This window comes from Juglans microcarpa x Juglans regia, chromosome 6D (assembly GCF_004785595.1).
Source record: "Juglans microcarpa x Juglans regia isolate MS1-56 chromosome 6D, Jm3101_v1.0, whole genome shotgun sequence".
NCBI classification, from domain to species: domain Eukaryota; kingdom Viridiplantae; phylum Streptophyta; class Magnoliopsida; order Fagales; family Juglandaceae; genus Juglans; species Juglans microcarpa x Juglans regia.
The window spans coordinates 31,966,396-32,110,574 of NC_054604.1; the positions used below are offsets into that span (position 1 = coordinate 31,966,396).

The following is a 144,179-nucleotide window of genomic DNA, read 5'->3' on the forward strand; positions in this document are numbered from 1 at the left end:
CAGCCCACATTCATGCATCTCTCTTCAGCAGTTGCCCACGTACTCCTTGGATTTATCCCCCGTAGCAGCTACACAACCCAAAAGGCTTCCTCTGTAGTCTTGGGCGACTCATGCATGCTCGGTAACATAGCAGTTTGAAAATTGAAACTTTGAATCTCTGTCTTTTGCTCATATCAACAAGACAATAACTAAAAGAAAAGGAGAAGTACTGTTTCACATTTTTTTGGCTTATGTTTTAGTGATTTTCAGTAATAGATACAGGCTTACACTACAAAACTGTGCTGTTTGATAGGAGCATGCTCTTATAAGTAAAATAGCGTATTGGATGAATATTTATCTGCCAGAAACGTGATGGACAGGCACGAAGCAAAAGCTTTCCCACAAGATGATCCGGCAGTTTGAGTGTCTTGCTCAACTAGAACCAGTGGACTTGGAAAAACTTATTGCGCTGTCTGCCGGCCTGAACCATGAAGCTCCTCATGAATCACTCGTACAAACTTGCTCGATGTCCACTCTGGAAAACAACACCTTTGACAACCAGACAGAGAAAAAGGCTGAAGAATTGCTTGACCTCATCAACACAAGCAGTTCAGTAAACGGTGCAAAATTCAAGGCTGACAATCTGTTGTCGGATTTCTTTTGGGAGAGAATTGAAGAAAATATTAATGCAAGTGCAAGCACCAGTATAAGAGGTATTGTTAATGGATTTGAGCGTGAGTTATTGAAGGTGGCAGAAGATTGGCTTAGCGGGGGGAATCCACTGGAGTTGTTGTTGGGTTGGGAAGTGGAGGATGGGAGAGAAGTATATGTTAGGGACATGGAGACGGGAGGGAAGTGGAGGATATTGGTTGAAGAAAAAGAAGAGTCCGGATTGGAGGTTGAGTTCGAGGTTTGGATTTCTTTGCTCGACGAGCTGGTACTTGACCTCTTTTCATGATCACGGTCCATAGATGAATGTGTTGGCAAGTCATTGGCTTAATGACTAAATACTTAAGCCAGTTAGCTAGAGGCAGGGACTTTTGACCCCTTTTTTAATCAAAATTAGGGGGAAAATGGTGAGTAGAGCTGGAAAGATTAAAGTATATGGAAGCATGCAATTGGAAATTGAAGGAATGAGATCTATTTACTTGCTTACTACAATAGATTTCATTCGTTCATTTTCTTAATATACAGGATATATCAAATAAATTTTTTAGCAAACATTTACATAATATTATTGGAGAACAAGAAGTTTGTATTGATCTTTAGTTTCATCTCAGTTAATACTTTTCCCAATAAATAAATATTCCTTTAGTTTCCAATGCCAAGGCTACTCCATCGATCTCTCTTACTCAAGTTATTCTCCAAACTTCTACTAAGCTTATGAGCATGAGAAAAATATAAATACGTAGGTACAAATTAGTTTCAATTTGAAACTATATAAAAAATAAAAAGAAATAAAATCTTAGAAAATCGTACTTGTATGACTGTGTAATTGTTAGTAGTTAATTAAAGAAAGAACTAAATTTGTACGTGAGAAAGTGTTACAGTCATAAAAAAAAAAATTCACAAAAGTAAATTTATAAATTGGTATGGCTATACGTGATACGTTATATCTAGTTTATAATTTAACATACCATATTAATTCTTGTCAGGTGAATTTATTTTTATAAAATTCCTTAATGACTAAAGTATTTCTCTTTGTGACTAAAGTATATCTAGTTTGACTAAGGTGCCCGCGAAAACGAAAAAGAAAGAAGCTGAGAGAGGGAAGCCTAATTGGGACTGGAGAGTCTCTAATGCCAAAGGTAGTACAATATTTTAGAAGTTTGTATATAATGAGAGTATAGAGACAAGATACCATTCTCCTAGGGATTGCTATTTATACTGGGAGTCTAGGGGGACAGATCGTACCTGCTCCCGTGGAGTCCATGTCTCTTTTACTGTTCATGTTCTCAGAGTCCTTTAATACGGAATGCCTCTAACAGCGTCATTAATGTGGCATGTAGATCGGATAGTGATGCCATTAATGTGACGTGTAGCTCGAGTAGTGGTGTCATTAATGCAGCGCGATTCTCCGATTTACCTTACTCTGCTGGTGTCTTCAGTGGTCCATTGATGTTACTTTGTCAGATGATCGAAGGTCCCCCTTACTTCTCGCTCATTCATGTAGATATGTACTCAAGGGTTGGACGTTGTTCGAGAGATCTTCAGGACGGCAAATCCCATCCCCCTGTAGTACGCTCCCACATGGGGGTTGCGTTTAGGGGAGTCTATTTGCAGGCTGGGCCAAATGGCCTATTTGTTTTGACCTGAGCCTTCTTTTCTTATCCTCTTAGTTGCTTCTCTCAGACCCACTAAGAGGGGAAAATCCCTTATAATATGCATTCAAACAATATAGATGGAATGCATATATAGAACTTTAGATTCTGTTTTGTCGTTTGGTAGAGCATGTAAGAAGAAATTAACTAAATAAATGAAAGCATAAAGATATAGCTTTAATAATCTTCATGCAAATGATTTGAAAACGACATCAGCTCTAATATATGTTAATATTTTACAAACTTGTCTTAATTAACAGCATGTCTCTGTGTTCACAAAATAAATAGACCATGTTGGCTAAAAAGAATCAATTTTTTCTACAAACATATTCGGCCTAGTTTGGTTTTACAAATATTTGAAACTATCTCATCTCATATCAACATTTAAACACCATTTAAATATAAATATTTTTAATTTTAAAATTTTAAATTTTCAACTTTTTCATCTAGTCGTTATCTAATCATTACAACTTTTTCAAATTTCTAAATAAAATATAAAAAATAATTCAATTTTTTCGAATTTCAAAACAAAATTATATTAAAAAATTATATTCTAACCGTCTCTTAACTCTATAGTTTTTTATTCAATTTGTTTTTTCTCATTTTTCAAAACTTTATAAAAATTTTAACTCAAATTATTTTATTACTATTCATAAATTATTTTATTATTATTTATAGATTTTTTTATCTCATCTATATTAGGGGTGGGCAGCGGGGCCCCGCCCCTGCTGCCCCGCCCGGTTTCCACCCCTCCTCCGCATGGGCGGGCGGGCTAACCCGCTCCGCCCATGCGGGGGCGGGGTCCCCCGCCCCGCATAGTAAGTCCCACATTGCTTAAGGATGACTATTGTATTGCCTTGGCCTCCTATATAAAGATTGGCCTAGGAGGCAAAATCAATCCAAAATCTAACTCTAATGAGTTTAAATTTTTTTATATTTATAAATTTTAATTTATTATTTAAAATATATTATAATTTTGGTTTAAAAAAATATTTTTAGACCAAAAAAATTTTTTTTTTAACATAATGGTGGGGGGCCGGCAGATGGGGGTTTTTCCCCCGCCCCTGCCTCCCGGAGGCGGGGGGCGGGGGGGAAATCCCCAACCCCGCATGGTGCGGGGCGGGGTGTGGGGAAGGGCACCCCCCGCCCCGCACCATGCGGGTAGCAAGCCTAATCTATATAATGAAACTAGGCTTAAAAGTACTCTGAAAATAAGTTTTCATACCCAAAATATTGATATCTATTAAAAAATAGGCCTCATTGCTTTCGTAAAAACAATAAAAAAATCTCAATAAGGCAGTGGGACAAGATTCCGCTCGCTTGAAAAGGTTCAAGAGACGGGACCTTTACACAAGGACCTAATCATTCCAAGCGCATAAACAAAGATGACTATTCTTTTTAACAGATTTTTAATGTTTCCTATCACTTTCGCAAGTACAAGTACGGATCAAAACATCCTAAAACAATATGAAAATTAAATATTATTTTTTTTAAAGATAGAATATAAAATTAAATTTATAAATTGATATAATTTAATATGATATGTTATTATATTTATTTTAATTTTATAATTAAATATACCATATCAAGTTTATATATTTATTTTTATAAATTTTTTTTTGTGGTTAGAACATATTTTGATAGCTTGCTAATGACTTCAAATTCAGTCACCGGGGAAACAGAAAGTCTGTATCTCGTCCCACAGCGTAATGAATAATCCAGACTGCCCCAGAAGAACAATATAAAAGGGTAACAAAATTCAATTGAATAAATATTTACAGATTTTTCAGCCCAACTGCCGATTAAATTAGGCTTTGGGCTTTCAAAATGAGAGAATCGAATAAAACCGATCCTGACTTACAAGCCCAGCCGCGTTATTTGGATCTTTTTGTTTTTCACCAATAATAAAAAAGTATTATTTATAGAATAAATTTATTTGTAAATTTTTTTTATTGATTTATAAAATATTTAGTATGGGAAATAACTTCACAATTTTCAAGAAGCCGTAGGTGGTACTTGGTACGTCGGTGACAAGCCGTAGTTGGAATTTTGACCTAAATAAAATTAAAAATCATAAACTGACATTACTTTTTATAATATATTTTACAATTATATTTGAAAATAAAAAATATTATTATAAAATATCACATTATTTTACAAAAATATTCTTATATTACAATATATGTTATAAAATATGTTGAGAGGGTATTATTTTATTAAAATATTCTTATTTTTATTATAAAATAAATTTAATCCACATCAATTTACGTAACAGTTCCGTTTATTTATTCGGCCGCATCAGGCGGACAATTCGCATTGGCAAAGAAGTTCAATTCTCTGATTAGTTCGTCATCTTAACACGTGGCACCTTAATAGAATGAGTCCAAATAGGTGATCTCACCTACTCGCGAACATGCACTTGGTCCCAAATATAGAATGCTCAATGCGGGGCCCTTATGTATACACACATTACATATTACGCTTTATTTTATATTTTAGTTGTGTACTGTAGTTTATCATTATATTAATTTCCAAAAAATGATATTTGCATCGTATAAGTTATGCGTTGTAGTTAATCATTATAAAAAAAAAAAAAAAGATATTTGCAGCGTATAAGTTATGCTCACATATTTTAAAAAAAGTAAGTATATTTTAAATAGAATATTTTGAATTTACATATTTTAAAATTATATCTATCATTATTCTTAATTTTTAAGGCCAAATTTAATAGTTTCGCACTTATTTTAATTTAATTATGTGAGAACATCAATTAAATATTAAATTTATTATTTTAAAAAATAAAGTAGATATAACGGCTAATTGATAATTTCACGTAAAAATAATATAATAAAAATGAAATAAGAGTATAGGATATAATATAAATTTACTCATTTTAATTTTGATAATTGTTATTGTTCATTTGTAATTTGGCGTATCTAATTATAACGATGCTTTAAATGGTTTATTTATTTATTTATCAATCATGTAAATTAAATCACATTACATCGATACAATTGAAGATAAGAAAAAACATAGAATGAATAAGCATTTCATTATTCTTCTCCAAACAAGGAATAAGGATTGAATCGTATGTCGTTGAAATTGACATACATATTCCTTTGATCTCAATACAAAAAAGTAGTTCAAAATGCATTTCCTTCAACAAGTCTTGTTCAAGAATTTTATTAGTCTAGAATTTATTTGAAAAGATAAGTTATGTCTTTAAGTTTTTAAACATATAAGATCTAGGTAATATAGTTTCGTCTGAATTTAAAAATAACTTTAATTCATTTTAATTTATTTTATTATTATTCATAAATTTTAATTTATAAATTTTATTACTATTTACAAACTATTTTAATTTATCTCAACTTATTTTTAAATTCAAACCGAAACTTCTATGTTTTGAAAGATCATGATCTCACACTCAATTATGCTAATTGATTTTGAGAAACGAGGCCAAGAATTTGAATGGTACCAAAAAAGGTAACTAAACTAAAATGGTTGTAAAATGTTACCAAACTCAGAGCTAAGATGTAGCGAATGGGGAACAGACATGACGCCGATGGAGTAGAAAATATGGCATTACCCTGCGCGGTTCAGCTGTGTCTATTGTTACGTTCGGATGTTAAAATTGAATTGAATTTAATTAAGTTGAGATATTATAATATTATTAAAATATTATTATTATTTTAAAATTTTGAATTATTTATTATATTTTATATTAAAATTTAAAAAAATTATAATAATAAGATAAAATAAGTCGGAATGTAGAATTTACTAACCAAACGTAGTATTATTTGAGGAAAAGGTCTAGATAATTTATAGATTAGTAGTAAGTCAACCACGCGGGATGCCTCCAAATTGCATTGCTTCGTCTAAATCGTGAACTTCCCGGCTTTCAAGCCTCAAAGCCGGCTGCCGATTTCCAAACGCCTCTTTCTTCGTCTCTTTCGGTTTCTAGAGGCAGGCATCATCTGAAAAGGTTTTGTTCCCCTCAGCTTCGATACTTTTCTTCGTGATGTGATAAACCTACCGCTTTCTCTGTTCTTCTTCTTCCTCGGTTTTTTTTCCCCATGGAAAACACCATGCAACGCTTAGACAAGCTGTTCTGCTAGGCCTGCTTTATCCGATTTTGCTTGTATCAGCCTTACTTTTTTGTTCGTGGAACGATCGGACGGTCAGGGTTCGCGGAGGAAAGAGAATGAAGAACGAAGACCGAGCCAGGTCCCTCTTTGGGATTTCCCTCTCAAACCGGCCTATATGGAAGCAATTCCTCATTTGCTCATCTGGGTTCTTCTTTGGCTACCTCGTTAATGGCATTTGCGAGGTTTGCTTATTATTCGTTGACTTTTTCTTATTAATTCTCTCTCGTCCTCACTCAAAATGCTTTCGCATTTGAGTCGGGTTGTGATGATTTTTGGTTGTTTTGGGTTTATTTTGATGGGTATCTACTCTCTTTCATTTTGGGTACCCTCTGTTTGATTGCTGAGATTACGTGGGAAAAGAGAACACGCATTTTGGACTAAAAGATCAAAACAGATTATAATTTCATGTTGCTTTGGATTCTAAAGATGCTAATCTATCCATCTGAGTGATTGTTTACTAGTTTTTGTATTCTTGGGTTTCAACTGATGGGGAATTTTAGAATCCAATATCTAAATTCCCTTCTTCTTTTCCCACGTTTCCCCTGCAAACAAATTAGAGATGAAACGCTTTTTGCACTTTAGCCTTCCGCGCAATTTCTCAAATTTGGTATGCGCTGAAGAGTGTCGTCAGAGCTATCTTGTACCCTGCCTTTTGAATAATCTTCATTTCTATGTTCTAGGGCTACTGTTTTATTGGTTTCATCCGCTGTTAATCTCATCTTCTGAATAGCAAATAATTTGGATAGTTTCGTGTTTTCTTTTATCTTCTTCCTTTCTCTCTCTCTCTCTCCAAACTTTTTTTCTTCTCTGAGCACTGACATGCTATTTTCGGTGATCCCAGGAATTCGTGTACAATCGGCTCCAATTCAGGTAATCTTGTATTCCTTCCATTTGCCAATTTGAAATTTTTCGTGCATCAATTCAACTTTGTCAATGTGTCAATTCTACGTTTATTACTTACTCTCTTGGTTTCAGCTATGGTTGGTATTTCACCTTTGTGCAAGGATTTGTCTACCTGATACTCATATACTTACAAGGATTCACCACCAAGCAAATGGTGAACCCTTGGAAGACGTATGTGAAACTCTCTGCTGTTCTTATGGGTTCGCATGGATTAACTAAAGGGTCTTTGGCATTTCTTAACTATCCGGCACAGATAATGTTCAAATCCACAAAGGTAAACAGTGATGGAATCTGTCTTTTAAAGTTTACCTATTGTAAGCAGAGGATTAACTGAATTTGTTGCAATAATAGTTTTTGGCTTCCACATTTGTTGTTGATTTAATTTCGTTTTTGCTATAACTCTGGAAAATCAGTTTTTTTTTTAGACTTTTACGATATTGGAATAGTAACATAACTAATCTATGTTGGCATCTCTATTTTCTTACATGTGCGTCTGTGATTGTGAAAATTCAGGTTCTGCCGGTCATGATAATGGGTTCCTTCATTCCTGGCTTGAGAAGGAAATATCCAGCTCATGAATACATCTCTGCGATGCTTCTAGTAATTGGTCTGATCCTTTTCACCTTAGCAGACGCCCATACGTCTCCTAATTTTAGCATTGCTGGTGTTGTAATGATAATGGGTGCTCTTATCATGGATGCCTTCTTGGGAAATTTGCAAGAAGCAATTTTTACCATGAATCCCGATACCACACAGGTGACTTATAGACCCTGGGGTTTATGAAAAGCAAAAGGGAATCAATCTATAAAAAAAAAAAAAAAAGGAATCTTTGTTTTTAACTATAATATTCTCTTATTATTCTACTGACAGATGGAGATGTTATTCTGCTCAACTGTTGTGGGGTTGCCTTTCTTGGTTCCACCAATGATCCTAACAGGAGAGCTGGTTAAGGCTTGGAATTCTTGTTCAGAGGTAAGAACAAGCCCGTACCTTACAGATAGCTTTTACCTTTTTAATCGCGTATCCGTGATCTATTATTTCGTCACAGGAATTGATGATTTAATAGCTGTCCACTCCAGTAGTTTATTTACTGCTGAATTAAGAGGGTTATATAGTTATTCAAGATTAGGAATTGGTTAGAATTCTTTATAATAACATTAGTCATTGAATAGGATCCGAAATATGATTGGTACCTTCCTTTGTTCTTCTTCATTTTTCATAGTTAACTTTCTAACGATTAAGCGTCATTATTTTTTCTTTTTCTCCTTGTTGGATTGTCTTTGTAACGTTTTGTTAATGAACTGCAGCATCCTTATGTCTATGGGGTGTTAGTGTTTGAAGCCATGGCCACATTCATTGGGCAAGTGTCTGTTTTATCGCTCATTGCCATTTTTGGGGCTGCCACCACTGCCATGGTAAATATATATTCTTCCTCCAAACTGCATCTCTGTTTGTCGTTTATATCATGTTATTGTTCCACGTTATTATAGAGGAATCACTTAAAGATCGTTGGGGGATGTTGCAACCTCTTTGATACAGGATTTGAATTAAGCATATATATCATTTAATGCCACTTGAATGGGTGCCTCTAGTTCTGTTGTCTGTACTGAGGGCGTCTCTAGCCTTCTATAAATTATAGTAGTTATGAGTCTTTTTTCAGAACTTTATTTCTCAAATTCCGTGACATATTTACTGGAACGTCTTTGATTATCATGGAATTGCCTTCTATGCATCATATGATGTCATTAGAGCATTTTTCACTGAATTAACCATTGGAATTCTGATTGATGCTGGCATTCAGGTAACAACTGCTAGAAAGGCAGTCACTCTGTTGCTATCATATATGATATTTACAAAGCCATTAACTGAACAGCATGGGACAGGGCTGTTGCTCATAGCCATGGGAATCATTCTGAAGATGTTACCTGACAACAAACTTCCAGGTAGGAGTGCAGTGGCATCCACAAAGCAGGGAAAACCCTCCAGCAAAGTAGACAATAGCCTGCAAGAAAATGGAGAGAGTGTAGAGGAAGAGAAAAATCTCTTAGTCTGAAGATCAACGTAGATGTTTATCTCTTTTATTCTGGTTTTTCTTTTATTATTTTGTAATTTGTTAATCGAGGTTCCTACAAAAGGACAGGGATAAGAGAAAGCAGAAATATATATTTTACCAACACGTGATGTAGGTTGATATGGTGAGGAATGAGATTATTCACATTAGATATTATGGAAACTGAAAGATTTAACAGTTGGGAGTTTCCTGAATTTCTTACTTAAATACCATGAACCAAATCTTCAAAACAATGGCCAAGGACAAGAGTGTAAAGAGGGGGGAATTGTCTTTTGTCGAGACAAAACAACGAAGTCGACACAACGAAGATGGATGGGCATTTTCCTCCATTTGCCGGGTGTCATTCGAACAAGATTTTATGGATCAATCAATCTTCTATGAATTATAACATCATCATGCATCAGTTTTTTGTAACCCATTTGTCATCTTTCGTCTTTTGGCAACTCTCAACTTACAACAAATGCATTTTGGATTAATTGAATTTTACATAGCAAGCAGGTTGGAAACTTTCTCAAAAACTTCCAACTTTTCAATATCCTTCCACGCTAAGTTTTAAGGCAGTTTTTATTTTATCGGACGTTAAAGTCTAACCTAAAAGTTAAAGAAAAATGATATTTACAGTTATAGAATATGTAAGTGCTATACACTCATTTTGAAAAAAGAAAGAAAATATAGAATTTACATAAAAATTTTAATTTTTTAATGATAGATCACTATTTTTCAAAAAAAAAAGTGCAGTACTTGCACAAACCATTACCGTATGTACCATTACTTTAAAACCATATATACCTATATTTCAAACCGGGCTAAAACTTTAGTACTTCTTCTGGTTTTAGGCCCAAGACGCTTTCCGGACACTGGCCCATATTGTTCATTTTTGGTAACGGCAGTGGGCCCCATTAGCAACGGGCATCCATGTTAAAAACATAAAATATTGCAGCAGCACGTGCTCATGTGCACCAATCTTAGCCGTCATGACGACCCTATCTAACGGCCTCAATTGAAAGTTCGTTCCCCACCTGATCCAACGGCTCCAAAAAATTGGAGAGAGAGAGAGAGAGAGAGAGAGAGAGAGAGAGAGAGAGAGCCTCTTCCTGCCTTCCCTTTTAACACGCCTGAAACAAAAGCAGACATTTTTGAAGGAAACCCTAAAATCTCTCCTTTCTGCTACCCCTTGCGCTTTTGGAAGAACTCCATAGACAATCATGAAAGGAACGAAACGTTTCGGTGTATCCGAATCGAACCCCGACACCAATGAGACGGCCGTGAGTATCCGTACTTTGCTCTCTCCCTCCTCTTTTTTCTTACCCCGAAAATCCCTAATATGGATTTTTTTTAAGTTTTTAAATCTATTTGGGGTAGGAGACTGTTATCTGTTCAGCTGACCACCGTACGAAAATTCTGATCGAGTTCGAATTTGTGTACTAAATAGTAAGTACTCGAGCAATATGAAACATGAAAATTTCACCTTTTTTGCTTTTTATTTGGTTAGCTTTGGTTTAGAAGGCTTCGAAAGTTGTGTTCATATTGAATTCTTTTGAGGGAAGTGAAAAGTGAAACTAGACGGTAGTACAATTTTGGTGCTTCACCTAAAGTTTTTCCGGTTGTTGAAAAGTAGTTCATTCTTGTTAACTTGAATTTAGATTATAAAAGTCCTTTTACCGTGTTGTTGATAATTTTTAAATATTTGATTTGATTTTTGTAACAAATGTTTAGGTTGGAGTGTTGGTGGAGACTCTAAAAGAATATGTAGAACTGCAAATGTCCAATATCGGGTTTTTTTTTTTTTTTGGGGGGGGGGGGGGAAGAGAGAGAGAGAGAGAGCTTTAGCGAATTTGTACTTTTTGGATGAAATGCCCGAACAGCCGAACATCGCTTTACCATGCAATTCATGCTGTCGTCACGAGCTCTTGAAAATACCGTAGGTTTTAACAAGATGAGAAAGCTTTATTGAAATGGTTTCCGGAAAGATTGCCATGGCAATAGATATTCCTCTCTTGAAATGGGTTTTTTTACTGTTCAATTGTTAGAATCTTCCATTCACTTGCAAAATGAGCACAATGTCTGCTGGAGCACTGAAAGAAATGCTGGTGATTTTATCTTCCCTAGAAAAAACGGAAAGGATCGTTAGTGGTTGGCTGTGAAACTTGGTGTTCAGAAAAAAGTGTCTTTTCTATTTTTTTTAATGCGGATGGTTTGTGTTGGGCTATCTCCTTCTTATGTATTTATGTGTCCAACTGTTTGGAGGCTTATAATGGTTCTTCTCGTTTAAATTTGATACAGTTTCGGAATAAAAGAGTAATGGCAGGATCTGCCTTTGATGCTCACAGGGCAGAACCATCTCAGCAGTTGGCAGCAACTGCTCCATTGGACATGCAACGGGCGAACTCATCTTGGCAGCATGTGAGAGCTCTCAATACCCAATTTGCAAGGTGCACCATTCTTCTATCTGTCTTCTTTTTCTCCCCTTTGACAATGGCATTTATCATGTCATCATGTAGTCTGTTCCTATTCTGCAAATTTGCTATGTATAGGTTTTTATGTTATCTTGTCTTGATATCCTTTATTTATGTTCTTAAGTACTTCCATGTTCTATTGGTTCTCTGAAGTTGTATTTCCTGTTGTTAATATTTGGACGATCAATATTTCCTGTTGTTAATATTTGGACCTTCATTGTTCTTGATCTTATATACGTTGCAGATTGATTTTGATTTTCCCACTGTAAGGCCTGATTTGTTATATCTATTTTGAACAGTTGGGTGCAAGCACAAATGAAGAACCACCCTGATGAACTTTGGGAAGATGGTGTCCGGGACTATCTAACCCATGCTTCAAACATCATGGTATTTCCAAACTAATTTTATTTTGTTTCAAAGGTGTTATATATTTCTTTATTTGCATTCCTTAGTTGTACCAAGTATAGTTATCTGGACTATCTCAATATGTTTTGGGCCCCTGCCCATTTGATGGCTGAAGAAGATATATTTTGCAAAAGATAATGTTGAGGGTTCATCTTGTATTGTTTACTGGATTTACTTCATGTTAATACATGAATGTAATTACATATATGTCTACTTTTCAGATTAGTGATGTTTTTGGCAAACCCTTTAAATGGCTATATGCATGTTCTAATGGACGCATGTAATTGTATTTGAAAATAATTATACACCTTCTTTTGCAGACTTGGTCGCTCCATTGCCCGATCTTTATCAGTTTTTTTTTGCTTAGGATATGCATACTCTCTTTCTCTCTCTCTCTCTCTTTATACATACATACATACATATATATATATATATATATATATATATAGGGAAATGGTTACGATTGGAGCAGCTCGGTTAAAACTTTGTCTAGCCAGTACCAAAGTAGTTCTTTACTTTTTATTTGTTTTGGTTTTTTTTTTTTTTTTTTGGGGGGGGGGGGGGATGAAAAGACTTTTTTCCTAAATCTGGTTCCTTAACTCAAACCTGACCATGATGTTTCAATTATATTACTTCTGTTTCACTATAAAGCACGGAAAAATCTTTATGATGTCATTAACTGTTACATATTTCTATTTGATCTCTTTTTAGGAGAAGTTCAGTGATGTTGTCAACTGGCTCAAAGCAAATGCAGCAAAGGGAGGTAGCTTGTCTAGGTCGGAAGCTCAAGCTGTTGAAAATAAAGTGGTGTTTGAAAGCAATAATAGTGGGATGAAGTTATCTCACGAGAAAACCGGGTTTAATCCATCAGGCACCACTACAAACGTTGCAACATCATGGGGTTCTGGAGTATTCTCCAGTAGTCAAACCTCTGGGTTTCCTGCAGTGAGCACAACTTCATTGAGCTTCGGAGCATTTCCAAAGAATGAAGCCCCTGGATCTACTCCGGCAGGGACAAACACAACCTTTTCAAACACATTGAGCTCTAAAGTGTTTTCAAATAGTCAAACCACTGGATCTAATCCAGCAGGCACACCCACAACCTTTTCAAATTTGAGTTCTGGAGTATTTTCAAACAGTCAGACCCCTGGATTTACTCCAGCTGGCACAACTGCAAACTTTGCAAATTCATGGAGCTCTGGAGTGTTTTCAAACATTCAAAAGCCTGTCTTGTTTGGTGGTATTATTTTATTTGATTTTAAGAAATATCTTCTATGATCTTTGACAAAAGCACTAATATTAGAAGCTTTATGATGTTAAAGTTAAAGTTGGTGCTCAAAATGTGTTTCACTCAAGTGGAAACCTGAACTTAGTAGAAGAAACCTACGTTCTTGTTGAACAGAAAAAAAAAAAAAAGGTTACCAGACCATACAGGGATGGTAAAGTGGACTATAGAAGGGTACACATAGAGAACTCCACTAGACCTCAGTTTCACAGGGTAAAGGTACATACTCATTAAAATGATGACTTATTTTAATAGAAAGTTCGAACTGGTTGAAAATTTGAAGTCTATCTTTAGTTCGTGAACCAGTCCTTGCCCTTGGAACTTCACAAAGAGTTCCTGAAACCCAGTACCTTTGTGGTGATGAACAATTTGATCAGTGAAAATTAGCTGTTAGAACTTAGATAAAAGCTCAGTGATACAGACTGAACTTTTCTAGTTGTCTCTATTAGCTGTTCCATTTTTAGTACAGAGTTGTATGAGTTGCTTTGATGAGATCGAGGTGCATTTGATTTGCTACTTTTTTACTTTCAGGGAATCAAAGTTCGGTCACTGTTGCTCAAAGTTCAGTTCCCACAAACTGTGATGCTTCAGATGATGCAGATGGTGGTGAGACAATGGAATTTTTTTACTCTATTTTTCTTCATTCAAATAAAATAGATTTATATTTCTAAAACAACCATCCTAGAACTCGGCTACAGTTAGTGGAGATGGGTATAGACTTTTTAACAAAATTAAATAATAAGGTTTGAAATTATTGGTGGACGATATTTGGGACATCAATGAATTTTTCTCTCTTGCTGATCTAAGGAATTTTCCTCTTTTGTAGAAAATGAGTTGGAGCAGCCTAGCAGCCCATCTGTTAAAAAGTCAGAAGAGAAGGGCATAGTTGTAGTTCATGAAGTCAAGTGCAAGCTTTATGTGAAGGTATTCAATTGTGAAAACTGTTTTTAATAGGTAAAAACACAAGTCACACTCCCACATGGGATTGCTCAGCAACCTCATCTCCTTTTCTCACCAAGAAAGCAATGCCATTAGGTCTAAAGACCATTGAATTTTATTGTGAGAACTTTTATGATATCATCTTGCTGATACAGCATCTGTATATTTTTTCTTCTTTTTTCGGTTTTAATTAATGCTGTTCACCCATATTTTCACTCAAAAGATATACGTACCATGTATGTCATGTCTCCTTGCTGCATGCATTTAATGATAGGAATAGATATTGCCATTTTGAAATTGTGCAAATGATAATTGTTGTTTCATTTGTTGGCAGTTTCATCAATGAACTTTGTTGTAAGCGTTACTAGGTTAGTAGCTACACAACAAGACAGTGAATGCTTGTTGTGCATGCAAGCTTGCTTTTGTATGCTAGGGCTGAGTGTTCTGCCCCAATTTAAGGGCGTAGTAGCTCATCCATTGACTATTCATCAGGCTAGAACTACTTTAAATTGATTAGATTGGTTAATGTCGTATACTCGGGCCTTTGTCTACTTTATTCTCAATAAAATTTTGTTAATCAATAAAAAAAAAGATTAGTTAATGTCATTTATTTTTCCATTTATGGTTCTTGTACATTAACTTATCCAGTATCTGTAACCAGTAAGATTTATGGGCCAGTGGCCTTTGGCCCAGATGGTATAAGCCTTGTTTAAAAAAAACCATTAAGATTCATGGCAGAATCAAAGGGACGATTGACTGAGTGATCCAGTAAGAATCTGGCTATTGCTCACTTACAAGTTACGAGTGTTTGCCTAGACCTTATTTTTGTGTTTTTCTTGTCCTTCAATTACTCCAGTCAAGTGATCCAGCAGATAAAGATGCATGGAAAGATAAAGGCATGGGACAGCTTTCCATTAAATGCAAAGAGGGTGTTGACAAGGGTACTAAAGAATCCAAACCAACGATTATTGTGAGAAATGAGGTATGTTTCCGTAGATAATTTTGTTTGAAATATTAAAAACAAAATAATATTAAATTTTGTTCATAAAAATATTAAATTTAGCATGAAAAGTTTATCTGACAATGGGAGAATGCATCCCGTCATAGCTGTTAGTTTGGAATTTGGCCACTTATGTGTCCACTTTTTCTCTAATCCTGAATCATAATTATGAAACAAAATACATAGGGGAAACCTTTACATAATGTTGATTTATGCTACAGTTTATGCTATATAGATTACTCTCAGCTTAGGATCACGTTGAGCTATGATATGTCATATGAATTACCTAATTAGTAGTCTTGATAAGTCTCTCTCTCTCTCTCTCTCTCTCTCCCCCTGTTTCTCCCCAAAGTAGGAAATAAATATCATTAAACCATATAGCTGCATTTTGATAATAAAATTCAAGAGCTTTTTGCACCATTCAAGGAGCATATATCTTCTTGTTATAGTTTGAAGTTCCGATTATTAAATTTATTGCCAGCCCATCTCCTTTTTGTTTTGAAGATTCTATTGAAAGGCATAAACCAAGTACCCAGGTATGATTATAAGAGGAATACCTAACTACAAATAGAAAATGATACAAGAAAACTTAGCCCATTAAAATGGGCAAAGGCTCTTATATTGAATGGAGATAATCTTCACGATTTGCTTTTAGCCTATTCTCTAGTTCCTAGCTTGTATTTAGGTGTTTTCTCTTGTATACTTCCTGTATACTTGGACTATGCCTATTTACTTGTCAATAAAATTTTCTTGTTACTTATAAAAAGAAAAAAATGTATAGAGGCTATCCTCAAAATTTCTATCATTTTCCTTCCTCCAAATGCATCCCTCTAGACAGCTAACGGCCATCTTCCACATTGCTACACTGTGTGGGCTGCCATATAACCCTCTCCAATTGGCAAAAAGGTCTATTTTCTGCAATTGTGAGAGATAGAGAATCTGTAGATGGTGATCTACAGATGCCCTATTTTTTGCACATACAACATCAATCTGTCACAACTCACAATGATATGATGTTTCCTTAGGTTATCTAGGATTTTTCCCCAGTAAGTTTTCCAAGCAAAAAATGCTGTTCTCGGAGGCTCCTTAGACTGGCATATACTCCAAGGGAAGGAGTTATTAATCTGAGATATTAGGACCTTGTAGAAAGATAAAAAAATGAACTTCCCTGTCTCTGAAAGGCCCAAAGAGTCTGTCAGCCCATCTCCTTGTGGTTACAACTAAAATAATTCTTTATTATGATTTAACCATTGTTTTCTCTCCTTGTAATTTTGTTGTTGGTATCGTTTGTATTGTTGTTTTGTTAAAGGTGTGTGCATGTGTCCTTTAAAACTTTAAACTATTGTTTACTAAACTTTCTGTAACCTCTACTGTTTGCAGGTTGGGAGACTGCTGCTTAATGCATTGCTATATCCTGGCATCAAGACAAATTTGCAGAAGAACTCCATTGTTGCAATATTCCATACTTCGGTAAAAACATGATAAAACTGCATATTACATTTTTATTTCATTTTGACTTAGTTTAGCTGTGGTTTTCCTACACTAGTAATACTAGAAAGCAGTGTCATAGAACTCAGGATAAAATAAAGCACTATTGAGACTTTCTTTTCCTCTCTTTTTTCCTAATAAAGGTAGCAGACATAAAATGCTTTGGGCGGCATTTGGCTCCTAGGAAAGGAGACAAAGTAGCTGGGAGTTCTTACGTTACCTATCCAGAAAAAAGAAAAAAAAAAAAATTGTTGGGAGTTATTACCTCTCTCCTGGTTGTTTCCCATTTGGATGCATTATTTTTTCATTATCGAGTTAAAGATCTGCCCATTAAAAAAGAAAAGAGCTCAAGATCCAATATTTTTATCATGGCCTATAATTTCTAAATACTGCACTCAAACAAAATTCATTATCTTTAATATCATGAATTCATTTTCTGCAATTCTCTCTTTAGGACACAAATATATTGATATTAACTGTTTTATGCACACACACACACCGTCACACTCATATATGTATGTATTTTGAGAAATGCTTTGCTACAATCGTTGATGTGGTACGTTAGATTGTAAATCTACTTTTATTGTAAGGTAGATATAACGTATCATATGAAACCATATCAGCTTGTGAGTTTCCTTATGTGAGATCTCTGTGGCTGTAGCATACTTCTCATGTAGTATTAGTGATCTTATTACATATACAGATATGTAGAAATACATGCTTCTGTTTGAAGAAATTTCTAATAATGACCTATCTGTTACAGATGATTTGGATTGCGTATACCGTGGTTCTATCTTACACAGTAGTCCTAGAAGCTATTGTATTGTGACTTATATCATGCATTATGAAAGTGTTTTGTTTCTCTTGATGTTTGTAGGGTGATAGTGATGGAAATAATGGTGGCAATAACAATAATGTTGTGGCACGTACCTTCTTAATTAAGACAAAAACAGCTGAGGATCGAAATAAACTGGCTACGGCCATTCAAGAATTTGCACCAGCATCTTGAAAACAACTATAAGCAACAGCTTATTTACATGGATGACACTTATTTTTCCTCATAATTTCCTTCTAATTTTGAGCCAGTTTCTTTTTGGGGCTCCAGGACCAGCGGGGAAAAACTTTTTGGGTAGGCTCAATATTAATGTATCTAGTAAGAGGCCACTGTACTTATACCATAAGTGAGGAATGAAAGGGATTATCTTTTGCTGCCAAATTGGAATTTGAGCTCTTTTGTGCCCTAATACCTATATATGCTGACTGTTGGAGGATTTTGTGCATCAATCATCATTTTGGTCCATTTTGTTATATAATTGTTGTCAGTCTCTGTCTGGTCAAAGCCTTATTAATACCATGTTCTGTACTTTCTACAATATTTAGCTATGAACCTCTTAACTTTATGCCTGCATGGAAAAAAGAAGAAAGTATTAGGACATGTGTGCGAGTCAACGGGCTAGTATACAAAAAATCCTATAAAAGGGTTATAAAAGGGTTGCATTTATACTGTAACTGCTTGAATAATCTTGTACCACTTAAGCTATACATTTATTGGATTAGCAACACCTATTCTTGCATATAATAATATTGCATGCGTATTTCTAAAATAATAGTACTCACAATATTTAATGGCACAACATACCGTCAAAGTTAAAATGATCATATCATTTTATAAATATTGTAATATTTACAATATTCTCTACACCTCTAACCCATACAACGTTCGTGCCTTAAATAATCCATCATTATTAGCTCAATTTGCTAGGTACAAGCGGGTTGCGTACCAACCCGCATACCAGTTAATATTTTAAAGTTGTTGTCAGTTGTATTAAAAAAAAAAATGAAAAAAGAGCAAAACACGATAACATCCAAAGAACTGAAATGAAGTGGAAGATAGAAACATCAGGAAAACACAATCTTGTACAATAGAAAGAACACCGTCGAACTCGGGGATGTTCTCGCTTCCTTAACCAAATAGAATCTCTGTGTAAAAATTTTGATTTTCAGTTGTTTCTCCTTTCCCATTACCCACCCATCTCTCTCTCTCTCTAAAAATAACCTCTCGCACTCTAAAATAAATTTTCACACCTGTATATTATATACACAGATTGCAAATGTGTTTGATTTTGTGAAAAGATTGGAGGAGGAATTGAGGAAGATCAACGCATTTAAACGCGAGCTTCTTCTCTGCATGACTTTATTGACCGATGGTTGGTTTTGGATTTTCTTTCCTTTATTATGCCATTTTTTTGAAATAGATTTGGTTTTTGGGATGGGCTTGGATTTAAGAGGTTTCGGATAGGCAGGCTTCTTTTTATTTGTTAATTTGGAACTAAATGATACAATATCGGAGATGGGTTCTTGGGTGGGTTTTGATTATTTTCTTTTTGTGGGTATTTGTTCTTATACATATGAAAATCCTCTGCTGGAATGGGTCTTTCTGTGGGATTTATGCCATTTAAGGCATATTCAGGTTATCCCGTTGCAAGCAAAGAAGAAATGGAGGAATTTCTAGTTTATGGGATTTCGTTTCTCACTCCAAGGATTAAGGATTCGAGGGAAGAATTCAATTCTAACTGTTCGAAAAATGACTGCAACAAGTCAGTTTCCTCCTCTGCTCCTACTGCAAATATACAGAGTGTGACACAGCATTCGCAGCTTCGCCAAAATCAAAACGATTCGTTTCATTAAATTAGTCCATGTCAACTTCGGTGCACAAATTCGCCTGGAAGAATCATTTTCCTTATTAGCTAAGTTTGTATGATCACATAACTTATTTATAGATCTAACAGGACTCATTCTTTAGAAACGAGTCACCCCTTTTTTTGACAAACCAAAATCTACATACCATTATTAGAAATGACTTATATTAAGGCTGATTTGGACAGTGAATTGAAATAATATAATATGGAAGTTAAAAATTGAATAAAATATTATTAGCATATTATTTTTATTTTAAAATTTAAAAAACTTGAATTGTTTATTGTATTTTAATTATAAGTATGAAAAAATTGTAATGATTAGATAAAATGATATGAGTTGAAATGATTTCATTTTACAAACCAGAACTAAATGTAATTAGCCGTTTGCATTAAAATCAATGTCTTACAAAATTTACTTTCCGGGGTTTTCTCCTTTATAGTAATTTTAGAATATAAAAATGATGAAAAACCTTGCCGAAAGCTCTCTCTCCCTTTTCTCTCTAAAGAGCCGCCCGCCGCCCCAGTAAAAACCCAACCCAGGAGGTGGAGTTTCGACTCCTCCCTCCCTCCCATCTGGTCAGATCAGAGACTGTGTAGGCATTTATTTTTCAGTTTTGTTTGTTTTTCCGTCTAAAGTATGGTGAAATGCCGATCTACTGTTTTTCGAAGCCCAACCACCACCACGCACCCCACCGCAAATTTCTAGGCTGTCGATCCTTCGTATGCCTGAAGGCTTTTGTCGAACAAAGCAGCGCTTGAGTCACATGCGTGAGTCACATGCAGTGCGTGAGATCCACACGCCATCGCACTAGGAAGCGTTTACTGTCGCTACGGGCGGTGTTTCTGGTACTAGGGACCACGATTTCTTTAGACTCGACTGGCTGCACACTCCTAGCGTGGCACGTGTCCCTCACGCGCCATCACAGTCTATTTGTTCCTTGTATTTTGATTTCCTTCAAGCTGAAAATTCAGATCTATAGTTGTAATCCGTTATTTTCACATCTATCTTTCTATTTATTGTTATTTCCTTTTATTTAGGTAAAAAAAAAAAAAATAGTCTCTTAGACATTTTTTCCATAGAGTGAAAGTCTTCTCCTCCTTTGGAGGTGGGGTTTGAAATCTCTACTTTAGGCGAAGTGTGGTCTCTCAGACGATTTGTCTGTAGAGACTTATAGAAGTTAAGACTATACCAGTCACAAAAGGAATTTGTGTATAGACGGAGCCCCAATCATGAGTAGTTAGCTTGTAATCTAAGATTTTTCCTATATGTATCAGGTCACAGCTGTAACTTCACTTTCATGAATGAATGAAGTCTATTTCCTATAAATATATATATAAAAGTAGGAGTAAACCGACAAGCAATAGCAATGGTGCAGTCATATGTAAATTTTTTGCTTGCAAGCTACAATATCTTTACATATTTGGATAGGTACTATTCACAATCTATTGATTATTTTATCACTTATTTATTTCTCCTTCCACTCACTCTCTCCACTTAAGACAAAATAATAATTTAATTAAAAATTAAATTATTAATTAATATATGGTCAGTATAATTACAAAATATGAAAAAATAATAAAAAAAAGATTATTATTATTAAAAAGTAAAATTTTATTATTATTTTAATTAATAGATAAATAATCTAATGTGACAAGCTCTCTTGAATGGCAAAGACAAAAAACAAAATATGTGATTTTAGTAGAATTTTATCTTTTCATTTGCAACTCCATTGCTAATGCTCTATCATGTAAAAACTTACATCCAAAAATTGCTAATCAATGCCATGCTCCTAGCAATGCTATAAATTTACAATATTCATACTTTCCGCAGGGATGGCTGACACAACCCAAGTCCATTCTTGGACTCCACGTTCCTCTTTTTGTTAGTCGAAATAGACCGGACATCAGCGTTTTGGTAATGATTTGATATCGGATATTTTGTGAATAATAATAAAAAAATAATATAAAATATTAGATAATAATAAATAATAATAAAAAAGTAAATAAAAAATTATAATAAAATAATAAATTATAATAAATTATAAGATAGTAATAGAATTATTATCTTTTTATTATCTATTTACTATTTATAATGTATTTAAAATTCTTACTATCTAGGTTTTTTTTTTTTCTCTATTCTTTTCCCTTCTGCTTGTTTGAGTACTCTTTCGTCGGATACTTATTTTTCAACCTCTCTTTGTCTCTGTCTCTGTCTTTCTTTTTCTTTTTTTGTTTTTGGTTCAATTTGTTAGTTAGTACCAGACTAATATATTCTTCTATTCTTCTTCCTCCTCATCTTCTTCTCTTTGAAAATAACAAATAGTAATATAGCTGAAAACTTGAAGAAAAAAAAAAAAAGAAAGAAAAGAAAAGAAAATCAAATATTATCTTTGAAAGACATCTAAATGACGTTTCGAAAAAGTGGGATTGTGACTTCAAGATGACGCTTCAAAGCAACGTACGTGGGCGTATTTTCACCACTAAGAAGAAAGTGCGCACTATGGAAAAACCTACCCATAACACCGCATGAGTACTAGTACTACTGTGAGGATAAAGTTGCAGGATTTGAGGTCCACGATGGGTAAGTTGCAAGTCTTCAGGTCATGAGAGGGAAGGAGAGAGACGAAAGGAGAGAGAGGTTAGGGATTTCGATTTCTCGAGAGAGAATGAGAGCAGAGAGAGGGGGGGTGGGGTCGGTGGGTCTCGATTCAGGATCTTCTGATGCGCGTCTCACGTTGGTTTTGCATATATCCCTTACGTGGCGAGTCTTCATTAGTCTCCGATAATTAGACTTTGTAGGAGACACCTGTAAAAAGTGTTTCTCTTTATTTTAAATATTTTTTTAAAATATATATATTTTTATTAATAGTCACTTATTTAACTATTAATTAAAATTAAAATTAAAAAAAATAGATACAAAATAGATAGAAGTAGGATAATAACCCTTTATTTCGTTCTCAGAATATTCTATCCCCCAAACTAGCTTAGAGCGCTAACATCCGGTAGCTCATAATTGGTCCTTAGCTAAATTATTGGAAAAGAAAAATGAAGATGGAAGAAAAGTTCCTATAATAACTTTGATTTTAGGATGTGGGGAGCAACTGTATACCACCTTAATCATTCTTTTGATTTTTTTATTCCAAATTTAATAATACATTTAGATAAATTTACCATTCCTACTCTTTTTTCAAAATTAGAAAAAGTATCGTAAAAATCAAAATTTATTTATTTTTGTTAATGTGAGGATGATTATATTTTTATATATTTCAATAATATTAAATAAAATAATTTTTACTAAATATTTAACTAATTTTATTAACAAACACACATTTCCACATTGATATATACAATTTCAATTCCTAACTAATTTTTAAAATTTAACTGTTACAAAATATTATTGTTGGAAAAACCAATTTTGACAAAAAATTATATTTTTCTCAAAAATGTGATAATTTTGAAAATATTTATCGTATCTACAAAAAAATTATTTAAATTTTTGAATAAAATATTCACTAGAGAGTAATAATTCAGGAAGAAAGAAAAAGATAAAAGAGTGAGTAGGAAGTGAGAAAGAAATAATAAAAAAAGAATAGAGAAAGATTATCTTAATAGAATAGAAAAAGAATAGAAAGTGAAATGTATGAGATTTTGAAAGAGTCGTGCTATACTGAAGCCAGACACTCTACACATCTCTTAAAAATATGTGATTTTATTTTTTTATTATCATATTTGATGATTTATAAAATATGAGGATAAAAAAGTAATATCACATATTTTTAAATGATGTGTAAAAGTGTGTGACTTAAGTTTAGAAAAGATGAGAAAAATTTAAGAAAAGATAAATTTTAGCTACAAGAAAAATTTTGCTCATCCACGCTCTTAAACCCCTCGCTGTCTCTCTCTCTCTCTCTCTCTCTCTCTCTCTCTCTCCCTCTCTCTCTCTCTCTGTGTCTCATCCTCCAGCTCTTACATAACCCAGTTATCAGGCATCTTTGCCCTTAATTCCATGATCTCTATTTTCAGCTATATTCCCGGTTGGTTGTTCTTAGTTCCTCTCTATTTACAGAGTCGGAACAATCCCACTGCAACAAATTGGTTTGGTCTTGCACTCTCTCGTATATTTCTTTCACAAAAGTGGTTCTACGTAATGCCACCATTTACTGAAGTACATCTTTTTAAACAAAGGTAAGTAAAGTTTTCTTTTTGCCTTTTGCCTCCCTTCCCCAGGGCCCCCACCATCCTTGAAGTTTTTTGTTTAGTTTGTCCACGATCGAGTTGCATGTTAATGTTCTCTTTGGATAGTATTCGTTCTCTATTCCATATCTAAATGTGGGTTTTTTCCCCTCTCATTCTGTCGATCATGGTGTTTTCTTTTGTGTTTGCGTGCGGAGATGGTTTCTGGGTTTACAGGGTTCGTGAAATCGAAAGATTTTCTTAACGCAATATACATGGGGAGTTTATGTTCAACGTGTCGCATATATACGATGTTTATGAGGGTTTTGAAGGGTAAAAAGAATTGAAATTTAGACAATGAGCATAGAAATTTGGAGTTTGCTGATCAGTCCGATTACTGCAATCAGTAGATTTGTCCGGTAAATAAGTATTCGGGTGCGTTATCCGTTGTTGCGGTTCTGGTCGCTGTTTTTTCTATTTTTTCTTTTAGTAAAAAGACGACGGTATCCTAATTTTATTAAGGGTAATGATAGGGTTACGACTCATTTACTATTTATTGAGTATTTGTTTTTTTATTATTTTATTTTAAGTATTTTTTTAACATCCTTAATCATTAAGTAAAAATCAAACAAATATATAAATTGATTAATAGTCACTTCCTTAACTATTAAGTAAAATAAAAAAATAAAAAAAATAAAATACAAAAAGAATAGTAGGACGGTAGTAGCCCTATCATTTTCCTTTTATTAATAACTCTTACTTGTGGTAGTAGAAAATCGTGGTTACATCCAAACACCTGGGAGATACAAATAAGCATAAAACCCAAAAACCAAACATAAAAAATACTAAAACAACCAAACACAATACAAAAACTAAGAGACGAATAGGGTAAAAATAGAACAAAGACAAAGAAAACCAACCCTAAAAAAATATAAGAACATGCAAAAAAGACATGCAAGTGAGAATATCAAAATAAATAAAGCACGAACAACTTATCAAGAACAACATTAAGAGATTCGTAAACAAGGAAGACCAATTCTATCATTGCGAAGAAGACCTCTTAAGCAGGTAGGTAACATGCAACTATCACCAGATCAATCCATATCTAAACCCTAAGCTCCACTCTTGGCAAGAGAATCAGCCATCACATTTCCTTCTCGAAAAATATGTTTTACGCAGTATTTCATAGACTCCATATAAACAAATAGCTCACCCCAGAAATCTTCTAAAAATATTACAGTTACCCCTAGTGATCCAATCTACAAGAATTTGGGAGTCAGTCTCAATTTATACCCTGTGAAAGCCAAGTTGATAGCACCTCCGAACCCCTTCCAATAAACTCCTCATTTCAGCAAAGTTATTAGAGCCTTGACCCAACAAGACAAAATAAACCGCACACAAATTACCATTGGCGTCCCGAATAACACCCCCTACTCCTGACAACCTAGGATTAACTAAACAACTCCCATTCGTATTAAGTTTAACCCAACCCTGTAGAGACTTATGTCATCTCACCACACGAACCTTCTTAAATTTGGGGTGTAAAATCGGAATCTCCAACCGATTTAAAATAGCCACATCCTGATTAGGGAACCTTAACACTTTCATGATCATTTGCATAATCTGGCGTAACCATAATTTTATAGTATGCCAAATAGACTCAACTGTGCCAACCTTATCATCAAACCGAGCTTTGCAACTCCTCTGCCAAATATTCGAAGAAACTATCGACAGGAGGAGACCAAAAATAGTTCGTAATTGAGAAGACTAACCAGCACGACGAAACTAAAAAAAATATTTGCTCCTGCCAAGTGCGAAAAATACTCATATGCACCCCTAATTGAGTCGCAGCCAGACACCAAATTTGACGAGCAGAGTCACCAGTACAAAGAACATGATTAAGGTCTTCATTGTGACCTGTGGCACAACAATTACATTTAGAGACAATGGGGATACCAACCATTTTAATCTTATCATCAACACTCAAATAGTTATTGGAAGCCTTCTACATCATAATAAAAATTTTCTTAGGAAGTTTATTGTGCCAAATCCACTAAGTCCAAGGTAAAGGTGATGCTCGAACTCGAATGCAATCCCAAGCACTTTTAGTAGTAAACTTACCATGCGAATCCTTCAACCAAACTAACACATCCTGCCCTGCCTTGCGACTAGCCAATAAATTAACTAGATTAGAAGCTTTTTGATGACCCACTAGGCATTCCAAAAGAGGAATATCACACCTATTTTCAATGGGACACTCTTTAATCTTAAGCAAAGGGTTTTCAATAATAGGATAATGACCATGCAGAGGGCCCCCTCCTCCCAATTATCAAACCAGAAAGAAATTTCACAATCTCTCACAATCCATTTAGAACTATTCAAAACATTTGGAATACTACGAGCAATAGACTTCCAAACCTGAGTACTTATATTAGCCACCAGAAGGGATAAGTGATTATCCCTAACATACTTACTTCTAAAGAAATCTGCCCATAAGGAGTGACCCTTGATGAGACGCCAGACAAGCTTTAAATGTAAAGCTCGTTGAATGTCTCCAAAATCCCGAATTCCCAACCCCCTTATCAGTGGGGCGACATATATGTTTCCAAGCCACCCATTTTCTCTTACATTTTTCACTAGACTCACCCCAAAAGAAAGAACTCAAGATCTTATTAAGCGCAATGAGCACAACCTTAGGAACATGTAAAATAGCCAGGAGATGAGTGGTCATACTAGACAACACGTGCCTCAACAAAATAGTTCTACCACCAATAGAAAGCATTTTCATTTTCCATCCCGCTATTTTCTTTTTAACTTTTCCGAGTAGCTCACAAAAGTCAGAGGCCTTAAGTCTACTAACCACAATAAGCACACCCAAATACTTAAAAGGGAAACAGCCTTCAGTAAAGCCAGTAATGCTGAGTAAGGAATTTTTCTTGAAAATTGAATTTTTTTTTTTTTTTTTTAAGCTTAGATAGCACTTTTATCCTTGTTAAGGACTTGACCCGTCCAAATTTCATGGGCAGTCAAAACTTGCATCAAACCTCTCATAGATCTCCTATTCCCATTAGTAAATATAACTATATCATCAGCATATATGAAATGAGAAATAAGAGGAGTACCTCTAGCTTGAGAAAACTGCCTAATTTTACCATTATTGAAGGATTTGTTTAGAAGACGGGAAATCACTTCTTGCATAATAATGAACAGGTAGGGCAAAAGAGGATCACATTGCCGCAACCCACGTTCACCTTTAAAGAACCCTAAGGGAGTGTCATTCATCATGATAGAGTATCAAGGCGTAGAAATACACATTCTAATCGGCTCACAAACTTGTGAAGAGAAACCAAATGAAGCCATGACATGAATAAGAAAGTCCTAGTTAACTCTATCATAAGCTGTAGACATATCAAGCTTGACTAAAACATTACCACCATTTGAATTTTTATGAATAGAATGAACCATCTCTTGGGTTAAGCTAATATTCTCAAAGATACTACGACCATGGACGAACGCCCCTTGCTTTTGAGAGATAATCTTAGAAAGCAAATTAGTCAAGCGACTCATAATAATCTTAGCAAAAATCTTGTAAATCATCGAGCAAAGACTAATGGGCTTGAATTTATCAAAAGCAGAGGGCTTGTCCACTCTAGGGATCATAACAATAAAAGAGGTAGTATGAAATCTGGAGATAGAACGAGCTAGGAAAAACTCTAGAAATTGCTGTCAGTAAATCTTCTTAACAATATCCCAACAGACTCTGAAAAAACCCGACCCAAAACCATCCGGGCCAAGACTACTATCAATAGGGATACTAAAAAGAGCATAATTTATATCTTCAAGGGAAGGAGTTCTACAAATCAACAAATTTTCATCACTATTAATCACCGAAGAAATCATATCACTTAAATTCGGCAAATTACAAGTGGTACTTTGACAAAAAAAATGTTGAAAATAGTCCACAACAGCATTATGAATATCCAAAGAGGTATTTAAAACAGTACCATCGGCCAAACACATATAACTATTTTTTGCTTCTTAGCATTGAGGATAGCATGAAAGAATTTTAAATTTTAATCCCCATCTTTAAGCCAACTTTTCTTAGCCATATGAGACAATCTAGTATCCTCTCTACCCATCCAAGTCGATAATTCCAATTTAGACACCAACAAGTCCTTCTCATCATTGTGATTAAAGCAAGCTTGAAGACTATTTTCTAGTCTATCAATACGTTACTCTAAATCATTAATAAGGACCTAAGTCCTACCAAACACACATTTATTCCACTCCCTTAAAGCCACCTTAACATTTTTTAATTTAAAAAAAAAAAATTTATAGCCCAAAACCAATCCCCTCTTGATTCCACACCCTTTCCACAATATTAAGAAAATCCACATGATCGGTCCACATAAACTAAAACCGAAATAGTATTCTCTTAGCTGCGTGAATTTAGGATTTAATGTTGCCATAGCTAAGTGATCAGTGAGCGGGAACGGTTGTTTATGTTTGATGCTTTGATGGATTAATGTCTCAAGTTTGGTGATGATTTTTGTCGTTAATATCAGTGCTATCTCGAGTTCATGAATTTTATCTTGAATACAATTCAATATTTGAGAAGTAGGAGATAATCTATTTTTCATTTTGATTGATGACTGTGCCATATTTATGGTTCTGTAATCTTTTGATAAATTAAATACGAATCTAGTTTGTCAGGTGTTGGTAATAACCGTTTTTGATGTTACTTAGTGATATCATTAGTTTCAGTTTTCTTGTTTCTGTGCAATTTCGAATGTATTGGTTTTATCAACACGTGTTGGTGGTTGCGCTGGGCACATTCATGAGTTTGATTGTCCAGCAGGGCAGTACTCTGTTATTCTGTTATTATCTTTGCATCAAAAAAATTAGTAAAGTGACATGAAAAAAAATCTTTGCACGAGTCTTGAGATCATATAGGGGACTTGAAAAAATTAGTAAAGGATGTGTAACGCAAGGAATTCATGGAGGTTGTGATTTTAGTATGTTCGTTCAATGCTTATTACCATTTTACTTGTCATTTTCCCTTGTTTCCTAGGTCTATAAAACTCTAAACAAGACATGGAGCTTGTGATTTTCAACGTTTGTGGCATCACCTTGTAAGACTAACATTTTGAAGAATAAATTTGTTGTGATGGAAGGTGAGCACATGGGTTTAAAGTTCACTAAGTGCATGTGAAACTTACCTGTGACATTTAGCTCAATCGACATCTCTCACCTTAGAAGAACCAAGGTGGAAGATAAACTTGTGTTTAGAGCTTACTAGGATCATGTATGTGAAATTACCACTTATCTTAAAAGCTTAAACTGATAAGAAGAGATATATTTTATTATTTATTTTAACACTCACCCTCACGTGTGGGCTAAATTCCTCCTTAATGGATAGTCCAACATGTGAAATATTTAATTAAATAAGGTAGAGTGTAAAGTCAGAGTTCGAACTTAAAACCTCTACTTTGATACTATGTAAAATCACCAATTGTCCCAAAAAATTAAGTTTTTGAGAAGATGTATATTTAATTATTTATTTTATATCTTACCAATGTATAACTTTCCAATTTGATTGGGTAAAGAAAAAGAATGCATGCCACTCCTTCGAAGCTCTCTCTTATAATTTTGGTTGATAGTTTTTAGATATTGGTGGCGTTATTAGAATGGTGTGGGAAGTGATCTATATGAACATAAATACGATAGGAACATGATTCTCTTATAACTCTTCTACATCTATTTTATAACCCAATGTGAAATTAAGGGTAGTTTTGTAAATTTAATATAATTTTTTAATGAAGTGCCACGATTGTATTGGTTAATTATAAAATAAGTTGTAAAGTAGTTGTAAAAAAGTTACAGGTGTCATTACTCAATACGATACTCCTTGTCCTCGTGGATTTTATAAGTTCTGTATATTTATATGTTTCTTTCTTCATTAAAAAGGGTGGGAGTTCCATATCGAATTGTACCTGTTTGGCTGCAGGTATCCCATTAATCACAGGTTAGATGAAAAATATCAACTTTCATCCTCAAAGGGACATAAAGATTGGAAGAGGAGCCCAGGACATAAAATCATTTTTCCACAAAACAATCATTCCACAATCAATTATTTTACACAAAAATTAACTCAATCATCACGCAACAATGTTCACTCTATGGAAAACAATCATGCCAATGTATAAAATACCATACCAGATTTAACACCACCAAATTCAAGTTTGAACACCCAGCATTGCTGAAAAATATAAATATTTATCTTCTAATATTATGATGAGTAATGTTACATGCAATCATGAAGTGCACAAACTCCGTACAATCACTTTGAAAAAGAGTAGGGTCCATTACAAAAAAATTATTATTATTTTTTCTTGTGGATTTTATATTTATTTACTTTTTAAAAATGATTGCACGGTATTTGTACACTTACAACTGCAACTATCATTTTTCTATTATTATTTCATGCTGGATATATAAGTGAGCAGAATCCTCCCCCTTCTCCCCCACCGCCTGCCAATTAGTATAATACATTTAAGGCACCTGCATAGTAAAGAACCATGGCTAATTCTCCAATCCCTTATTTATGGGAGGAGAAAGAGATGCCAACTAGTAGAGGAAACAGAACTTCATCAAAGGTTTGACCAAAATCTGGCATGATTGTTTTGTGAAAAAATGCATTAAACGAAGTGTCCTTATCAACTGTTGTATTTTCGTTCTTTACTTGATAAATATTAATTTAGTAATATTACTTAAAATTACTACTTATCAAAAAAAAAAAATTACTTAAATTACTCAAATAATATAGGAATCACTAGTTTCAAAGTTTTCATTCTTGATTGCCTAAAAAAATAATTTATAGGTTTGTAAAAAATTTCTGTATAATATTTTAAATGCCTACTTACTTTATTAGGATCTCAAATTGAATTTTTTCTTCCCATAAATGATGTGCATTAAGGACATGTTGGTATACATAAAGTAGTATTTGGAGTGTGGTCCGTCATACGGGGGAGGCCCATTTTGATAGAAATCAATTTAAGAAAAGTTTTTTCTCCGGAGATTTTTAGTTGTAGAAATATCTCTTGTCATTGGTATATATTTCTATATTATTGATGTGACCTTTTTAATTATTATACATGACCATATTGTATCCAAAAACCTGTCCTATTTATTTTAGTATTGTGTTTTTTATTTTTTATTTAAATACATAAAAAATGTTTATATATATATATATATCTATATATATATATATATAGTTGGTACTGAATTCGGTATCGGTGGCTCTAGCACCACCCATATAACCTAATGGCTATAGTTTTTAAAACTCAAAATCCTGAATCTTCCACCTTTTTATTCATTTTTGCTTTGTGGGAGAGAGGAGAGAAGGGGGGATGGGGTGGGGGTTGTGAATTTTAAGCACCTTATGGGCATCTGGCCCATAGAATAAATAGTTATCTCCAATTTCTTGTTTGTTTCTCAAATTGTCCATGTCCTAAAGGACGACATTGTCGGCTGTTCAATCAATGGAAGAAGCCCACATTGGTCGCTGTCTCTAACCCACCACCTTATTTATGGTATGGTGGCTTCGTTTGGTTATTCAATCTACTTTAATTTATCTCAATTCATTATTATAAATTTTTTAAATTTTAATAAAAAATGTAATAAACAATTCAACTTTTCAAATCTCAAAATAATAATAATATTAAAAAATAATATTTTAACAATATTTTATCATCTCAACTCAACTCAGTTCAACATCCAAACGCAGCCTAAATGTGTTTGAATCTTTAATAATGACACGAAGACTAGCAGGTTTTGGTGGGGTTAGGTTTAAGGGTATAGTAGCCATGTGATGCAGCTCATATTATATATAATAAATGATTATTTAATGGTAATAAATATGCTACATCTTATATAGTAAGATAAAAGTGAGATAATAGTGTGGCGTATAGAATTTTCCTATAATAAATACCCAATTTATTACTCTATTCTATTTTCGACCAAATCTATTTTTTTTTTAAATATTCTTATTTTTTTTACAATTAAAACAATTATTTTCTATCAACAAAATAGTCTATTTAACAAAATGGACTATTAGAATATTTGTTTTTTTATAAATAATAAGAAAATGTTTTATTTGCATTTTCATTGAGTTCTTCAGACTTCACTCTTTGAAATCTATTTGGAGCCTATTTTTATTGCAAAAACATTTTTGTGTAATTGAAGGAGTCCGTCTATATGTAATATATATTGCCCTAGCTAAAATATAACGAGAGGTTTTAGTGAATGAAAAATTCTTAGTCAAGCTGGTGTGTAGAGCACAATTACTAAAGTATTTACGTGTCATAATTTTATTTGAAAAATAAATTTTTAAAATTTGAGTCTTACAAATAAAATCTTACTATTTAAAGTATGTAGATGATATGCTTTACACTGATTTGATAATAGAATAACTCTTAAAAAAAAATACTACCAATTAAATAATGAGCAGTGACATAAGGTTACAACCCAATCATAGCCCATTTACAATTCTTAATAAAATAATATTTTTTAACATTTAAACACATCAAATCAAAATAAAAATCGAACTAAGATTTTAAAAAAGATATTATTTTAGTCCATAGTTAATGTATAAAAATTATTTAACATGAGGTTGGTGTAAAAATTATTTAGCTTCAGGTTGGTGGTTTATCATTTTTCTTAAATAATTATGCATGACACCTACACAATCCTATACGTACTTTACTGTCTTCATGAGCTTCAGTTTGGAGTACGTCATAGGTTCGCCTCTACCGCATGCAACCAATGACCCATTAGGCAGATTCACCAACACAGATCTACAACCATCGACCAACACAGAAGATATCACAACTATTGACGAACACAGATTAATCATCACCAAATCCGACATGTTATATAAATTGAAAGTTCTAATATGTTTTAACACAAGCATATTCCTTTAAAACTAGATCCAATAAATAAAGTCATAAGTTCTAACATGTTATATAATTGAAAATCTGAAGTGGGAACAATATTTTTGTGAAGTCACATCACCAATAGATCATTTTTACAACAAATTATAAAAACTCACTCTGATTTTGTCGGAGTTGAGAGAGGGACAGATAGAGGCGACGAGGACAAAATCAAGGACTAGGAGACCTTTGTAGTTTCGTATATTCTTGAAATCCTATAACATTTTTAGAGAAAACAAAAATTAAAACATCAAAACGAGAGAGAGAGAGAAGAGATCGGAGGCTGAGTGAACGCCGACCACGGGTTGGGGCTGGGCTGAGGCTGAGATTGTGGGGCTAGGGTTTGTGAAGACACTGAAGAGGTGAAGACTGAAGTGAATAATCGCGAGGGCGGGGAGTAACTGAGTAAACCAAAACGATGTAAAACGAAGACGTTTTAACCTCTAAAAATGATGTCATTTTATGTTGAGTGTGGCATTTTATGACCAAATAGAGTCCAACGACGCCGTTTTGACTCTGTTTTGGCTCTTTTGGGCCCATTCTTTTTTTCCTAAACCCTAAATCATCCTAAACAAATTTTAATCTTTGTTTTAGTTATATATTTCTTTATTTATGGTTTTTATAATTTTTTTATCACTAAATTTAATTCTTAATATTGATTATTAACAATTACTATTTACTAATGTCTAATTTCATGTTATTATTCTATAGTATTACAAGTTATTAAATATTAACTTAGTATAATATTTTATACTAATGTTTAACTTATTCTTATAAGTATAAACTTATACTATAGTTTTAATTAAATGTTATTATATTAGTTTCTAACTTATTTCTGATTTAATTATATACTAGATTTAGTATTAAATGTTATTATACATTGGTATTACATGTTATTATACATTAGTATTACATATTAATATGTTATTACACATTAGTGGCTTAGTGCTTATACATTAGTATTACATGTTATGATAGATTGATTACTATACATTACTATTACATGTTATATACTTTTGTTCTTATACATTAGTATTTCATGTTATAACTTATTATAAATTTATACATTTGTGTTTATACATAATAAATTAGTATTAAATGTTATTATACATTAGTGTTACATGATAGTAATAATATGGTGTTTACATTTACTAAATTATTATTAGTCAATTTAGTCTATTTATATTATAGTCATGTAAGTGTATTATTTTAGGTACATTTATTCATACTAGTATTTAATTAACTATATATATAAGTTATAGTTATATAAAATATTTATGATTAATATATAAAAAATACATATATTTTTATAAAAATATGTAAAATATCAGAGTCGGAGTTAGAGAGTAGGATTAAAGTTGGAGTCGGAGTTGAACTCGGAGTCGGAGTCGGTGCACCACTACCTCCAACTCCGACTTCTTGTGAGGAAAAGAATCCGACTCCAACTCCTATAAGTCGAAGTTGGAGCGAAGCCGGATTCGAAGTTCGATTTTTGAATTTTTACTCAGCCTTACCTCTGCCTACCAACCAGGAGATAAATCCAAGCAACAAGTTGATCGAGCCTAACATAAAATCTTACCTCAGAGATTCGAAAGACACCTTCGGCACCCCGAGTTCTGTCTTTTTCTGGACAAACCACGTACTTTTTGAACATGATAGAGTAGATGCTGCTTTTTGGATGATTAAAAGGACAGGAGTGTATGATTTTGATTTCAACTGAATATGAAGTCCAGTTTTTACCACCCAGGAATTATTGAATGTTTTGTCATTAATGCCAATTGATTGAGGAAAAAACAGGGCGATGTTCTGAAGGCAGCTTGTACTTGAGTCATCAATGGTTACTGGTTAGAAGTTGAATACTGTAACTAGCATTATTCGGGCTGAATATATAAAAGAAGAAGACTGGACAAGGTTGTACCATTCATCATTTGAGTCTTCGACACTGACCCCTTTCAAACCATCGGCTCTAATATTATAGTAATCAGGTCAGTATTAGTAAGATCTCCATAATATAATACATTTTTTTTCACACACACACATATATACACATATAAATAAAGAGGATGGGACCCATAATTTTTTAATCAATCCTGAATACCATGTACAAATAAAAAACTTTGATGATTACAAAAAACCAAAAAACAAGGCAATATGTGAGAATTCCATTGATTTCCGGGTACACCACCCAATTCAAAAATCTAAATTAACCACTGGTCAATTTTGGTTCCATTATGTTATGTTAATCACCCCATACTTATATTATATTTACACTGTGACTTAAAATTTAAAAATTTCTCTCAAATTCACACAACCTCGACAAACTATAAAAGCAGATGGCCGGCCATGATATAATTATATCATGCTGAAGACAGCAACAGAACTGTCTCCTGATTACTTGTTAAAAAAAAAAAAAAACTTCTAGCTATATATTATGTAGTATTTAGTACTACTAGTTTATTGAGTGCTTCAAGCTTTGGAATTTGGGTTTGCATGTGATGTTAGTACATCACAGATAGATGAACTTCCTTCTTTGTTTGCTGGGAAGTGCTGGCCGGCCGGGGAGTCAGAAAATAGAAAGCATGAGTTTCTTCTTCCATTATGGACTGGCATGCAAAATGACATGACAAAATCATGTTATCTTTGAAGCAAGTGACTGTGTCATGAGCTGCGACAAAAATGATAAAACAAACCCTGCAAACTTTAGGAAAAAGTATACATAATTTATGTTGCTTGATTAGCTAGCCATGAGGTTTGTTTCTGCAATGAAGAAAGAAATGCATGGCATCTCTACTCTAGCTAGCTAGCTAGCTACCTTCTTGCCTGTTCCTTACAGAACCTGCTCTTTTGATATGATCAGAACCTAACATTCCTTGGTCAAATGGATCACCATGAAACGAACTCGATGCATTTGTTAGGGAATGATCCGATTAAATCGCATTTTTTAATGTTTATCATCATGTTTTTGCTTTCAAGATCTCGATGTGGTAGGGATCATTGGGTAGGTATGGGTTAGAAGACAATCAGACAATTATGCGCTCCAGTATGGGTGTATAATGCATTATATGCTACAACAAACATTATGAAAACAAAAGTACGTGATCAACTCTTTAGTTTGTCCATATATAGGGAATGATCAGATGAAATCTCTTTTTTTTTTTTTTTTTTTCCTTCCTTTTGTCTCTGAGATCGAATAACTTATTTTGTTAATTTGTTTTACTTCTTTTCTTTTTAGTTTGAGCTGAAGAGATCAAACTTGTGCTAGTTTTATTAGTTTGGAACAAATTCACTAATAATTTATATATAAGTAGGTTTTGGAGAAACGGGAAAAATACAACATTATAAAAAGGCTAACATGATATTTATGTTGAGTGATATAGTTTTAACTTGTGCAAACCTCATGCATTAAAAAGTAGTAGTGGAGCCTATTATTAAAAAGTAGGTTTTTTTGTGTGGGTTTTAAGATTTGCTCCACTTTTTTTAAAGAGGGTGCATGAGATTTGCCCGCCTTAAAATTATACAAATTAATAATTTCCCATTTATGTTTCCTATTTTAGATTTTCTCCTATCAAGATGACTTTATATTGGATAGAATACAAAAAAATGGGACTTGAAGACTTTTAGATCTAGAGTCGCCTCAAAACAATCACCTAATTATAATCCAAAATATTCAAAATAATGTGAAAAAAAAAAATGCAGGGAGGAGAATTTGGGATTTGGGAAATGGAAAATGGTTCCAATCTCTGTATTTTTTAGGCCAAGCAAAGGGTCATCTTAGTAGTGGTTTTTGATGCAATTCGAGAGAATTTAATAGTAATGTTATATACACTTTTAGAGTATGTAAGTGTCACACACTCATTTTAAAAAAGTGTAAGTTTATATTTAAATAATTAATTTTTTTATACATGTTCTATATTTACTCACTTTAAAAAAAAAAAAAAGGGCAAGATTTGTATACTCTTAAAGACTATATATATGCGCCAAGAACCTTTCAACTAAAGGAAAAAAAAAAAAAAAAAACCTTTTGGAAATAAATATGGAAAATTACTGAGAAGGAGAAGTAGGAGAACCCTAACCCTAACGCCCATTCGTACTCGTACGTAACCTTTGGTAGGCCCATTCCGACGTGCCATCCATCTCAATCCACATTATCATCATTTCCAATGAATTCATTTACCTCTCTTCAAGACGATTATTGGTATTCAAGACAATTCTTTTTTTAAGGATATTAAAAAATAAATCAAAATAAATAAAAAAGACCAAATGATCTTGTCAACAGCCATTCTCGGGCTACACGCTGGGTAGGGTAGCACGGCTCATTCAACTTTCTAATATAATAATTAAAATAAATTATTTCTGGTTTCTATAGTTAAGGCGTTGAATAAAACATATTAATTTTGTTTATTAATATTGTTCACAATTTTGCTACATATAATAAGTGTCACGTTAACACATTACTCATAGTGAGATCTACTATTAATTTTAAAAAAATCCTAACACTAATTATTCTTTATCATAGTTGAAATAGAAAGTTTCTTGCATCAACAATATGTTGGAGTGTAAACAATAAAGTTTATAAATAAATTTTTTCTATTAATTGGTATTGAAACTTGGGAGAAATTGAGAAAATAATGATCAGCCATTAACGATATGTGATCAAACAAAATTCAAGTCTCTTGTTTGCAGTGATTGCAGCTTTAATTACTCATTTGTTGAATTTCGCTTAGATTATTTGACTTTGTTAATTATGGAATTAACCATATAAGCGTTTTTTTAAATGCTTTGATTATAACAGAATTTTATAAAAATAAGCTTGCAAATTAATATATATAATTTGATACGTTACGTTAGATTGTAAAATTATTATAATATGTTATATAAAATTAAGTAAATTTTAAAATTTTTTACTAAAAAAATAATTATTTTGTCAAAGCAAGGGGATGCCAACCACGGTCCACTACTAAGAGCACTAGCATTGATTTCTCTATATGCATTTTTAAAATCACATCTTTGAAGATTAATTTTTTATATCCAGAAAAATCTTCACATTGAATTATGCATCTTTGAACTAAATAATAATAAAATATTATTTTTTTTCTTAAAATTATTATTTTTAATATATTTTACAATTAGCACAATGTGCTCAAAAATACAAATTCCATATATCTAAATATTACCAATTTCATATATCAAAATGACCAATTTTATCAATAAAAATTAATATGTATTAAAAAATATTTTGTATCATCAACTTAATACAAATTTTATATATCAAAATCATCTTAATATAAATTCTACAAGGGTGCGGCTACTATGCCGCCCTAACTTGACCGCTGGGCATACCGCCCATCGTAAATTTTTTTTTTTCTTTTCACATTTTTTTAAAATATTTAAATATATTTAAAAAATAAAAAAATACACCAATACATTTAAAATCACTTTCTTAATCACTAAGTAAAAAATAAAAAAATAAATTTTAACCAGCGATCAAATAGAGGTATCAAAATAAGTGGGTATACTAGTATTTTCCATTCTACAAAGTTAATTTTAATAGGTAGGAGAGAGAAAAAATATTAAAAATAATCTTTGAAGAGTGAATAGTACTTTTTCAAATTTAAAGAAATATTATTCGTAATTATGTAAAAATTTAGAGATACATCTATTAATATAGATAAATTTAAAGGTATATTACACAAATATAAAGATGAAATAAAGATAAAGATAAGGACTTGATCAATCGCCGAAAAGTTAAAGTGGTCAGTTGCTTTTATCTTTTTGGATAATTATGGCAGCTTCATTATCAGGTACTATGATTTGGCTCCTGTAAAATGGCTGCGCCAACTTTTTATTTACATTATTAGAACGATTTATGTTTGAAAAATGATAAGATTACTCCTCATCTATTATTAATTTATTCTTCTTTTTATATTTGATTTTTTTTTAATTTTTAATTTTATTTAATAGTTAAGAAAGTGACTATTAATAAAATTATATATTTTTTTATTTTTTTCTTAATGATTAAGAATGTTAAAAAAATATTTAAAAAAAAATTATAAAAAAATAAAAAATTTGAAATATAACATGAATGGTAAAGGAGGAGTAAATCGGTTGGAAGGATATCATTACCCTGTTTGTTTGGGGACATTTAGAAGTATTGCATCTTTACCGAATGGAGAATTCTGTACGCTATACTATTGTTCTATTTTGAGACGATTTTCTTACCACAAGTGTCCTTGGTGCTCTTGAGACGATTAATCCTCGGAGGGCGAAAAGCTACAAGTCAAAGAAAAACGTTGGATGCAAACTCGGGATGCAAGTGGGATGCAAACGCCGCTGACGTGGAAAAAGGAAATGACGCCGTTTATTACTTGTATCTACACGGCAAGCTACGGCGATAGTGAGAACTGTTGGGTACAGTCCGTTCCCCAATACCCTGAAATATAGTATACGCAGGAACTCAACTCTTTTTATTTGGTTTTGCCGCTGCCCAGCTCGAGTACTGTTTCTCTCTATGCCGTTCGAAATCTGACGCCGTGGTCAGCTATTCCACCACCAGCATTGTCCTCAATTCCTCCACCAGCAACACCGGTAACATAGACCCAGCCCAGCCCCTGCGAGGTTCTTTTCCTCCAATCTGTTTGAGTTCGTCTTTTCTCCTTTTTTTAGAAAATGAGTTCTATTCATGCTTGCTATGATGAAATCGGCTGCATTCATCGAAATTTTTTTTTTTTTTTTTTTCTGTGAACTTACATGAAAAGTGATACTTAGGGTCTAATTCGTTCCATTTAGCATCTGAATCTTCATACTTTTTTTTTTTGAAGTATGAGCAATTGTTCCCTGGATTATTAACACGCCAAAGTTCATATTTAGAGTAATAATAGATTAAAATAAAATGTTTATAAAGAATTCAAGATCAAGTCTGGTGAGTCTACGAGGGAAAGATTTCCAAACCTTCCAAACTACTGCGAAATGAAGTCACAAACCTCATACCTACTGGCCGACGGTGGTGGAAGGGTCTCTCTGTGTCGTCGTGGTCAGCTCGAAGGGGACGGAAATGGAATGGCCGGCAGCTCAGAAATCATTGCCCAACTCAGAAATCATCGGTCAAAAGTGGCGTCGTGGTCTGCAACGGTTTCTTCGCACCGTTTGAATAGCAGTTCTCGATATCGGTTTGATTTCCTTCATTCTACACGAAAAGCCAACTCCCTCAGTTACAAGAATTTCTCTTTCGTTTATGGTTGTGGACAAGACAACCAGGGATTGTTCGGAAGAACCGATGGTATAATGGGCCTAGCCCTGACCAGCTCTCCTTGTTGGGTCAAGTGTCTTCAAAATACGGCTATGCCTTCTCCTACTGTCTCCTTGAAGCTTTTATTGCATCTACCGGAGTGGGTTTCTTGTCCCTTGGAGAATCTTCTTTGGCAGCATCTCCGGCGTACAAGTTTACTCCCATGTTGACGGATTCTAAAAACCAAAGTTTATACTTCCTGAGGTTGGCAGCCATAACTGTTGCAGGTGTGCCGCTGAGAGTTGGTGCTGTCCAGTACAGACGTCAAGTTTCATCTTTCCCGCATTTCTTCCTCTTCGTTGCGTTTTTTTTTTAATTGACATGGCAATTAAAAATTATTATTCTAAGCACCGACTGTGCACCGTTTGCGAGTGTCGACTGCCCTAGCAGAATTGCAAATCAAAATGGTTGCAGCACAGTACTGACTAAGCCAACCTCATCTGCATGTACATATTTCAGAAGTCGAAGCATGTAAAGTTACTGTCATTGGATTGGAGGATAACCTTTATGCTTAAAGTCCTCACATCAGATAAGTCAAACATGAAGTCATTTTGACTTACAATTACAATGAGCCTGAGGCCCACCTTTTATGCTAGGCAATTCCAAAAGTTGATGGATTGTTGAGCAGCTGACCTATATAACAAGGGCAGTGGATCATTGCAGAATGATAGTTTTGGAGCTTTCATACCTTTACAAAGCTGTTCTTTTCCAGAACAAGCAGAATATTATTGTGAGCAAGAAGAGAGCAGTATGAAATTTGCTTCTTTTTTCTTAAGTGGACGATATATTTTTGTAGGATCGGTTACTTCTTTTAATCTCTCTGTAATATATATAGTGCAGCCCCCCATGCTTCTTTTTGCTACTTCCACTACAACTTTGTTTGCCTTCAAGTATCAGGCAAAAGAGATATAGTGGAAGCAGCAACGCGAGAAGCTTGTAAAGGTCACTACCAATTTTGAGATGTATCTAAATGTACAATGCAGATATATATATATATATATATATATATATATATATATATATATTCATGATATGTTGGTCAATTCATACAATGCATCTGGCCCATAAGTGTTTGAATCTTTAATAATGATAGGAAGACTAGCAGGTAGCCCATATTATATATAAGGAAAATCATGAAATCATACCATGTTGGGGACACATGATCTTAATGGAGAAGTTCTAAAGCAATGTGATTATCAATCATATAATCACTAGTTTAATTTATGTGATGGAGAAGTTCCAAATCTATTTTTTTCTATTTTATTTTTTGGACAATCAAAACAATTATTTTCTGTAAAAAAAAAAAATAGTCTATTTAACAAAATGGACTATTAGAATATTTTTTTTTATAAAGAATAAGAAAATGTTTTATTTTCTTATTCTTTGAAATCTACTTGGAGCCTATTTTTATTGCAAAAAAATAGTCCTCACGTGGAATTGAAGGAGTCCGTCTATATCTAATATATAATGCCCTAAAATATAATGAGAGGTTTTAGTGAAAGAAAAATTTTATTATCAAGTCGGTGCGGAGAATACACTTAATAAAATATTTACGTGACATTATTTGATTTAAAAAATAAATTTTAAAATTTTAATCTTACAAATCAAATCTTACTACTTAAGTTATGTGGAGTGTGTTTTAATTATACTAATCGACTTGATAATAGAATAACTCATTAATGAAAAAATACTACCAATTAAATAATGAGCAGTGATAGGATTACAAACTTACAACCCAATCACAGACTACTTACAATTCTTAATAAAAATAATACTGTTTGAACATTTAAACACATCAAATCAAAATAAAAGGCAAACTAAAATTTTAAAAAATATATTATTTTGATTCATAGTTGTATAAAAATTGTTAACAAGATAATTATGCATGATACCTACACAATTCTATGCGTACTTTAGTCCAAATGAGCTTCTGTTTGGAGTACGTCATAGATAGGTTCCCCTCTACCTACCAACGAGGAGATAAATCCAAGCAACAAGAATTGATCGAGCTAGCTAGCTAGCCTACATAAAATCTTACCTCAGAGATGGAAAATGCTAATTGAATTCATGAGTTTGCTCTAATATATTCATGAGTTTGCTATCTCAATCTCATCGTTTATATTTTATTTTATTTTTTAAATATTTTTTATTTAATAATTAAGAAAGTAATTATAGTAAAATTGTGTATTTTTTTAATGATTAAGAATCTTAAAAAAACCTATAAAAATGAATAAATAAAAAACTAACCTTTTTTTTTTTTTTAAAAATTAAACGCTGACCCGCCCGCTAGATTCCTCAAGAGATTCGAAAGACACCATCCTCTGTGCTGTCTTCTTCTGGACAAAACATATGAAACTTTTTGTACATGGTAGAGAGATGCTGCTTTTTGGACGTAAAGGAACAGGAGTGTGTGATTTTCTTTTCAACTGAACATGAAGGTTTTTACCACCAAGGAATTATTGAATGTTTTGTATCCCTTTGATAGTGGGAGAAAATGAGATGAGATAAATTTAAATAAAATTAAAAGTTAAATAAAATATTATTAAATTATTATTTTTTAATATTATTCTGATTTTAGAATTTGAAAAAATTAAATTATTTATTATATTTTGTGTAAAAATTTAAAAAACTTGTAATGATAAAATAAGATGATATGATATGAGATACTTTCACCATCCAAACTGGCCTGTCATCAATGGTTAGAAGTTGGAATCTCACACAATGTGAATGAAGACTGTGATCAAGATGGAATACCGAATAAAAGAAGAAGCTTGTCCAATTAATCTTCATGAACATTTGAGTTTTTGACACGTGGTATGCCACCCAAGGTGTCATTTAAATAGTCAGTTGAGATCATGAGATGAGTTGAGATAAAAATTAGAAATTGAATAAAATATTATTTTTTTAATATTATTATTATTTTAAAATTTGAAAATGTTGAATTGTTTATTATATTTTGTGTAAAAATTTAAAAAAATTGTAATGATGAGATGAGATGAAATACTTTCACTATCCAAACGGGACCGTTAATGATTTCGGTTCCATTATGTTATCATGTTAACACCCCCTTATATGCTTATATTATATTACAGTACGAGACTTTCTAAAACACTTTTTGAATTCCAATCGGGTCTTAAAATTCTCTCACATTCACATAACCTCGACAAACTATAAATGCAGATGGCCGGCCATGATATTGTATCATGCTGAAGACAGCAACACAACTGTCTCTTGATTTCTTGTAAAAAAAAAAATATGATCTATTATGCAGTATTTAGTAGTACTACTAGTTACTGAGTACTTCAAGATTTGTAATTAGGGTTTGCATGTGATGTTAGCACATCACAGATACATGATGAACTTCGATCCTTCTTAATTGTTTGCTGGAAAGTGCTGACCGGCCGGGGAGTCAGAAAATAGAAACTTTCTAATAGAAAGCATGAGTTTCTTCTTCCATTATGGACTGGCATGATTAATGACATGACAAAATGATATCTTTGACGCAAGTGACCCGCGTGTGATCAGCTGCGACAAAATGATAAAAAACAAGCCTTGTAAACTTAGGAAAAAGTATACATAATTTTATGTTGCTTGATTAGCTAGCCATGAGCTGGTTTGTTTCTATCGGCACTGAAGAAAATAAATGGCATCTCTACTCTAGCTAGCTAGCTACCTTCTTGTCTGTCCCTTACAGAACCAGCTTCTTTGATCTGAGAACCTAACATTCCTTGGTCAAAGGTCAAATCGACCACCATGAAATGAATTTGATGTGTTGTTAGGGAATGATCAGACTAAATCGCATTTTTTTTTTTTAATGTTTATCATGTTTTTGCTTTCAAGATCGATGTGGTAGCTATGGATCATTGGGTGGGATATATATATATATATATATATGTATGTATGTATGTATGTATGTATGTGTGTATGTATGTATGTATATAGTATGGTGGGTTAGAAGACAATCAGTCTATCAGACAATTATGCGCTCCAGTATGGGCATATAATGCATTGCATGCTGCAACAAACATTAATATGAAGACAAAAGTATCTGAAATTTTTAGTTTGTCCATAGGGAATGATCAGACTTTTTTTTTTTCCCTTCCTTTTGTCTCTGAGATCGAATCACTTATTTTGTTTGTTTTACTTATTTTCTTTTCTTTTTAGTTTGATCTGAAGAGATCAAACTTATGCTAATTTTATTAGTTTAGAACAAATTCACTAAAAATTTATATATAAGTAGGTTTTGGAGAAACGGGAACAGAAACAACATAAAAATAAAAAGGCTATCATGATATTTATATTGAGTAATGTTAGATACAATTTTAAAGTGTCAAACCTCGCGCACTCTTTTTAAAAAATAGTGGAGGACACCATTATCGTGCATTTGGGTCCTAGATTTATCTCCTTTTTTTAAGGAACTGTTGCATGAGACTTACACACTAATATCGTATAAATAATTTTCCATTTATGTTTTTTTATTTTTGATTTTCTCTTACCAAGATGACATTTTATTGGATAGAATACAAAAAACTGGGACTTGAAGACTTGTAGAGTCGCCTCAAAACATTTAGCTTATAATCCAAAATGTTCAAAATAACGTGACAAAAAAATATTAGAAGGAGAAACTCATTCATTCATAACTTGCACTATTACATAGACATCAAACAGTTAGGAGGATTTTCTATGTCAATTATACATTTTGTTTGACATGGAACATCCCTGCCTAACTTGTGGGCAACTACATTGCCTTCCCAACATATGTGAATAAAACAACATTTTTCATATCTAGCCAAGGTTGTTTGAATTCATAGATGAGCATTTCAAAGTAGCTTTCATCCTTTCTCTGGTGTTGAACTGCATTAACCACTAGTTTGGAATCCCCTTCTAATATTGTCTTTTTCATTCCCAAGTCAAGTCCAAATTTGATTGCTTTAAGAGCTGCAATTACCTCTGCTAGGAGTGGATCTGGAAATGCTTCATGTTGCTGCCTCAAAGTTGCCAACAAATTCCCTTCCTCGTCTCTTACAACAACTTTTATGCCTATTTTACATTGCTTTGAATCAACTGCCACATTCCAGTTTATTTTACAAATACCTTGAGGTGGACAGTTCCAAGTAACCCTCATATTGCTTGTTGTTGAAACATGAGCATCCCAATAGTATTTGATATAGATAAGTCAAACAACATGCTTTTAACCCTGAATATCACATTCTTTGGATCACTAAGAACATTGTTGAAAACTAACTCATTTCTTCTCCTCCATATGTTCCAGAAAATTAGAGTTAAATCAGTCAATTCTTCCTTGTTAAGCCTATTGAACATGTTCTGCATAAGTTCCTTCAAGTTGTTGCAAGATAACTTTGATTTCTGAATTTTCCTCAAGCTTAGACTCAGAATATCAGTTGTAGAAGCACACTCCCATAGGATACGTTCAATAGTTTCTTGTTCCCTGAGGCACATATGACATCTAGAGTCTTGTAGAATATTTTTCTTGCACAAATTGACCCTGGTAGACAGAATATTTCTGCATGCTCTCCACAGAAAATTATTGGTTGCTGGAGGTATTACAAGTTTCCATATTCTGGTCCATTCCTCTCAATCTATTTTGAGCTTTGTCCATTTTTCCTTTCCTACAATTCCCTTTATAAGTGATATGCAATTTTAACTGTAAACTCTCCCTTTGCATTGCCCCTCCACATCAGCTTGTCTTACTGATTATGCAGACTAATAGGGATTTGAATTATAAGTTCTGCTTCTATACTGTTGAAAAGTGCTTGAACTAAAGACTTGTTCCATTCTTTATTATCTGAATAGATAAGGGCCTCCACTTTAACATATGTTCCCAATACATCTTGAATAGACTGAGGTTTATAAGAAATTGGTCAAGGTAACCAAGGATCTCTCCAGACTCTAATAGAATGTCCATTACCAATTCTCCAAATTGTGCCTTCTTTAAGTAGTTCTCTTGCATAGAATATACTTCTCCATATGTAGGATGGATTGCTTCCAAGTTTAGCCTTGAAAAAGTCTGAATGAGGATAGTATTTTAACTTTAGAACTCTTAATGCTAGAGAATTTGGATTTTTAATTAACCTCCAACCTTGCTTTGCTAACAAAGCAAAGTTAAAGTTTACAAACTCTCTAAAACCAAGTCCTCCCATTTCTTTTGGATGTCCCATTTGAGACCAACTCATCCAGCTCAACTTTCTTTCCTGATTTACCTAACCCCACCAAATGTTCCTCATCAATCTATTTAATTGCTTCAACAATCCCTTAGCAAGTTTGAAGATTCTTATTGAATATGTACGAATGGATTGTATAACTGACTTAATTAGCATTTCCCTTCTTGCTTGTGACAAGAACTTCATCTTCCAATTACTTAGTTTCTCACTTACTTTATCAATAACTGATTTGAAATTCTTGTTTCTAGATTTGCCTATCAAAGCTGGAAGACCAATATATATGTCATAGGAATTTGTAGTTCTGACCCTTGCAATACTTGTGATTATGTCCCTTGTGGAAAGGTTTGTGTTTTTGCAGAAGTAAAGAGAGGACTTTTCTTTATTAAGTCTTTGTCCTGAAGCAATTTCACATTGACTAACAAGGTAGAGTAACCTGCTCCATTCCAAGGATGAAGCTTTGCAAAATAACATACTGTCATATGCAAAAAACAGATAACTTATATGAACTTGACCTCTGCCCAATTGAATTCTAGTGATCATCCTCTTCTCTTCTGCCTTTTTAAGCATTTGACTTAAGACTTCTAAGCACAAAATAAATAGATAGGATAAGAGTGAGTCACCCTGGCTAATGCCTCTGGTTGGGATAAAAATTGGTTGTGGGTTTCCATTCATAATAAGAGAATATGAAATTGTTGTAACACAATTAAGAATTAAATCAATCCATCTCCTGTTAAAATTCATCCTTATCATTACAGCTTCTATAGAAGTCCATTCTAAACTGTCATAAGCCTTGCTCATATCGAGCTTGAGAGCCATGTATCCAGTTGACCCCTTCATTTTACACTGCATGGTATGCAAGGCTTCGAAGGCTACAATTATGTTATCAGCTATCAATCTTCTTGGAACAAATGCACTTTGTGTTTGGGATATAATTTCTAGTAGGATGCTCTTCATTCTGTTAGCTAGAACCTTGGCCATAACTTTGTATGAGACATAACACAAACTAATTGGCCTAAATTCTAAAACAGTTGTAGGATTTTTAGTTTTTGGAATCAAAACTATGAATGTCTTGTTGATAGAACTATCCCACTTGTTATTGTCCAAAGCCTTTGTAAATACTTCACTTAGCTCCTTGCCTATGCTATTCCAATGTTATTGAAAAAACCAGCAGAAAAACTATCAGGACCTAAAGAACTGAATGGATTCATACTAAAAACTGCTTCTTTGATCTCTGAAATATCAAATTCTTTTGTAAGCATAGTATTCATCTCTTCTGTGATGAACTATCCTAGTGGATTAGAAGTAGCAAACATATTAATGAAAAATTCTTGAAATGTATGATTGATACCTTGTGTAGTTGTATGAACATGCCCATTTCCATCAGTAATATTGTTTATGGCATTATTATTCTTTTTTTTAATTAGCACATATGAGGAAAAATCTAGTGTTTTGATCCCCTCTCTAAGCCATTTCTAATTTGATCTTTGTTTCTATTTTAAATCCTCTTGCTCCAGCTGCAAGTTTACATTTCTTTGAATCTGTTTGTTTCTTCTTGATCTGATCCTATATTCCTTTCTTGTAACTGTTGCACTTTGTTAATCTGACTTTCAATTGTTTGTTTGGACTGCTTCTCTTGTCTTATATTCCAGTTAATTAACTGACCCTTGCATCTGTCCAGTTTGTTTAATAAATCTGACATTAATTGTCCAGTTCTGCCATTCCTTTGCCAAGCTCGAGTGACCATTGTCTTGCACTCATTGTTAAGGCCCCAACTCAATTCATATCTGAAAAGTCTAACCCTTCTTCTTGATTGATCATTCTGAGATATCATGTCTATTAGGAGAGGTCTGTGATCAAAAGTGCATGCTGCTAGAGTAGTAACATTAATAACATGAAAACTGTTAATACAGTCAGTGTTGGCAAGAACTCTATCTAACCTCTCCTTAGTAAATTCACTTCCTTCCCTATCGTTGAACCAAGTATGCTTATTACCAATGAATATCATATCATTTAAATCAATGCCTTGTAATGCCTGTCTAAAACTCTCCATTTGAGCAAAAGGTCTTGTATTTCCCCATATTTTTCATGGTAATGAAGAATTTCATTAAAATCTCTCATGCATAACCATAGTCTGTGATCCATTGGTTTTAAAACCCTTAACAGTTGCCAACTCCCTTCCCTTTTAGCAGTTGCTGGATTACCATAAAAGCTTATAATTGTCCATGCTTTCCCAATATGTGGATAAGTTATTCTAACTGAAATGTGATAGTTTGTGTAAGATTCAACCTCGAGATCAGAACTGGAATGCCACATCATTGCCAACCCTCCACTGTTACCTTTGTTGTTCACTGTAAAACTTCTCTCAAACCCAATTTTGTTTCTTATGTTCTCAATCTTTTCCCTTGTACTTTTAGTTTCAATTAGGAAAATGATTTGTGGGCACTGTTGCTTCACCATAAAATGAAGCTTTCTAACTGTACGAGGGTGCCCAAGTCCTCTACAGTTCCAAGTAAGACATCTCATTGCTGCAGGTGGGGCTGCTGATTAGCCTCCACCTTTGATTCCTGATTTATGCTCATTTCAGGATTGAGCCCCTCTTTAAATTTCTTGTTTAAACCCTGATCTTTTTCATTGTCTAGCTCTTCTTTGTTCCTTTTCCTGCCACTTGCGTCACTTATTACTATCTCCTCCTTTTCCATCTCATCTGGTCTTAAAAGAGTAGCAAACTTAGCCTTTCTTTTCCAACTCAATGGTTTTATAGGAGCTTCCATTGAGCTAGGAGAATGTTGTGTCAAATTTACCAACTGAGATCCTGGATTTAAAAAGATTGGCTAAGGAGCTTCACTACTGAAGTTTATATTCAACTCTTCTTAAGTCTTTTATGTTATGCTTGTTTCAGTTGTGATACTTCTCATCTTGTTTGTAATTTGAGCCTCTTGTCTGTCAAACTCCAATTGGTATTTTTGGTTCCCCATAGTAACTGCAGGTGCAGTTTGGCAAAATATCTCTTTTTGGGGGGCTTAGAGAATGCACCAAGCTTGCCTCCTCTTGAATAATTTTGTCATCATTTAAGGTGAGAAGTCCCCTACTGTGTTGCCCCTCTTCATTAGCTTGTAACCGAGCCTGAATTTAATTTCCCCTGCTCCCTATCATTTTATCCCCATTGCCCATCATTGTTATAGCAGTAGCCCTCAACCATTGGCCATATTAGGACTTAACAGCACCTCTAGTATTCAGTTTACTTCTTTCCACTGCACAACTCCTATTTACATGTTGAATTACCCCACAATGAAAACAAAATAAGGGTAATCTTTCATATTTAAAATCAACCCAATATTGCTTTCCTTCAATTCTAACTAGTTTCTCTCAAGGTAAAGGCTTTGTGATATGCATTTTAACCCTGATTAAGAGATATTTGCCCCACCCTACCCCATCCTCATCCACATCCACATCTACAGTTATTACTTCCCCTATGGATGACCTAATTCTTTCCCCACCTTCATAGGTCATAGTAGCCAAGGTAAGTCATGAAGTTGTATCCAAAAAAGCTCATGAGAAAAACTTACCTCACTAGGAGGGTTACTACTATCAAAGGGTTGAATAGATAATAAATTTTTGTCAAAAGTCCATGGTCTTTCATTAATAACCATTTCTATGTCCACTGCTTTTTGGAATTCAACTATGAACCTGTGATGCCCTATTTCGTTAAAGCTTACAAAACTTTTAGGATTCTACATTTTTGTTATTTTAGTCTTAAAGGCTTCCTTATTTAAGTTCTTTTCCATCACAATAAACAGAAATATGCATTTCTATACTTTAGCTGCAGCTCGGTGCGTTTCCTCTTCCGTTAAAGTTATCTCATCTTTCTCTGTTTCAGTCAAGGTAAAAACCTTCCCAGAGTCTTGCCAAGTCATCTGCCATGTCTATATCAAGAATTTGCTTATCAAAATTGTTCTAAGAAGGAAATGACATACTCCTTGCCCAAAAGAGAAAGGAGCTAGTGTCTCCATCAATCTTTAAGTTGTTTAATTAATTTAATTAACCATGTAAGTGTATTTTTTTATAACAAAAGTAATGTTTTTGTCACGTACCACTAACGACTTGCTTTTGTGGTGCTTTTGTCATTTTGGACAATTATGCCTTCAGCACCAACTTTTTATTTACATTATTATAGAAATTTAAGTTTTGAAACATTTTTTTTAAGTATTGTGTATTTTTTTTTTTAATGAAAGAGAAGTATTTTTATTATTTCACTATATTAAATTTATAAATTAACATAATTTGATATTATAATATATTAGTATAAAATATACTGTATACATAATAGATTACATGAAATCACGCAAATTTTTATAAGTTTATTTTTATAAAATCTTTTTGTACATATAATACTTTTCTAAATATATTTTTTTATAATTAAATAGTAGAATTTTATACCTTCAATTAAAAAGAATAGTTTTAGGATGGATAACTGTGAAGGCTTTGACCACCAACGATTTTTCTCTAGCTTAAAGAGCTGCAACACAGGACACGCGTACAATTGACCACAGTAATGGGTTTGGCTCTATGAAATTGACCATGTGTTAAAATAATTAGGTCAACCTAAGTTCTCTTTTATGAGATTACTGATTATAGGTTGGATCTCGAGGCATTTTGAGGCTACCAAATCCTACCAATACGAGAGAACTGAGAAGGATAGCTGTCGAGTTATAAATCTCGTGAAGACAGGTGGATCCCCCAAAAAGCTGTAATGATACATCACCAACCATTCTACAATTTATCTACAATTTCAATATTCTGTTTTCAACTGAGCTATTCCTCGTCCTAATTTATCATTTCACATCGTATTAGTCTAAGTAATCAAGAAAAGTTATAAAAAATTACGTAACATCTACTTATATAATTAAAAATAGAGTAATGCTAAATATATATTTATAAGTTGTGTAGTCGTCCGTACGTATTTGAAAAAAGATTAGAATTGGCTATCAAAAAATTATTGTTTTTTATATGAATTTTATATTACTTGCTCAACATTTATGCATTTTATAATTGCAAACGAATATCTCTGTTAAAAGATAATAGAATTGATATGAATAAGGTCATTTTCATTTTTCCTTCCCATCGTCGCCAGTAATAGTAAATTTCCAATGAGCATACAATAATTGGACTGCAAAATAGATTGACGTCTAGGACTCTTCCACTATTTTCATGGTGTACAATGATCAATGATTCGATCAAGTATGGGAGGGGGCCCACTGCATCTATCTGGTTCAAATTTTCACCCCTCAGGGCTGCTGCTACTGAGTATCCGCTTTCTAGGTGAATCAAAAGAAAGTCTTCCACCTCCTCTCGATCCCCTTCCAAGGTATTTCTTGCATACTTTCTCTGAATATCCGATTGCCTTTTGATTTTGACAACGATTCCTCTGCTTCGTGAAAGACTTGCTATCTGTTTTCTTCTTGTTTCGGATTTCAGTTTTTTTCCTGCTGGTATAGGTGTTCGTTGATGGTCATCTAAAAAGTTTCGTTCATTGAGCAGACTCGTAAGCGAGGTTTCCGAAACTCACTTAGGTAATGTATTTTCCACGATTGGATTGTATGTTAATACAACGTGTTTCTTGGCTTTTGTCTACGTTTTCTTCGAATTCGTGCTCTGGTTGGCGATGTAGAGAATGAAACGAAGAAGATGAGAGTTTTGATACCCTGTATATTCTGCGTCGCAAGTCAGCTCACTTTTTTTCTTTTTTCTTTTTTGAGTTTTTCAAAGCCGGAAAACGCAGAGTTTACCAGTAGGAACTAATTTTCGTTTGTTTTTTCCCGAGTTTTCTCGGCTGCCAAACAGAGTATCGACCGGAAACTTCGAAACGACGTTTTTGTAGCTGTTTGATGCAGTCTGCAATTGAAAAGTCACTCTCGAGCACAATATTAACTTAATGGTTGGGACTAATTTTCGTTTCTGTTTTCCAGAGTTTTCTCTGCGGCCAAACAGAGTATCGACCGGAACTTCGAAACAACGCACAAAGTATTATAGCAATACAACGCACAAAGTATTTTTGATAAGTAAACTTTAGGGCGAGAAGAGATTAAAATTAAAATTGAAAAAAAATTGTTAAAATATATTTTTTAATATTATTTTTATTTTGATATTTAAAAATTTTAAATTATTTATTTTATTTTATATAAAAATTTTAAAAAATTTTAATAATTAAATAAAATGAGATGAGATAAATTGAAACAATTTGTGAAAATAAACAAGTCGTTAATATTGACGATCGCGATGGGACTCGAACCCAAGGCACAGAGTATAAATTCTTTTGTTTTCTTCTCTCATTACCCTCTGAACAGCTCCCGATGTCAATATTCACCGAAAACGCAAATTTCTGCTGTAGGCATTGCCTTCTAGTTTTCTTTTCAAGTAAGTTTCCATTATTTTATTTGTAGTGAAAGATGGTTGCCTTCGGGAAAAAGTTGAAGGAAAGACAGATTCAAGAATGGCAAGGGTACGTTTGAAATTAAATTATATGACTCTAGTTTGCGTTACTTGGGATTTAATTTATTTTGACTGCTTCATGAAAGTTTTCTCTGGCAAAATATGAAAAGGAAAAGGCTTAAATATTTTCTGGTTCAAGCACTGCATGTTTGTATAATTCTTTGTATAATAATATTCTTCCTCCTCCTTTACTACTACTGTTTTACTATTCAACAGTTTTTTTTTTCTTTTTGCTATTGAAATCTGATTAAAAATTTTAAAATATTACTTTTTTACAAGAAAATAAATTCAATCAATTAATGTAATCATGTAATTTAATTAAAAATAAATTTAATTTTATAAAACTTGACCTTTTACTCTTAGAGTTAATTTTTATAAAATTAAATTTATTTTAAATTAATTTACATAATTACGTTAGTTGATTGAATTTATTTTCTTTTAAATTATGTAAGAATGTCAAATTTTAGAATTTTTAATTTAAATTCAAATAGTAAAAAGAAAAAAACAATTAAATAATAAAATAATAGTAAAAAAATTGTATAGATATTATTTTATTTTTTTGATGTGAGAAGGTTTTTTTTTTTTTTTTTTTTTTTTTTTTTTTTTTTTTATAGAAAAAAGTCATGATTGTAGGATAGTAGCTCGGACATCAGTCATCTTGTCTATGGCCCTTGCTGCTACTTTTTTTTTTTGATTGGATGTCAATCTGTTTTGGGCACGTCAAATCTCATAGTTATTTTTGTTCTAGGCTTATACCCAATTGATACGAAAAAAGCGAAAGAAGAATCCTAATGTCTCTCATCAGACCTACGTGTCCACAGCATGTCTATGGTCCTTTCTGCCAACATACTCGACAACTGCCTGAAGGCCTTTTCCAAACAAAACCCTTATTGCTTTACCCGTTGTTAAACATTCGATATCAATCTGAATTTGATATATCGCAGTGGCTGAAACCTTGCTCCTGGCATTCTCTCTGAAAGGGGCTAGTGGTAGAAACATACTTAGTATTTAGAGTTTTGCTATAAATCAACATTACACATTTCATGCCTATAATTTTTTATAAAGTGTGTAGGTATTTTTTTATAGAGTATATGAATGTTTTTATAAGGTGTGGAGTGTGGAAAGGTGAATAGTGACTAAGAATTTAACCAGTCTCTCATCTAAACCTGCAAACAAATTTGTGTAGCCTATTGTCAAGTCCATTTGTAAATTAAGCACAAAAATGAATTATCCATTTTTGTTTTTTGCTGCCCACGAACACACAAACCCGCGGGAATGATACCCCCACAATTAAAAGCTTGTTGGGAGTCCAATCTCCCTCAAATAATATCTTATAACATTTTAAAACTAATAAATAAGCGAAACTTGTTTGACTAGATTTTGTAGCTTAAGCGACTTCAATAAAGTTTTTTGTCAAACCTTCCATTTAAAGGCAACTAAACAACATAATTTACACTGGCATGACATTACATCACATATTTACTCAATGTACACGCACATACAAAGCACACACTAATATATATAAGGTTGATCAGGGTTTCAAAACTGCTACCGAGTTTTACTCAAGTTTTCATTTCATTGTTAGATCCCTGTCATAGATGCTCATAGTTTTATTTATTTCAGATATTATATCAACTATAAACTCATGAAGAAAAAGGTAAAGCAATATGCTCAACAAATTGAAGTTGGGATAGAAGATCGCCGGCATGTACTAAAGGACTTCTCAAGAATGTTAGATAACCAGGTGCGCTATGTACCTGTTTCTCTTTGTGAAATTGAAAACATGTTTAAACAAGCTGAAATGACGTATAATACGTATCTGTACTTTGCTTATGTGTGTTAACTTTCTCTGTCATTCATAATTTGGCTATTGAATCACAGGGCGACGCATTGTGTCAGACCGAGTGTACTTCGAAGTTCTAGGATGTCATTTATTTTGTCAACGCTTATTGGTTTGTTAATTCAAGATACTTCCTTTACAAGGGGTTCTTATCATGCATCCACCTTTCCATTCTGCCCATTTAAACAATCAATTGAACATTAATTAACTTAGGTGTTTGTTATTACCGATTTGTAGTAGGCTTTCTAAGGAATCAACTTCTTAAGATGGAACCAAATTACCTTGGAAAGAGACCATGGAAGATCTGTCAAATCTTTAAGATAAGTGTGGAAAAGTATGATGTTCCTGTAGATAAATTAGAGTGCTCTCGAACTCTTAGATATGTAATAAACATATGATCTGATCTCTCATAAGAAGCTGCCCTTACATAGGGTCAAACCGAAGTTTTTTTTCTTGATGGTTAGGTTACACTTTTGCATCCTTCTTACCCTTCTGGGAGAAAAAAGCTTAAAGTTAAATATAGCCTCAAAGGGACCATCCAGGATATAATCAACCTATGTCTGGCAGTGGCTCTTGTGCATATGTACCCTCATGTCTGTAAATACATGTAATACATGTATGTTATTGTATTGCTTGTCTGATGTATCTAGGAGCAGGAACCTTGCATGTGCAGTCATCAAGGGCGATCTAACCTTTGGAGTTCTTTACTTTACTCTAGGTTGATCCTGAAATGTGTTTCAATTACTTTCCTGTAACTATTTCAGATCGAAAAGATTGTCCTTTTTCTGTTGGAACAACAAGGGCTACTTGCAAGCAGGCTAGCTATGCTTGCTGAACAGAATAATACCCCTCAGCAGCAGCCTGAAATATCCCAAATATCGGAATCAAGAGAAGCTTATAGAGCAGTGGGACAGGATCTGTTAAAGCTTCTCTTTTTTGTCGAGATAAATGCAATTGGTCTGCGGAAGATACTGAAGAAGTTTGATAAACGTTTTGGTTACAGATTGACTAATTCTTATGTCAAAACACGTGCAAATCATCCTTATTCTCAGCTGCAGCAAGTGTTCAAGCATGTGGTAATGTGTAAATGTTGGAGGCATTCTTTTTCTACTTATACATTTTAAAGGCTCTAAAAGACTTTTAAGAACTACTGTCCCTGGATAAATGGAACTTTACTGACAGATAATGGAAACCTGCAGGGAATAGGAGCTGTCGTGGGAGCCATATCACGCAATCTTCATGAACTTCAGGACCGTCAAGGAAGCTACTTATCAATATATGATCAACCTGCTCTTCCCCTCCAGGTTTCTGTTGCATATACTCAATGAAACCTTTTCAATTTCTCATGGTTTCCCCCCCTGTATACGTTTCTCCTTCCCTGTTGTATGCACACAAACAAAGACATTGGGAAGATGTCACAAGGCTGGTGATTTCCAATGGTATTTACTATGTTTCATCTGCAGGATCCTGTCATTGATTCAATAAAAGCAGCTGTGGACAGGTTAACCCACTCAACAAATTTCCTCACCTTTTTGGCGCAACATGCACTCATTATGCAAGACGAGCTACCTACTCCTGTTGAGGAGCAAGTTGATGATCAGAAATACCATTTTATGTCGCTTCTCTTGAACTTGGTGAACACATTTCTTTATATGGTCAATACATATATCGTTGTCCCTACAGCAGATGACTACTCCTTGAGCCTTGGAGCTGCAGCAACAGTTTGTGGTATTGTGATTGGGGCAATGGCTGTTGCACAAGTCTTTTCTTCGGTGTATTTTAGTGCATGGTCAAATAAATCATACTTCAAACCTCTTATATTTAGCAGTGTTGTTCTTTTTGTGGGAAACATCTTGTACGCGTTGGCTTATGATCTTAATTCGATAGCGGTTCTTCTAATTGGGCGTCTTTTCTGTGGGTAAGTAGTCTTTTTCTTCTTCCTGTGTTATTACTTGATGGAATAACTTCATTCATGTGCTTTTTGTGCAAATAAGTAAAACTATTTGGATCTCCACATGCTTTAGGCATCTCTTATTTGCTTTATAATAACATTTTTTGAATTGAGAGGTCCACTTTAAAAACAATCGCATCTAAGCATAACTGTGACAGAACTTGCTAATTAAAAAACTAAAAAAAATCATAAATTAGCATGAGAAATGTATAACAAATCTCGTGTTTGTGTGTATTAGCCCTCACACACCCAAGACATGGGCATTCAAGGAAGATTTTCTCATAACAAGATTTGTTCCTGCTCTGTTAGAGAGGCACACCATATTTTTGTATTGTCCAGTCACAAGATTTGTTCCTGCTCTGTTAGAGAGGCACACCATTTCCTGCTTGTAGAAGAGACTAGAGGCTGTTTCTTTTGACCTGACAGTATAACTATGTAGTTTTCTGTGGTAAGAATTACAGATTATCTTATTTATACCTCATATATATTAATATAGCCATACTTTTCAAATTGCAGACTTGGTTCTGCCAGAGCTGTTAACCGGAGGTATATTAGTGATTGTGTACCACTAAAAACCCGAATGCAGGCGTCGGCGGGTTTTGTTAGTGCCAGTGCTCTTGGAATGGCTTGTGGTCCTGCCCTCGGTGGTTTGCTTCAAACTAATTTCAAGATCTACAAGCTTACTTTCAATCAAGACACCCTGCCTGGCTGGGTTATGGCTGTTGCTTGGCTAATATACTTAATTTGGTTGGGGATCTCATTTAAAGAACCTTCTCGTGAAACTGAAGAAAATCATTTACCACAGGAATCTAATGCTGGTATGTTCATTTATATGGTGGTTTTTTTTGTTGACATCTCAAGCATGTCCGAGTCTGTCTACATTATATAATTCATAGGCTGTAAATTGAAGTTCTCACCATTTAATTTTAACTATAGTTTTTTTTTCTTCTAGAAATTATTTTGTACTTTTGAAAACTTTTCAAAATTATTTATATTTTAGAAGAGATCATCAATCTATCAATCATACTGGTGATTTACATGCTGATCATTTTTGGAAGTGGTGACAAACCGATCCGCTGTAACTAACAGCGCTATTTCTGGAACACAGAACTCCTCCCAAAATTTGTCTTTTTTGACAATAGTCTTCTCTTTTCAAAATGTTTAATATGTATAGTGGCCTTTTAATGACAGAAGCAGCAGAGAATGATGCCCTTGAGAATGGACTTAAACAACCATTGCTTACTAGTTCAGAAGACAAGCAACAAGATGAAGATAGTGAGCAAGAACGTGATGAAAGTAAAGAAGCTTCTCCAGAATCTCACGGACCAGCTACTTCAATTCGATCAGCATATAGACTACTTACACCCTCTGTAAAGGTATATAAGTGACTTTTATACGAGTTTCTAAAAAATTAGTGAGTTAGATGTATGCCTTGGATGCCATCATTGACATGAAAAACAAGTTTGTAGTTATGATAGTTCAGATGCTTTCTCAATTTATAGTTCAGATGAGTTAACTAATCAGATTTTGCATTGTGCAACGAAGCGTTTTGTTCCTCATTCAGCATGTGAAGTGGAACCTCACCCTTGACTTTTGAAGAATTCGTAGGTCTAACTCATCTCATAAAACTGGTTCAATAAGAGAAGATTATTCATTCCTTATAAACGTACCCAATACATTGTCTACAGGCAATGTAAGATTATTCCTCAACATCCCCCATAACGTGTAGGCCAATTTTTTTTTTTCTAGTCGTTGTCACGGAGTAAGTAGTGTAGGCCCTTATTCGTCCTGTGGCAAACTCTGATAGCATGAAGAAATTCATAGGCCTAACTCATTTCATAAAACTAGATCAACAAGAGAGGATTGTTTATTCCTTATAAACAAACCCAAGACCTTGTCTCCGGACAATGTGAGATTATTCCTCAACACACACCCTCAAGTGTAGACCAATTTTTTTTCTAGTCCTTAACACGGAGTAAGTAGTGTGGGCCCTCATTCGTCCTGTGTCAGACTTTGATACCATGTTAAAACTGAAAGGGAGTGATTTTCATTCAAAATTGTATATTCATTTGTGTATCACTTTACAAATATATAGATATACATGAGATTAAGTATGGATACCATATATAAAAGGTAAGTAGACTAATTATACAAATTAGACAAATTCTTAGAATTAAGGTAACTGATTTTCTAGATATGGAGAATCTGGAAAATGTGGAAACTGTCAATAACTTTGCTCCTTACATTTACTTCCAAAATAAAAATGAATCACTATTGACCTGCTGGTGATTAAACAATCTAGAACCTGCTCATTCATTTTCTGATTAGTGTCATGTATTTTATTGTCCAAGACAATGGACTGAGTTGAAAATCATTGAGAAGCTTTTCCTCCTATACTTCTTTGCAATCTCATATTCTCTGCTAGAATTGTTTGGTAATTGGAGCTGAAACTCAAGGAACTTTTCTACACAATCTCTAATTGAATTTCTATGTTTCATTCAGGTTCAGCTGTTGATATATTTCATGCTCAAATACGTGATGGAGATTTTAATTTCAGAATCGAGTGTTGTTACCACATACTACTTTCAGTGGTCTACAAGCAGTGTGGCGATTTTTCTTGCATCTCTTGGCCTCACGGTTCTTCCAGTTAACATTGTTGTAGGAAACTACATTAGCAATATGTTTGAAGACAGGTAGTTATTTAACAGTAGCTTGCTTTTCATAAAAATAAATTCATAAATTGATATGGTTTCATATGATCGTTAGATCTATTTTATAAGAAAAATAATTTTATAATTTAACATATCATATCAAGTTAGTTTGTAAATTTCATTTTATACAATATTGGTGTAGTTAAATTATTTCACTTTTCTGTAGCATGTTCGGTATCTCTAGTATTTGCTTATCTTACCTTAGCACCTCCCCAAAGGCCCAAATGACAAAAGCATATAATCTGAAGTTTTTGGATGTTTCTCATAAACTTCTGATGCATTTATATTTTCATTAAACTGATTGCAGGCAAATTTTATTGGCCTCTGAAATAATAGTTTGCGTAGGCGTACTCCTGAGCTTCCATATTATAAATCCATACTCTGTGCCACAGTACGTCTGCTCTGGACTCATCCTGTTTGTTTCTGCCGAAGTACTTGAAGGTGAGATATTGTTCATACGTTCAATTACCTTTTTTGTTTTTTTTTATATAATATGGATAAAAATAGTTTTACTATTTTTTTAAATATTTTTTAATATCTTTAATCATTATGAAAAAATTAAAAAAATATATAATTTTACTAATAATCACTCTCTTAACTATTAAATAAAAATAAAAATAAATAAATAATAGAAAATAGTAAATCTATATACTGAAAGTATATTCAATCGTGTGGTGGGGATGTCCTCTGTCATTGGTCCAGGTGTCAACCTGGCACTCCTCTCACGCGTCATGTCGTCCCGGCTATCACGTGGAACCTATAACGGTGGACTGCTCTCAACTGAAGCAGGGACAATCGCACGAGTGGTGGCAGATGGCACGATAACATTGGCTGGGTACTTGGGGGAGAGTAAACTCTTGAATGTCACCCTGCTTCCTTCACTCTTCATTTGCGTATCCTCCATCTTTGCCACCTGCTTCACCTACAACTCTCTCTATTAATAATGGTAACTTCCTTATCAAAACATGATGTCTTTCAATATCCAATGTACGTAAACCCTGTCTCTTTATAATTTCTATCTCTATTCCTTAATTCGTTATTTTGCCTCATGTATCATTGCTATATATTTGTACGAAAACGATATTCCAGCTCATTGATTTTTTATTTTTTATTTTGTCTACATTTGGATAATAATAAATTATTAGTGATCCCTGCCGTGGAGGTCCCTAGCTAAAGTTGCAAGCTGCCTAGTAACTTAATTCCATTCTTTTTACACGCTGTTAATTATACGAGAAAACTTGAGCGCAGAAATACTAGAGTAAGTTCTATATATTTGGTAGTACTTTGCCCTATGCAGTTTAAAGATGTGTATAATTTGGGTTGTATCTGTGAATAAAAATCACTTAAAATTAATAAATTAAAAGATTACTATGGTCTTATAAGCTAGAAAATGAGATCCAATTCTTTCATCTTAATTTTGTCTTCCTGTTAATGTCTTAATTTGCACAACAGACCGAAAGGAAAAAAAGAATTATTCCTGGCCCACGAGATATTGATTTGGGCTTCGATACGATACTTTTTACATTCATCCATAAAGTAAATAACAAATAAGCGAATAAAAGTAAATAAAGAGAGACACAAAAGTTTATGTAGTTCAGCATATATAATGCCTATGTCCACGGGTTGTTTAGGGGCGAAATCTACTATAATGTGAGGCCACTGATAATTCTTTCTTTCTTTCTAGTCTTTTGTACAAATTAAGGCATTAACACTTCCGAAAACAGATGCAATGATGTCTCTACCAATTAGTGTTACATTTGGCGTATTATTAGTAGAATTTGTTTAAATCTTTTTTAATTTACTTAAAATTAGCATGCATGATATTATTGAATCGAATAATTTATACCATATACTAATTTTTTAATATTAAAAAAGCACACACCTCGCCCCAAATGATTTTGGGTTTTTTTATTTATTTTTCTTTTCATATTTTTTTAATGTATTTAAATACTTTAAAAAATTTAAAAAAATCTCAAAACACTTAAAATCACTTTCTTAATCACTAAATAATAAATAAATAAATAAATAAATTACCAAGCGATCAAATAGAACGGTACAAATGAGAGGACAAAGTAATATTTTCTATCACAATATTAACGTGTGGGTCATGTGTGCACGATTATCGCTTCGATCACATTAGCCGAAGGTACGTAGGGTGGGGGCTCTGTAGTTGAGCTTTGGCTCATTAAAGTTGTTGCCAATTGCCATCTATTCCCACACTATACGTACGTAGCCCTACTTTTTAATTTTCTTTGTTCCCTTTAGAGAGATTATATATATATGAGCTACGTGCGTAAATAATGAAAAAGAGAGAAGACAATATCATGCATGCCGGACTTTCCATCTACATTTAAAAGCCACCAAGACATGCGCGTTAATTTGGTAATGGTGAGATGAGCTAGCTGGGACCAATCTTCTTTGCAAGGTAATTACAATATTAATGAATTAAGCAGCAATATTATCTCCCTCAATTATATATGCTACATTAATTCAATTACATGCATCTGATCACCTACTATATATCTACTACCTACATTCATTCTTTTTCAATTATTAGGGACAAATTAATTATTAACATGCAGAAATGGTAGTACTACTTGGGATCGATGGCTAATTAATGTAATGCAGGCCGATTAAATTGGCTAGGAGGCTGAATCATGAATTCATGAATTTGGCTACATTTTTTTGGTTATATGCATGCATATATATATATTGGGTCATAATTATTAGCTAGCTAGTTAGCTAGGGTACATTTTTCTGCATGGTTTCTCATGTCGTGATCATCATGTTTCATCCGAGCTAGGCCCTATAATTAAAGCGGCTACCAAGGCTATAATTTTTCTTTTTCTAAGCGACTATAATTATTCACCGGAAATTTGGTCGATCTAGGGAAAAAAAAAAAAAAAAATCCACTTAATTTCATTAATGTCCCTTAATTACTATTTTGGCTAGTTAATTTTTAATTAAGGCCTCTTTGTTTTTCTAAAACTTCTCAACTCATCTCATCTAATTATTATATTTTTTTCAAATTTTTATACAAAATAAAATAAATAATTCAACTTTTTCAAATCTCAAAATAAAAATAATATTAAAAATATATATTTTAATAATATTTTATTCAATTTTAATCTCATCTCATCTATCTCAAATACTCATTTTATCTACGAAAATAAATTAGTCTTGAGACTTAGGGTGGTGCTACTCTCACATAGGGAGGCCACCGAAAGAGCCACTGAATAGGCAAAAAGTTTTTTGTGTTTTTTTTATTTTTATTTTCAAATATTTTTTTAACTCATTAAATATTTTTTTGAAAAAGATAAAAATTATAAATTCATTTAAAAATATTTACTTAACTATTAACTATTAAGTAAAAAAAATAAAAATAAAAAATTCAATTGGTGGCTACCATCTGTTAGGGGTGGCAATATGTGACACGTCCCGTTAACCCCATACGAACACGACACCATAAAAGCGGATTAGGATTTAGCTTTAACGGGTTAGGATAAAAACGGATTGATCCGTTAAGACACAATTGCTTAACGGGTCACTAACGGGTCAACCCGTTATGACCCGTTAAGAAAATTAAATTTACCTTTATACCCTTGGACCTAAAGGGCAAGGAGGACGCTCTACTTCATTCATCAAGTTTTAAATTTGTTTAGATCTATATTTTTAATTTTTTATTATATTTGGGATTGTAACATTAATATATTTATATTATATGTTTTGTTTATTATATTTGGGATGTAATTTTAATAATGAATATTATTACAAATTGTGTGAATCATATTTGTTTGGATTGTAATTTTAGACTTGTAGTTAGTTTTTTATCTTTTATAGATATTATTTATATTTAAATATTTATATAAAATCAATCAAGTCAAACGGGTTGTGTTGTGTCGTATCGTGTCTGTTCAACCCATTAACATAAATGGGTTGAAACGGAACGGGTCGTGTCGTGCCGATTTATTTCTTATTCAATTAACGGGTTGGGTCGGGTCGGGTCAACCGGTAATCTTACCGTATCGTGTTCGGGTTTGAAATTTTGACACAAAATCTTTAACAGGTTGTGTTCGTATTAATTCATTAAATATAATATACATACCTTGACACGACACGAATAAGATCCGTTAATACGATTTGACACTCTACCATATGTGACCACCATATGTGGTTGAAGCATTTCCCCTGAGACTAAGTATGATTTTGTGAAGGTTCGTGAATATGTTTTTTGTTTTTTTTTATTATTATTATTATTCTTATTATTATTATAACGCGAGTATGGGAGTTCAGAGGAAAATGACAATGATAAGACTGACAGGGTTTCCATTCTGTGAGCATTAATAAAGTACTGAAGCAGCAGTACTATTTCTTCACAAGTAGTTGAAATATTAATTCATTAATTTTCCAATGACGGCAATTCTACAACTTAATTATACTGATTACTTTCATTAATGTTACAAGTGCTTGTTTTTCTTCTTACCTCTCTAAATATATATAGGATTAAGCGCATGATCAGTACTAATAATAATTTACATCTCCTAGACCTCTTAATTCTTTGATCTTTGACGGTACCACTTGATCTATTATTGGGCCAAAACATGGGCGAGCTGCCAGGGGGTGCAATTAATTCTGGGTGGGTGTCACATTTTCTGCATTTCTTGAATCTTTCCGTGCCTTTGCATGCCAACACATTATATATTTAACTTTCATGTGAGCCTGTTTCGCCGATTCCACCAAGACATCTTTGTACGTACCTCATGCGTATCTCATCCCCGTCGAGATCGTTGGTCTTTCAATTATATAGGCTTGGGAAGAAGCTTTTAGTTTCGATATACATACAAATCCACACGGTTATAATTCGAGGCCTTTATTGACTACTGATCAGGATCGAGCTTTTTAAAGTGAGATAATGGCTACGCTGCTTGGCTGGTGGAGATTGTTTGGTGCTGCGTTTGCTGGAATTCTCTTCTTTCGTGGCTTTTCTTCCTCTGAAAAAGGTACAGTACCGTTAAAAGGGCAGATTTAAACATGAATTTATACTTTTAATAAAAACACCTATACAAGATCCAATACTAGTTCATATGTTTTCAATACATATATATATATATATATATATATATATGGGAGTTAGATCGATCATTTTGAAATCAGGTTCAAAGTAAACAATTCTCTTATATATTATATATATCATCTTTTTAAGTGTATATTAAAATATGAGTATAATCTCCTGCTTGCTTTTACCTCAACTCTTTGCACGTACGTACGTACATGAAATATTTATTGAACCTTATCTCGATATATACACATTGATCAGCTGATCAAGAGTACTAGCTAGTTTGTGTACTTTTTATATATAACCTTTCATCTTGTTTCTGATGATCTAGCTTTAACGATCATTGCTTGCTTTGTGGAAATCAATTGTAGGGCCAAATTATGAAAGTACTTTACAATTAGCATTTCTAATCTATCTAGCTTTACCCACAGCTCCAAACTACAGCTTCATGCACAATGCAACCTCAGCCCCACCGACATCCTATTACGACTACATTATCGTTGGCGGCGGAACCGCTGGCTGCCCCTTAGCGGCAACTCTATCCCAGAACTACAACGTTTTACTCCTCGAACGTGGTGGCTCACCTTATGGCAACCCTAACATCACCAACCTAGCCGCCTTTGGTGCCGCGCTTTCTGACCTCTCCCCAACCTCTCCCTCCCAACGCTTCATCTCCGAGGACGGGGTCATCAATGCTCGGGCCCGTGTTTTGGGTGGTGGAAGCTGCTTAAATGCAGGGTTTTACACGCGTGCCTCCCCATATTACGTCAGGTACGTAGTTTATATATATATATATATATATATTACCTACCCTTAGGAAGATAATTTGAAACAAACAAACAAACAAAAAAATGCATGGTTTATGAATCTTTGATCCTATATTTTGTATATTTTTCATAAACGTACGTACATTAATAGGGAGGTGGGTTGGGATGGGCGGCTTGTGAACGAGTCATATGAATGGGTGGAAAAGGTAGTGGCGTTCGAGCCGCCAATGCGGCAGTGGCAATCGGCTGTACGGGACGGGTTGTTGGAAGCCGGTGTGGTGCCGTATAATGGATTCACGTATGACCATTTGCACGGGACTAAGGTTGGGGGAACCATATTTGATCGAGATGAGCATAGACATACTGCTGCCGACTTGCTGCAGTACGCTAATCCTAGTGGCCTTACGCTGCTTTTGCATGCCTCTGTGCATAGAATCTTGTTTAGAATTCGAGGTACGTATTTGTTTAATATTTTGAGTCTAATTAATGTATTTTTTAGTTTTATTAAAGCGACCAATTAGTGATCTTTTAAATGAAGCAGGAAGATCAAGGCCAATGGCGCATGGAGTGGTATTTACAGACGCAACAGGGGCAAAACACACAGCATATCTTAAGAAGGGATCGAACAAAGAGATAATAGTATCAGCAGGTGCATTGGGGAGCCCACAGCTACTAATGTTAAGTGGAGTAGGGCCTGCAGAGCAGCTTAAGGCACACAACATAACAGTAGTGTTGGAGCAGCCAATGGTGGGGCAAGGGATGGCAGATAATTCCATGAATGCCATCTATGTTCCCTCTCCGGCTCCGGTCGAGGTCTCTCTCATTGAAGTCGTCGGCATCACCGAGTTTGGGAGCTACATTGAAGCTGCCAGCGGCTCCAACTTTGCTGGTGGCTCCTCAAGAGACTTTGGCATGTTCTCTCCCAAGGTATATATATATATATATATATATATATATATATATATATATATATATATATATGTTTAATTACTTGGTGCTAGCTTTTATTAGATTAGGCTAGAGTTTAACTCTCCTCAGATCAATTGGTAAAACTTGCTTGACTTGTACAAAGCAATAATAATGCCTTTGGTAGTGCTAACATTTATGAATTTATTTCGGATTAATTAAGACTGATGTGTTCACCATAATTTGCAGATTGGACAGCTCTCCACAGTGCCACCAAAAGAAAGGACCCCAGAAGCCATAGCCAAAGCTGTAGAACTTATGGACAGTCTTAACCAAACAGCCTTCATGGGTGGATTCATTCTAGAAAAAATCATGGGTCCAGTTTCCACGGGCCATTTGGAGCTCCGGACCCTCAATGTGAATGATAACCCATCTGTCACCTTTAACTACTTCAAAGATCCAATAGACTTGCAAAGATGTGTTCAAGGCATTAGCACCATCGAGAGAGTAATCGAGTCCAAGGCTTTCTCTAAGTTTACATACGATAATTTAAGTCTCCCAGACCTTCTCAACATGACGGAGAATTCCCCAGTAAACTTGTTGCCAAAACATCAAAATGCTTCAAGGTCCTTGGAACAATTTTGTAAGGATACTGTGATGACCATTTGGCATTATCATGGAGGCTGTCAGGTTGGGAGGGTCGTTGATCATGATTATAAAGTTCTTGGAGTGGATGCATTGAGGGTTATTGATGGATCCACATTTAATTACTCTCCTGGAACTAATCCTCAAGCCACTGTCATGATGCTTGGAAGGTACGTACGTACATACTGTCGACATTAATAATTAAATTATATAATTATTTAGGCCATGATCATGAGTAATATCTATCTATATAAAGTAATTATTAATAATGAGCTGTTATTTAATGTGGTGCAGGTACATGGGTTTAAAGATATTGAGGGAGACACTACTTGCTGGAGATCATGATCATGACTCAAATTAATTAGATTATCATAATTTGAATTTAGTTTAATTTTCTGAATTAATTATTAATTGTTCGAATTAAGTCATGCATGAATTCGGACTCCTTTTTACAATTATTTAAGAGCAGAAAGATCATCAAAAAGCCAATATATCCTTGAAAGAATACATGATATATAAAACGTGCACCTATGTATAGGATCAATTATATCGTATGCTTACTTTTGCGTGTTTCACTATATATATATATATATATATAATAATTAATGTTGTTTGTGGTTGTACGTTCAATTAATTTCATCAGCCTCGATCGATCGTTAATTTCATGATCAGATCCTAGTTATTATAATGATCTAAGAAGCTGGCGGCCTGCATAGTACTCATGAAGCGAAATCTATGGTACTAGTATCGATCATTGGAAATTGTTGTGCTACATGCAGACGGAAAAGAAAAAATAAGAAAAATACAGAATTTAACGTGGTTCGGCAGTGTTCCTATATCCACAGGAGCGTGGGCTGAATTTTTACTAAACTCGAATTAGGGTTACATCATATGCAGTATTTATACTAAACCCTAGCCGTACAAGAGATATTAGAAAATTTCAATAATACCCATATATCCTACGCTCCCCTCATTCTGCTCCGCTTCACTCCCAGCATTTGCCTGTTTTCTCTGTATACGTGTTCCACTCAATATGAGCCACGTACTACAATAGAAAATAACCGTTAATGACTATATATATAAAGTCATGCATGCAAGGGCTAGCTACGAAAATAATATACTAAGGCAAGCATAAATTAAAAAGGATCTGAAAGAGAAATCTACAGAAATATATTCATGGTACGTATAAAGGTTAAGATAATTAATAAGGTATATAGCCTTAATTATATATAATATGTAATATTAATGAGTGAATATAAAGGTACCTATCAAGATGTTTAACTAGCTAGTAATTATATATATATATATATATATATATATAATTGGGCTAATAACTAATTAAGATGATGTAAATCTTTTTAACAGCTAATTAATTATGTTGTAGGGTCGTCTTTACAGTTATGATCACCGCGTGTTTGCATGCACTGGATATATGGTATACTTGTGATCTCATCATGCATGGCAAATATTGTTATTTATAATTAGGTTTACAGAAAACAATTAAAGTGAATATATTCTTAATTAGATCATGGGAATTGCTAATTAAGGGGTAATGCATATTGTAAATATATTATATATTCTCATTGCCTGATCATGTGCCTTCCACTTCCGTGTGGACATGCATGGAGATCATGATCACGACCTGCCTGACCTTAATTTGGTGCATGCAATGATCTAATCCATCCAATGATTTATACAGAAGCGAAGACAAAAGGGACACGCTATAAATATAATTTAAGTACTCCAACATCTTATAAGGTCCAAATTAGGAGTACATGACTACAATTAATACCTCTTCTGGAGATAATTCATCAACTAATTATTAAAGGGACTTATAATCAGAACCAAATAATTAAATACCATAAAGCATATCAAAATGTAGAGAAGAATATGACACAGGATATACCTCTAGGCCCAGGATTTTCTTCAAATATTGTCTCCCCAAGATGGATAGAGAGAGAACGAGATAAAGAACCACAAAAGATCAAGGCATCGAGTGTTGTTGTCTATGCATGGCATCTTCCTCTTGATATTTCTTTTTTTCCCTTCCTCCCTTCACCTCATGATGAGAGTGGTGAAAGAAACGTTCAGGGGTCGAAATAAAGCAGATCGAATCCATCCCAGAACACATTCGTAAGGAAGCCTTTTTAATTTTTCTTCTTTTTTCTGATAAAGGCAACCATATATGCATGGAATTATATATGCGTAGAAAGCAGGCACCAATTAAAGCTAGGATATCCATGGCATATGCTACTGATCCTCCTCCAACTGCTTAATTACCCACTGCTATTAGACGAGCCTATAAATAAAGCTTTCGAGGCAGGCAAGATCCCTCAACACACATATATAAATCAGATGGAGCTGGTTCTAACCCATGTCAAGCCACTCTAGACGATTAAGATGATGATGATGAGTGAGCGAACTAGCTGTAGGGCTTCTCTCTTTTGGCAGTGCATCGATATTCATGGCTTGGCTTTGAATATATATATATATATATATATATATATATATTTATATATATTCTAGCTAGCTAGCTTTCTAATGACCCGCCAAAGGAGAGTTGCCCTTCAACTGCTTCAGCTTAATGTATTAATTTCAAGCGCCAAAGATCGTGTTTAATGCATGCAAGATCATCAGGTATATATAATATTATTGATATCTTAATTCACATGCAATACATATAAACGCATGCACGTTTGGATCAAATTGTTGTCTTATTAATATCTGTACGTACGTACGAACTTATTAATTTATTTTCATGATCCCATGACTCACGCCATAATCATGTGATGATCGATCATAAAGGGGTGTGTGTGTGTGTGTAATAAGAGTTTGAAATCAGAGAAAAATAAAGCTAGCTAGCTAGCTAGCAACTCATCATACGTTTTTTCTTTAGTGTGGAATTTAATTAATATCGTTACATGATGATCATCAGTTTGAGATCTGATCTTGATCTTAATTCGAGCAAGATCATCGTCTGGCCAGCTCATGCTAATTCACCCGCAACATAATTATCATTATCATTATTATTATTATTATTATTATTATTATTATTATTATTATTATTATTATTAACAAAGTGAGTACGTTTTGTGCCCTGACTTTCACGGAAGATCAGGCTTAAAAAATTGTCTTCAAAGATGGGTTATAGAAATTAGTTAATGTTCTGTAATTTTTTTTTTTTATATGGCATGGACAATTAATGGAATTGCTGGGTACAGTCATAGTGGGATGGAAATTTGTTATTAGGATGATTAATACATGGAATGATGGCATAAATAGTGAACGACCATATTTTATGGACTTAAGTACTACTGCAGGTTGTTTATGTGCAATCACTGATTCTAGTAGGTGGTTTTGAAGGGACCCTTATATTAAAATATTTTATATTCTATTAAGCTAATAAACTTGTTGATATAAAATTTTGTTGACTAGGATTAGATGACTATGACCTATTTGAATTATTGGATGAATGTAATTTGTCTTTATCTTTATCTATGAATATTTAAATTCAAAAATAAATAGATTAATAGATAAAGGTTTGTCTTTATCAATATTTGAATTCTGAGATAAGTGGTTAAATAGATAGAGGTTCAAAAGATTTTTTTATCAAGATTGAATGTTCGAAAAGATAGGAGATATCAAGTGATCTTAATAGAAGATTCAAAAAGAAGATATCAAGCAGAAAAAATTTGACCTATCAAGAAGTTATCCAGGACAGAAACTGAATAAAAATAAGTTAGTGTAGAGAAGAATTATTGCGACATGTCAGCAATTCATCAGGAGACGTCTTCGCAACAGATTCTAACTGTCAGCAGAATCCTACTGAAACTGGAACTCTTTCCAAATAGCTTATTTAAGGGATTCTACTGGTTAAGATCGTTAGAGATTCAGATCTACATATTTTCTAGAGTACTTTCTAGTGCATTGTTTGGTGAGAAAATTTCTTAGTGAATTTTCATATTTGTGATCTCTCTTTAAGTGTGATCCTGCTTCAAGCGTGGAGGATCGTGTGATTGGATTTCAGCCCCTAGAGTTTTAGGAGGAAAGCCAATATTTGAAGATCGCCAGAGGTTCTGGCTGCTACAGCGGTAGAGGACAAACGGGTCGTTTGTCTGGGTAGGTAAGAGAGTCAAGTTGCAAAGGTTTTGTAATTGATGAGTACTTGTAATTGATTTTCAAATAATAAAATTGACATTGTTGGGTTTGGCTGCCCCGTAGGGTTTTACCTTTAAAGAGTTCTTTAAAGGGTTTCCCTTCGATACCAATCTTAGTGTTATGCAATTTATTTATTCTGCGTATTTGATTGTTTATCAAATTAATTGCATGTTTGACAACTAACCAATTTGTTGATTGAATTGGTAGATATTTTCGCTGCATTACAGGGATACTTGAGTAATTTCAAAACTAAAAAAAGTGATACAGCCACATAGATATTTCACAAAATTAAATTTACAAATTAACAGGACTTTATCATGTGATACGTTAGATCTATTTTACAATAAAAGTAACATTAATATAATCTGACACACCATATGAAATCATGTTTATTTGTAAGTTTATTTTTATAAAATTCTTTTATGGCCAAAACATTTATCTTAAACCAAATGTTTTTTAATCCAAATGAATAATATTTGCTTGTGATTTTCTAGCATATTGTCAATAGTATTATTATTCGAGTCTTGCATCCAAAATGCGTGCTACCTATAATATACTTAATAACATGAAAGAGTTGTTCTACTCAGCTACTTACACCACTCACTTCTGCCACGTCAATTTAATTTTTTTTCTAACTGCTCGTTTTGAAACAACATCCCTATTAACCTCGTTTGTTTTCAAAAAATGAGATGAAATAAGTTAAGATTAAAGTTAAAAAGTTGAATAAAATATTGTTAGAATATATTTTTTAATATTATTTTTATTTTGAGATTTGAAAAAGTTGAATTATTTATTTTATTTTGTGTAAAAATTTGAAAAAAATATAATGATAAGATGAAAGGTTTTCAAAGTTTTTAAAGTTTTAAATTTTAATCTTGAAAGCAAACCAGACAAACTAGCTATTTTCTTAGGTCTCTGTGAGAGTTTTGTCCCTTTCATTGCAAGGACATGATCTAAGTGTGGCTGAGATCTATGGCCCAGCTTCCTGCTCTGAGTGTGCTTGATTAGTAGAATCAAGATGATCACGGGATCTATTTGGCTTCTTCTTCTCATCTTAATTTGCTGACCCAAAACAAGGTTGATTCATCTTTCTTTCAAGTTTCTTTAGAGGAGGAGATTGTTTTCTGGCCATAGATCTCAGCCACCGGCCCACCGCTGCCACCGTTTCAAAAATAGATTTTTGAAAGAAAATAACTCACTTTGATTTTTCAAAAACCCTAACCCAAAAATCTCTTCCCCACATTCTACTATGCTTTTGCAATCTTGCACAGAGCTTCTCAAACTCAAAACCCTTGATATCAACTTCTTCTCCATCACCTAATCATACTCATAGCTTTCTGTAAAGTGATGAAGATGAAATATTGAGACCTTACGTTGTTTAACTCTTTTTGTGAGTTTGGCTGCTTAGAAAGGTAAGGAAACTTAAATGTGGATTTTTTTTTAAATCAAATGATGGTTTTCAACTTCATGAAATTTAGCTTCCTGAGTGGAATTATATTAAACTAATGGTTTTCAACTTCTTTGCAACGAGGGAGAGAGAGCGCATCAGATGAGATGAGTTTCTGAAATTGAGAGAGAGAAAGAGAGAAGCATTAGCGGAAAGGAAATGAAAGGGGTTTGCCCTTCGAACTGTAACGTAGCTTTTAGACCGGACAAGTACTAGGAGTTTTCCTAACATGAAATATCTCAATTTATTGGATAAGGCTGGGATGGGCCATGACAACTTGGAATGATTTGTGGGCCGACAACAAGGCCCGAACCTCGGAGTTGGATAAAGCTGGAAATTCTGTGGGATTAGGCCCAAGATTACCATGGTAGACACCATTTTCAAAAGAGTAATAGATACAATATTTTTATACTGTACATGTACAAGCTGTCTATATACTCATTTTGGAAAAAAACTAGACTTCACAGTTCACACTTTAACATAAATAAATTTTCAAGTAGTCATTCAATCACAACTATATATATCACAGCTATTCTACTACCACATAATAAAGTCATTTAAAAAAAAATCAAACTCGTTAATATAAAAAGAAAAGGTCAGAAAAAATTTAAAAATTAATAATTTATAGATAAATTGTGAAAAAGTTGTTAATCAGTTGTCACATGTCATTTCTAGAGATCTCAACCAAACCGGCAATCTAGAAAGAAAGAAATCCCTTAAGGTACGTACGTATTTGCTTGGTTCATGATCAGCACTACAACGTCATCCCAGACTCTTCCGGCCATCATAATTATCCGTGATGAAACTAGTGAAACAAGAGTGTAACACAGGTGCTCGTAAGAATGTCTCAGAGAAAATGAAGAATAATAAAAGTGTTTCTATTTCATTGATTTTCCTCAATACAGTAACAGTAGTATTTATAGCAGAGATATACACAAGAGATTTATTCTAGAAGGATCTATATTATTCCATAAGATCAGAATCGGTTATAAAGTGCTGTTAACAATTGACATCAGAGGAGATGGAGGAGGCATTATGTTGTGGGTGCGCTGCAAATGCATTGGACTTGGTTTGTGAGGAGTTATCTTCTAAGGCAGGTACACATGCTCTAACATCCCCCCACAATTCAAGCAGTACCGATAAGATGGTGAGACTTGAACGTAGGAGTGCAAACCGTGCCGAGGAGAGTGGCTTAGTGAAAATATCTACAATTTGTTCTTTACTTGGGACAAAAGAAACAGTAAGAGCTTTGTTAGTAACATGGTCACATACAAAGTGATAATCAAGATCCACATGTTTGGTCCGTGAGTGTAAAACTAGATTTGCCGAAAGATAAGTTGCACTAATATTATCACATAACAAGTGGGGTGCTTCAGAAATAAAAAGTCTCAATTCTTTTAATGAGGCTTGTATCCATAGAAGTTCGCAAGCAGTATTTGCAACTGATTTATATTCTGCTTCAGTAGAGGATCTAGCTATTGTTGGTTGTTTCTTGGAGCCCCAAGACACTAGGTGAGACCCAAAATAGACACAAAAACCACCCGTCGATTTCCGATCATCCAGACAATCAGCCCAATCAGCATCTAAAAATGCTTTTAGTTTAAGGGGAGAGATAGAAGAAAAGAATAGACCAAGATGGATTATGAGTTTGAGATAACGCAGTATGTGTTTGACAGCTTGCCAGTGAGAGTGGCGAGGACAGTGCATATATTGACAGACTTTATTGACTGCAAATGAGATATCTGGACGAGTGAAGGAAAGATATTGAAGACTACCAACGACACTTTGATAAAGTTGAGGATCCTCAAAGGAGGATCCATCAAGAGCTGAAATTTTTACAGATGTTGACATTGGCGTTGACACAGGTTTAGACTCATGCATATTAGTCTTTTTCAATAGATCAGAGATGTAACGAGACTGAGATAAAAAAAAAAAAAGTCCTTTAGCCATGCGACAAACATGGATTCCTAAAAAACAATGAAGTGAACCTAGGTCTTTGACAGAGAAAGATGCGGACAGCGATGAGATAAAATCATTAATAATAGAAGATTCAGAGGCTGTAACAATGATGTCATCAACATAAATGAGAACATATATAGAGGCAGTAACAGATGTGAATATAAAAAGAGAGGAGTCAGAAATGGAAGCATGAAAACCAAGACAAATTAATTTCGAACTAAGCTTTGCAAACCAAGCCCTAGGGACTTGTTTCAAACCATAGATAGATTTTTTTAATTTACAAACAAAATGAGGAAAATCAGAATGAACAAACCCAGTAGGTTGCTACATAAAAACATCTTCTTCTAAGTCCCCGTGCAAGAATGCGTTTTGTATATCCAACTGATGAAAAGGCCAGTTCCAAGATACTGCAATAGAGATCAAGAGTCGTATAGTAACAGGCTTGACTACCAGACTAAAGGTCTCCGAATAGTCAAGTCCGGCTTGTTGATGGAACCATTTGGCAACAAGACGAGCCTTGCGCCGTTCAATGGTTCCATTTGCAAGCCGTTTGGTCTTAAGAATCCATTTTGAACCAAGGAGATTTTGAGAGGGATGGGGAGGGACGAGAGACCACGTTTTATTTCGGATAAGAGCGTCAAATTCACTGGCCATGGCAGCACGCCAGGCAGGGAATTTTGAAGCTTCCGTGTAGGAGGTAGGTTCGTCGGGGATGGAGGAATAGGTGGAGAAAGCAGCACTGTGTTTCGGTGGTGGCCATAAAATGGTGCCATCTTGTCAATGAAGGGGTTGAGTTATGAGGGATTTGGACCAAGTAGTCATGGAATGAGTACTGATGGAGGTTGAGGGAGTGTTTGTTGGAAGAGAGGAGGCCGAATGAGTATTGATGGAGACGGAATGATTGTTATCAGGGAGAGAGGAGGACGTGTTTGAGGAAGATAGCGCAAGAGAAGAAATTGAAGACAACGGCACAGGAGAGGTCTGGGAGATATTTTCGGAAGGTGTGGAGAGAATATAATTAGGGTTTGAGGTTGTGGGCTCATGGGTTGAAGTATTATGATTGGGAGGGATAGATTGAGTCGGGTTGGGCTGGACGAAAGAGTTAGCATATGAGAATGGGGCCGGATTGGATAATGAGGGAGAAAATGAATTGAAGGGAACGGGTTGGGCTGAAGAGGGGGCTTGGGTGGATATTGTTTGAGTAGAAGAGAATGGGAAATGAGTTTCATCAAAGCGTACGTCACGTGAAACGTAAATTCTACCATATGGAATATGTAAACAATTGTACCCTTTATGATCAGGAGTGTATCTTAAAAAGACACAGAGCTTAGATCTCATGTCTAATTTGTGATGATTAAAAGGGCGAAGATTGGGCCAACAGGCCGAGCCAAAAACACGTAAAAAATTATAATCAGGTGGAGAGTTAAAAAAAGATTGAAAAGGAGAGAAATGATGAAGATTGGGTGTGGGCATTCTATTTATGAGAAAAACTGCTGTTTTAAAAGCATCAACCCAATATTTGAGAGGAGTCGAAGATTGGGCTAGAAGAGAGAGCCCGGTTTCAACAATGTGGCGATGATGCCGTTCAATGCTACCATTTTGTGCATGAGAGTATAGACAAGAAATTCTATGAGAAATGCCAAGTTTTTGTAAAATAGTATGAAAGGGATGAAACTCACCCCCCAGTCTGATTGAACAGCTAAAATATTTTTAGAAAAAGAATTACGAACAAATGTAACAAAATTTAGAAAAATTTGAGAAACATCAGATTTTGCATATAAAGGAAACAGCCAAACATACTTCATAAAGTCGTCAACAATAGAAAAATAAAACCTAAAACCATTGGAGGACAGCACAGGCGCAGGTCCCCACACATATAAGAATAATAACTGAAAAGGAAATTGCTATTGAGAGGGTGAGAGTGGATGAGGAAGAGCATGAGACTTGAATTGAAGACAGGCCGAGCAAGGTGACGAAGTGGCTGTGGAAGTGACGGGAAGATTGTGATGACGAATGGTAAATGAGGTGATCCAAGGAGATGGGTGACCAAGACGAGCATGCCATATGTTTGGTGAGGTCTGTTCGCCAATGAAAGCATGTCGTGAGGGAAGAGCGAGATCCGCATCATCAATTGAAAGGACATACAAGCCATTCTTAACGGGGCCCTGAAGAAGCATTTCCTGGGAATGTAAATCCTTCACAAAAAAACCAGAAGAGTTAAATTCAAAGAAAACAGAATTATCCAAACAAAATTGGCGAACAGATAATAAATTTCTAGAAATTAAAGGATCATGGAGTAATTGACGGAAAAGAAAATTGCCAGAAGGGGTTGGAAACAAGCCGGAGCCAGAATTTTGAATAGCAAGTGATGATCCATCTCCAATTGTTACTTGATCTGGCCCTTGATAAGATGAGGACTCGAGGTTAAGTTTAGAAAAATCAGAGGTGAAGTTAGTGGAAGCAGCAGTGTCTGGAAACCAGTTTGAAGATGGTGCGGACGTATTTGAAAAATTGGTGAAATTAGCTGAGAGAGAAGGAGGAGCTGGAGACTGATATGCATGATCAAACCGATGATAATAGGAAAGAACAGTGTGACCAATGCGATTACATAGCTGACATGTAGGTCGATTGATCTGAGAAGGAGAAAAAAAATTAGAGGGTGATGAAGAAAAATTTTGACCACCCCGTCCACGCCTAAAGCCACGACCATGGCTTCGGTTTGGAGGTGTAGACGAGCCACGCACAGTGGTGGAGTTGGCAGTGAAGGAGTTGTGGGAGAGAAGAGAAAGTGTTTGATGAGCAAGACGAGATTCATGATTCACAAGAAAACTATAGACCTGAGAAATGGAGAGAGGATCGGGACGCGTAGTGATGGAGGACACTACGGACTCGAAATCTGATCCTAAACTAGTCAAAAAATAAATGATGAATTCAGACTCAGGAAGAAGATGACCCGCGACATTGAGGGAGGCAGAGAGTGCTTTAGCTTTGTGAAAGTAAGTGGAGATTGAATCGGATCCTTTTTTTAGAGTGGCAAGTTGAAATTTAGTATTCATGAGGTGAGCGGTGGATTGAGCCGAGTATAGTTCATGAAGGGTTTTCCAAATTTGCTGGGAGGTGGAACAATCGAGAATTTGAGAGATGACAGCCTCGGTGAAGGAGGAATAAATGGCCGACATGATGAGTTGGTCTTGAGTGCGCCAGGAGATATAGTTTGGATTAGGAATATTGTCAATAATGGAAGGAGGCATGGGAATGGAACCGTCGACATAGCCAAACAATTGGTTGCCGCGGATGAAGGTGGTGATTTGGGCATGCCAGAGTAGGTAGTTGTCGGTAGAGAGTTTAATGGTGATGAGTTGTGCGGCAGAGGTGGTGATAGAGGGATTCGGAGAAATAGATTTGGGTGGTGCCATGATGATCGGAGAAAGAAAAATGGGCGTTGGCCCTATTCAGGCTCTCGATATCATGATGAAACCAGTGAAACAAGAGTGTAACACAGGTGCTCGTAAGAACATCTCAGAGAAAATGAAGAACAATAAAAGTGTTTCTATTTCATTGATTTTCCTTAGTACAATAACAGTAGTATTTATAGCAGAAATATACACAAGATATTTATTCTAAAAGGATCTATATTATTCCATAAGATCAGAATCGGTTATAGAGTGCTGTTGAGAATCGGCAGCAGAGGAGATGGAGGAGGCATTCTGTTGTGGGTGCGCTGCAAATGCATTGGACTTGGTTTGTGAGGAGTTATCCTCTAAGGCAGGTACACATGCTCTAACAATCCGAAACAAAAAATCATAAAACTAGTCGAAAACAATTAAGTTTTTTCAAAGATTTTTAATCACAGCGGAATGGTTGTAATTAAATGTCTCATTTTAATTAATATTATTTTATGGCAAAAATATAAAATAATTGCATGCAAATAAGACATTATTTCTGACAAAATATTTCGCTGCAAATAATCAAAATCTTAGTTCATGAAAGCCTGAAAATAATGTATTTGCATTAGATGAAAGCAGCCGAAAAGTCGTTTTTCTGGTTGTATGAGTTGAATCATAAATAAATCTTAGTTCTAATTGCAAGTTGTTTGTTTTTAAGCCAACTAAGAAATGCTCTAATATCTCAAAAGATTCTTATTCGAACTCTGAGACTTCAAATTAGAAAGAGATATATAAGTGGCCATAATTGTTTTAGCTCTTCTATGTACAAGCGGATTTGCGGACCAATCTATGCACTAATGTTAACATTTTATCAGATGTTAATTTAAAAAAAAAAAAAAAAAAGAGAGAGAGATCATTTTATTAAAGCCTACATTTCCACCTCAGCATTAGTGTATATATTGGTGCGCAAATCCGCTTACAATTAAATTTTTTCTAATTTTTGTTATGAGATTCATTTTGAGAGAGGAAAAAAGACCCCTCAAATCATTGTTTGAACTTGACTCTCAATTAGTGGAATATAAATGAGCATATGAACTGAAATTTATAATATTTATTAAGTATTTAATGCTATCTGAAAATTAAATTCACTCAAACAGTATAAATTGCATAGAATCTATAAATCATGATCACGTGTTTATCTTTCTCATTTGAAGCTCTAAAGAATATTATAGAAGATCATATTGATGATCCTTTATTTTATATGATCATCTCTTTTACACTTTAGGCGCTGGAAAAAAAAAAAAAAAAACTCCAAAAATTCTTGCTCAAAGTAGCACGCACCAGATGCTAGGGATCATTCGCTGTCATAGGTTTGGTTAAACCAGCTCCCTTAAAAGTCCCCTCCCCGAAAATAATAAAATCATTTTTTTTTTTTAAATTCGAACGCATTGATACAAAAGAAAGAGAAATGATATTTGTAATCTTAGATGTGTAAACTATATCTACTCTCATTGTAAAAAAAAATAGGTAAATACGAGCTTTATAAAAAAAAAATAATTTTTTTAATAATAAAACTTACATTTAAAAAAAAAAAAAAAAGTGTGCAAAATTTATCACCCTAAAACCTGTATCTAGTATTCCTCAATAAGAAAATGTCAAAAAAATAAAAAATAATACTTTATAGATAGATTGTGAAAAAGCTGTTAATGATCAGCTGTGGCATTGTCATTTCTGGAGATCTTAACCAAACCGGCAATCAATAAAGAAATCCCAAAAGGTATGGCCCGTATTTGATTGGTTGTTTGAGTTGAAACATGTATAAATGAATTATTAGTTGAGGAGACTCTTCTTTCCACGAGTAACTCTAAAGTCTAAACTACTTGCAAGTTGTTTTTTTTTATTTACGCCAACTCATGAAAATGCAATTTCGAATATCTCAAAAAATTCTTATTCGAACTGTGAGATTTCAAATTAGAAAGAGATATATAAGTGGACATAAATGTTATACGATCATTTTGAGGTAAAAAAAAAACTCCTTGTGACTCAATTTTTTTTTTTTTTTTTAGTAGAAATTGTTATTATTTATTTATCAATAAGCGAATACATTCTGAAATATCCACATATCATATATGACATCATAAATTAAAATAATGTATTTGAAGCTCCACCAATATACTCTATTAATTTACTCTATTACTGAATATTTAATACTATCTAACAAGTTCATACAAACAGTATAAATTTCATAGAACCTTATATATATCTTGATTATGTATTTATCTTTCTCATTTGAAGCTCTAAAGATTATAGAAGATCATCTTGATGATCTTTTCTTTTATATGATCGTCTCTTTTACATTTTAGGCTCTGAATTTTTTTTTTTTTTTTTTTTTAAAGAAAAAAACTCCAAAAAATCTTGATCAAAGTAGCACGCACCAGATGCAAGGGATCATTCGCTGTCATAGGTTTGGTTAAAACAAGCTGCATGCCTTGAATTTTTAATATTCTAACACGTCGCCTTGAAAGTCCCCTCCCATGAAATAGTCATATCCCTGCTACGCTATCATTACTGGTGGACAATAAGCGCAGGAAGGCAAACTTTGACTTAAAACGTAAATTCAGATATCATACGCTTCATGACTTGGAGTAGCAGCCTACACATATCCTGATGGGAACGGTCATCAGGAAGTACGGACCATAGGTAATTAATTAAAATAAATTATTATTTATAGCACCCCCAATAAGAAATTATGGCGGGGTTAGGTGGAAATTAATAGAGTAAATTAGGGAAATTGAAGAAATCTACGTACGTATATATACCAGTTTCCGTCTTTATATATATATATATATATATATATATATATATATATATTAAAATTTCTTAGACAGATCAAAGCTCATCAGTATAGATCTGGCATTGAAAATCGTTTACTTTCTTTCTTCTAATTTTAATTCACCTATTTCGATCAAACTCATTGCATGCTCAAACCTCTTTGTCCTAAGACATGACGTTTTTTCCATGTTCAAGGATTGATTATCGGGTTCTAATTTAATTGAGCACGTTTCAAACGAAACGTATTAACTTTTATATTTTTTGGTGTAGGGAAATGATATTTTAAATAAAATGGATAAATTTGAAATTCACAAAAAAAATATTTTTTATTTGAAATTTTTTTTTTTTTTACGTATAGTCATTTTTATATACTCTTTAAGTATTATACTAATATAATTGACTTCATATTTTTTTTAATATAAAATAATAATTTTTATCAACCAAATCAATAAAATACATACTAAATATATAAAAGTGAATATACCTGCAGAACTTTATTACTCTTCCCTGTAATTTCTTTTTTTAGAATAAGTAATTCGCTGCTAAATTAAATCAGTCTTGTCTGCATCTGTCAGTCTCATTGGCCGCCTGATACGAAGTTGTGTATTTTTTTTTTTTTAAATATTTATGATGATTAAAAAATATATAAAAAAAATATCACGTTTAAATATTAAATTGATATGATAAAATATTATTAAAATATTATTTTTTTATATTATTATTATTATTTAAAAATTTTAAAAAATTAAATTATTTATTATATTTTATATTAAAATTTTTAAAAAATTATAATAATAAAATAAATAAAAATGAATTAATAATCCAAACGTACCATTTTATCTTTCGATGGGTTGCCGCGCCCGGAGATGTAGCAGTACTCCGCCTCAAAAATACTGTGTAAAGTGCCCCTGTGCTCAGATTTTGGAGGCCAAAATGTACCATGATTCGTTCGTTTCGACGTGGTTAAAGTACTTAAGCTAAAGCATCCATCCCACCGATATTATTAATTTAGTTTTATTATTATTATTATTATTTTTATGTTAATTAGGTAAAGTCATACGACTCAATATGCTAATTTGCAACCATCATTATTATTTTGATCTGTTGTGAAGTCATACTCATTATGCCTAGCAAAAGCATAAAGAAAAGACAAATTTCCATATGTAAACGTCAATTTGTTTTCAATAGTTAATTTCTATAATACCATGGGCATGAGACTTGTTTTCCAATTTCCATGCATGAAAAAACAAATAAAAAGAAAGGAAATTCCCTCCCAGAACTTCACTCCAGTACGTAAGTGATCGTCTACATATATATATATATACATATTAAATTGCCCTTTTTTAGTAAAAAAAAAATATGAAAGAGGTTACTTATTGAATTTTCAAAGACGACCATTAATTTGAATAAAATAGAAAATAAATGAAATAGTTTTTCTATTAACAACTGGCGTAGATTATAACACACTTTTTACATAGTTTAAATGGCAATATTTATTTGTAAGATATTAAATTTTAAAACATTTCTTGTAAATCACGTCATGTTAAATTAATCTTACGTATAAATGATATACTTATAAGTTAAAAAAAAATATTAATTAATCATTTCTCTCTCGTGAATTGATGCTTGCAAGTTTGAACATAAGGATTTGCGTGTTTTACCAAGCAAGTCAGCCGCCTGTAATTCGCGTCCAAGTCATCGCTCATTCACAAGTGCATGAGTACTGCAAATAGATGGGAAAAATCTTTGTAATTCACATGTATAGAGCATGTTCTTCTCTTCTCCGAAAAACTCCACACACCAACTTGGACAAAAACGCTGTCTTTATTTAATTTGTCTTCGGCATCTAATAATTAAGTCGATCGGTTCCGTCGGTACCATGCATGTATGTATATTTAGGATCAAAGTCGATCGGTATGCTCATCATCATCATCCTCTGATTCATCGTCCATTTGAATTTAACGTTTTCGTGATTTGAACATGGTTGAAAAGAGGCATCTTGACCTTTATATTGCTTCCAAAAGCATTTTTGAAGGGGACAGCGGAAAACATCAAGCGTTTAAAAAGAAAATTTTTAGTGTTTATTTTTATTTTTAGTACTACTTTTGTTGTGTTTGGGATGACTGTTGGGGACCCCCACCTCCCTAAATCTTGTATCCTTATAACCGTTTAGTTTATCTAAGCAATGCTTAACTTGCTAAAAAAAAAAAAAATTGTTGGAATTATGTATATTATAAATTATGATATCCCACATTATTTAAGAAAGAAATTATTATTTTTTATAATGATTCAATGTGATTTCAATTATATTATTGATTAGTCTTTCTGAAATATAGTTACGTGGCTTGAACCTTCTATTGAGACGTTATAGACCTCGTATATCGGTGAATTGTGAATCAATTAAAGAAAAAATAATCCCATTTCCATATATAACTAGCATAAGCCTATTGTGTATATGTTGTTAATTTACTCCTTTTTAAAACAACATTATCAAACCATGTGCAATAAATATATACATATGGTACTCCTAATTGATAATCATTTGACAAAGTACTGTTGAGTCAGGACTCTCATGGGAGCCAAAAACATAAAAATCCACATTGGTATTGAGGTACGCATGGAAAGTTTTACATCCACATGAATAATAGTGAAGTCCCCCTCGTCCATTTATATAATTCAACTTTAGCTGATTGAACATATCATGTTCACTCATGCAACTTTTTCACGAACACAATTGATTAAAGATCAGAAAAAGAGGGAAAAAAAATAAATATATATATATATATATTCCTACATCGTTACGTACGTATATATATATATATGCTTATTCATGACCACATCTTTGTCATTAAGCTCTAGCTATCAAAGTGCATCGCATGACTAATGCCAGCAGATGATTGACAGCATTAATAATTTTTTTTTCTTTAAAAAAAAAAAAATCTTTGAACTATTACTCACATGCTTGACCCAACAACCACCATTGGCGTGGATTCTACCAACCACACTTACTTGCTTCTGCATCATTTGACTCATCCAACGGTGAATCACGAGTCCATTTGACCAATTGTAATGGGAAAGGCTAGCAATGAAACAGTCAATCTTGGTTGTCCCTTAGACTATGTAATAAACAGTCAGGCCTCGTTTGGTTACCCATTTTAGATAAGTTGAAATGATATATTTTGTTAAAAATTAAATAATATATTATTATAATATTATTTTTTAATATTATTTTTATTTTGAGATTTAAAAATGTTGAATTGTTTATTATATTTTATGTGAGAGTTTGAAAAAATTGTAATGATTATATGAGATGAGATGAGATAATTTGATTTTGTGTAACCAAACCAACCCAATCTTTTTAACCATACTAACACTCCTAACGTGATATAAAAATCATTTAAAATATATAATATTAATTTAGAAAATTCTATATACTACATTCTCATCTCACTATGTTGAAGTGTTATTGTTCATCAATCTATAGATTTTTTTTTTCTTTTAAAGGGTGATGAGAGTGTCGCATTTTATATAGTGGAATGAGAGTGTGATTTGTAATTCTACTTTATTAATTAAAGTGATTTGAAATGATAAATCCAAAATAAATAAAAAAACATTATAACTCTTATAAATTTCAATACTGTCAAAACCATATGCAATTACTAATCGATGGAGATTATCCAAAACGCATCGATCTTTGACCATTATTATTAGGTAGTTAGTATTGACGACTCAATGAAATCAATTTTGGCCAATGGGTCACTGATCATCGTGCAGCCGTGCAGGATGGGAGGCTAGGGTCGGAGAAACGGTGTTGGAGAGTCCAAGGTCGGAGGAGTTGGGTGCTGCTTGTCTGCCTGTGACTGCACATTTTAGTATAAAATAATACTTAAAGTCGAAGGTGGGCAATAAGCTTGCCTGTCAGTCTTAAAAGTTGCCATTTTTTTTTTTTTTTTTTTAAAAGGATGAGAGTATTAGATATGGCTTGTCTAGTTGTCCATCTTCAACTGTACACAGGTTCACTCCGCTTTACGATTTTCATGAACTTTCATAAAATTAATGAAATTTTATTTTTTTAACTAATTATATATGTCCAATTTTCTTTATAAATCTTTATATCGTCATTATTTAAAGTGCTAGTGATTTTATAAAGTAATATTATTTTATAAAAATACTTTTTATTTAAAATATAAATTATATAAAATATTAAGAAAATATTGGTGACATTTTCCTATTCTATAACAAGAAATCATGTACACGTGGCGTGGGTTTCGTAGCTTGATGACAAACAAATGGGATTCCCAAATTCAACGCCACTATTAATGGTACAAAAAATTCTATTTATTATCCAAACGTCATATATATATTTTTTTAATTTTATTAAATGTGATATAAAGGTTATGAGTAAAAAAATTTAATAAATTTTAAAAAAATAGGATAAAAAAATTAAAAATAAAGAAATAAAGAGAAAGTTTGACGTGCAGAATGATGAATAGTATTAAATATTATATATTTTATATATTTTAATTTTTTTAATTTTTAATTTTAATTTATTTTTATTAAATTAATTGAATTATTTTATTTATCAACATACATCACATATTTATGATAAGAAAATAAAATAAAAAATTAAAATAAATGTGGAATGTGAAGTGATACGTAGAATTGCAAATTTGCAATGGTAACCAATGTAATTACGATGTAAAAGGTGGTCAGAAGACAGAAATTGAGATTGGCGTGAGCGTTCATTTTGGCAGGAAACTCAGTCTGATTCAGGACTTTTTGGCCAGTTGGCTCTCTATATATATAGAAGCCGGGGAGGAACATCTACTCGTGAGCATCGCCATTCGCCACTGCTTTCTTTTTCTCTGGGAGTCTCTTCCTCGATTCGGTTTCTCTCTCCCAGCCTCCACCTTGCCGAACCGGGAGCTACTCCCATTTGAGAGGGGAGACGAAGAAATTCCTTGCTTCGAATCTCATTTGCATCTGATAAAGGAAATCAGTGTGCACAAATGGCAAAGAATGTGGGAATCCTCGCCATGGACATCTACTTCCCTACCACTTGTATTAAGCAGGTGACCACCCTCTCTCTCTCTCTCTCTCCCCTTATTTCAGTTCCTGTTTGGATGTTGACAAACGGGGGAAATGGAAACGAAGCCCAACTTCGAAGTTTCTCTCTTTTTTTTTTCTTTTTTTTTTTTTTTTTTTGGGGGGGGGGGGGGGGGGGGGGATTTGTATGGGTCGTTTTGGATTTTTTTTTTTTTTTTTTTTAAAAAAAGAGATTAAATTGAGCTGAGCATTTTTTTGGCTCAAATTAAGCATGGTTAATTGGAGGCGGGATTTTTTTTCCTGTTTTCTTTTTTCTACTATTTGAATGAAATTAATGGAAATTCGTGTATCAACATTTTAATGTATATTGAGTTCTCCGCATTAGAATTCTTATATTTTCGGTCTCTCTGTTTTGGTTTTAGTAAAGGACATAAAACGACGAAGGAAACTAATCTACTTTTAACATATGCTCAAGGAAGGTATTGAGCTATTTTTTAAGGTGTTATTTCTTTACTTCCCCGAGAATCAAACATAACCTTTTCTTCCCGAACTTTCTCGGCGCGTAAATGGAGGAATAACATGTTTACAGTTTTGTGTATGGTAGTTTTAGGTGGCTCAAATGCGTGGTATTTTTGTTTGTATAATGATCTGAATTTGGGGGACTGGACTTTATATTCACTCGCATAGTTAAGCGGGGCTCTAAGGCATACATTGCATATGAAAGTTTGGTAATTTAGTCAAAATTCTGATTTCATGGAGGTAGTCAACAACAACTAGTCTCCAAAGGCGGTGTAAAATATCTTCTCTTACACTTAATTGCAGAATGGTGATAGATTTAAGTATGATCGTTTTGTTTTGAAATTAAGAAATTGATTGGTACCATTATTTGAGATGGGAATTGAGGCAGGTAGATTTGTGATGTAAACAGCTGCTTAAAAGAAAACATTTTTTAATTAAATTCTCCAGTACTTTGTGCCCCGGGAATAACCAAGAAATTAATTACCAACGGAGAAGGCCTTCAAAATTCAAATTAGAAAGATTTATTTTCCATAAAAAAAAATTATCTTAGAATACCGTTAACCTTTTTTTTTTTGTTTTGTTATAGGACTCAAAATAAATCAAAACAAGTAAGAACATGGTTCTTTTTTGTTATAGGACTCAAAATAAATCAAAACAAGTAAGCACATGGTTCCTAGGAAAATATGGAACATTTTTTTGGTTATGAGAGCGATCCCATTTTTTTTTCACCTATGAAATGGATATTATTCTTGCTAGCATTGTATTGACCTGCACATGTACTCTTGTGAACGAAACTTCAGAAATTTGCCTCACCTGTTGAACGTATCTTCCTTTCTGTATGGGAAATAGGAAGTATTGGAGGCTCATGATGGTGCAAGTAAAGGGAAATACACAATTGGACTAGGGCAAGATTGCATGGCCTTTTGTACTGAGGTGGAAGATGTCATCTCAATGAGGTTTTGATTCTATGCTCAACCCTCGCTGTTATTCTATGATGCTAGCAGATTTAGTATTAGTTTGCATATTTTCATTGTATTTAGTCAGCATTAAATTGAGAATTATTACGACCTAGTGATGTTCTGTGAAGTTTAAAGAACACTATGACAATTGAAAGGGTACCTCATTTTAAAAATAGTTGATAGTCTAATAAAACTTTCAGTGAGAAGTTGAGAACTGAACCCTGCTTATTCAGTTCTAAAAACAGTATACCACGCCAAGTGTATCTTCTTGGACTGCAGTTGGCAACCCTGAAAGGAAAAAATACTAAATAGATTTGCCAAAATACTAAATAGATTTGCCATATGACATGTTATACTGTCGTTTTTGCACAAAAAAAATCATTTTTTTGGGTTTGTGTGCTAGCACTTTTGATTATGTTTCATGCTATCATGCTAGACTGTGTCCATTAGGAGGGCCCATGTTGATATGTAATTTTAGCTTTGCTTATTTGACTCTTACTTTGTATATGCCCATTTGTTTACAGTCATTTGATCCTCAAAAATACATTAATAATAATAATAATAATAATAATAATAATAATATGTCCTATAGCATCTTGAGAAGTTTCTATATTCATTGACTCTTCAATTTTCAGTTTGACAGCCATTACTTCCCTACTTGAGAAATATGGGATTGATCCCAAACAGATTGGTCGTCTGGAAGTAGGCAGTGAGACTGTTATAGACAAGAGTAAATCAATTAAGACCTTCCTGATGCAAATCTTTGAGGTAGTCTTCTGGTACAGTTAAATACACATACTCTTCTGATTTGAATTAATTGCTTGTTTCTGCTGAATAAATATGACATTGAATATTTTACCATATGATGGTTCTTTAAAACCTATATCTATAGAGGAGTATTAAAACCTCAGTTGAGGTAGAAGTGAAACACATTTCTTGATTAGGTGAAGTGAGATGAATAATTTGTGTTATTCATGTGGGCTCTGAAATTTGTTGCATTAGTTATGGGACTTCGCTAGAAGTTTTAATAATACCTGGTTTAAACCCACCAAAACTTTTAGGTACCTGGATTCTGGCACACACAAGAGTGGGTTATCAGGTAGAGCAAGGGGTTCGTCTGGATGTGTATATATATGCATATATTTTCCTTTCAAATCACTAACTCTTGCTTGCTCCCTTTTCAAACATTAGGATTCATTTAGTTGGTATTTCAAGTCCTATCACTTCTTATCATGCCTGTTCTTGAAAGATTTTAATTGACTGCTCCATACTTGTGTGGAATGAACAGAAAAGTGGAAATACTGACATTGAAGGCGTTGACTCAACTAATGCATGCTATGGAGGAACAGCAGCTTTATTCAATTGTGTCAACTGGGTTGAGAGCAGTTCATGGGATGGACGCTATGGACTTGTTGTGTGCACTGACAGTGCGGTATGATGATTTCGTTTGAAAGTTATATGTTGCCTTGGACTAACGTCCTGGGGCAGATTTGCTTTATTTCTTCAATATTGAATATACAAAATTTAACAATTTATCAATTTGTGATTTTGTGATTTTTATTTCACTGGGACAAATCATTCTAATTGGCATATGTATTTTTTTATAAGTATTTTTTTATGAAGGGGACAGAGCCCCATAATTTTTTATTCATGATCCTCACTTTTAATGGAGGAATGCCTTGATTACATCACTAAACCTTATGAATAAGTTCTTTGATAACATGAGAATAAAACAAAACCTTTACACAAGTCCACAGCAGAACCATGCTTCAAATCTTTTGTTATTTGTAGTGAATGGCAGGTAAATCCGTGCAGTCCACGGAAAGTAGGCCCTGACCTCTCTTAGTAGTGTCTGATAATTGGAGCTTTCCATGACATTCCCTCTCGTCATGCTTTGCTAACCAATCTGCTACCTGATTTGCCTCTCAGATATATTAACGTTATATGCATCCCTAAGTAACAGAATACTGCCCAAATGTCCCTCATTTCCCATGGTATATCTGCTTTCACACCCCCACTCCCCACCAAATAACTATACCTGTGAGTCCGACTAAATGTACCCTCTATTTATTCCAGGTCTTCTGCATAAATTTAATCCATCATTGGCATATATAGTTTTTTATGGGTTTAATCATTTTATAAAGTCTACCATACACCATCTAATGGTATAGTTTTCTTTATCAGGTCTACGCAGAAGGACCGGCCCGACCTACTGGCGGAGCAGCTGCTATTGCTATACTAATAGGACCTGATGCTCCCATTTCTTTTGAAAGCAGATTTAGGGGGAGTTATATGGCCCATGCCTACGACTTTTACAAGCCAAACCTTGCTAGTGAATATCCGGTAGTCCTTCCGAATTCCATTTTATGTATATGTTGCTATTGACATTTACTGTTCATAAGGCATCTTAAATTTCCATTTCAGTGATTTTTTCCTTTTCTTTTTCCTGATTGTACTGTTTCTTTAGATTTTGGTTAGAAATACATGATTATAGGGATTTGAATTTTACTTCTATTGTCCGCATGCTTTTCAACCAACACGATTCACCATTTGGTGAACAAGTTTTGCTTTGGAGTGATTTTTATTCTAAGACAACTATGATTGCAGGTTGTTGATGGGAAGCTTTCTCAAACATGTTATCTCATGGCTGTTGATTCTTGCTACAAACAATTCTGTAAGAAGTAAGATTCATTGGAAGTTCTGAAAGCTTTTAACTATGTTCCAATAGAGATTTTGATGATTAATAGTGTACCATGCAAATGCTTAAGTATTTTGCATTCTGTAGGTATGAGAAAATGGAAGGCAAACAATTCTCCCTTTCTGATGCCGAATATTTTGTGTTTCATTCTCCATATAACAAGGTAGAGTATGTTTCCAATTGTGGACCTGCAACCAATTTCGCCTTTGGACTCGGTCTTAATCCAAAAATACTTCAAACAATAGCTTGGATGTCTAATTTTTTTTTTCTCTGAACTAGTACAGCTTGTACAGAAAAGCTTTGCTCGTTTGTTGTACAATGACTTTTTGAGGAATGCCAGGTTCTTTTCTTGTTCTCTCTAGGAATTATAACTTCTGGTTTCATAAATTTTATCTATTAACTCGAGTGTGCTTGGTGAATAATTATATCTGCATCTATTTACAGCTCTGTTAATGAGATTGCTAAAGAAAAGCTGGAGCCATTTTCGACATTATCTGGTGATGAAAGCTACCAGAGCCGGGACCTTGAAAAGGTACTCTAGAACTCTGAAATAATTTATTATTATTTCATTCTTAAGATTGAACTTGCTCCTGATGAAAATAAATATTATCATACCTATAGGTAACCCAGCAACTTGCAAAGTCCCTATACGATGCAAAGGTGCAGCCAACCACTTTGGTGCCGAAGCAAGTTGGCAACATGTACACTGCATCTCTCTATGCAGCATTTGCATCCCTTATTCACAATAAACATAACACATTGGTAATTTTCTATTTACTTTTTTGTTCAACTATTTTGCTTTCTCCCTTCCAATGTCCATATTTCCTTGTGGTTTTGATTGTTGTTTAATAATTTGCAGGCAGGTCAGCGGGTGATAATGTTCTCATACGGGAGTGGCTTAACTGCCACTATGTTTTCACTGAAATTCCAGGAGGGTCAACATCCCTTTAGCTTATCAAACATTGCCACTGTGATGGATGTCAAAAAGAAGTTGGAGTCAAGGAATGAGGTATTTCTATCGTTCTTCTAGATACAATAAATTTTCAGTAGTCTTGGTTGCATTTTTTTAACTGTACCTGCCTAAAAGCCATGGCAGCATAGGATATCCTTAATTTCCCCAAATGTTTCATTGTCTAAAACTTCTGCCTTGTCTTTATTACCTGACGGGGGGTCCTGTGCACAAGAGGTTATATAGTATGATGCTAACATTTAGGGTCTCTAAACGATGAAGAAGATTAGTTTGTTGCAAAGAACAATCGATAGATGGTGAACCCAAACTTAGAAGCCTTTTATCCCCGACTTTCTACCTTAGTCGGGGTATATGTAGTTTTCATCCATTTTAATGTTATGTGGTATTCATGCAGTTCCTCCCAGAGAAGTTTGTTGAAACCATGAAGCTAATGGAGCACAGGTATGGAGGCAAGGACTTTGTGACAAGCAAGGACACTAGCCTTTTATTGCCAGGCACATTCTATCTGACGGAAGTTGACTCCATGTATCGGAGGTTCTATGCCCAGAAGGCTGGAGACAGTGCCACTGGCACCCAATGTGAGAATGGTTCTATTGCCAATGGCCACTGAGTGAAAATTATACAGCATGCATGCCAGGGAGTTGGCTTATGCGTTTTAGGCGGTGTTTGTTAGCAATAAGAACACCCTTTCATAATTTAGCAAACAAAAAAGGAACACCCTTTCATAAGTTTGTATGCTAAAGCAACTAAGCAAGTAGTCTGTTCAGCAGCAAGAGTTGAAAGGTTCTTTCTTTCTTTCTTTCTTTTTCAATGAAGCTTATCTAAATTATCATTACCTCGTAATTGTTCAAACTAAAACGTGGATGATTGTAATGTAACGAACGCTGAACTCCTTGATATTATAGCCTCATTTGAGTCAACCTAAATGTGCCTATATCGTTCTCAGTTTTCATAGCTCCTTTAAAGAACTGGAGTGTGTCTAATTTCTTAGACGCCATTTGATGACGAATCTACCATTGTTCTTGAGATATATGCTACTTCGGTTTTAACGTTATCTGTACTTTTATATGAGTGAAAAAACCAAGCAGCCTTCTTGGGAACGGTCTCCTAGAAGTGAGAGTAAACCCTAGTTTGGGTGTCTAAGGAATTACCTCACTATTATTTATTATTTTATTATTATTTTTTACATATTTTTTATTACTATTCAATATTTTATTATTATATTTTCATTATTATTCACAGAATATCTTACTTCTCAAACGCAATTTCTCTCTTTCATCTTCTCTCCAAAATCGATATTATATTGTGCAAGAATGGGAAGCACTGTCTTACTTTCTATATTTTTTTTTTTGCACAAAAAAGAAAAAGAAAAGAAAAAATAATGGTTGTGCGGAATATCTCTTCCAGCTGAAAATATTGGAATAATCTTTACCATTTCTACCAGGAGTGGCCTTTTCAGTATAGCAGAACATAAAAGCAATGATTCAGACAAAAACAAAAAACCCAAAAAAAAAAAAAAAAACAGAACATAAAAGCAATGGCTTTTGTACAACTTGGGAAAGGTTCTTGTCCAGTGGGATTGTTTGGATTGTTACAAAAGATCCCATTTCACCAAGTAATGCTAATGTTTTTTGCCCCCTTTAGGATGGCTCCGGTCGTCACATTTGTGTAACTGTGTTTAAAAAAAAAAGAAAAAAAAAATGAGTGAGATTCACATTTTTACAAAGTAATTTGTACCTAACATTACTCAATAAACAAAAGAAAACCTTACGGAAGTGTGTATATATATATATATATATATATATTTTTGTTTGGGTGTCAATTTCATGGTCAAATACTCAATTATTTATCACTTTCTTTAAAAATCCACTTGGGTATTTGGGAACTCAACCTAAGGAACTTGCTGTTACAGGCGTTTGTAAAGATTAAGGTATAATTTGATTATAAGATGGAAAAAGATAAAAATTGAAAATTAAATAAAATATTATTAGAATATAATTTTTTTATATAATTTTTATTTTAAAATTTAAAAAAATAAAAATTTTTATTATATTTTATATAGGAATTTAAAAAAATTATAATATTTATATGAGATGAGATGAATTATATCTCATCTCATATTTATCTCATCTACCAAACCAAACATGGATGGATAATTAGGTTATGTTTGACTGTAAGAGTAAGTTCAATTCATCTCAAATTAATTATTGATGAGATATATTATTTTTATAACTTATTATAAAAAAAGGTTAAATCATTTCAATCTACTTCATACATTCAAAAATATATTTCAATATATTTACATTCAAATATATTTTAATAAAATTTATAAAATATTACTATTTATATATCAACTTAGATTATTTGAAATCACTCGGCATCCAAAATTTGAACTGTAATTACTAGGAATTCTTTATATGATGTCAGCCTATAGACTTAGATCTCGGGTTACTAATTGATATAAATTTGTCAACGAATGTATTCAAATTTTGTTGGTTTAGCTCCCGACCAAAATCATACGGGAGATTAAATGGTAAAACAACTAGTTTTACCACTTATACACCTTCTTCTTCTTCTTCTTCTTCTTTTTTTTTTTTTTTCTCTCTCTCTTCTACAGCAAACAAGGCTCACGATTTCTGATCTCCTTACATATGACAATCCCATCTTGATGGGCTTCATCTTATGTATCCTAAATTCTTATTTAGAGTATTGGCAATAACTTATGCATGTTCATATTTATTTTTATATTTGCATAATACCTCATCAAAATGGCCTGTATTGGATTATGCATCTTTAAGATTTTGCATAGCTGTGTTTTTTTTTAAATTTGAAGAAATACTATTCACTCTCTAAATATTATTTTACTATTTTTTTCTCTCCTACTCTGATCTCTCTCAACAGCAACTAAAACAACTAAAACAAACAAATTAAAGAGGACCAAATGAGATTGATAATTGCTTATTTGAAGCATATCAAGAAAAAATAATTTTGGAAAAAAAAAATAATAATAAAAAAATTATTATTATTTGGTTTAAAGATTCATAATCTAATGTAAGAATTTTTATTGATATGTAAAATTAATCTCTAAAAAATGTGATTTTGCATATACATATATAAACCAATATTAATGCTCTTTTGAGGGCATGCAAATCAGATGAAGAAATCATATATAAATATATATATATATATATATATATATATAATAAATAAGGGAGGATTAAGAAGAAGAAGAGGAAGTGAATTCCTTTGCCTTTAGTGAGTGGACCACCATAGATAGGTGGTGCGAACCAATGAAATCCATTAAATAAGCCGGAAAGCCCAACCCTTTTTTCCAAGACCTTTCTGACACCACTCTCCGACCCAATTGGTTTAGCACTCAGCCCCACCTGTCCCCATTGGTCCACCACTTGGGGACAGTATGACAATCCCAAAGGTCACCATGTGGGTCCCTACACGTGGCACCCTCTAATTCCCACAACTCCTCTCTGATCGAATCTTATCCGTCAAATCTCTCCCATTATCAACATCACAACCAATAAGTCTAGGGTTTCATTTTTCGTATATATATGTTTTTTTATTACTGTTATTATTATTATTATTTCTGTAACCTTTTGTAAAACTGTAATCTCTTCGCGGAATCTATTCTTTCTTCCTCCTCTTCCTTCAATCTCCTTCTGTTATATTACCGTTTCAATAAGTCCCTCTTCACCTCATCCTCTGTGAGCAAACCCTAACTTTCCCTCGGATTCCCTCCAAGCAAACGTCCCGAATTTCTTCCATTTCCAAGCTTCAGAAGAGACAAGTTTCCTCTTTTTTTTTTTTTTTTCGTCTCCTGTTCTCTTGATTGGGCTCCTGAAATGACGACGTCTTATCAAGAACACGAAATGGATCATGACGACGACGGAGGAGGTACCTCCGATCTCAGCACCAGCACCGGAGACCCAGAAGAGAACCGTAACGCCACCACCGTGGCCACCGATCACAACGGGCACTCCAGAGTGCAAAATTCAGACCGTACGGCGGCGTTTCAAGGCATACAGTTGAAAGAGGAGCCATTCGACTCGGACCCGCCGTCAGACCCGGACGAGGAGAACCCGCAGGAGGCGGCGCCACCAGGACAGTCTAGCGGAATGGTCCCCGTGGCCATGCCGATGCAGATGCAGATTCCCATGCCCATGCCGGTCTCGACCGCCGCGAGAAGGTCCTCAACTAAGGACCGCCACACAAAGGTGGAGGGACGTGGCCGGAGGATCCGAATACCCGCCACGTGCGCCGCACGAATCTTCCAGCTGACCCGGGAGCTCGGGCACAAGTCCGACGGCGAGACCGTAAGGTGGCTCCTGGAGCACGCTGAGCAGTCCATCATCGAAGCAACCGGGACAGGCACCGTCCCCGCTATCGCCGTATCCGTCGGTGGGACCCTCAAGATCCCCACTACCTCCAACGCGCACAACGTCAACGACGACTCCGCCGCCGCTACGGCCACCACAGCCAAGAAACGAAAACGACCATCCAATAGCGAATTCGTCGACGTAAGCGACGCCGTCTCGCATACCATCTCACAACCCTCTACTCTCGCACCGGTGCAGCAGGCCACCCCGACGGTCCCACCGGGCCTGGTCCCTGTCTGGGCCGTTGGGAACGCCGGCATGATGGTCCCAGCCAATGCTTTCTGGATGATCCCGCAGACCCCAGCTGGACCGTCCAATCAGAACCCGCAGATATGGGCATTCGCTCCTACGGTATTCAACATGTCGGCGAGGCCAATTTCGTCATTCATAGCTGCGAACAACCAGTCCGGCGTTGTGAATGCGAATGCGAACGCGAACGCGAACATGAATATTCCAGTGGGAGTCGAGGTGCGTGCTCCGTCTCCGGGCGCGCTGTCGTACTCTGCTGTGAGTACGAGCACGGTTGGAGCTAAGGTGGCGAAGAAGTCGTCGTCAACGATGGCGGCGAGTGTGAGTTCGAGTGGGAATGGTAGTAGTAGTGGCAGTAAGGCTCACATGCTTAGAGATTTTTCATTGGAGATTTATGATAAGCAGGAGTTGCAGTTGATGGGTCGGGCTGGAAACCAGCAAAAGCTCTAAGTTCATCGAAGGCTTGAGCATCGGAGAGAGATAGAGAGGAATGGTGGGTTTAGTGTTCACAATTTCGGGTGCTATTTTCCACTGAAACATAATAAGAACAATGAGAAAATTGTCGGTATTTCTTATTTAATTTCTGTTCATGAGTTTGTGTTTTCAAATAGATTTTATGTTTTGAGCAGTTGGGTTTGCCTTCCAAATCGCACGGATGCCCATGAACGAGCATTATCTTCGAGAGTGACATTTTGAGCGCAGAGCGTAGCTACTAGCTAAGCCAGCCAACAGCAAAGCGTACAAGCACCTGTTTATTGCCGATAGAGAAATCCACGTAGTCTTACCCAAAAACATTAGTCTGTTGATATTATTACTAAACAACGTTTTCTTTCTTTTGTAATTTCCTACACCAAAACTAACAACGTTAATTATAGAACAGAAGATACTTTACGTACCAAATGGAGCATCACCTAACATAATGGCTCGCGAATTAGGTTGCAACGGAGACTATCCCAATTTCTTAGTTCAATGCAATCTACCTTATTGAGAAAAAGCGTTGTTGTAAATTTCTTTTCTTTTGATTTTTTGGGTTTCCTAAAGAGAGTGGATTAGATATGGGTATTTCCATGTGAGGCATAAGCTTGATACTGAAGACAGATTCATGGGCATAGGAGCAAATGTTGCAAGCAAAGAGGTTGAACATCTTGGAGTTAAAGAGTCTTGGGACAACAAAATAAATAGTTGAACCTCTATTAAGAGTTAGGGTCGATTTGGAAATATAATTCTTCTTATATTTTCTCAAATTACTTTTTTACTGTTTACTATTATTCATTGCTACATATAATATGAGTTAGTAATTTTAATCAACTCTCAGCCTCTCAAAGTAAAAGCCATGTTTTGACGTATATAAAGTCTCATTCCACTCATTAGACTTTCGGCGTGTCCGTGTGGGTGTTTTGATTATGGAAAACTCTTTAACCATATATGATTGGATAAAAAAGTAAATTTATAAATTAATATGATTTGATGTGGTATATTATATTATAAATATATTTTTATTATAAAATAAACTTAATAAATTCTATGAATCCAAATTAATGTAAATTTATTTTATATAATATCTTTGTATCTATATCACTTCTCATTAATTATACTTAATTTTAACTGTTGAAAGAGGAGGTTTTGATCAATTTTAGAAGAAAAATAATTTATATATAATATTTTTCACAATACTTTATATAATTATACTTTAAATTAAAAATATTTTTATAAAATATCTTATAAAAATAACACCATTTTATAAAAAATAATTTCATTTTATAATACTATTGTGCAATACAATGTATCATTTTAGAACTTTCATGGTCCCACCGCAACCAGATGGGTATAGACAGACTCATAGAATTCAGAATGGAAAAAAGAGAGGTTTTTTGACCGTACAAGAAAGCAAGCCAAAAGTAAAGTGTCTCCCACGTGGGAATTGGGTTGTGCGTGGGTGGTGGGGTCCACCCCCATATGGTGGGTCAACAAAGCCCGATGGGGGAAGTGAAAAGCCAGCCATCATCACGCACATCGGTGGGGCGTGTAGAGTACGCACCCAACATCGACTTCTAGCATCTAGTCAATCAATTGGGTGGCTCAGAACGCGTAGTTTGCACGCTCGTGGAGGAACAGAAGGAGGAGGAGTTATGGAAAAATAAAAAAGAAGTGAAATCCGTGGAGTTGTGCGACCGCGACTGGGGGGTGGGGCCAAGATTGAAGCTGTCAAAATGGATAGGATTGGGAGGTGTACGCGTGCACCGAGGAAGGTGGGGTCCAAGCAAGGGGTTGGCCTTCTCTATCGGAGGTGGTGGGTGGGGCTCGATATTTGTGGACCCCCAACCAACAATTTAGTCTAACTTCCTCCTACTACTGCTGTTGCTGTGGGCTCCTGCTTTTTTCTTCTTTCACTTGCCTTTTCGTGTTTTTTTTCTTTTGATTTTGATTTTGATTTTTATGGATGAGAGCACAAGCACAATACAATTTTGCCCAGGGGCTCACCACCTCCTCTTCTTCTACTCTTTTTTTTTTTTTCTTTTATTTAAGTAGGCCATCTCTGCCACACACGGCTATCGTTTATATGTGTGGACCACAGCTCCACATCTTTTATTTACCTTTTTATTTTTTTTTTCTTTTGGGTCAAGGTGGTCCACCTCATTGTATGGGACCATGCTTACATATTAAAATCAATGTCCTCGTAAACCTCGCCCTTCATTTATTTATTTTTTTTAAGTATTATTTGAAACTGGACAACTATTCGTCTATTCCGTTGCCTCAAGGAATTTAATAAACCTAAAGTTTTGCTTAAAAAAATAAAAAAATAATAATGATCTCATTTCAGTAATCATATTTCATTCTTATCTTATAATAATAATCCGTTTTATATAATTATATTTTAAATTAAAAATATTTTCACAAAATATTTTATATTTATAAATTATTTTATAAAAATACATTTAATATAAAATATAATTATGAAAATAATTGTAAAAGGATAATTCTACTTATCCCCTAATTTATACTATTTATTTTTTCCATTGACGTGCTATTAAAAAAATTTAAAAAATATGTATTCAAAATAAAAAAAAAAAAACGTCTATATATATGGCATGAGTAGCTCATAACAGGTAATCACTATCAAACAGTCTCAATTTGCTCAGCCAACACGAAGCATAAATGGTTCGCTTTGGTCAAATCTCTCCCACGTATGAGATTAGAAAAAAAGAAACAAAAATCTCTCCCACGCTTAATTTATTCACTTTTTTTTTTTTCTTTTCCCTTTTCTTTTTGTCTAGCTTGAAAGGCAAATAAAATTGTTACAAGTGGCATTCAAAAGGAAGGAGGACAATTTTGGTTGGCAGACAGAGAGTTTGATATGGACTAGCACGGTTTTTTTTTAAGTGCACAACTCTATCCCAAGTGTCTATTTGACATGTTCATATGAGCTCTTCATGAAGTTAAGAATGAAAACATGGATTTTACATTTCACTTTCATTTTGGTATCGGTATTATAGATGCAGGAAGATATTTTGAGAATGATTTCAACTAAGGTTTTTGGATCGGTTCGGTTTTAAAAGACACACATGCGCTCACATATATGTACACGTATAGCATTAAGTACATGACTACATTCCAACCAAATATATATGCTCATATTTCATGAAACACAAAAAATACAGGGAGTTGTTTGGAGAAAGAAAACATCATAATCAAGACCCATCCAAATGGATTTTGTTTTTTTTTTTATTTAATAAATTATTTTTGGCTTGTATAAGTATTCCGCTGGCTTGTAACTTGTTATTGATAGAGAAATACTTTAACTATAAAAAAATTACATAAAAGTAAACCTACAAAATGATGTGACTTGATGTGGTACGTTAAATTGTAAAATTATTTTTGTGGTAAAGTAGATCTAATGAATTATACGAAACTACATTACGTCATTTTATAGGTTTCCTTTTAGATAGTTTCTTTGTGTATGTAACACTTCTCTATTGGTATTAAACATTCAAGAATTTCTAATAATTTTTTTCATCTAACCCCAAATGGAGCCAAAAAGAAACCAATTACAGAGAATTTATTATCTATCTTCTAATATAAAAAGATTAACAAATGGAAGATGAGGTAATTTATAATGTAAAGAAAAATAAAGAGAGTTGAAAAAAACAAACAAAAACTGAAATTGGGCCATAACCATGTTCGTGGGTCCACACAAGTTGAAGTTGTCAGATCACTCAAAGTTGGTATATGTTGACAGCTATATCGAGGGGTCCATTTTGGGCCCATAGCTGCATCACTGGTGGACCCACGATAGTTGGGCTGTCTGAGTGAATTAGTAAAAAACCAGCATTTTTTTAGTAGTATTTATTACGGGGTCAAATCCCTCAGGAAATATTAAAAAAGAAAAACAAGAATAAAAAGATATGGAACTTGTATTTTAGTGTGGGCCTGACCTTATAATATTTCTGGTCCAACATATAGAGCCCAGATGAGGATCGAGTGGAAGCCACAAACATATCCAACTAATTGTCCAAACTCTAAAGTCCAATTCTGTATTAATAATATTATAATTTATATATATTACACGTTCATTTAATTGTATCAACAGGATATTATTATTGGTCAACCTTATATATTAATATTTATTTTTAAAACAATAGATTTAAAAATTGATAAAAAAAATATGATCACATCAATATAAAAGATGACGAGAGGAGATGATAATGTAGTATATAACACTTTTTTTTTTTTTTTTTTTTTATGCTGTATAGAGCTCAATTTGACATAATTGCATACTAATGATCGATTAGCCAGTTATATGCAACTATAAGACCCTCTAGAGCGGAGATTTTGTTTGGTTCTTCGATCTGTACCATAACATAGTCTCTAAATTAAATTTAACTAGTTTGGATACTGAATATCTGACTGCTATTTAATATTTTATTATTATTTTTTATCTATTTTTTATTACGATTCATTACTATTTAATATTCTATTATTATTTTTTTACTATTATTTACAGAATACCTGAAAATATATTATTATCCAAATGCAAACTAAGTGTCTAATCCTTGAAACAAATTAATGTCTATATATATATGTTCGAAAAGTCAGAAAAGGAATTAAAAAAGATGAAGGAATTAACAATGGCCTGTGGGGCAAAGCATAAAACCCAGATTACATGTATGGACTGTTCTGTGTCGAATAAGCTGTACTTAAGTTTCAAAGACTTTGTTTCTTCACTCACTGGGTTTTTGGACATCTACAAGCTGGAATTCAAAGATTATTTAAAAAAAAAAAAAAAAAAAAAAAAAACTACATAGACAAGAGAAAGCCCCAAATGTCAGTTTTGTGAGTAGCATATAATATCGTTAGAGGGGAAAAATGAAGAAGAAAAGACTAATTCTTCTTGGTATCTCATAGGTTAATTTAAAGGCTAATTAAGAAGTTTTTTTTTTCTCTCTTTTTTAGAAGGTTCCTTTTTTGTGTGAGTGATATGGGTTTATTTTAAGATATATATACAGTTATGAAAATTTTGAAGTAAAAAAGCTTGATGATGAGAATAGTTTCAGTTCATGCATGCATCGTACGTACATGATCAAGATGCATGCATGCTTTTATATATAGGATAAGACTAGACAGAAATTAATTTTGAATGTACTAGACAGGACACCGTTAAGATTTTCAAAGGAAGCTCTCGTAAAACTTTGAAAGCTGAGATCAAAGTGCATCATGATAAGCTTATATATATATATATATAAATATATATATATATATATATATATATTTATATATAAGTGAAATGGTAGCATGGTCATGTATAGAATTTTCATTATGCAATAATTGAGATTTTGCTTTCTTCAAGCAAAATTTTATTAATATTGAATTTTTATAACTATTTGAGTTTGGCTTAGAAGAAAATTTTGAATTTTATCAATAAATTTTTTATTCTTAGAGTTTTCTTTCTATTTTGCAATATCTTTTTTTAAATCTCAATCCATATATAGTTTTTCTTAATTAACTAGACCTCAGAATAATTCTAATTCTATACATCAATATCATTAATGATTATTTCTTTAATTTAGTGAATTCTAGTACTTTTTAACGAAAAATTACATAAATAGTCTAAGAAGAGGTCTTTGAAATCATCAGTACTTCCATAGTCACGGCCAGGGACGTCCAACGAATTAAGAAAAGTTTACGGAATTAATCAAATGGCAGGCGAGGCCGGCCGGCGTATGATTCAAGGAATTGAACATTAACGAACATATGTCGCAAAAATAAAACAAAGATGAAATGCACAGATATATAGTACTACTTCATTATATGTTAATAAAAAACAAAAAGATCAAGAAGCTCATGAAGCTGCATGTCGAGCTTTATATATTCTTTTCTCTTTTATTTTTTCCCCTGAAGCTTTATATATAAACACAATTTGGCGACAATAACAAAACCAGGAGATAAAAAAAAAAAAAAAAAAAAGACAATATGAATTAAGCTTCACATGAAGGTATATATATATATGGTGCAAACGGCGGACAAAACAAGTTTCAGTGTTTCTTATATAAACACCTCGGACGACAACTATTTCGAAAAGTCATTATAAGCTTAAATATTACATTCTATAGTACTTGAGCAAATTAGTTCAACACCATTAATGGCCAAGGCAGGCCTACATGTTCTTCTGTACCCATTGTTGCTTACAGCTCTTCTCCAAAGCTGCCATGGCCAGGAAAGAAAGGTAGATTGCTTTTCCTAGCTGCTAGTACTTCGCATGTTATATTTTTTTAATGTTCAAAGCAATTGACCAGCGTGGGAACTGTTCCATACAGGTTCACATTGTATACATGGGAGAGCGGCCTCAGGGAGACTTTTCTCTTGCATCAACTCACCATTCCATGCTTGAAGGAGTACTCGGAAGGTCGCTACTAATTTTTTTTTTTATTTTTACGTAATTCTTCCAGACAACACCGTATATAAATAGAACTGTTAGGAGTTTAATTTTACTCTTTCTGATAAAAAAAAAAATTAAGAACCATGTGGGTGAGAAACGATATATATATATATATATATGTATATATACATAGTCACTGTGTATATAATAACAGTGCTAGAAGCTTCCACGTGAGTATTCATGCAAAAGCCGATGATGCCTCATTGACTATATGTGCAGCGTTGAACAATTTTTTGGAACGTACTATTACTAGATTGAGATGAGAAGTGTTAGCTAGGAATACGACATTTTTTGGCTGAGTACTTCACCTTATGAATTATCTCAAGCATATATATATATATATATACCTGTTTTCAATTGCAGTATTTCATCGGCCAAAGAGTCGTTAGTTTACAGTTATGGGAGGAGTTTCAACGGTTTTGCAGCGAAGTTGACCGACGAAGAAGTTGGCAAGTTATCAGGTGAGATAGTCAAACAAGCTGTGGCGGCTTTGTAACCGTGTAATTCCGTGCTAAAATTTATAAGCAACTGAAATGTGTTGCAGAAATGGAGGGTGTAATTTCAGTGTTTCCAAACCATAAACTAAAGCTTCACACTACAAGGTCATGGGATTTCGTGAATCTCCCAGCAGGCAGCGGCAAAGTTGGAGGCACTCAAGGGGATGTCATTATTGGGCTTCTTGATACAGGTTTTTATACTAGGTTACACGAGTCTATCCAATTTGATTTGCATAAATAAACAAGATAACAATCTAACCTGATGTTTGTCATGTCTTTTCTTGTGTAGGAATTTGGCCAGAGTCTGAAAGTTTCAGCGATGAAGGGCTCAGCTCACCACCCAGTAAATGGAAGGGCAAATGCATAGGTGCCAACTTCACCTGCAATAAGTGAGCTCTCTATAATTCTCCCCAGTACTTATTTGAGCATTTCCATGGGTACAAAAACCATTAGAGGAATGAACAAATAAGATAGAGAAAAATAAAAAGAGTACTCAAGCCATTTTAGTGCTCACTGCATTCACAGACGCAGAATATTAAGCAAAGATACCATTATACAGATTCTAGTCTTAATAGCAAACAGCCAAAAAGCTGTAAAAAAGCAAGCAATCTTAATCCTGAGAAAAATGAATTCAAAGACGTTAAGTGATTGTAGCCCCACCATGCACTTCATCTAAATCATTCAGAAGCTAATGTCCAGCAAACTAAAGACTGCAAAAAAAAAAAAAGACAAGCATTCATCTTTTCTAGCAGTCAACTTAGTTAGCAACTCAGTTTTTGATTTTTGTTCTTTTAACAGCAAGATCATTGGAGCACGTTACTACAATAGTGACAACTCCTTCGACAGCACTGACTTTAAATCTCCAAGGGACTCTGAGGGACATGGAACCCATACTTCCTCAACCGCTGCAGGAATAGAGGTAGCTGGAGCGAGCTACTTTGGGCTAGCAAAAGGAACTGCAAGAGGTGGAGTTCCCAGCGCAAGGATCGCCATGTATAAAGTTTGCTGGTCATCCGGATGTTCTTCAGCAGATGTCCTGGCAGCATATGATGATGCAATAGCAGACGGAGTTGACATTATTTCAGTGTCCCTTGGTTTTGGCTCGTTTCTCCAATACTTTGAAGACCCAATTGCTATTGGGTCTTTCCACGCAATGAGAAAAGGGATTTTGACCTCGGCTTCTGCCGGGAACTCGGGGCCTTATCCGTTTACCGTCAATAATTATGCACCTTGGATTGTCACTGTTGCGGCCAGCACCATTGACAGGAAATTTGTTGCTCAAGTTGTGCTTGGAAACGGACAAGTCTACACCGTGAGTTTCCTAAATGAAGTTTTCTTTAATTCAAAAGATAGCATTTCAAAAGAGTAATCATCACTAAAACGATTATAATTCTTTGAACGATATAATGAAGGGTCTCTCCATCAATAGCTTCAATCTATATGGAAAATCATTTCCCTTGATTTGGGGAGGAGATGCTGCAAACTACTCTGCAGGAGCTGACACAGAGATTTCAAAATTTTGCTCTCTTGGGACCCTGAATTCATACGAAGTTCTAGGAAAGATCGTCTTATGTGAGTCCCTCGACGATGGCACCGGCGTTCTACTAGCCAACGGTGTGGGAACCATTATGGCGGACTCATCCTTCAAAGATTATGCCTACAATTACCCGCTACCAGCAACAGTAATCAGCACAGAAGATGGCCTCAGAGTTTTGGACTATATCAGATCAACAGAGTAAGTAAATTTCTATATTAAATCAGTTCAAAATATTTTACACTATCCTAATAAAATTATACAAACCATTGATAGAAAACCAATCGCGACTATTCTTGTCGGTGAGATATGGAAGGACGTCATGGCACCTTATGTTGTATCGTTTTCTTCTAGAGGACCAAACCCCATCACCCCCGACATTCTGAAGGTGATCTAAGGATTGAATTTCTAAATTTTATGCACCTATAATTTAGGTTTATAACACATATTGATATGCCAACACTCTTGTTTGGATGGTTTGCAGCCAGATCTCACAGCCCCTGGAGTGGACATTCTTGCTGCTTGGTCTCCTGTGGCACCACCCTCAATCGCTTTTGAGGACACTAGGAGTGTGAACTACAACATAATTTCTGGCACATCCATGTCTTGCCCTCATGTTAGTGGTGCAGCTGCTTATATTAAGGCTGCCCATCCAAATTGGTCCCCTGCCGCCATTAAATCTGCACTCATGACCACAGGTTAAATAACATATTATTTAACTTCTTGAAACATGACTAAGCTGTAGATTATTCCCTGCTCCTCAGTGAAGATACAGGAAAACATACCTACGTATTGAGTTACAAATTTGTGAGACAGATTCAACAGACCTTGCTTTCATTGGTTTGTTGGAATTACAACAGTCTTATAGGCTAACAACTAAAAAAGCTACATGATTCATGAATATGTATATATATATATATATATATATATTTCACTGGGACTATATTGTATCATGTACAGCTTACAACGTGGACCCAAAGAAGCACGAAGATCTTGAATTTGCCTACGGATCAGGTCAAATCAACCCATTGAGAGCCGTAGACCCCGGGCTCGTCTATGATGCATCTGAGGCAGACTACATTGACTTTCTGTGCAGGCAGGGCTACAATACCACCACGCTAAAACTCATCACAGGAGACAACAGCAGTTTCTGCACCACCACAGTGCCTGGAAGAGCTTGGAGCCTCAATTATCCCTCATTCTCCGTAGCCGTGGAAGATGGTTTGCCAATTAGAGCTGTGTTTAGTAGAACAGTCACCAACGTTGGCCCGCCAAACTCTACCTACACTCTCAGTTGGTACATGCCTCCCTCAATTAACGTTGTAGTGGAGCCATCAGTCCTATCATTCTCTGCCACCGGCGAGAAAACGTCGTTCACAGTCAAAGTCTACGGCCCAAGTATTGCACAGCGGCCAATTACATCAGGAGCAATTATTTGGAATCAAGGGGTTCATGTGGTGAGAAGCCCACTTGTGGTATACACAGTTCTTCCCGGTTCCTCTTTACCCTTCTCCTTATCTAAAAAAAAAAACAAATTTCAAACGTTCCTCCATGTATCATAAGAATGGGATATTTGGCCACAAATAAATCCCCACCCATATATGCTTTCATATTGCCTTTTGTTTGCACTTTAAATAATTTGCCAGATTCATGAAGGTAGAATATAACGGCTAAAAGTTCTTGGCACCTCTCTCTCTCTCTCTGCAGTGTGCAGTCTGTCACTCATGTTCCTGTCATCGGCATTTCTGGTTTTTATTTTCACTTTACTTGCAAAAACGCACAGAATTAAGGTGACACTTCTTGCATCATTTAAAGCGATAAAGAGAACAGTATAGTTTTATAGAAATGCCATAATTAATTATCCCATTGGCTCGATTTGCATGTACACGTACATGATTATATGCGCACAAAGTTCTTGCTTGCCGTTAGGAGTGTAATCGGTATTTGATTTTTGACAAAATTTTAGAATTGAATCGATAGATATGGATTTTGAGAGTTTAAGAATCGATAGAGACCGGTTCATCACCCAACTTAGAACTTACGATATTTCTTATTTTTGTTCGATTCAGTCTGATTTTTCCGATTTATCGTGTAAATGTATGGCACTACATAAGTTGATACTTGAGAACCGATTCCTTTAATACTTGTTCTACATAAGTTTAATGTTTACACGTGTGACATTACATAAAATTTCATGTTATATTAATGTTATAAGATTAAACTTTATATGTTACATTAAATGTTATATTAAAATTTATAAGATTAACTTTATGCTATATAAAAGGTTATATTAATTTTATATTATGAGATTAATAGATGTGAATAATAAGATTAACATATATAGCAATTTAGCACATAATATTTATAATATAATATAAAAAATTTATATAAAACATATTTTACATATCATATAAAAAATTAAATATATATATATCGGTCCGGTTCAGTTCAAATCGATTTTGAAAACCGGTACCGGATTGGTTACGAATAGGACCGAACCCACTGGTTTGGCCGATTCAATTTGTTTTCTGATTTTTTTATATCCCTACTTTTTTTTAGGAAGATGACGGTACCCTAATTTTATTAATAGCCCTCACTTATGACAGAAGAATACCGTGATTACAACCAGACATCTGGAGTTACATATAATCATAAAATCCAAACCCAGGCACCAAAATAAAATATAGAATAACTCAACCACTATACAATATACTAAAATAAGCATATAAATCAAAAGCAAAATAGAATACATACCTGGAAAATTCAACTAAATCTAAAATAACCTGCATAAAATATTTTATCTATGTCGAATTACGTGTAAACCAACTTGATCCAGTCGAATAGCTCCCACCATGTCTTTTAGAAGGCTATTATTATTCTCAAAGATCGCCTCTCAACCACTAAAGCCTAGCTTGGCTAATCTGTCTGCGACGTGACTCATTTCCCTAAAATAATGATAGAACCTTACCACTATCGAGCGAGCCTACATTTTTGCCTCATTCCAGTACATCTAACTCCTCCAAGGGACTAACTCACACTTTTCCCACCAATTAACTACAAGCTTAGAATCAGTTTCAATTTCGATGCGGGTTATATTCCTCTATGCACATAAAGTAAGACCATCTGAGAGGGCTCGAATCTCAGCAATATTGTTTAAACTTATACCATAATATTTGAAAAAAGTAAAAATCATGTGCCCCTCCACATCTCTCAGGATTCCTCCACACTTCCACTTCTTCCCGGATTGCCAAAGCTATTCCCATCAACATTTAGTTTAGCAAAATCCTGTTTTGGACGCATCCATTTCAAAAATCTGAATTTTCTTATTCTTGACAGGCATTGCCAAAAGGCCTAGTTGTTGTAAAATTGCACCATATGAACACTTGATGAATGGTTTATTCGTTTTTGTATGTATAATTTGAGCAAGAAATCTCTTGATCTTATAGCACACTTTCTCCCTAGTTTTAGTAACCCCCTCCATGCGAGCCTTACATTTGTATAACTATAGAAACTAGCTGATTATAGAGGGAAGAATTCCAATCACAACAGTGATATGAGAAACTACCCGAGCCTTAAATAACCATTGTTGTATTTTACCCGCCCATGCCCTATTTGGCCTAAGTTTTAGGCCTAGAGCAACTTCAAAAAAATTTCAGACATAAGTAGGAATCTCTCCCATTAGAAGTGAATGATCCAATGATTCACAATCAGCTAGTTTACAATATTCACATTTAGAGGCCATAGATATATTCAACTTCATAATATTCTGGTTAAAAGGTAAACCTTTATACATATCTTTCCGCATAAAAGTAGAAGTTTTACTCGACAGAAGTCTGTGCCAGATCCATTTAGCCCATGTCACTTTTCCCCATGTTCATAAATGTAATGCCAAGCTGAAGATGTAGAAAACTTACCATTCCGTTCAGATCTCCATATAGGAATATCAGGACCTCGGGAGAGTTTGATATTTTGGCGCTCCAGATCTTCACATAGGGTACTCCCCACTATTTCTTGAATTTTCTCCCAATTACCTCCCATGTAAGAGTATACATCAACTACTTTTAGTGAGGGGTAAGTAATATCCGAAATTTCGCCAAGTATTCCAATGGATGACCAATTTTCAAATCAAAAAGACATTATGCCTTCGTTAACAATCCATCCTGATCCCTTTATAACCAATTTCACCAAAAGTTTTAAGGCCTTCCAAAAATGAGATTCATAGGAGAGTTTATTTAGAAGGAATGGATGATCTTGCTTTCTATATTTGGCTCGGAAAAATTTTGTCCAAAGTGAATCTCCATTCAGGAACTACCAAACAAATTTCATATGAAGGGCTTTCTCCATGTCTTCTAGCTTTCGTATTCCGAGTCCACCTTCTGTCGTAGGCCTACAAACTTTATCCAATGCCACCCATTTCTTTTTCTTCTTGCCATCCTTGCTTCCCCACAAGAAATATGCAAAAATCTGGTTAAACTTATGAAGTTCACTACGAGGCATATTTAGCATTGCTAAAAGATGAATAAGAATGTTGGACAACACATGCTTTGACAAAACTAGTCGACCTCCTTTAGAGAGTAAAGCTCCTTTCTATGTGGCTAATTTCTTTTGCACTTTCTAGATTAATGGCTCTAGATGAGAGGCACGTGTACTACCTATACTAATAGGTGCACCCAAATATAACCAGGGAGAGAACCTTCATGAAAACCTGTAGTTTGAAACCCAATCGTCTTGCGAGATGTGCAAGTATGTTTAGCAAAATGCATAACCAATTTATTATGATTCACCTTTTCACCAGAAATATTTTCATATAAACGTAGTGTATCCATACTTGCCTTCAAAGAATTTTTGGATCTATTCAGGAATATCATTAGATCATCTGCATAAAGAAGATGAGAAATTCTAGGACATCCTCTGTGAGTTTTGTACTCAAGCATCTTACCATCTGAAGCACTCTTCTTAAATAATCGGCTCAATACTTCCTTCACAATAATGAATAAATAAGGGGATAATGGATCCCCTTGTCTTAATCTCCGTGATGATTGGAAGTAGCCTTTACTAGTGCTATTCATTAAAATAGAGAAAGCATGGGTGGTTATACAATTTGATATAAGTTGTCTCCATTTTTCAGAGAATCCCAAAGTTTGAAGTACTTCTAAAATAAATCTCCATTCAAGTCGATCATATGCTTTAGCCATATCTACTTTGATCATCACATTGCCTCACCGCACTATTAAGCATTTCCCGGGCAAGCGTAATATTTTCATGTATATTACGGCCTCTGATAAAAGCTCCTTGTTCTTTCAAAACAATTTTGGAGAGAAGAAGGTCAAGCTTGTTCACTATAATCTTCGAGAAAACTTTATAAATCACTGTGCACAGACTAATAGGCCTGAACCTAACAAAACTCGAAGGATTATCTTCCTTAGGTATAATAACAGTGAATGTGAAGAAAAAGAATATAGGAAGGGGAGTCCCATGAAAAAAATCTGTTGCTGCTTCTACTAAGTCTTCCTTAATGATGTCCCAACATTTTATGAAGGATCAAGATCCAAAACCATTAGGTCCAAGGCTATCATCTTCTGGAATATCAAATAACGTTGTTTTGACTTCCTCTATAGCAGGGCTCTCGCATAGAGAAGCATTTTCCTCCTTTGTAATTACTGCTTGAAATAAATCCTGCCATGTATCCATCTGATGCACCCCTTCTGTGGTTAATGTAGACTGAAAATATTTAACAGCTTCCTCATGAATCTTCTGGGGAGAGTTAAGTTGAGTTCCATCTTCCAACGTCATCTACTGAAGCATCCCTCTATTTCTTTTTTGCTGTAAAGTAGCATGAAAAAATTTGGAGTTTGAATCCCTTTCTCTTAGCCATTTCACTCGAGATTTTCTGCTTTAGGAGAATTTCTTCTTGGAGTAAAAACTGTTCAAGTTCCATTTGCTTAGCGTGTAGCTGGATTTCTAGGTCATGACAGTAGTTCGCCATCAACTGAGCCTCTAGATTCATGATCTCATCTTCAGCATTCTACACGTGAATTTCCGCCCTGCCAAATGTCTCTTTATTCGAAGTTCACAGCATAGGTTTCAACCTTTTTACTTTAGCTACAAACTTCATAAGTCCTTCCCCATAAATTGGTTGGTTCCAGTTATCTTGAATAATCTAATCAAAAAACGTTATTGCACCACATCCTCATAAATCTGAAAATAGGAGGACCATATCTAGGAGCTGCCTCTTTAGTTTGAATGAGGGAGCTATGATCTGAACATATCCTTGCCAAAATAGAAATATAAAGTTGGGGAAATTCTACTAGCAAATTGTGAGTGACTAGTGTTCTGTCAAGCTTAGCCCATATACGTGTTTTACATCCCTACTTGCTATTAAGAATATAATACGCATAAATAAATCTACATCTTTCCATAATGTAAGGGTCAAACTCTCCCTCAATAAGTAGGTCAAACACATGGAATATTTAATTGAATGGGGTTGAGTGTAGAGTTAGGGTTCGAACTCACCACTTGTCCCAAAAGGTTGAGTGTATGCTAGACTCCCTCTCGATGAGTGAGCCCAACACCTAGAATATATAACTAATTGGAGTAGAGTATAGAGTTATGGTTTGAACTCAAGACATCTACTCTGATATCATGTGAAATCATCAATGTCTCAAAAGTTTAAGAGCCTTGCTAGATACAAGCGAGTTCACGCACCAAATCGCTCACTAACGCTTACATGGCTTTTTTTATTGGAAAGAAAAATAAAAGATGAAAAATTTTGAGAAAATAAGAAGGTCTTCTATCTCACGAAAATTATTTTCATCTTCAATTCACACCGTTTTGTTAAACGGATGCCTTAATTTACATATGGAGACTTCCTAAGTTCAAAATACCTAAGTTTAACTAACAATATTTTTATTGACATTCTAGCTGGAGAATATTTTGCTTTGAGGAAAGCAAGATAAAGCTTTATAACCCTGTAATTTAGGGGTGTCAAATCATGTTAACGGGTCGTGTTCGTATTGTGTCAAGGCATGTAAATTATACTATATGGATCAACCCGAAGACGATCCGTTAAGCTTATAGTGTCAAAATCTCAAACCCTAACACGACCCATTAACATAACATGTCGTGTCGTGTCAATTCGTTTTAACCGTTAGTGAATACTATAAAATAGGTTAACACAACACAACTTGATCCATTTCAACAGAACAGACCCAAAATTAACTCATTTGACCTGATTAAATTTAGCATAATTTTATATAAATGTTAAAATCACAATATCTATAAAAAATATATAAAACTAACTACAAGTCCAAAATTACAATCCAAACAATAAAATATCGAAATTAAAATCTCAACAATTTTACTTTTAAGTATAAGGGAATAATTGTAATTTTAAATTTCTTAACGGGTCAAAACAGATTGACTTGTTATCAACTCGTTAAGCAATCGTATATTAATGAGTCAATCTGTTTTGAACTAAACCCGTTAAGACTAAACTTAAACTCATTATTATTGTGTCGTATTCATATTAAATTAATGAATTGTCTCAGGTTTAGTCTATCATCATTCAACTGCATATCACAGACGTTCATCCAACGATTTGAGGAAAACCCTTATACGTACTTTCCAATATGCATAGTTTTCCCTATCAAAGTGTAGCGGGGCTGTCAATGATGACGACATGATCTACAGAGGCACGGATCACACTTGAATGAGTGAACCATGCTCTGATGCCAATTAAAATTACCCTGTAAGGTAACACAACGTTCTATTGATTCACTCAACAAATTGGTTAGTTGTCAGTCATGTGATTGTTTAATAATAATAAAGAAATAACATAAAGTAAATAAATTGCTTAGGTATCGAAGGGAACTTTTTAAAGAACTATTTAAAGGTAAAACCCTACGGGACAGCCAAACTCAGAAAAATCAATTTTATTAGTGAAAATCAATTACAAGCAAGTCTCAATTACAAAACTTCTATCAATTGACTCTCTTACTTGACACGACAAACGAGTTGTTTGCCTCTATTGCAGTAGTAACCAGAATCTCTGACGATTTTCAAATATTGACTTTTCTCTTGGAAACTCCAGTGGCTGAATCACGATCAGTCAATCTCCAACATGAAGCACGAATACTCCCAAAGAGAGAAAAAAATAACTAGAAAATTCTCAAGCACTCAAGTACTCGGAATATACTCTCCAATATCTCCAAGCTAAAAATCCTCAAGTCACTTATCCAATCGAATTCAAACCATAAATAACCAGAAAGGAGTTAAATTGTATTAGGACTTTGTTGACGAAACATTTTGATCGCAATAGGACTCTGCTGACGAGATGATGACACCTGGCGCTAATTCTTATCAGCAGATGCAGTTTTTCATTCAAACTCTTCTCTGGATAATTACAGACTCCTTAGAACTCAATTTTTCATACTCTTGACTTATCTAAAACACTATCTAATAGCTTCTAGATAAACTGAAAATGGTTATAGATAAAGTCAAAGTATTTTACATTCATCCAACTTACAAAACATCAAGTAAAATCTATTAATTTAGTCACCTAATCCTAACCAAAATCTTGCATTTACAATACCATTTTGCGCATATCCTTTGAAGAGTCATAACAAATCACATCATATTTATTTATTTTATTCAAAGACAAATGAAAGCCACAATGACCTTGCTATTAGTATAGAAAGACCCGACGAATATATGGACATTCTTACTGGAGACTATTTTGTTTTGCGGAAAGCAAGATAAAGCTATATAACCCTGCAATTTAGCGGTGTCAAATCATGTTAACGAATCGTGTTCGTGTCGTGTCAAGACATGTATATTATACCATATGGATCAATCCGAACACGACCCGTTAAATTTATCGTGTCAAAATCTTAAACCCTAACACGACCCATTAACATAACATGTCGTGCCGTGTCGTGTCATGTCAACCCATTAGTGAATACTACGAAATAGGTTAACACAACACAACCCGATCTGTTTCAACTTGTTTATATAAATGGGTTGAACATACCCGAAATTACCTCATTTGACCTGATTAAGTTTAGCATAACTTTATATAAATGTTAAAATCACAATATTTATAAAAAAGAAAAATATAAAACTAACTACAGGTCCAAAATTACAATCCAAACAATAAAATATCGAAATTAAAATCCCAATAATTTTACTTTTAGGTATAAGGGTGTAATTGTAACTTTAACTTTAACTTTAAATTTCTTAACGGGTCAAAACAGGTTGACTTGTTATCAACTCGTTAAGCAATCGTATATTAATGAGTCAATCTGTTTTGAACTGAACCCGTTAAGATTAAACTTAAACTCATTATTATTGTGTCGTGTTCATATTAAATTAACGAATCGTGTTACATATTATCACCTCTATCCTGCATGCACGAAGCATTACGAAACTTCTAGAGTGTGAGCATGAGGAGGGGCCGGCCATTTACTAGAGATTTTTTTTTTGGCATAAGTGAAACAAAAGATAATGCTTAAATTGTAAATAACAACAAAACGTTTCAAGCTGGAACCACCAAGAAACGAAAAGCAATATATCTTGAAGCAACCGCCAGATAATTAATTTACACAAGATTTAAACAAGAATATTACAACGTCATAAGCTTATTAATAGATCCAAGTGCTTAAGAGACGGCAAAACAACAATGATTTCCTTCTCTTTTTTTTTTTTTTTTGGTGTTTTCCATTTCAAGCTGGCTCTAGCTGGCTGTGTAACTTTTCTTTTTCTCCTCAAACATTGTTTAACTCCAAAAGAACTCAATAGCATGGAATTAAGTTATATATTTGTTCTTCTTCCAAAATCTCTTTTTAATGACATGATTAATTTGGCGACAATAACAAAAACTTTAAAATAGTTAAATATGGAGTTTAGCTACCGAAGCTACACAATGTGCACAAGGGAGAGACATAACAAGTTTCAATGCATCTTCTTCTATAAATACTTCACACATTTAGTTTGAAATTAAGGCCATTAGCTTTAACACTTAGGTTCATCTAAGTTATATATAACACCAATGGCCAAGGCAGGGTTAATTCATGTTCTTCTGTGCCCATTATTGCTTGTAGCTCTTCTGCAGAGCTGCCATGGCCAGGAAAGACAGGTAGATTGGTTTTATTAATAGCTTATTTATTAGATTTTGAATATTGTAGAAACCAAGTCAACATGAGATCATCCTATTCAAGTCATTTGTGTTACTTTTAGGTCCACATTGTCTACATGGGAGAACTGCCTCGGGGAGATTTTTCTGGTGCATCAACGCACCATTCCATGCTAGAAGGAGTACTCGGAAGGTTACTTCTTAAATGCTTTATTTTTGCATAACTTTTGTAGTTAATTAACACTGTATGCCATACAGATAGTTTTAGGACCTTGATTCAAATGGTAGTTCAGAACCATGTAGGTTAAAAAACAATGAGTAGTTGACTGTCGAAGCTTATATGTAGGTCAGGAGTGCCAATACAATCTTGAGCTGCCAAGTGTGAGCAGTACTTTACGTGACGTTTTTAACATGCGTACTTTGGTCCTTCTAATCATCATGATTGCTATATTATTGAAGATAAATGCTAGATACACCTGTACGATATGCACATCCAGCACTCTCTGGTTTTTGAGAAAATGTAGAATCAATTCTTTTGATCTCATATTTACTTTATTTTTTTTTAAAAAGAAAGTTTATGAAGCTTACACACCTTAGATTGTAAAAATCATTTCAAAAAAAAAAAAAAAGAAAAGAAAAAAGAATTAACAAAACAAAATGAGGATATATATCAATATTCCCAGCTAGTACCAACCGGAAATAACTTTTACTCTTTGAATTATAACAAGCATATACCTTTTTTCCAATGGCAGTACTTCATCTGCCAAAGAGTCACTAATCTACAGTTATGGGAAGAGTTTTAACGGATTTGCCGCTAAATTAACGGATGATGAAGTTGCAAAGTTGTCAGGTGAGAATGCAAACAAGTCGCAAGGAATAAAATCATGTTTAACAGTATGCTATGGGCTAAAAGCAATTGCTCAATGTTTGCAGAAATGGAAGGTGTAATTTCAGTTTTTCCAGACCGTAAACTAAAGCTTCACACTACAAGGTCATGGGACTTCATGGGTGTCACAAAGCCCAAACGTGGAAGCCCTCAAGAAGGAGATGTCATTATTGGGCTCCTAGACACAGGCCAGTTTTTCTATTGAGATCGAAACAGTTGACACCAATATGATTTGCGTCAATAAACAACGTACGCTATGTTTCAATAATGTGAAGTGTTTTTTCCACATCTTTTGCGGTGCAGGAATCTGGCCAGAATCTGAGAGCTTCAGTGATGAAGGACTCAGCCCTCCACCCAGTAAATGGAAGGGTGAGTGCCAAGGTGCCAACTTCACCTGCAACAAGTAAGCTCTCTTTCTCCTCACGAGTACTTAATCGAGCTTTAATTGGGCCTAAACACCATTAGTGAAAATGAACAAAAGAGATCATGGAAATTAACAATTTCAAACTTTTTTAGGACTGCATTCACATGATACCATTATGAAGATTGTGTAGTACTTATAGCAGACAACCAACAACGAAAAAGGGAACCATACTGATGCTGATACTGACAAATGCAATATATATAGTCGATGCATGCACCGCAAGATCATCTTAGTTTGTTAAAATGCCATTCATCTTAGTTAGAAGCTCACTAAGATTTCTTAAACTCACAGCAAGATCATTGGAGCACGCTACTACAATAGTGACAACTCCGACGACGACACAGACTTTAAATCTCCAAGGGACTCTGAGGGTCATGGAACCCATACTTCCTCAACCGCTGCAGGAAGGGAGGTAGTTGGAGCGAGCTACTTTGGGCTAGCCGAAGGAACTGCAACAGGTGGAGTTCCTGGCGCAAGAATTGCCGTGTATAAAGTTTGCTGGTCATTCGGATGTTCTTCGGCAGATATCCTGGCAGGATTTGATGATGCAATAGCAGATGGAGTTGACGTTATTTCAGTGTCCCTTGGTTCTGACTTTCCTGGGCAATATTTTGAAGACCCAATTGCTATTGGATCTTTCCACGCCATGAGAAAAGGCATTTTGACCTCAGCTTCTGCTGGAAACTCAGGGCCTTTTCCATCAACTGTCAGCAATTTCGCACCTTGGATACAAACTGTTGCTGCCAGCACCATTGACCGAAAATTTGTTGCCCAAGTTGCGCTTGGCAACGGACAAGTCTACACGGTGAGTTTTCCTATATATGGTATTGAAGTTGTTTAATTCAAAAGAGCAATCCTCACTAATACCATGCATACTAATACTTTGAACGACATAATGAAGGGCGTCTCCATTAATAGTTTTGATCTCAATGGAAAATCATTTCCCTTGATTTGGGGCGGAGGTGCTGTAAATTACTCTGCAGGAGCTGATACAACAATTTCGAAATTTTGCTTTCCTGGTGCACTAAATTCACACAAAGTTCAAGGAAAAATCGTCTTATGTGAAACTATCGACGGTATCCGCGGCATTTTCATAGCCAGCACCGGCGTTTCAATAGCCAATGGTGTGGGAACCATTATGGCTGCAGACTCATCCATCAATGATTTTGCCTTTAGTTACTCATTCCCAGCAACAGTAATCAGCACAGAAGATGGCCTCAAAGTTTTGGACTACATCAAATCAACAGAGTATATAAATTTCTATACTAATAAATCTCTCCTTAAATAGAATCATAACTTCTAGATTCTCTACACCATACTAATGAATTTATGCAAACCCTTGATAGAAACCCAATCGCAACTATTTTAGTCGGCGAGACATGGAAGGACGTCATGGCACCTTATGTTGTATCGTTTTCTTCCAGAGGACCAAACCCCATCACCCCAGACATTCTCAAGGTGATTGATGGATTTAATACCTAATGTACTAAGTTTCTTTGCACCATTCATTTAGTTTGAGAACTCGCATTGATATGCCAACAATCATGTCTGAATGACTTGTAGCCGGATCTCACCGCCCCTGGAGTGGACATTCTTGCTGCTTGGTCTCCCGTGGCACCACCTTCCATCGACTCTGAGGACACCAGGAGTGTCAAATTCAACGTAATTTCTGGCACATCCATGTCTTGCCCTCACGCTAGTGGTGCAGCTGCTTATGTTAAGGCTGTCCATCCAAACTGGTCCCCTGCCGCCATTAAATCTGCCCTCATGACCACAGGTGAAGTATCAACTAACTTGAGTTCATTCTGGAAACATGACTAATTCGTATCATTTCCTGGGCTCCTATCCCTCACAATAAATATAGGAAAAAACACCTAATTTCTACAACAGAGACAGATTCAACAGACCTTCTTTCTACTGATTGGTTGGAACTTAAGAGTTATTGGCAAATAGCAAAATTAGTTACATTGGTGTGGTCTTCATTTGATGAGACCGAGCTTGTTAGATTTCCCTAAACATATTTTTCTCATGAACAGCTTACGTCGTGGACGCAAAGAAGCATGAAGACCTTGAATTCGCCTATGGATCAGGTCATATCAACCCATTGAAAGCCATAGACCCAGGGCTCATCTATGATGCATCTGAGGCAGACTACATTGACTTCCTCTGTAAGCAGGGCTACAATACCACCACGCTAAAACTCATCACAGGAGACAACAGCAGTTTCTGCACCACCACAGTACCTGGAAGAGCTTGGAGCCTCAATTATCCCTCATTCTCCATAGCCGTGGAAGATGGTTTGCCAATTAGAGCTGTGTTTAGTAGAACAGTCACCAACGTTGGCCCGCCAAACTCGACCTACACTCTCAGTTGGTACATGCCTTCCTCTCTTACCGTTAGAGTAGAACCATCTGTCCTGTCATTCTCTGCCATTGGAGAGAAAAAGTCGTTTACTGTGACGGTCTATGGCCCAAAAATTGAACAGCAGCCGATCACATCAGGGGCTATTACGTGGACTTATGGGGTTCATGTGGTGAGAAGCCCACTTGTGGTTTACACAATTCTCCCTGGTTCTTCATTCTCCTTCTCCGCGTCTCAGAATAAACCAAATTTCAAAGGTTCCTCCATGTATCACAATAATGGGATACTTGGCGGCCACAAGTAAATTGCTCCCAGGTTCTGTATTCTCCTTCTCCACATCTAAAACAAAGCCATATTTGAAAGGTTCCTCCATGTATAAGAATGGATACTTGGCCACAAATAATTGAACCTATATAATCTTTAATTTAGCATTGGTTAGCATTTAAGATGGCTTTTCAGCTTTGTATTGCCTTCGCAAGATTGAAATGATGGTCGAATAAAACCGTTGAATGTTCTTGGCAACTCTCTCTCTCTCCCTCTTATTCAGGTTTCCGCCATAGGTATTGCTGACTTTGCTTCACTTCAATTGCAATAACAAAAGGCGCATAGATGACACTCTTGCATCATTTCAAGCGATAAAGAGAACAATTAATGCAGGTGTATACAGAAACCATCCATAATTCATGTATAGCCACGTTCTCGGAAGTCTGGAGTGTTAGCTCCTATTTCTCAAAAACATCACTAATGATCAATAATAAATAAACAGAAACTCTACAAAATATTTAACTTATTTGTTCGATCTAAAAATCCGTGTCTTTCCACAGAAGTACTAAACAAAAATCTCAATAAAACAAATAACATCTTTATAAAAGCTCAAATTATTCGTAACTTGATGTACCAAAACAACCATCAGAGATAAAACCACTAAATATGATCCTCCAAAATACTTGTACCCTTAGCACTCATTCATCTATGATCATCAAACTTTTTCAATACTTCTCATTCTTGTTCTTTGGCTGGACCATATAAATATCTGAAAAATATTATGGAGATAGGGGATAAGTTATCAACAACTCAGTAAACAAAGAACATATGCTAGTATGTAAACATAAGCATTTTCATAAAGTTCAAAATGCAGAAACAAAACATTTCTATTTTCAATATTCAAATCTCAAAGATACATATTATCAGAAAATTAGAATGATATCCCAAACATTTGATATTTAGAAACCAATTTTTCATGTTCCAAGACTCCTTTGGCACAACATGACTGAACCTCTTCATCTTATCATATCATATCAGAGCATCATATCAAAACAGAAGCCATGTTTAACCCTCATGGTAGGGTTGTGCATTCTGCGGAAAGTCAAGCAGAACATAAATCACCATAAATATCAAAGTGATTGCACTCATAATAGAAATCCACTATTATATCATGTGGTAGGGCCAAATGTCACCATTATATCCTGTGACAGGGCCAGAGGTCACTATTATATCCTGTGACAGGATCAGAGGTCACTATTGTATCCCGTGACAGGGCCAGATGTCACTATTATATCCTGTGACAAGGCCAGAGGTCACTATTGTATCCCGTGATAGGGCTAGATGTCACTATTATATCCTGTGACAGGGCCACATATCAGAGTAAAACAGAATCAGAATCACCATATTAGAATCAGAATCAGAGTCAGAACAAAATCATAAAGTCATGCCAAAAATTTTTCAAATGCCACATCATATCAAAACAGAGTACTGAAATTCAAATCATTCTCACATATTGAAACAAAAGTCGGAGCATCTTTTTATATCAATGCACAATTTTTCGTATTCTCAATATCATTCTTTTTCAGATTTCAGAGACAGCATGACAAAATTTAGCTCATGTCTACGCAATGCATGTTAGAAAATATTTTTCCTTTTTCGTACAGATTTCATGAGTAATGCAAATAAACGACCGATGTTGATTTTTCTCAAATTTTTATTTCATCACAAAATATGCAAAGTTTTCAGAAAGTCAAACTCAATCTCAATAATTCATATAAAACCTAGCATAGGAACCTCACTTACCTGGGCTTATTAGCTTATTCAGAAATTTTCCACAACAGTACTGAACAATTGTCAATCATCACCTATAAAAATTCATGTAACTTGAATAAATCTCCAATGAACAGATAAATCTCATATTACACCTGAAGTACCTATTTTAATTCCTCAAAAACTTAAAATTTCTCTTAATTCTAAAATAACATCGCTTCCTAAATTCCTCAATATCTACATAACTATTAAACTCAAAATATTTCTAAAATTGCATAATAATATTAGTAATAGATATAATTATGCCGCACAAATACATTTCTGGTTTAAAGACTCGTTAAAACAAAAATGATTAAAATAGGAGAAAAATGATTAAAATAGGAGAGCAAATATTTCATTTAATAAAAATAAACTAATTAGTATCTCTTTAAAAAGTTCAAAATAAAAATCTCGCACTACAATGTACTTCAAAAAAAAATATTTAATATTAATAATATCTTTCATATATTTATTTAATTTGTATTTAAACCAAAACTCATACAAAGTGAATTTAACGAATAAAAACTACAACATGATCAACTTATAAATATTATATTAACAGCAACAGTATATTGACTTAGTTTATCAGCCCATATATCTACGCCCAAAATGGACTATAACCCAGGTAAAACAAAACTCAAGCTTTCAGATTTATTAAGTATAATATTAACTCATGTTTCAAAGAAGGCAAAATGGTAAAAACACATAATATTAATAGAGTAATCGAGATACCAAACGTATGTATATTTCCTTCTTAAAAAAAAACTACCACAAGACAAAAGAAAATTAAGAGATGAGCAGCGGCAGAGACTTACCCAAGGGAAACCGAGAGGCAACAAGCAATAGCAACAGATGCACTCACGGCAAGCACCAAAATCACCAAGATACGAGTGAAGCTCATGGCTTTTATGGCAAAAACAGGGCACGACAAGAAAACAAAACATAGCAGTGAAGGGCCAAACAAAAATGGAATGCAATGGAAATAAACCACAAGCATGAGCCACGAAATTAGTAAGGAAGATTTAAGAGAAAGCACAACAATGGAGGCTCACGGACAGACCTACAAATGGAGAGAAAAAAAAATGAAAAAACATATGCTTCAAAGGAAGAGATTTGCACAGTTTTACAGCAAAAAGGGAAACCGAAAATTAAAGAGATGGAAATTGAAACATTACCAGCCGAAGATGGAGGAATGAGTGGTGGCGTTTGCTAACTTGTAGAGGGGAAGATCTGAAAATAAGATGGAGAGGAAGAAGGAACACTGCAGACGGAAACTCAATGAAAAACAGAGTAAAGAATGACATAAAATGAAGGAGAAGAGGAGAAGCAGCAACCACATGGATTGAAGAAAGGGGAAATGAAACATTACCCAAGTAGCCCTGATAATAATATAACGTTCTACCAATTCACTCAATAAATTGGTTAGTTTTCAATCACGTGATTATTTTATAACAATAAAGCAATAATATAAAGTAAATAAATTGCTTAAGACCAATCTTGGTATTGAAGGGAAACCCTTTAAAGAACTCTTTAAAGGTAAAACCTTATGGGGCAACCAAACTCAAAAAAATCAATTTTATTATTTGAAAATCAATTACAAGCAACTCTCAATTACAAAACCTTTGTTAATTAACTCTCTTACTTGACACAACAAATGACTCATTTGCTTTATCACAGTAGCAGCTAGAACCTCTGATGATATTTAATACTGGCTTTTCTCCTAGAACTTCAGTGGCTGAATCACGATCAGTCAATCTCCAACATGGAGCACCAACACTCTCGAAGAGAGAGAAAAAAATAACTAGAAAATTCTTAAGAGAATTTTTCACACTCAAGTACTCGGAATATACTCTTCAATATCTCCAAGTCGAAAATCCTCAAGTCGCTTATCCATTCGAATCCAAACAATAAATAACCTTAAAGGAGTTTTAATTATAGTAGGATTCTGTTGACGGAATGAATCTGAAAGGAGTTTGATTCGCAATAGGACGTTGTTGACGGAGCAACTATGTTGCGAAAAACTTTGATGACGAGATGATGACACTGCCACTAATTCTTCTTAGCAGATGTAGTTTCCCATTCAAACTCTTTTCTGTATAATTACAGACTCCTTGGAACTCGATTTTTCATATTCTTGACTTATTTAAAATACTATCTAATAACTTTTAGATAAACTTAAAATTGTTATAGATAAAGTTAAAGTATTTTACATCATCTAACTTAAAAAACATCAAATAAACTCTATCAACCTAGTCACCTAGTTCTAGCCAAAATCTTGCATTGACAATCTCCCCCTTTGGCAGATTGGTAACAAAAAATTAGCTTGATGAATGTAATATAAACCTGGGAAAAAAAAGCACCAGACTAAGATTTCGTAAAGAAAATCTTAATACAATAATAAAAAGAAATGACATAGAACATTAATTAGAATTTGTCTCAACAAAATCAAAGGTTAGACATAATCTAAACCTACTAATGTTTTGTTCTAGTCACCACCAATAGACATGTTTAGTAAGCAAGCAATCAAGACATTGTTTAGATAGATTAAACCCAAATTAAGGAAAAGAAAATACTGAACTAAAATATCAAAAAAACATTGTACTGTTGTTGCTGCTGCTTTCCTGTTGCTGCTCCCCCTCACTTTCTACTCCCCCTTTTTGTCTGCAATTTGTCAAGGGTTGCTACTCCATATTTGAGTCCATTACACTCTCCATCACTTGCTGCACATCTAATGAAAGTTGGACCAGTCTATTATTTGTTTGTACGCAATCAAAGCGTACTGTAACAACCTGTTGTTCTAACTTTGACTGACTAACCTCTCACTTGGTAGCAAAGTTATCAATCTTTTGAGATAAAAGATTGATCTGTTCCAGCACTTGTGAGATGGGAACAGATGGCTCTAGAGGGGAAAAGGTAGACTTAGTGGTGTGGGGTCTCTTCTTTGTCAAAATTGTCTCAGACCTAATCACAGTAATGGCTGATGTAGACCCAACCATCTTCATCGTAGGCTCATTGTCCCTAAGAGGGACTTTGGCTTTCATAGCCAATTTTGTAATTAAGCCTCCAAAAGGCAAGTTAAGCTCATTTTCAACATGAAAGCGATGAATAATATCAATAACATACCTAGGATAGTCTCTAGAGATCCCTGTGGCCAGTGCATACATGAAGTGAGCACGCTCTAAGGGAAGTTACTATGACGGCTAATAGGCCACAGATTAGACAACACAATTTTGGCCAACAATTTGAATGGAGGAAGCATAACATGAAGAGGAAGTCGATGAACCTTAGGGTTCCATTTTGAACCTTAAGGTCCAACAAAAAGGTTACGCATGGCTACCTTTGTTGGTGCCCCCATACCCTTGTATGGATACATTGGTGCATCCACCTCAGGTAAATCATATAAGTCTCTAATGATGGCTGGAGAAATTTCACTGTTGTTCCTCTAACAATAGAGATGATGCTATGGTTATCTAGATTAAAGTGAACAATATTGGAGTAGAACTCACGCACCACGTCAACACACATAATGGGTGAGGGGTGTTTTAGTTTTTCCCAATGTTGCTTGAAAAAAATACTATGAATAAACTGTGATATCGTCTTCATATCATGTTAGAGCATCACATCAGGATAGAGACCATGTTTAACCTCCGTGATAGGGTTATAAACCATCATTATACCTGTGGCAGAGCCGCATGCCACTATTGTACCCGTGGCAGGGCCGTATATCATTATTATACTCGTGGCGGGGGTCGTATATCACTATTATATCCGTGGTAGGGCCATATTCCACTATTATACCCGTGGCATGGGCCGTATAACACTATTATACTCGTGGCAAGGCCTTACGAAAATAGAACAGAAACAACATCGGAACCATATTATAATCAGATACAGAATTAGAAATTCATGCCAAGGTTTTCTTATCACACATTGTATCAAAACAGAGTATTGAATAGTTTTAGATCATTTCACATATTCAAAATAATAGAATCAAAGCATCTTCATTTAATCAAAGCAAAAATTTTTAGATCTCATATTCGCTCGTTTTCTCAGTTCAGAAATAGAATGCTAAAATAAGCTCATGTCTACACCAATCATGATAAAAAATACTTTCTCTTTATATATATTTCATGAATATACAGAACACATATATGAAGTTGTTCTTAGGTTTCTTTTCAAAGCAAGCATGCATATTTTTAAAATCAATCTCATTTTATTTCTTTTATGCAAAGTCCAGTATAGGAACCTCGCTTACCTGAACTTTTTAACTTCTTTGAATTTTCTCACTACAGTGTCATGGAGTATCAAACATCACCTATAAAATAGTCACATATTTTTAGTAAATTTTCAATTGAACATGTACCTCGTAATAAAAAACTTGAGATATTAAAAATCTATATTTCCCTAATGGCTAAAACCTTCGATACCCTAAAATATCATCACTCTATAAATAATCGATTCTAAGGGTGCAAATCGGTCGGTCCAGTCAAGTCCGGTCCGGCGATGGACCGAACATTTTCGATCTATCATTTTTTCGGATTGAACAGGACCAAACACCCATAGGGACTGGACCGGACCGGTAGCTATCGGTCCAGTCCTGTCCATTCTGTCCGACCTAATTTTTTTTTCTTTTTTTTAAAAATCAATTAATGAAAAAAGTTTATTTAAAATACTAAATTAAACTAAGTGACTTATTAATGTGGATTATGTAACAAACTTAATAAAAAAATATTTTATATGGTCAATGATAATAAATTAGATTAAAATTACATTATTAATTTATATAATTAGTATATAATTAACTAATAGATATTATATATTAGTTAATTCATAGAATATTAATAGTGTTAATAAGATATTTAAAATTTTATATTATTAATAGTCATAGATTAGATAAAGATATATATAAAATATTATTAATTTATAGAATATTAACTAGTATTAATAACATATTTAAAATTTTATATTGTTAATTGTACAATTATTATATAAGTAATATATATAACATATTTTTTTATTTTTATTTTTCATTCGGTTCGGTCCTCTAAAACGTGGACCGAGATCGACCGGTTTCAGTCTTAGTCCGGCCCGGACCAAAATGGTCGGTCCGTTCGGTTCAAACCGACCGTTTATCACCCCTAATCGATTCCCATGTACTTTCTCCATCCAATTACTGATTAAATCCTAATATCATATTAACCCCATAATTTGAATTTCTAATATTTTCCATTCAAATATGTGTCCGTTGACCCTCGAAAAATATCTATATTTAAATATTTACCCGTTGCCTATAAACACGTTAAGCTCATAAAAACCAAAATGTGCAGTGGTGGTGCAACCAAAGGATGAACGTGCGACTCCTACCCGTTGTGTGTGGCCAAGCCCGTAATCATCTAATGTTTTGTGCTAGACCAGAAATAAAAAATAGAGAGAGGACTATGTGAGAGGAAAGTGAGGTGCTGTGAGAGAGAAAATAGGATAGAAAGAAAGAGAAAGAGAGAGATAACGTGGAGAGAGAAAGAGTGAGTTGCAAGTTGCAACTGGGCTTACCAAAAGGGTGATGGTTGTGGCTATGGGTGGAGCACTAGCATGTTCTTCCAGCGAGAAAGCACTATAAGTGGTGGCTCGTGGAGTTGGGTGTTGTGGCTGGTGAGGTTTGGCGTCAGACGGAGGACCCTATACCACATGATCTCTGATGCAGTTGTGGTGTAACCAGTTGCTAATGGCCAAGTGGGCATCGATAGCGGTGAAATCTCGGTAGTGTCTTGTGGCTAATTCCGATGGTGGAGAAATGGAGGAGGGTGGCGGTGGCTTTATGGCTCACGACTTGGAGAACAAGTGCTTTATTTTTCTTGCTTAAAATAGAGGCTCATTCGGTTCTTTTTTGCAGGTGGTTGCTTGTGCTCGGCATCTCACATGGTGGCTTTCGAAGCAGCTTTTCATGAGATGAGGGTGGTGGTGTACGGCGGGAAAATTAAATATCCTGTTTCGGTGTGGTGCAAACAGAGGACATACAAGTAGAGTTGGACGACGGCTTCGTGGTGCAGGGGCAGCACTGTGGAGGAGTTTTGATGTTGCACCGAGGTTGAGCAGTGGGAGGAGGTCGCGACTTGGTGGTCTGAGCCACTGAATGTGGGTTTCTGGACTCCACTTAGGGCGATGATGGCCTTGAAGAGGTACGGTGGCTCCAAGCTTGTTTAACTGTGGGTTGAGGAGGGGTGGTTTCTATGGTTTTGACTTCCAACGAAAGGTGAGTCATGCTATTGGGGGGGAGGGGAGGGGGGAGGGGGTTAAGAGGAGACTGTGAGTGCAAAGTCGTGAGACGTGAATCTTCATGGTGGGAGGAAATTGTTATACGTCAATTGTGATCTAAGTTTATATTATCTATATATATATAGACACTGTTGGAGACCTTAATGAAAGAGAAGAGAGATCAACGTGCATGGGTTATGCACGTGTCTAAGGCAGTGCTTTCTGCTTTAGCTTGTGGGTTTTAGGTCCATTTCGAAATATTTGAGCCTACATTTTGGTGATGTATGAACTTAACAAAAAATGGATTTGACGAGTTAAAGTAGTCCAAATGATCTGTTTGGCTTGTTCATATTTCCATGGGTCGAGTATATAATAAATACTAATGGGCCACAACTCAAATTCTAAACTAGCCCAACTCGTTCCATAAATTTTTTGGGCCAAATACCAAATAAATAAATTTCACTTAGTCCATAAAAATATTAATTGTATTTAACCTAATTATCAAGCCCAATTAAAATTCATATTCCATCATAACAAATTTTGAGCCTGTAGTCTATTCCAAAATTACTCGTTAAATCTAATATGGGACTTTCATACATATTAGCCCGAAAATAATTTAATAGAACTTGCGATTAGCTTAGGCTTGATTCTGAGCTTAGGTGTTACACTAGAAATAAAACCAAGAGGAAATAGATAAGGGGGGCACATACCTTGAGTTGGATTTGAAGATGCAAAGGAATTTGTGCAAGTTATAAGGACCCAAATACTCAAGAACCCTAGTGGTGTGAATATCGGGGGGTTGGGGGGTAGAGTGGCTATCATGAGACACTAATTAACTGAGGTCACTTAGTGACTTAACGTGCCACGCACCTGAGCCTAAGGCTTAGAGTCCTATTGGGACTTAATATCAAAAACAATTTTCCAGACACCATGTGCCTAAAAAATGAACTTCAAAAGAAATCCCAAAAAAAAAAAAAATAATATACCATTCAACTAAATAATAAAAAATAAAAGTGGAGGATTAAAACAGATTATCACAAAAAAAATTTAAAACAATTGAGACAACGCACATGCCTAAGTGTAACACTTGTCCAAGCATAATATCACTCACACTGCAAAAAAAAAAAAAAAAAGACTCTTATTTGCAATAATCACAATGACTGTTCATACCTCATAAATTTATCAACAATAAAGTTCATGTGAGTGTGTGAGTGAGAATACTTACTGCAGGGAGTCATATATGTACAATTTTCATTCTGTCACTTACTGCAGGGAGTCATATATGTACAGTTTTCATTCTTTGTCCCCCCCCTCTTCTTCTTTTTTTCTTCATCCTCATATATACTCCCAAGAGGTTGTCTCTCACCTTAAAAGTTAAATTTTGTGCTAGATCCTAGATATTTGAAATAATATCTCCTCCAAACATAAGGTTCCACAACTCTTGATATGTTCTTTTTTTATTACTCATATTTTTCCACAATGATTAGAGCAACGATTTTTTCTATAAGGACTTGAGGGTCAGATTCGGTTTTTGCCTTTTCATCAATGAATAAATATCGACTTTTCCTATATGGATCAAATCTTTATGCTTGGCAGGGGAGATCTCTTGTTCTTAGTACTAGGTTCAACTAGTATTAGTTAATTTAAGGCCTAGACTCCCCCTTTGGTGAGCACCTCTTAATTAATTATGGAATAATAATGAATATGAAAATACGTTCCTCATAGTGCATTATAATGTGACTTTGTTTGGATGAACCATAAGCTTACCATACACAAAGTGAATTGCACAAAATAAAGAAATGTTTCAAGTCAAGGAATTGACTATGTGAAAACTCGAGTGCTCAAGACTTGGCACACCAATCTTGCACTTTGCTCAATTGTAAAACAAATTGAACTGAGAGACAAATCATAATAAAATGAAAGATAATTTAAACAAACAAAATAAAAAAAATATGTAAAATGCATGTCATAAACTAATGATGTGCTGAAAGTTAAATGCAAGAGAGTAGTGAGCCTTCCACTTGATGTCACACACACCAATGGTTTTTCTTAAAAACTCAAACCATAAACCATCTAAAATTTTAGTAAACAAGTCAACCAATTGATGCTCTGTGGACACATGATCCAAAGACACCATTTTAGACTCGACCAAGTCTCTTATGAAATAATGTCTAATATATATACGCTTGGTCCTAAAATACTAAACATGATTCTTTGAGATACTAATAGTACTAGGATTATCACAATAAATAGTCATAGTATCTTGAGAGAACCCATATCTTCAAGCATCTTTTTCATCTATAGCAGTTGTGTGCAACAACTTCCTACTATTATATACTTAGCTTCAGCTGTAAACAAGACAATTGAATTTTACTTTTTGCTCATCCAAACTACAAGATTACCACCTACATAAAAACACCCTTCATAATTACTTTTTCTATCATCAGCATTCCTAGCCCAATCAACATTAGAATAGCCAACTAGTGTCAAGTTAGTGTCCTTAGAATACCAAATCTCATAATCAACATTTGCATTTAAATATTTAATTATTCTTTTTACTACTATAAGATGGGATTCCTTAGGATTAGCTTGAGACGTAACACATACATTAACACTAAAGGCTATATCAGGTCTACTAGCTATAATGTAAAATAGACTTCCTATCATGCTTTTGTAGAGAGTAGGGTCAATATTTTTACTTGTAGGATATGTGCTGATCTTTACTGAAGTGCTCATAGGAGCACGAGCATGACTCTTTCCTTCCATCTCAAATTTCTTAACACGCTCTCTAGCATACTTAGATTATAAGATAAAAGTTCATTCTTCAGTTTGTTTTACTTGGATGCCCAAGACAAAGTTTAGATCACCAATCATCTTCATTTCAAACTCAAATTTCATTTAAGTAGTAAATCATATGAGAGTGAGTCGAGTATTGCTCCAAACACAATATCATCAACATAAATTTGGGCAATGAGTAGTTGATTACCTGATTTGCTGATGAAAAGTGTCCTATGAGCTTGTCCTCTAGTGAAACCATGTTCAAGTAAGTAAGCTGTCAATCTTCCATACCAAGCACGGCGTGCTTGTTTTAGCCTATAAAGTGCTTTCTTCAACCTGTAAACATGATCATGATAGAGATGATTAGTAAAGTCTTTGGGTTGTTCAACATATACCTCTTCCTGTAGAAGTCCATTTAAGAATGCACTCTTGACATCCATTTTATATAATTTGAAATTTAAATGGCAAGCAATGACAAGAAGTATGCGGACAGATTCTAGACGAGCAACTGCGGCAAAAGTTTCATCAAAATTAATCCCCTTCATTTGTGCATAGTCTTGTGCAACTAGCCTTACTTTGTTTCTCATAATGGTTCCATGCTCATTGAACTTGTTCTTGAAGATGCACTTGGTTCCAATAATATCGTAATTTTAAGGTATAGGAACCAACTCTTACGCATCGTTCCTTGTGAATTGATAGAGTTCTTCATGCATGGCATCAACCCAACTTTCATTATTCAAAACTTCTTCAATTTTCTTGGGTTCAAGCTGTAACAAATAACACACAAAAGAAGCTTGATTTATAACTCTTTTTCTAAGTCTCATACTTTCATCTAGCTCACCAAGAATATTCTCTTTTAGATGGTTGTGAGTAACCCTTGAAGAAGGTTCTTTGACTTGTGGAGGAGGAGAGTTCTGAGATGTTTGCTCCAAGTGGTCTTCATCACTTTGTTCTTGTGAATCCTCTTCATCAGCTTGTACTAACTCTTTCAAGTTTTCAAGTTCTCGTTTGGTAGTCTCAGCTGATACACCATCCACAACCATATTGACAAATTTCATTACTATTTTTGTCTGTCAGTTGTAGACTCTCTAAGCCCTACTATTCGAAGAATATTCAAGGAACGCTCTTTCATCACTCAAACTCACGATCTTGCAAGATGTAGCATTTGATGTTGAAGACTCTAAAATACTTAACAGTGAGCTTTTTATTCTTCCACAAACCATAAGAAGTATGTTTGGTGCCGGGCCTTAAAACAACTCTATTCAAAATGTGACTCGATGTATTCATAGCTTCTCCCCAGAAATATAAGGCCATCTTTTTGCTACTCAACATGGTTCATGTCATTTCTTGAGTAGTCATATTTTTCCTTTCCACCACTCCATTTTGTTGCGGAGTAATAAGAGCAGAAAATTCTTGATGAAAGCCCTATTCATCACAAAAAGAGGAAAAATTAGTACTCTCAAATTCTTTACCATGATCACTACAAATTCTAGAGATAGAAATATCATTCTTTATTTGTAATCTCTTGAACAGCTTCTTGGCAAAGTTAAATGCTTCAAATTTTTCTCTTAAAATGATAGTCCACATAAATCTGAAAAACTTATCCATAACAACCATAATATACTTCTTTCCATCTAGACTTTCGGTTTGTGTTGGACCCACCAAATCAATGTGAAACAGATCAAGTGGTTGAGAGGTGAGAATAGCAAAAACTTTCTTGTGTTGAGCTCTTGTTTGTTTTTCCCTCTTGCATGATCCACAAACCATATTCTTGACTTTCAGAGACTTAGGCAACCCAGCAACAACTTATCTTTTAAAATTTGTTGACAAGTCTTTAAAGTTGATATGGCCAAGTTGTTGATGTCACAGATCGACTTCATCCAATAAAACTTTATGACAACTCAAATTTGATGTTGTGGAGACTCCATAGTATTTGTCTAATGTTCTAATGCCCTTCAGAATCCATTCTCTAGCTTGGTTGTAGACATTACACTTATCCTTTGAAAACTGCACAAAGAAATCATCATAACAAAATTAACTGATGCCAAGCAAGTTAGCTTTAAGGCCACTAACAAATAAAACATTATGAAGAATAGGTAGTCCAGGTTTTTCAGTACTCAATTTTCCTTCAACAATGGACTTGCTACCATCTCCAAAGGTCACGATGCCTTCACTAGTATACTCAATATTCTTGAATAAGGCCTTGTCTCCAGACATATGTCTTGAGCATGCGTTGTTCAGGTACAAAAGGCAATCGTCCATTGATTTAAAGGCTGCGTGAGCAACTAAACATATGGCATCCTCTTTGACCACCCATTTTACTTTGAGTTTTGACCTATTCTTTTCATCAACGCCACTTTGTATGATCTTTTCTTTGTTGTGAAGGCAAAATTCTAATAGTTCACCAAGCTTGAGACTTATAGAGGTTATTTGATGACTCAACTCTTCAACCTGATTTTTTTTTATTTTCTTTCACCTCCATCTTTTTGCATTTTGCTCAAATTAAAGTAATATGACCTTATATGACCATAAATTCCACAATGATGACAAATAACTTACCTTCAAACTTACATCGATTCAACTTCTTTGAGGTTGATCTTCGATGAGACATTTCAGAGTGATTTGAATTTGATACGGCTTCATTTGAAACATTCACAACTTGGCTTCCTTTAACAAAGATAATACCCTTAGAGATAGTGGCAACGGATGATGAGGTTAGAGATTCTTTGCCTTGGGAAGGTTTGTACCTCAATCCAGTACAATCACAGTTGGACTTTTGAAAGCTTAACATCTCATCCAATTTCTAAGTTGCAAATTTTTGTTGGCACTCTTGAGAATTTTTCAATTCTTTTCTAGTGCCTCCTTTTAAGCCTTCAATCTCGATATTTCAACTTCAGAAATTTTTAGTGCTTCTGAAAGGTTTTTCTTTTCATGAGACTTTTCAGAGTAATTTGACTTTGACACGGCTTCGTTTGGAGCATCCACAACTTGGCTTCCTTTAACAAAGACAATAACCTCAGAGGTAGTGGCAGCGGATGATGAGGCTAGAGATTCTTTGCCTTGGGAAGGTTTGTATCCCAATTCAGTACGATCACAATTGAACTTTTGAGAGGTTAACGTCTCATCCAATTTTTGAGTTGCAGATTTTTGTTGGCACTCTTGAGTATTTTTAAGTTCTTTTTCTAGTGCCTCATTTTGAGCCTTCAACCTCGATATTCAACTTCATAAATTTTCAGTGCTTCCAAAAGATTGTTATTTTCATTCTTCACGACTATGAGTTTGTTGTACAGCTTCTTGTTAGTTTTTTTTCAGCTTGAACACTTCTTCGCATAAGTCATTATAACAATGTTTTGAATACCGTACCGGATAGCGTACCGGTCAAGGCACTGGAATGAAATATTTCGGTACCGGTACCGTTTCGGGATAGCGTTTCGGGATAGTCGATCTATAAATAAATTATATATATAAATATATATAAAAATTATATTATAAAATAATAGTCTATATATAAATAAATTATATACAAATACATATATATATAAATTATAAATAGTCTAGTCTGAATTGAGGATTAAAAAATAAGTTTGTAGTTTGAAAAAATGAAAAAATGAAAAAAAAAAAAACACAGGCCGAAATATCAGCCGGTACCGGCCGAAATATAGGCCGGTACAGGTCGAAATTGAGGCCGGTACCGGCCGGTATTTTGGCCGGTACGGAACAGGTATAGTACCTGTACCGGCCGGACGGCCGAAACGAAAAATTTCGGCCGTACCAGCCGGTACGGTACGAAATTTAAAACTTTGCATTATAAGCTTCCTATGTACTCAGCTCATGTTCAGCATCAACAAAAGCTATGTCCGAGTCACTGTCATCATATTCACTCTCATATTTTGTTAGCACAATTTCATGAAAATCACCAACAACAATGGAAAAATCCATAAAATAATTTTTATCATCAGACGATGAATTAGAAATTTCAGATTTTGAACTATCACTAAGTGTGACATTTAGTGTTTTTCCCTTGTTTTTCTTAAAATTTAAGCAGTCAACTCTTATGTGACCATATCCTAAACATTCATGGCACTTTATTTTGTTTTTTTCCCTCAAATTTCTCTTTATTTCATTTTTCAGAATCATTCTTCTTTGAAGGAAATTCCTTACCTCGTTTTTGCTTTCTACTAGCTTTCTTGTTAAACAAAAATTTTCTAAATTTCCTTGCAACGAGAGTTATATCCTCATCGTTCCGATTTTTTTCATCAGAAAAGTGTTCTCGATCTTCTTTCACAGTTTTTGAAACCATAGACTTACATTTTCTTATTTGAGGAAATGAAAAATCATATGTTACAAAGAACCAATCAGTTCTTCAACCTTGATAGCATCCAAATCCTTACTTTTCTCAATAGCAGTCACATTTGGGCGAAATCTTTCAGGTTAGGACCTTAAAACCTTCCTCTCAACTCTTGAGTCTTCCACTTTTTCCCCGAGATTAAACCTAGAATTTACAATATCGCTAAGTTTAGCATAGAAATTATTAAAACTCTCATCTTCAAGCATCTTAATCTCTTTAAATTTTGAGGTTAGTTACTGTAATTTTGAATTTTTACAATTCTTGTCCCCTCATGTGTAACCTACAAAATATCTCACACTTCTTTAGCAATCTTAGACATGAAAATTCTTTAAGTGATACGGCCATGAAGATAGCATTAAGTCCTTTGCTATTCCAATTACAGTTGTTAATCTCATCTCTTGTCCAAGTTTCAAGAATTGTCTCAGGTTTAGTCTATCATCATTCAACTGCATATCACAGACGTTCATCCAACAATTTGAGGAAAACCCTCATACATACTTTCCAATATGCATAGTTTTCCCTATCAAAGTGTAGTGGGGCTGTCAATGATGACGACATGATCTACAGAGGCACGGATCACACTCGAATGAGTGAACCATGCTCTGATGCCAATTAAAATTACACTGTAAGGTAATACAACGTTCTACTGATTCACTCAACAAATTAGTTAGTTGTCAATCATGTGATTGTTTAATAATAATAAAAAAAATAACATAAAGTAAATAAATTGTTTTGGTATCGAAGGGAACCTTTTTAAAGAACTATTTAAAGGTAAAACCCTACGGGACAGCCAAACTCAGAAAAATCAATTTTATTAGTGAAAATCAATTACAAGCAAGTCTCAATTACAAAACTTTTATCAATTGACTCTCTTACTTGACACAAAAAATGAGTTGTTTGCCTCTACTGCAGTAGTAACCAGAATCTCTGACGATCTTCAAATATTGACTTTTCTCTTGGAAACTCCAGTGGCTGAATCACGATCAGTCAATCTCCAACATGGAGCACGAATACTCTCAAAGAGAGAAAAAAATAACTAGAAAATTATCAAGCACTCAAGTACTCAGAATATACTCTCCAATATCTCCAAGCTGAAAATCCTCAGGTCACTTATCCAATCGAATTCAAACCATAAATAACCAGAAAGGAGTTAAATTGTATTAGGACTTTGCTGACGAAGCATTTTGATCGCAATAGGACTCTGCTGACGAGATGATGACACCTGGCGCTAATTCTTCTCAGCAGATGCAGTTTTCCATTCAAACTCTTATCTGGATAATTACAGACTCCTTAGAACTCAATTTTTCATACTCTTAACTTATCTAAAACACTATCTAATAGCTTCTAGATAAACTGAAAATGGTTATAGATAAAGTCAAAGTATTTTACATTCATCCAACTTACAAAACATCAAGTAAAATCTATTAATCTAGTCACCTAATCCTAACCAAAATCTTGCATTTACAATACCGTTTTGCGCATATCCTTCAAAGACAAATGAAAGCCACAATGACCTTGCTATTAGTATAGAAAGACCCGACGAACATATGGACATTCTTACTGGAGACTATTTTGTTATGAGGAAAGCAAGATAAAACTATATAACCCTACAATTTAGCGGTGTCAAATCATGTTAACGGATCGTGTTCGTGTCGTGTCAAGACATGTATATTATACCATATGGATCAATCCGAACACGACCCGTTAAATTTATCGTGTCAAAATCTCAAACCCTAACACGACCATTAACATAACATGTCGTGTCGTGTCAACCCGTTAGTGAATACTACGAAATAGGTTAACACAACACGACCCGATCTGTTTCAACTTGTTTATATAAATGGGTTGAACAGACTCGAAATTACCTCATTTGACCTGATTAAGTTTAGCATAACTTTATATAAATGTTAAAATCACAATATTTATAAAAAGGAAAAATATAAAACTAACTACAAGTCCAAAATTACAATCCAAACAATAAAATATCGAAATTAAAATCTCAATATTTTTACTTTTAGGTATAAGGGTGTAATTGTAACTTTAACTTTAACTTTAACTTTCTTAACGGGTCAAAACAGGTTGAACTATTATTAACCCGTTAAGTAATCGTGTATTATTGAGTCAACTTGTTTTGACCCCAATCCGTTAAGACTAAACTCAAACTGATTATTATCGTATCGTGTTCATATTAGATTAACGGATCGTGTCACATATTGCCATATTTACCCTGCATGCACGAATCATTACAAAACTTCTAGAGTGCGAGCAAGAGGAGGGCCGGCCATTTACTAGAGATTTTTTTTTTTGGCATAAATGAAACAAAAGATAATGCTTCAATTGTAAATAACAACAAAACGTTTACAGCTGGAGCCACCAAGAAACGAAAAGCAATATATCTTGAAGCAACCGCCAGATAATTAATTTACATAAGACTTAAACAAGAACATTACAACGTCATAAAGCTTATTAACAGGTCCAAGTGCTTAAGAGACGGCAAAACAACAATGATTTCCTTTTCTTTTTCTTTTTTTTTTTTTTTTTTTTTTTTGGTGTTTTCCATTTCAAGCTGGCTCTAGCTGGCTGTGTAAATTTTCTTTTTCTCCTCAAACATTGTTTAACTCCAAAAGAACTCAATAGCATGGAATTAAGTTATATATTTGTTCTTCTTCCAAAATCTCTTTTTAATAACATGATTAATTTGGCGACAATAACAAAAACTTTAAAATAGTTAAATATGGAGTTTAGCTACCGAAGCTACACAATGTGCACAAGGGAGAGACATAACAAGTTTCAATGCATCTTCTTCTATAAATACTTCACACATTTAGTTTGAAATTAAGGCCATTAGCTTTAACACTTAGGTTCATCTAAGTTATATATAACACCAATGGCCAAGGCAGGGTTAATACATGTTCTTCTGTGCCCATTATTGCTTGTAGCTCTTCTGCAGAGCTGCCATGGCCAGGAAAGACAGGTAGATTGGTTTTATTAATAGCTTATTTATTAGATTTTGAATATTGTAGAAACCAAGTCAACATGAGATCATCCTATTCAAGTCATTTGTATTACTTTTAGGTCCACATTGTCTACATGGGAGAACTGCCTCGGGGAGATTTTTCTGGTGCATCAACGCACCATTCCATGCTAGAAGGAGTACTCGGAAGGTTACTTCTTAAATGCTTTATTTTTGCACAACTTTTGTAGTTAATTGTCGCTGTAGGTTGCTAAGGTAGGAATGCCTATATATACAATCTTGAGCTGCCAAGTGTGAGCACTGTGACGTTTTTAGCATGCGTACTTTGGTCCTTCTAATCATCATTTTTTTTTTTTTTTAAAGAGAGAGTGATCACATGTCCATGAGTGATCCCCGCCCAAATTTATTAATAAATCCTTAATTTTGGCTAAGGAGAACCATATATAAAAAATCATCTAAACTGGGGATTTACAAATAAGAAAAATAAACCCATCAACCCAGCTAAACATTATTACCACTAAAATAAATAATGACAAAACACTAAAAGAAATTACAAGAATCATTATGAACAGGTACGAATATAAGGAACACTACCTATATCCAGTCTAAGAAAACCCTTAACTGATGCTGGAATCCCATCATTCCCAACCCATAACTTATTTAAACCTTTTGCACCCATTTGTGCAAACACATCTGCCACAGCATTAGAGTCTCTGAAAATATGGTTAATAGAAAACTGAATTCCCTCCAATCTCTCCATTATCTCTTCCCAAAAATCTTCCAAATACCATAAACCACACTGTTTCTTCTTCAACCAGTCCACCACCAACTTTAAATCCATTTCTATTTCCACCTTCCTAAACCCCATAAGATAAACAATTCAAAGTCCATGCAAAATACTTAACACCTCTGTAGCATTATTCGATTGTGCTCCCAAAAAATTTGAAAAACCACAAATAAACTTACCATTGGAGTTTCGTATCACCCCACCAGCACCAGACTCACCCGAATTCTCCATAGAGCAACCATCAATATTTAATTTCACAAAATCTACTGCCGGTCTTCTCCATTGAACAAATTTTACTATGTTATTAGTAGGAGGCTTAAAAGGAATCTGTTAATTCTTCAAAACTAATTCATCACATGCACTTATTTTCTTAGAATCCTTAATCTTCAAAGCCACCCAAACTAGCCAATATTTAATAGCAGCTATCACTGAAGCAACAGAAACTCTTCTATCCTCCATTCTTACTTGACATCTTCTCTACCACAATCTCCAAGAAATGATGGTAGGCAAAATACCAATTAGTTGACCCCCCTTAACAGTCATTTTTGCCATTCTGTTAAAGAACTCAACTCTCTCCTGCCAAAGCTTTCCTTGCATGGAAGGCAGACCCACAATTGAAGCAAAACACGCCCACACCTGTTCAGCCAGCACACCTGTAGCTAATATATGATCTAGATTTTCCTCCTGCCCAAATACACAACAGTTGCATTTCGATACCATGGGGATATTTAATCGCCTAATCTCCTCATCAACTGGTAAACAATTATGCCAAGCTCTCCACATCGTTATTGACATTCTCTTTGGTAATGCCGGATGCCAAATCCACTTTGCCCACGCAAATTCTGAAACCCGAGCATGAATGCACTCCAATGCACTACTAGTAGAGAACTTACCATTACTATTTGGGAGCCAAGTAAGAACATCAACACCTGGTTTAATTCTACCAAGCCTCTCAACCATAACTGCAGCTTCTAATCATCATGATTGCTATGTTATTAAAGATAAATGCTAAATACACAGACACCTGTACGATATGCAGATCCAGCACTCTCTGGTTTTTGAGAAAATGTGGAATCTATTATTTTCACATGGATCTCATATTTACTTTATTTTTTTAAAAAAAGGAAGTTTATGAAGTTTACATCCCTTAGATTGTAAAAATCATTTTCAAAAAAGGAAAAAAGAAAAAAGAATTAACAAAACAAAATTACACTTGAGGATATAAATCAATATTCCCAGCTAGTACCAACCGGAATAACTTTACTCTTTGAATTATAACAAGCATATACCTTTTTTCCAATGGCAGTACTTCATCTGCCAAAGAGTCACTAATCTACAGTTATGGGAAGAGTTTTAACGGATTTGCCGCTAAATTAACGGATGATGAAGTTGCAAAGTTGTCAGGTGAGAATGCAAACAAGTCGCAAGGAATAAAATCATGTTTAACAGTATGCTATGGGCTAAAAGCAATTGCTCAATGTTTGCAGAAATGGAAGGTGTAATTTCAGTTTTTCCAGACCGTAAACTAAAGCTTCACACTACAAGGTCATGGGACTTCATGGGTGTCACAAAGCCCAAACGTGGAAGCCCTCAAGAAGGAGATGTCATTATTGGGCTCCTAGACACAGGCCAGTTTTTCTATTGAGATCGAAACAGTTGACACCAATATGATTTGCGTCAATAAACAACGTACGCTATGTTTCAATAATGTGAAGTGTTTTTTCCACATCTTTTGCGGTGCAGGAATCTGGCCAGAATCTGAGAGCTTCAGTGATGAAGGACTCAGCCCTCCACCTGGTAAATGGAAGGGTGAGTGCCAAGGTGCCAACTTCACCTGCAACAAGTAAGCTCTCTTTCTCCTCACGAGTACTTAATCGAGCTTTAATTGGGCCTAAACACCATTAGTGAAAATGAACAAAAGAGATCATGGAAATTAACAATTTCAAACTTTTTTAGGACTGCATTCACATGATACCATTATGAAGATTGTGTAGTACTTATAGCAGACAACCAACAACGAAAAAGGGAACCATACTGATGCTGATACTGACAAATGCAATATATATAGTCGATGCATGCACCGCAAGATCATCTTAGTTTGTTAAAATGCCATTCATCTTAGTTAGAAGCTCACTAAGATTTCTTAAACTCACAGCAAGATCATTGGAGCACGTTACTACAATAGTGACAACAACTCCGACGACGACACAGACTTTAAATCTCCAAGGGACTCTGAGGGTCATGGAACCCATACTTCCTCAACCGCTGCAGGAAGGGAGGTAGTTGGAGCGAGCTACTTTGGGCTAGCCGAAGGAACTGCAACAGGTGGAGTTCCTGGCGCAAGGATTGCCATGTATAAAGTTTGCTGGTCATTCGGATGTTCTTCGGCCGATATCCTGGCAGGATTTGATGATGCAATAGCAGATGGAGTTGACGTTATTTCAGTGTCCCTTGGTTCTGACTTTCCTGGGCAATATTTTGAAGACCCAATTGCTATTGGATCTTTCCACGCCATGAGAAAAGGCATTTTGACCTCTGCTTCTGCTGGAAACTCAGGGCCTTTTCCATCAACTGTCAGCAATTTCGCACCTTGGATACAAACTGTTGCTGCCAGCACCATTGACCGAAAATTTGTTGCCCAAGTTGCCCTTGGCAACGGACAAGTCTACACGGTGAGTTTTCCTATATATGGTATTGAAGTTGTTTAATTCAAAAGAGCAATCCTCACTAATACCATGCATACTAATACTTTGAACGACATAATGAAGGGCGTCTCCATTAATAGTTTTGATCTCAATGGAAAATCATTTCCCTTGATTTGGGGCGGAGGTGCTGTAAATTACTCTGCAGGAGCTGATACAACAATTTCGAAATTTTGCTTTCCTGGTGCACTAAATTCACACAAAGTTCAAGGAAAAATCGTCTTATGTGAAACTATCGACGGTATCCGCGGCATTTTCATAGCCAGCACCGGCGTTTCAATAGCCAATGGTGTGGGAACCATTATGGCTGCAGACTCATCCATCAATGATTTTGCCTTTAGTTACTCATTCCCAGCAACAGTAATCAGCACAGAAGATGGCCTCAAAGTTTTGGACTACATCAAATCAACAGAGTATATAAATTTCTATACTAATAAATCTCTCCTTAAATAGAATCATAACTTCTAGATTCTCTACACCATACTAATGAATTTATGCAAACCCTTGATAGAAACCCAATCGCAACTATTTTAGTCGGCGAGACATGGAAGGACGTCATGGCACCTTATGTTGTATCGTTTTCTTCCAGAGGACCAAACCCCATCACCCCAGACATTCTCAAGGTGATTGATGGATTTAATACCTAATGTACTAAGTTTCTTTGCACCATTCATTTAGTTTGAGAACTCGCATTGATATGCCAACAATCATGTCTGAATGACTTGTAGCCGGATCTCACCGCCCCTGGAGTGGACATTCTTGCTGCTTGGTCTCCCGTGGCACCACCTTCCATCGACTCTGAGGACACCAGGAGTGTCAAATTCAACGTAATTTCTGGCACATCCATGTCTTGCCCTCACGCTAGTGGTGCAGCTGCTTATGTTAAGGCTGTCCATCCAAACTGGTCCCCTGCCGCCATTAAATCTGCCCTCATGACCACAGGTGAAGTATCAACTAACTTGAGTTCATTCTGGAAACATGACTAATTCGTATCATTTCCTGGGCTCCTATCCCTCACAATAAATATAGGAAAAAACACCTAATTTCTACAACAGAGACAGATTCAACAGACCTTCTTTCTACTGATTGGTTGGAACTTAAGAGTTATTGGCAAATAGCAAAATTAGTTACATTGGTGTGGTCTTCATTTGATGAGACCGAGCTTGTTAGATTTCCCTAAACATATTTTTCTCATTAACAGCTTACGTCGTGGACGCAAAGAAGCATGAAGACCTTGAATTCGCCTATGGATCAGGTCATATCAACCCATTGAAAGCCATAGACCCAGGGCTCATCTATGATGCATCTGAGGCAGACTACATTGACTTCCTCTGTAAGCAGGGCTACAATACCACCACGCTAAAACTCATCACAGGAGACAACAGCAGTTTCTGCACCACCACAGTACCTGGAAGAGCTTGGAGCCTCAATTATCCCTCATTCTCCATAGCCGTGGAAGATGGTTTGCCAATTAGAGCTGTGTTTAGTAGAACAGTCACCAACGTTGGCCCGCCAAACTCGACCTACACTCTCAGTTGGTACATGCCTTCCTCTCTTACCGTTAGAGTAGAACCATCTGTCCTGTCATTCTCTGCCATTGGAGAGAAAAAGTCGTTTACTGTGACGGTCTATGGCCCAAAAATTGAACAGCAGCCGATCACATCAGGGGCTATTACGTGGACTTATGGGGTTCGTGTGGTGAGAAGCCCACTTGTGGTTTACACAATTCTCCCTGGTTCTTCATTCTCCTTCTCCGCGTCTCAGAATAAACCAAATTTCAAAGGTTCCTCCATGTATCACAATAATGGGATACTTGGCGGCCACAAGTAAATTGCTCCCAGGTTCTGTATTCTCCTTCTCCACATCTAAAACAAAGCCATATTTGAAAGGTTCCTCCATGTATAAGAATGGATACTTGGCCACAAATAATTGAACCTATATAATCTTTAATTTAGCATTGGTTAGCATTTAAGATGGCTTTTCAGCTTTGTATTGCCTTCGCAAGATTGAAATGATGGTCGAATAAAACCGCTGAATGTTCTTGGCAACTCTCTCTCTCCCCCTCTTGTTCAAGTTTCCGCCATAAGTATTGCTGACTTTGCTTCGCTTCAATTGCAATAACAAAAGGCGCATCGATGACACTCTTGCATCATTTCAAGCGATAAAGAGAACAATTAATGCAGGTGTATACCGAAACCATCCATAATTCAAGCATCCCATCTGCTCAATTTGCATGTACAGATGACACAAACAAAAATATCTTGCATGCTAATTAATTACAAACAAAACCTTCAAGATCTAGATAATTTGCTTAAACACAGATTCACATGCTACACACGTATAGCTATCATGTGTTTGATGAGATATTCCTAAACCATTATGGAAAGGCCTGATCTGAGATTAACACGTTCTAAGGTCGTAGTGAACCCACAATGTTTTCCATCTTCGCATACAAAAGATTTAATGCTAACATATCTAATAATATCTAACATTACCCAAGTACCCTGATAATGATACAACGTTCAACCAATTTACTCAATAAATTGGTTAGTTTTTGATTATTTAATAACAATAAAGCAATAATATAAAGTAAATAAATTGCTTAAGACCAATCTTGGTATTGAAGGGAAACCCTTTAAAAAACTCTTTAAAGGTAAAACCTTATGGGGCAACCAAACTCAAAAAAATCAATTTTATTATTTGAAAATCAATTATTAGCAACTCTCAATTACAAAACCTTTATTAATTGACTCTCTTACTTGACACAACAAATGACTCATTTGCCTTTATCACAGTAGCAGCTAGAACCTCTGATGATATTTAATACTGGATTTTCTCCTAGAACTTCAGTGGCTGAATCATGATCAGTCATTCTCCAACATGGAGCACCAACACTCTCGAAGAGAGAGAAAAAATAACTAGAAAATTCTTAAAAGAATTTTTCACACTCAAGTACTCGTAATATACTCTTTAAAATCTCCAAGTCGAAAATCCTCAAGTCGCTTATCCATTCGAATCCAAACAATAAATAACCTTAAAGGAGTTTTAATTATAGTAGGATTCTGTTGACGGAACGAATCTGAAAGGCGTTTGATTCGCAGTAGGACGCTGTTGACGGAGCAACTATGTTGGGAAAAAATTTGATGACGAGATGATGACACTGCCACTAATTCTTCTTAGCAGATGCAGTTTCCCATTCAAACTCTTTTCTGTATAATTACAGACTCCTTGGAACTCGATTTTTCATATTCTTGACTTATTTAAAATACTATCTAATAACTTTTAGATAAACTTAAAATGGTTATAGATAAAGTTAAAGTATTTTACATCATCTAACTTAAAAAAACATCAAATAAACTCTATCAACCTAGTCACCTAGTTCTAGCCAAAATCTTGCATTGACAATCTCCCCCTTTGGCAGATTGGTAACAAAAAATTAGCTTGATAAATGTAATATAAACCTGGGAAAAAAAAAACCACAAGACTAAGATCTTGTAAAGAAAATCTTAATACAATAATAAAAAGAAATGACATAGAACATTAATTAGAATTTGTCTCAACAAAATCAAAGGTTAGACATAATCTAAACCTACTAATGTTTTGTTCTAGTCACCACCAATAGACATGTTTAGTAAGCAAGCAAACAAGACATTGTTTAGATAGATTAAACCCAAATTAAGGAAAAGAAAAGACTGAACTAAAATATCAAAAAATCATTCTACTGCTCCTGCTGCTGCTTTCCTGTTGCTGCTCCCCCTCACTTTCTACTCCCCCTTTTTGTCTGCAATCTGTCAAGGGTTGCTACTACATATTTGAGTCCATTACACTCTCCATCACTTGCTGCACGTCCAATGAAAGTTGGACCAGTCTATTATTTGTTTGTATGCAATCAAAGCGTACTGTAACAACCTGTTGTTCTAACTTTGACTGATTAACCTCTCACTTGGTAGAAAAGTTATCAATCTTTTGAGATAAAAGATTGATCTGTTCCAGTACTTGTGAGATGGGAACAGATGGCTCTAGAGGGGAAAAGGTAGACTTAGTGGTGTGGGGTCTCTTCTTTGTCAAAATTGTCTCAGACCTAATCACAGTAATGGCTGATGTAGACCCAACCATCTTCATCGTAGGCTCATTGTCCCTAAGAGGGACTTTGGCTTTCATAGCCAATTTTGTAATTAAGCCTCCAAAAGGCAAGTT

The 144,179-nt window shown here is 34.6% G+C and overlaps 9 protein-coding genes and 1 pseudogene across 18 annotated transcripts; all 10 read left to right on the top strand.

The window, feature by feature from the left end:
- The window catches only part of LOC121233963, a 7,278-nt pseudogene extending 5,991 nt beyond the window's left edge, over positions 1-1,287 (top strand).
- A 4,843-nt stretch (positions 1,288-6,130) lies between these two features.
- On the top strand, positions 6,131-9,599 carry LOC121234725 (UDP-galactose/UDP-glucose transporter 2-like). The gene is made up of 8 exons (XM_041130800.1): positions 6,131-6,285; positions 6,419-6,630; positions 7,290-7,318; positions 7,424-7,625; positions 7,865-8,107; positions 8,222-8,323; positions 8,659-8,766; positions 9,153-9,599. Exons 2-8 carry the CDS (start codon positions 6,505-6,507, stop codon positions 9,402-9,404), a joined length of 1,062 nt encoding a protein of 353 aa, XP_040986734.1. The 5' UTR covers positions 6,131-6,285; positions 6,419-6,504; the 3' UTR covers positions 9,405-9,599.
- Positions 9,600-10,518: 919 nt separating this feature from the next.
- Positions 10,519-18,303, top strand: LOC121234724 (nucleoporin NUP116/NSP116-like). Of its 6 annotated transcripts, none has more exons than XM_041130799.1 (10): positions 10,550-10,687; positions 10,788-10,853; positions 11,753-11,854; positions 12,178-12,265; positions 12,995-13,523; positions 14,100-14,174; positions 14,395-14,492; positions 15,364-15,489; positions 16,888-16,977; positions 17,873-18,303. In XM_041130799.1, exons 3-10 carry the CDS (start codon positions 11,796-11,798, stop codon positions 18,002-18,004), a joined length of 1,197 nt encoding a protein of 398 aa, XP_040986733.1. In that variant the 5' UTR covers positions 10,550-10,687; positions 10,788-10,853; positions 11,753-11,795; the 3' UTR covers positions 18,005-18,303. The 6 variants fall into 6 exon arrangements, with proteins under 6 accessions (XP_040986728.1, XP_040986732.1, XP_040986733.1 ...); XM_041130797.1 differs by having other exon boundaries at positions 10,551-10,687; positions 11,706-11,854; XM_041130794.1 differs by lacking the exon at positions 10,788-10,853 and having other exon boundaries at positions 10,519-10,687; positions 11,706-11,854.
- Positions 18,304-51,543: 33,240 nt separating this feature from the next.
- Positions 51,544-60,476, top strand: LOC121235672 (SPX domain-containing membrane protein At4g22990-like). Of its 5 annotated transcripts, none has more exons than XM_041132028.1 (13): positions 51,544-51,689; positions 51,820-51,894; positions 52,765-52,823; positions 54,437-54,557; positions 55,418-55,729; positions 55,853-55,957; positions 56,117-56,571; positions 56,843-56,917; positions 57,121-57,422; positions 57,799-57,980; positions 59,107-59,297; positions 59,623-59,756; positions 60,018-60,476. In XM_041132028.1, exons 3-13 carry the CDS (start codon positions 52,771-52,773, stop codon positions 60,254-60,256), a joined length of 2,169 nt encoding a protein of 722 aa, XP_040987962.1. In that variant the 5' UTR covers positions 51,544-51,689; positions 51,820-51,894; positions 52,765-52,770; the 3' UTR covers positions 60,257-60,476. The 5 variants fall into 5 exon arrangements, with proteins under 5 accessions (XP_040987962.1, XP_040987960.1, XP_040987965.1 ...); XM_041132026.1 differs by having other exon boundaries at positions 51,546-51,689; positions 57,796-57,980; XM_041132027.1 differs by having other exon boundaries at positions 51,627-51,689; positions 51,800-51,894; positions 57,796-57,980.
- Positions 60,477-63,916: 3,440 nt separating this feature from the next.
- On the top strand, positions 63,917-67,135 carry LOC121268913 (protein HOTHEAD-like). Its single transcript, XM_041173182.1, has 6 exons — positions 63,917-64,315; positions 64,803-65,142; positions 65,290-65,591; positions 65,680-66,065; positions 66,294-66,859; positions 66,984-67,135. The coding sequence occupies exons 1-6, from the start codon at positions 64,228-64,230 to the stop codon at positions 67,048-67,050; spliced, it is 1,749 nt and encodes a 582-aa protein (XP_041029116.1). The 5' UTR covers positions 63,917-64,227; the 3' UTR covers positions 67,051-67,135.
- Positions 67,136-85,198: 18,063 nt separating this feature from the next.
- Positions 85,199-91,583, top strand: LOC121235128 (hydroxymethylglutaryl-CoA synthase-like). The gene is made up of 12 exons (XM_041131377.1): positions 85,199-85,543; positions 86,886-86,992; positions 87,631-87,763; positions 88,284-88,427; positions 89,180-89,338; positions 89,603-89,676; positions 89,781-89,856; positions 89,978-90,033; positions 90,138-90,225; positions 90,315-90,455; positions 90,553-90,702; positions 91,058-91,583. The coding sequence occupies exons 1-12, from the start codon at positions 85,481-85,483 to the stop codon at positions 91,271-91,273; spliced, it is 1,407 nt and encodes a 468-aa protein (XP_040987311.1). The 5' UTR covers positions 85,199-85,480; the 3' UTR covers positions 91,274-91,583.
- Positions 91,584-94,255: 2,672 nt separating this feature from the next.
- LOC121235259 (transcription factor TCP9-like) lies at positions 94,256-95,931 on the top strand. Its single transcript, XM_041131587.1, has one exon. It carries the CDS (start codon positions 94,521-94,523, stop codon positions 95,751-95,753), a length of 1,233 nt encoding a protein of 410 aa, XP_040987521.1. The 5' UTR covers positions 94,256-94,520; the 3' UTR covers positions 95,754-95,931.
- A 6,009-nt stretch (positions 95,932-101,940) lies between these two features.
- On the top strand, positions 101,941-105,830 carry LOC121235542 (cucumisin-like). The gene is made up of 10 exons (XM_041131887.1): positions 101,941-102,024; positions 102,116-102,204; positions 102,601-102,698; positions 102,782-102,925; positions 103,024-103,123; positions 103,533-104,046; positions 104,147-104,469; positions 104,545-104,656; positions 104,753-104,966; positions 105,229-105,830. Exons 1-10 carry the CDS (start codon positions 101,941-101,943, stop codon positions 105,828-105,830), a joined length of 2,280 nt encoding a protein of 759 aa, XP_040987821.1.
- An 8,483-nt stretch (positions 105,831-114,313) lies between these two features.
- On the top strand, positions 114,314-118,499 carry LOC121235171 (cucumisin-like). The gene is made up of 10 exons (XM_041131453.1): positions 114,314-114,400; positions 114,502-114,590; positions 115,150-115,247; positions 115,331-115,471; positions 115,587-115,686; positions 115,999-116,512; positions 116,609-116,955; positions 117,054-117,165; positions 117,271-117,484; positions 117,744-118,499. The coding sequence occupies exons 1-10, from the start codon at positions 114,314-114,316 to the stop codon at positions 118,370-118,372; spliced, it is 2,331 nt and encodes a 776-aa protein (XP_040987387.1). The 3' UTR covers positions 118,373-118,499.
- Positions 118,500-136,406: 17,907 nt separating this feature from the next.
- LOC121235237 (cucumisin-like) lies at positions 136,407-142,008 on the top strand. The gene is made up of 10 exons (XM_041131561.1): positions 136,407-136,493; positions 136,595-136,683; positions 138,587-138,684; positions 138,768-138,908; positions 139,024-139,123; positions 139,436-139,952; positions 140,049-140,395; positions 140,494-140,605; positions 140,711-140,924; positions 141,184-142,008. Exons 1-10 carry the CDS (start codon positions 136,407-136,409, stop codon positions 141,810-141,812), a joined length of 2,334 nt encoding a protein of 777 aa, XP_040987495.1. The 3' UTR covers positions 141,813-142,008.
- The last annotated feature ends 2,171 nt before the right edge of the window (positions 142,009-144,179 follow it).

Coding starts and splice junctions, on each gene's coding strand:
- LOC121234724 (XM_041130794.1), top strand. CDS start 10,628: ATGAAAGGAACGAAACGTTTCGGTGTATCCGAATCGAACCCCGACACC. Junction 12,266..12,994: donor CCCATGCTTCAAACATCATG/GTATTTCCAAAC, acceptor ATCTCTTTTTAG/GAGAAGTTCAGTGATGTTGT. Junction 14,175..14,394: donor TTCAGATGATGCAGATGGTG/GTGAGACAATGG, acceptor CCTCTTTTGTAG/AAAATGAGTTGGAGCAGCCT.
- LOC121235171 (XM_041131453.1), top strand. CDS start 114,314: ATGGCCAAGGCAGGGTTAATTCATGTTCTTCTGTGCCCATTATTGCTT. Junction 115,687..115,998: donor GCCAACTTCACCTGCAACAA/GTAAGCTCTCTT, acceptor TTAAACTCACAG/CAAGATCATTGGAGCACGCT. Junction 117,166..117,270: donor TCACCCCAGACATTCTCAAG/GTGATTGATGGA, acceptor AATGACTTGTAG/CCGGATCTCACCGCCCCTGG.
- LOC121235128 (XM_041131377.1), top strand. CDS start 85,481: ATGGCAAAGAATGTGGGAATCCTCGCCATGGACATCTACTTCCCTACC. Junction 90,034..90,137: donor GACTTTTTGAGGAATGCCAG/GTTCTTTTCTTG, acceptor ATCTATTTACAG/CTCTGTTAATGAGATTGCTA. Junction 90,703..91,057: donor AGTTGGAGTCAAGGAATGAG/GTATTTCTATCG, acceptor GTATTCATGCAG/TTCCTCCCAGAGAAGTTTGT.
- LOC121235259 (XM_041131587.1), top strand. CDS start 94,521: ATGACGACGTCTTATCAAGAACACGAAATGGATCATGACGACGACGGA.
- LOC121235542 (XM_041131887.1), top strand. CDS start 101,941: ATGGCCAAGGCAGGCCTACATGTTCTTCTGTACCCATTGTTGCTTACA. Junction 102,025..102,115: donor GCCATGGCCAGGAAAGAAAG/GTAGATTGCTTT, acceptor TGTTCCATACAG/GTTCACATTGTATACATGGG. Junction 104,657..104,752: donor TCACCCCCGACATTCTGAAG/GTGATCTAAGGA, acceptor GATGGTTTGCAG/CCAGATCTCACAGCCCCTGG.
- LOC121268913 (XM_041173182.1), top strand. CDS start 64,228: ATGGCTACGCTGCTTGGCTGGTGGAGATTGTTTGGTGCTGCGTTTGCT. Junction 64,316..64,802: donor CTTTTCTTCCTCTGAAAAAG/GTACAGTACCGT, acceptor CTTTACCCACAG/CTCCAAACTACAGCTTCATG. Junction 66,860..66,983: donor ACTGTCATGATGCTTGGAAG/GTACGTACGTAC, acceptor AATGTGGTGCAG/GTACATGGGTTTAAAGATAT.
- LOC121235237 (XM_041131561.1), top strand. CDS start 136,407: ATGGCCAAGGCAGGGTTAATACATGTTCTTCTGTGCCCATTATTGCTT. Junction 139,124..139,435: donor GCCAACTTCACCTGCAACAA/GTAAGCTCTCTT, acceptor TTAAACTCACAG/CAAGATCATTGGAGCACGTT. Junction 140,925..141,183: donor ATCTGCCCTCATGACCACAG/GTGAAGTATCAA, acceptor TCTCATTAACAG/CTTACGTCGTGGACGCAAAG.
- LOC121234725 (XM_041130800.1), top strand. CDS start 6,505: ATGAAGAACGAAGACCGAGCCAGGTCCCTCTTTGGGATTTCCCTCTCA. Junction 7,319..7,423: donor TACAATCGGCTCCAATTCAG/GTAATCTTGTAT, acceptor TCTTGGTTTCAG/CTATGGTTGGTATTTCACCT. Junction 8,108..8,221: donor TGAATCCCGATACCACACAG/GTGACTTATAGA, acceptor TTCTACTGACAG/ATGGAGATGTTATTCTGCTC.
- LOC121235672 (XM_041132026.1), top strand. CDS start 52,771: ATGGTTGCCTTCGGGAAAAAGTTGAAGGAAAGACAGATTCAAGAATGG. Junction 55,958..56,116: donor AACCTGCTCTTCCCCTCCAG/GTTTCTGTTGCA, acceptor TTTCATCTGCAG/GATCCTGTCATTGATTCAAT. Junction 57,423..57,795: donor ACCACAGGAATCTAATGCTG/GTATGTTCATTT, acceptor TTTTAATGACAG/AAGCAGCAGAGAATGATGCC.